The sequence below is a fragment of the Melanaphis sacchari genome, unplaced genomic scaffold (genome assembly GCF_002803265.2).
Source record: "Melanaphis sacchari strain LSU unplaced genomic scaffold, SCAv2.0 Contig261_pilon_pilon, whole genome shotgun sequence".
NCBI classification, from domain to species: Eukaryota; Metazoa; Arthropoda; class Insecta; order Hemiptera; family Aphididae; genus Melanaphis; species Melanaphis sacchari.
In genome coordinates, this window is record NW_020271135.1 from 1,259,116 (window position 1) to 1,378,820 (window position 119,705).

The 119,705-nt window shown below is 24.9% G+C and overlaps 9 protein-coding genes across 11 annotated transcripts; 3 read left to right on the forward strand and 6 right to left on the reverse strand.

Moving 5' to 3' along the window:
- The first annotated feature begins 292 nt into the window (after nucleotides 1–292).
- Nucleotides 293–43,680, forward strand: LOC112595224 (probable 4-coumarate--CoA ligase 3). Of its 2 annotated transcripts, XM_025340358.1 has the most exons (10): nucleotides 293–638; nucleotides 32,284–32,543; nucleotides 34,975–35,182; nucleotides 37,552–37,917; nucleotides 40,994–41,148; nucleotides 41,220–41,397; nucleotides 42,026–42,204; nucleotides 42,323–42,478; nucleotides 43,085–43,389; nucleotides 43,456–43,680. In XM_025340358.1, exons 2-9 carry the CDS (start codon nucleotides 32,328–32,330, stop codon nucleotides 43,382–43,384), a joined length of 1,758 nt encoding a protein of 585 aa, XP_025196143.1. In that variant the 5' UTR covers nucleotides 293–638; nucleotides 32,284–32,327; the 3' UTR covers nucleotides 43,385–43,389; nucleotides 43,456–43,680. The 2 variants fall into 2 exon arrangements, with proteins under 2 accessions (XP_025196143.1, XP_025196142.1); XM_025340357.1 differs by having other exon boundaries at nucleotides 294–638; nucleotides 43,085–43,680.
- Nucleotides 43,681–61,878: 18,198 nt separating this feature from the next.
- Nucleotides 61,879–62,400, reverse strand: LOC112595228 (ATP-dependent DNA helicase PIF1-like). Its single transcript, XM_025340364.1, has one exon. It carries the CDS (start codon nucleotides 62,398–62,400, stop codon nucleotides 61,879–61,881), a length of 522 nt encoding a protein of 173 aa, XP_025196149.1.
- Nucleotides 62,401–64,000: 1,600 nt separating this feature from the next.
- LOC112595234 (general odorant-binding protein 28a) lies at nucleotides 64,001–71,835 on the reverse strand. Its single transcript, XM_025340370.1, has 7 exons — nucleotides 71,462–71,835; nucleotides 70,343–70,424; nucleotides 66,482–66,534; nucleotides 66,351–66,386; nucleotides 66,118–66,235; nucleotides 64,932–65,002; nucleotides 64,001–64,235 (listed from the first exon to the last, which is right to left on the reverse strand). The coding sequence occupies exons 1-7, from the start codon at nucleotides 71,516–71,518 to the stop codon at nucleotides 64,152–64,154; spliced, it is 501 nt and encodes a 166-aa protein (XP_025196155.1). The 5' UTR covers nucleotides 71,519–71,835; the 3' UTR covers nucleotides 64,001–64,151.
- A 145-nt stretch (nucleotides 71,836–71,980) lies between these two features.
- LOC112595235 lies at nucleotides 71,981–89,918 on the reverse strand. Its single transcript, XM_025340372.1, has 7 exons — nucleotides 89,729–89,918; nucleotides 86,782–86,839; nucleotides 75,381–75,433; nucleotides 73,542–73,577; nucleotides 73,334–73,448; nucleotides 72,499–72,601; nucleotides 71,981–72,236 (listed from the first exon to the last, which is right to left on the reverse strand). Exons 1-6 carry the CDS (start codon nucleotides 89,792–89,794, stop codon nucleotides 72,504–72,506), a joined length of 426 nt encoding a protein of 141 aa, XP_025196157.1. The 5' UTR covers nucleotides 89,795–89,918; the 3' UTR covers nucleotides 71,981–72,236; nucleotides 72,499–72,503.
- Nucleotides 89,919–90,286: 368 nt separating this feature from the next.
- LOC112595230 lies at nucleotides 90,287–101,757 on the reverse strand. 2 transcript variants are annotated; one of them, XM_025340367.1, is made up of 8 exons: nucleotides 101,506–101,757; nucleotides 100,309–100,428; nucleotides 98,305–98,383; nucleotides 98,155–98,210; nucleotides 97,966–98,001; nucleotides 94,471–94,591; nucleotides 94,330–94,397; nucleotides 90,287–90,350 (listed from the first exon to the last, which is right to left on the reverse strand). In XM_025340367.1, exons 2-8 carry the CDS (start codon nucleotides 100,369–100,371, stop codon nucleotides 90,327–90,329), a joined length of 447 nt encoding a protein of 148 aa, XP_025196152.1. In that variant the 5' UTR covers nucleotides 100,372–100,428; nucleotides 101,506–101,757; the 3' UTR covers nucleotides 90,287–90,326. The 2 variants fall into 2 exon arrangements, with proteins under 2 accessions (XP_025196152.1, XP_025196151.1); XM_025340366.1 differs by having other exon boundaries at nucleotides 100,309–100,439.
- Nucleotides 101,758–111,439: 9,682 nt separating this feature from the next.
- LOC112595245 (histone H2A-like) lies at nucleotides 111,440–111,817 on the reverse strand. The gene has a single exon (XM_025340380.1). It carries the CDS (start codon nucleotides 111,815–111,817, stop codon nucleotides 111,440–111,442), a length of 378 nt encoding a protein of 125 aa, XP_025196165.1.
- A 391-nt stretch (nucleotides 111,818–112,208) lies between these two features.
- On the forward strand, nucleotides 112,209–112,600 carry LOC112595237 (histone H2B-like). Its single transcript, XM_025340374.1, has one exon. The coding sequence runs from the start codon at nucleotides 112,220–112,222 to the stop codon at nucleotides 112,598–112,600; it is 381 nt and encodes a 126-aa protein (XP_025196159.1). The 5' UTR covers nucleotides 112,209–112,219.
- Nucleotides 112,601–113,812: 1,212 nt separating this feature from the next.
- LOC112595248 (histone H3) lies at nucleotides 113,813–114,238 on the reverse strand. Its single transcript, XM_025340384.1, has one exon. It carries the CDS (start codon nucleotides 114,221–114,223, stop codon nucleotides 113,813–113,815), a length of 411 nt encoding a protein of 136 aa, XP_025196169.1. The 5' UTR covers nucleotides 114,224–114,238.
- Nucleotides 114,239–114,471: 233 nt separating this feature from the next.
- LOC112595238 (histone H4) lies at nucleotides 114,472–114,821 on the forward strand. The gene has a single exon (XM_025340375.1). The coding sequence runs from the start codon at nucleotides 114,510–114,512 to the stop codon at nucleotides 114,819–114,821; it is 312 nt and encodes a 103-aa protein (XP_025196160.1). The 5' UTR covers nucleotides 114,472–114,509.
- The last annotated feature ends 4,884 nt before the right edge of the window (nucleotides 114,822–119,705 follow it).

Genomic DNA, 119,705 nt, shown 5'->3' on the forward strand with positions numbered 1-119,705 from the left:
ATTTGAATTTTGATGTTTATAAATAGACCACATATTATTGCTGTTATTTTGATTCGTGAAGTCCAAGATTTTGAGTGCTTATAACACATCCCTTCATATGTATTACCCTTAAGTGTGCCTCTGATATGCGAGGTGTAGTTAGATTAACTTGGCTCATTGAAGCGAGAAACAATAACAGTGGGATATTTCACGTCCTACCGTTGTCCGCCCTGCCAACCGCTTTTTTGAACGATTGGTTGTGGAGAGGCAGCGGTGGCATAGTGTTATTATGCTAGAGATTGACCTGTTGGTTGTCAGGCGCCGGCGCATTAGGTCTGCGGCGGTCGATCTAATACGACATACGATTAAAATTAAATAATGTATATTATAATATCTATTTATAATATAATAATAGTAAAATAGCATTTTGTGTTTTCGCTGCGAGTGTACAAGTGGTCGTTTTTACAATCGTCCCGTGAATGATCAATTTCATATTTTTCTATTAACTGTTCGAACTACAGAAAATTTTTATTGATATTTTAAAATAGTTATTAATTATCTAGAGGAAAACGTTAAGAGTGCCGGACCATCAGTTAGTGGATTTCTACCGAGTCAAAACAGTCTGAAGAGGACTTCTCGGGTACATAACAATACTATAGGTAGGTAACCCACCGTTGTATTTTATCATCAGTTTTACGAGAGACGCGTTCTCTCAACCAAACGTATCGTTGTCATTGTCGTTTAGCACAGTACATCCAAAAGCATAAAACATGTTGGGCGGGTGGGCCATAAATCGGAAAAAAGTCCCGTATTGACGAAATGATGAACAAAAACAGCCATACGATCGGTTGGCTATAATAGGATACAAAAATGTGCGTCAATAATGCGACTGTGTTAAAAAAAAAAACAACGTTAAGTCATGGACGATACTATGTTTACAAAGTATATGAATTATTATCAGGTCTTCGGGCCATTTTATGCGGAAGACTGCGAAATTGTATACATAATGTCAGCAATGATAATAATAAGTTACATTTGTGATGTTATAGTAAAATAAAATGAAAGAGTGCGCAATGATTCAGACATGTGGAACAACGAACGACCGTTTTATTTATTTGGACGTCGTCCGCCTGTGATATAAATAAAACACTAAATACCTTATTTTGTCCTAATGACAGTAGTTATAGTCTCTAGATAGGTAATATATTAGTTTATCGTTCATAAGCATGTAGTAGTATTAATTATGCGTCCGGATTCATTTTTTCTTTAAATCATAACTATAACAATAATTATGATAACAACGCATGCAATAAATGCTTCGGGTGAATGCCCTGGTCGCAATTAATTTACATTTAAATTGGTCACCGTCATCCGGTAAACATGATGCATTTATAAGTTAAATAAAGTGATCCTAGTTGTACACCAGATGCAATGGCTGAAATCAAAATCGAAAAACGTTATTTTACAAACCAATATCGATGTAGTTTTTGTTTTATGTATTTTAAATTATTAATTTTATGATATTAGGACATATTTTAAACTCGATTTGTTTATTCATTTGAGGTTGTGAATTGACTAGCTACGTTGTGAGAGAGCTGCAATCATACATTACATTTATTTTCAATGTAAAATATGCCAATATCACACATAAATACATAATATGTGTATATAATATAATAAAATATTATTATAGAATTGGATAAACAGTAAAATGTCTATTAGCCATGAAATATGTGGGTAGCTTATAAGTTATAATATAGTGTGCCTATAGTCTATTATATTATAACTAAAACAATCATTATTATTTATTAAGTGCAATTAAAATGTTGACTGTATTTATAGTTTTTGATAGTATTTATACTATTTTTTCCACTTTTTAAAATTTTTTATTATGCATGCTGACCTTGAAAACGGTGACGTTCAGACTTGCATAATATTATTTGTCTGTAACACAAACACGTGCCAGTGTAAATGAAATGCTGTAAGCTTTATCTGAGAACGAATAGGTGGTAAAATAATAATGTATAACCGTGCAACGATAGTAACTTATGAGCGTATACATGTATAAATATTCAGAACAGCTGAGGGTCGCATGAACAACTGTTCTACATCTACCACAATCAGTGGCGGCGGGATATAGGATTATTTGAAGCAATTGCTTCATGTTTGAAAGCTCTTTGGCCACTGCTACTTATTAAGGGTGGTGGTAAAAATATTTAAAATATACAATATGCTTCAAAGCCTCCACAATTTCGCGCCGCCACTGACCACAATCCGTAATATTATAATGAAACGTGTATATTGTGTCATGGGAGTGTGTGTGAGAAGGGAATAGAAAGGGAATGTCTATTTTACAGCTATTATAAAAATATTTGAACCGGTTTTACCAACCATAGTGAATTGTACAGATATAATCGGCAATAAAATGAAAAATTAAAATGCATTGACTACACCTATAACCTACCAGCTTGTAGAAAATAGAAATAATAAAATAATGTTAATTATTTTTATCATCATCATTATTTGAATAGTATTATCTTGACAAAGTGTTAAGATCGCGAGGACCCAAGTCTTAAATTAAAATAGATGTATCTGCTATAGCCTAAATATGGTAGCGTGTATTATTAATACTACCGTTTATGCACTACATTTCTTTGTATTAGTTAAAATTTTATCCTTCGGTTGTTTCCAAAAAATGACAATTTGTTGACCTATTCTTTAAAATAGGTTATAGTTAAATAAGTTTTAGTAATTAGTTTAATTTTTATAAAAATATTTCATGTATTTAAAAGAAAGAAATTCTGTACTTTATAATATCATAAACATAAACAAACTAAAAATTAGTTTTGATCGATTCCTATTAATTTAAGAATGTACAATAATTTTGATGATTCAGTCAATAATTTATTATAGATAATCTGATATTATTTTTATTCATATTAAATTGTTAAGGCTTATTGTTTTATTCTAACTAGACACTTTTTGTGCAATTAACAATTTACACGAGAATGGTATGATTTTTTTTTTGAAAATTAAAATATTTTACTTATTTTTTCGCTTAGCCATAATAGATTACAGGACATCTTTTTAGCATTGAATTTCTTTTATTCATAAATCATAATACACAGTGTTTTCTAGTTCAAAAAATAATCACCACACTTGAGGGTTTCAAGAATTTATGGTCATTCCTAGTATTATCAAAGCATTCTTATAAGTATAGGCAAGAATTCGACTAACGTATGGTTGGAAAATCGTGTGACTCAAATATCCTTCTAATAGTGTGAACGAGATATTTATTGGTTCTACTTTTTTGTGTGAAATCTGATGTATACTGTTAATGAAAATAATCTTATTAATAACATTCAGTTTTGGGTTTAACGATGACAAACTTTAATTTACTAAAGTTTAAATACCAAATAAATAATAAGACGGAATGACCTATGATTGCATCAAATGTTTTCCGAGTGCACAATTGACGTCGGGTCGAAGGAATAAAAACGAAAAAAGGGTTCTCCGTAAACTACCGGTCATAAACTAGGTTTGTTTGTTACTTCTATTTCACGTTTTCTTGCGATTTTCTCAAAAACACTGGAAAATGTGCTGCTTAAGCACAATTTGTGTTTTGCTTCTAATCTTGATAATCGTGCTATATGAAACGCTGAACTTCTTTTAGTTTCCCATAAAAGTGTTAATAAATGTTTAAAAACACGCAATTTTTAAACCATACTGAATATACAAACTATACTGTACCTATATAATACCTATATAATATCCATTGCTCTGTTATAATATATTAAATCTAATAAACACATATCCATATTTCAAAATGTCACTCACTATAGAAAAACTTAGTACATAAAAATAATGTATTTGAGGTACCTATATACAAATAGTTTGGTCTATAAGTATATCATTTGGCATACACATCGAATTTAGGACAATGTATTTCATATCTGATATATTTATTGGAAATATTAAAATGTTTTTTATTTTAAATTATGATTAAATTATTATTATAGCTGAGCTGCTATAATAATCAAATAAGTTATATTTTAGTAGTATTCAAACTTAAATGTATTTTATTATAAAATTAAAAAATATATTTTTAAAATAAAAAAATTTCTAAATAGAAATTACATTTTTTTAATTTTTCAATCAAACAGAAATTAATTTATTTACAGTTTAAGTACATACAATGATAAATCGAATTTTCAGAAATAAGATAAACATGCAAGTACAAGAGTTAGTGTCTATGTTAACATTAGATAAATAGAGCAGAAAAAAATACATTTAACTTACTATTTTAATTACTTTTTTTCTCATTATTTCTTATTTTTTTTTAGTCTTAATTAGTAACTGTGTAGTTAATAAATTATTAAAATATTAGTCACAATAATAATCTATTTTTGTGATGTATATTACAGAAATAGGTATGTCAACGTAATCAGTATAAATTATAACTTATAAGTAAATAATGTCACAAAAATATGAAAAATAAATTTATGATTTACACTATATTAAAGTATTTGTAATATTTTAGAATTACTTTTGTATAGTTACATTAGCTGACCAAAAATTTTGTTTGTATATTTTAGCATTTAAGGCTAAATTTTAATTCGTAATTATCATTCATACACATTATTATTTTGTTTATTCCGTCAATACTGTGTATCGAAATAACTGTAGCGTGTAATAAAAATATTAATATACTCTATATTTATATATCTACGTATATTGTTTATTCTTACAATTATCTAGTTTATTTTAATTTATGTATTTACAATAACATTAGTAGTTATTATAAAATAGTCACTTCAACCTCACAATTAAAATATTATGTCAAGTTTTTTTTTGTAGATTATGCGCAGCAACCTACTTTTGTGTCTGACAATAAGAATTATACCAAAGTAAAACTACTGTAGACAATAACATGCATATACTTAATATTATATTAGTCTAAGCCATCAAAGGTGACCATACGTCCCGTTTAAAACGGGATTGTCCCTTTTTGATTATCATATCCTGTTGTCTCGAAAACTCCGAACGGAATGCTTTTTATCCCGTTTTTTAAAAGATAGTATCGTTTTAATCCCGTTATATCCATATTACTATAAATAATGTTTGTAAAATAAATATCAATGTATTAAAAAAACATAAAACAATTTTAAAAAGTAATTTATTATAATTATAATTTTATTATTTTAATAAGTTGTAACTTAAATTTAATCTGAAAAAATAAAAAAATATCATATTACCTAATAAAGTTTTTACCGTTTTTATTTTCATAAAAATGGTCATCCGATATTAGTCTAACCATGTTTACGTAACTTGCACAATATTGATCGATAAAAAAATTGATTTTTTTATTTTCATTCATCAAGTACATAAACTCTATAATAACTAACACAATATTATGATGAAGAATATCTTTAAAAAAAAAAAAAAAAAAAACTAGATATTATAATAGTTGAACTGAGTAAAAAATGTTTACCGTTTTAATCATATTATACATTATTGTTATTATTATACTATTAAAACGTCTTATAAATATACTTATAAGCTCTCATTTAGGTTTATTGATAACAACGGTTAATGAATTTGAAATAATTTGAATAATAGTTATTTATACATTCTTCACTTTTTTTTTTTTTTTAATTAGACCAAAGTATTCATAATATTTTCAAACATAGTTGAATGTATTATAGTGTAGTTATATAGTCAGAAAACGGATTTAATTTACTAGCATTCGCATACTTGTATTAAAAAAAATATACATATGATTATTCTCACGTGGAAATGCAGTTGAATACAAGTAGTATTTTTAAACCTCAGTCATGCTATAATGCTATATGCTATACACGATACACCTATACACATATGTAAATATTTAGTGTTCGCAGCTGTTGGATTACCTTGTCTGATATAGCGTCTCGAACGATGCACACATTGCACACATCAAACGCAATATGATAATAAATATAATATAATTTGAACACTGTTGTCTGTTACACTATACTAAGAGCAGCACTCGTTCACTCGCTGCAAGTATTTTATATATTATTGTGGTATCATATTCTTAAACTTATTTATTTTTGTTTAGAAGTAAGTTTAATATCAATTTTTTGTATTTTAATTTTATGTAGTAGACCACCTTGAAATAATTATGACAATTCATATAAAATAACTGTGTAACTAGTAGGAATTACATATATAAGTTTTATTAAGTTTCTCTATCGGAACAACTTTTAATACACGGAGAAAATATGGAATAAACAGTTTTAATCAGTTTTATTCATATTGAGTTTTTTTATTTTTATTTATTATTATTAAAATGTTTCAGCACATTAGGTGCTATTTTAAGTACATCATATTGATTTCAAAATATTATAAAACATGTATTGTAACTGCTGTGTAGTACAAGTGCGTTTAATTATTAAAATAATTCCTAATTTAAAAGTAAAAAAAAAATACAATATACCTACTTATTTAAGTCATAACTACTTTAATGTGGTTAGGAAAATTTTTCGTATATATATATAATACTTATAGATATACAGTTAGGTAATAATATAATGCAAAGTGTATCTGGAATAAGAAAAATTCGGGTTCTAAAATAATTGTTTTGATCGTTTTTATCCGATTATAAAAATATTGCTCAAGAATGTGTTTATAAATGATATAACCTTTAATTATTAAAAATAATTTAGTTAAAAAAGATTCATTGGTACTTACTAAATAATATATATTTTTTATAAATTTAAAATGCGATTTATTTGTATGCAGAATTCGTACAGTTCTTTTTCAATCGAAAAAATCAATTAATTTCAAAATTAATGTAATTGATCAAATTCTCATTAGATTTTGAATTAGATATATTCACACTTAGATAATTATTAAAGTTGATTATCCGTCTATAAACTTATAATTTTTTATTAAATTTTATGTCTTATGAACTTATTGTAACAACATTTGTATATAATATTTACACGTGTACGATTGTACAAATAAGTTGTATCCATCTATTTTCGAGCTTTAGTTTGTATAAAATATCATATTAATATATCAAATATGGTATTAAAAAAAAAAAATAATAATAATAATAATAATAATAATAATACAAAGTCTGAAAAATTCTTAATGTTGGTATATAGAGTACGTACATATTATATAGACTTTATTATTAAGTACGGAGTAGTATGTGTCCATCCGGTCGTTTGCAAAGATGCAAGTATACGATATACCTATATTATAGTGAAAATAATATATACTCGCAATCGTATAAACTATATAATATGCGTGATATGCCTTTTGTAGAAGAAACTCCGCGTGAGTGCATGATAATAATAACAATAATAGTATTCCGCATAAGGCATAACTATTTCAGACCGTTCGTCGTTGACACGCCTACAATAGAAAATACCGTAAGCTGTATTATACAATATGTATATTAAAAGGAATATTATAATCTTTTATTTTTTTCTTTATCCCGTTGTTGTCGCCGTCATTTCAAAAATACTGTCATCGCGAGCGTTTTGTGTTGTTTTATATATTATTATTATATAATGTATTCTTAATGGCCACCGGCTACCAAAGAACAGACGATGATGACGTATTCGCTGCAGCGATAGAGATGCATTTATCTTACGTAAACGTCACTGTTTTTGGCAAGAAATAAAGTGTAAAAAAAAATCATAATATCCCATTATTCATAAAAAAAACATATTTTTCGTCTTGTATAAATCAATATGTTTAAAAAAAAAAAAAAAATAATCATAGAAAAATTATGCAATGATAATACATTATCTTCCGGTCCTAAAGCTAAATATTTTGCTTGCTTGTACAAAATACATATGATTTGAATAGGTCGCACTTTGTACGTTAATATCGATATAGTTTATACAATAGTGATATTGTGGATTGTGATTATTGTTCTGTTAGAATCACGCTCAGTTTTTCTTGTAAGAAAACGAATTGTTTACACTTTACGCAGACAACGCTGTTTCTTGTTACGTTTTATTATTATTATTATTATTAAATTTATATTTTATATAGTTGATATAAGTCGTAAATTTAACAGTCCATTACTCTGATCCAATAAAGACATAAATGCATAATCGATAACAAAGTTAATATAAAATCATACTCTTGCCCAATAATACGCACCTCTGTTTTAACTGTCCTTATGCCGCGATTATTTGGTTTATAACTCGACTCCGACGAAATAAAATGCTTTTAGTATAATATAATAGGAAAAATTAATTTAAAATTTGTTTTAGTGTTATTTATTACGTAAAATCACTGTGACTATGATGATTGTAGCTATATAATGATCATTTGATTTTAGACAACGGATTTTCATAGTAGTAATGGTGATATATTTTGTGGTACACTGATAAATGTTGATGTTGGATTCTTTCAGTTTCTTTGTGTTATTATATTTAAATAAAAATAATGTGTTCCATTAGTCTCATTCCCTCATACCAAAATATCATTATTTACTTGCCGTACTTAGTGTTAAGACTAGGAAGACGCCGCCAATTATTTAAATTGTAGTGACGTTATTGTTTTTAGATTCGTACAGTAAATAAAAATGTGATTCATCAAGTATGCTTACTACTATTTTTGATTTAATTGGAAATTTATCCAAAGACTGTTTTTTTTTTTAATTTTAAATTTAATATACATATATTAAAAATCATATTTCCAGATTTTTGGTTTTTATTATTTTTTTAATATTATTTAAAGATTGTACTGTAGCAATACAATTTTTTTTTTTTTTAAGTAAAACCCACTTTTATTATAAAATAATTATTGTATAAGCACTTGATTTTTTTCTAATTTTTGAAAAATTGATCATATATTTAAATACCCACATTAATATTAATTTCAATAATTTTCAAATTGTCATAGCTTCCATAATTTTTAATTTACTACCATGATTGTTATATTTAGTACATAAAGTTAAATAGTTAAAAGAATAAATTATGTACAGACGTGTAGAAGAAAAAATAGAAGGTAATATTAAATCCGATTCGAAAAAATACAATTATCAATGGTCGGCTGGCTTTCACGTCGTCGTTTACATATTATCTATATATGAATATTTATAATTTTTATGTTTCAAAAATTAATTATAATTTCTTCATGACTGAATATAACAATATAATAATATAATTTAGTATGATCTAAAATCATATAATTTTATGTTTATAAAAAATAAGTTATGATCAAAAAATATTGTATTGTATATTGTTGTGATTTTTATTTATTTTTGGTAAAAAAGAAATAAGGAAACAATAAAGATCTGCATTCAGGGTATACAGTTGCATATTTTTCTACCCTTAGGGCCATCGTTAAGTTTTACGAGGCTCTGGGATAAATACATTCTGCGAGGCCTTAAATTTATGGCATATCTTAGTATTTAACACCCCCTCTTACCACCAAATGAAGAAATACAGTAAACTAAGATACGTTGTATTTGTATAAATTATTTACCTGAATATACAGTTAATGATAGTGATGAACGATGATGGAATTGATTATATTTTTGTATAGTAGTGAATAATTGAGTATTATAAAATTAATAACGCAGCATAAAAACAAATACCCAAATATTTTTATTCGCTTATACACATGTAAGGCGTCAGGCCCTCTCGAGCACAGGTCCCTGGGCGTGGGCCCTACTCTCTTGGTTCTAAATTTAGCCCTGGTTACCCCCTGCGCACGACTATGACTGTACACTCAGACGTTCGCGTATTTTACATGTTTAATATTTGTTTATCACGGTTAAGGTATATTTTATTTTTATACACGTATATCGATAATCGAATCCGTTGAAGAGATAAATAACCAATAAGAAATATCTTATAGAATTTTTTTTATTGTACTCTTGTTAATTACAGTGTTTAGCGCCTTTGTTCAAAATAATTAAAATACAAACTGTTGTTGTACATATTACATAATATTATACTTATTATACTATACATAATAATATGTTCACATTTTTAATACCTATAAATAATTAAACGTTATAGAGCCAACGATGTACTGTCACTAGACTCACGATCCTCGCATTAATGGTACTTACCTTTATACCTATAACCAGCTACCACGTAATATTTGCCGGTGTATAGTTAAATATTAATCAGTAATCACTATATGGATGTGTGTTTAATGTAGTATTATTTTAAAAATGCAATGAAAAATGCATAGCATTTTAAAAATTTTAAAAATTATCTTCTTATTAGTAAGAAGAAATCTTATTTTAATGTTCATATAAGTATTAATTTTATTAATTATAATTCTAATAGTTCATAGAATATCTAAGTAGTAGATATTAAGGTTTTAGTCTATAGCGTCTACGACTTACGAGAATATATCTGCTTTATACCTAATAAGATATACGTGAACTCTACACATAACATCTAATTATTGAATATACCTATGACTTTTATGAATTATTTGTATGATATAATAAAATATTCATGAAATTACTTTAATATGAAATTAGAATTCTTTTGTAGTTAGTACGCTCAATAACCATATTTTTTGCGTGATTTCTCTATAAAAAAACATCGGGAAAAAACTCCGTGAAAAAATAATCCTATAATAACAATTATGTATACCTAATACTTACACAATTATTCGCGATATTTCTGTCGGTCTATGTATGATTTAAAAACAGTCAATATTTTTGATTATAATAAATGTATATTACAATATCAATAATAAATAAAAAAATATGTATGAAACTAATATTTCATAATTTTTTTTCTTAAATTTAAATATATATTTTTTTAAATCTGTTCACTTCAATTTGATTAGTATTTAACCATTCATTTATAATTTGTTTAATCTTTTTTGAACGATTTTAGATTTTGGACTCAAGTGACTAGAGATCCTCTATTTTTCAAATCAACTTTTGTACGATTTGTCGACAATTTATGTCCAAATCATTTGATGTTTTCCTTCAACTTAATGAAAAAATCAATTGTTTCATGGCTCAAAAATGTTATTAGTTTGGTGGTTATTATCACAAGCGTTGCTTATAGTAAACATTCCATGTCTCCGCATGAAACATCGCTGGAAAATGTCGAATGATTAAGTTACGAGTGTTCTGTTAATGTATTTGACTTATAGTTCCATTCAAATACAAGGTAGGTTTTTAAAGGGGGCACAGATAGACAATTGTTCTGGGGTAACAAAATTATTTCTAATAAAATAAACAAAAAAATCATTTTTTCTTTGTAAAGAGGGATGATTTATTTCACAATTCATTATACTTTTTGTTATTTTAATTTTTTAATTCACATATCCATATTTATTTATTTTTGTTTTACCTAATTAGTATATTTTGTCATTTTAAATAAAGAAAAATAAATGTTATTATAACTAAATACCTAATTAGTAATTACTAAAATATTGGTTTTATTTAACTAGTACAACTAAGACGAAGAATAGCCGCATGGTCCGCAATTCGCATAGGACAATCAAATTATGTGTTGGGATTGTCGATTGTAGGAATCATCGAAATAAAACTATTTATAACAATTGTTGATAACGGCTATTCAGGTTTCTACGAAATATATAAAATGTAGATACCTAATATTAATTATGAGTTTTTAGTTTTAAAATTGTAATATTATTCATGATGTAAATGCGTAATCTTACGTGAGTGTGACCGCTGTGATATTTTTATTAAATAGTAAACTTCAAAAATTTAAATTGATATTGAATAGTAAAGTTATCGGTCATTTTATTGTCACTGTTTGAAGTGTTTCGTTCTATTATTATTATTGTGTATGTATTTGATATTTTTAATTTTGATTATTATTTATTATAAGGTAAGTTGATTTAGTTAAATAAATTTATAAATTATAATAAGAAGTTGTTGCAATTGCATATTGTAGTATTTTACTTACCTACTAAAATATATTAATGTTATTTCATATCATAATATTATAAACAGCAGCTTGCTTAACTATTAGTCAGTTCTTATTACGTATCCTGTACTTACATAATTTAAGTCTATAAGTAAACCAATAATTGAAATGATAATTTACTGTTTTAAGAATAGTTATATAAAATAAAACAAATAAAATATTATTATTAATCGAATTTATCTTTCATTATTATGTGTATTATAGTAAATTACCCCTAACTTATAAGTTAGTGACTCGTGTTTTTAGCATATAGCAGATATCTATACCTACTATTAAAAATGTATGGGCCATAGGGAATGTATATAGTTAAAATTATTAAAAATTACGAATGAAATTTTCATTGAGAAAGGGAAATATAAAAAATGTATTTATTTTATGACTACCGGTGATAAGAAAATGTTGTCATCACTACTATGATATTATAAAAAAAATATGTTTTAAAAGGGCGCCATAAATGTTGTATTCGGGGCCACAAAATTCCTAAATGTGAACCTTCTTACATTGGTTTCTTTATAATACTTAAATAACTCATCAGCATCAAGAGGAGTAATTAGTTTTAAATAGTCAACACCTTATAATTTATTTAGTGGTAATACACTTAGTATATTCATCAGAGGTATGGCTAAAAAATTTTCATGGTGTATGCAAGCACTAAATTCACCTATTTCGTTACCGGTCTTCTTCAAAATATAAATATTTAATTTAAGTTGAAAATATTTTTATATTAAGTAGGTACCATTTGTAATATTGATGATTTAATATGTCAATAAAATATAAATTGAAACTTTGTATAATAACTAGGTAATAAGTATAACTATAGTATTTATATTGTATTAGATTATTCGTCATTACTCATTAATTATTAGTTATCACTGTTATAGTAAAAACTTAAAATTCTCAATTTACGATTTCGTTTTTAAACTAAAACTATGTACTCAATTTAATTTGCATGAAAGTTGCTATAAACCTGTCTTATAGTAGTAATATAATATCTATTGTCAAAATACTTGGAATATCAGTAGAAATTTAAATTTGTTACTAGAATGCGCACACTTTATGCGTATTTTTTAATTTAAGGTTTATGATTAGTTTTTATATAATATTAATTGTATATTTAAATAATTTGTGACAAATTAAAATTATTTCTAAATACATTAGATACCTAGCAAAGATGGTGGACATTTTTACAACAATGTGTCAAATGAAACATTATTAAATTTTATTTTTCCTAGTTAAAGTATTATTTTTATCAATTATATTAATTGAAAATATAAATTATACATATTATATTATATATTGTTACTTGCTAATTGATAATTTATATTATTGATATTTGATTAGTTTTATTAGGTAGTAATTGTTTTGGTCAAATGCTTATGTCACTACTAAAAATTCCACGCACATTTAACGAAAGAACATGCTTGTTATTAATTCGCCATTTGTTATTGTATAGGTAGATTCCAGTTTTGGTTTTATCTTAATCGAAATTTGTCGTCAAAATTTAGACGATTACTTACTACATTATCTTTACTACCTTAAAGTAGTTCGTATTGTATGTTAGCGTTAAGACTGTTTGGATGTATTCCAATAATTCGGAAAAAAGGTTCCATAAATTATATTGGCAAAGGTGTGTATGTGTGTGTGTGTGTGTGTGTGGCTGAAAAAAATCTGAGATATTTCAACAATGATAATAGGTTATAGGTGGTTAACAAAAAATCGTTTGCTCACGATATAAATTATTATTAGTTTCTTACCCTTCGCATGTTTTTTAAATTTGTAGTCTTATATGACTTTGATTTAACTCAAAAAAATCATAACGCAGCAATGGGTTTCAACATTCTTACAAGTAGATAAAAATTGACGACTTTCTATCTTTGGCAGAGAAAACATAGACATTACATTTATTGGCTTAAAACAAATTCTGATGACGGGGTTTAAAAATAATTTTCAATTTTTACAACCACAAACTACGTGTAATATAACTACATTTTAGACATACTTTTAAATCATTTTAAAAAATTATAATATTTTTAATAATTCATTTGCATTATAATTTGTGATTTAATTTGATATGTTTAAATTTATTTTATAAGAATTCATAAAGCATGTTCTTTTTTTTTTTTTTTAATTACTAATAGGTACCATCTAACCATAAACTACTGTTCACTGAAATTATTTTAGATAGAAATAAATTATAACATAATATTTTAATTCAACATGGTTCAATGACTCTGTAATCAGTAAATCAATGTGAAAATGTATTTCAAATTTATCAATACTATTGTTTCCCTATTTAGTTGTTAAATATGTATAAAAATGCGTTATGGCTCAGTAGCTCTTATACCTTGGTTTGGTGGCATATTTCTGGTTTGAATTTGTGTAGTTATTTGCAATGATCAAAACGTTTTTATCAACATTCTGTGTTTAATTTCTTCAACTTTTTATTACGATATTTGTGTTAGAAGTTAGTAGTAATAACTAACAATACTTTAGTTTTTTTTTTATTTTCGTTGATAACTCTACTTCCTAGGAATTAAATTTTTATTCGTGCATTGTATTACTTTTAATTCGTAATTCATTATATTTTTTACTATGAGTTACCTACATGACTACATAAAATGCTACGTAACTTAAATTAATTAAACTACCTATTCGATTAGCATACATGTCTTATGGTGTATTTATTTTTTTAATCTACTTTGAGCGCTAGTAGTGTTGTAATAATAATGTGATCTAATAATTATTTTGCAAATAGCTTTAGTCGCTCGAGACTAAAAGCAAAATATATCTATGGCAATAATTTGTAGATATAGATAAAATTATAAATATCTGGCTGAATTTTATATTTGGTTTGTTTATATTTTATCAATAATAAGTTGATATGTAAACCCAAGGTTTAGAGATATCTATTAGCTATAAACTTTGATGTAAACCAAGATTCCGCTATCAATTTATTTTTTACTATCATAAATCGTTGTTTTTAACAATAAATACAAACTTGAAAAATGGTATCATTCGTTTAAAAATATTTTATTACCATAAAAATTAATGTTGTTTAAATTATCAATTATTTACTTATACGAATAATTATGTACAAATTCATAGTTGAAAAATTATTTTAACAAATTAATTGCTTATAGGTGCCTAAGTACTTTAAAATATAAGTTAATGTTTAGGGCAAGCACTCTAGCTTATGAGTTTTTGAAATGTCAAAATGGTGAGCAAATTTTTTGTCTTGAAATTATAATGAAAGTTTTATGATTCGTCGGTAACTTTGAGATATTTGCTCTACATCATTCATTGCGTATTATAATAAAGTCAACATAGACGGGGTACAGTTGTTTAAATATATTCATATATTAAAATAAGGCAGTTCGTGATGGTAGACGTTTGGCCTGAAGTAAACCATATTATAATATTCTTTATTATAATATATATATATATTTATATTATTTTAATGCCGCAAAGTAAATCTGTAGTTCTCTGTAAAGTAAGAATATTTTGAGAAGAAAAATTAAACTATCATTTTTCAAGGTATTGTCAATTTCTACATAATACGTAAGAAAAGTTCAAACCTTATAATATTATCTTAACTATATATATAAAGTATACACTTCCGCTAATGTAATCATTTTTTTATTGGTATTTAACAATCTTGATTATATTATATTATTTATTATTTAGATAAAAATAATCTACATGTTTAAAAGCGTATAGTTATGAACTATATTGACTTATTAGTTTATTACCGATAACTATTTTTCTTTTCATCATACCGTTGTGTGTTCTTACAATGGGTGTTTTATTATCTATACAATATACCTACCTAATAATATATTTATCATTATCAATATTATAATATATTATTATTATTACAAGTAAATACGTGTGATTTATAATCTTGCTTTTGAGGCTTAGAAGTAATTTATCATATTATAATTAATAATTTTTCAGTTTCTAGGTATGATAAAATTAAATAAATCGTTATAATACTATTTCTGGGTAAGCCTCTGCTGAAAAAACAAGTATTACGTTATATCGTTACAAAATCATTGTTGCAGATGAAGTCGATTTTTCATCGTTCAACGAAAGCGCTCGAGTGTCTACGAAAAATATTTCGTATATTACTCATACAAATTAGGTACCAACGTATGTAGATTGTTGGTGAATAATTATTACAAATATAAACTACAAGAAAATTGTGTAAATAAAATATTTAATTAGATTAATATATAAATAGAGCTGCGTGGTTCATCAAAAAGTCATATTGAGGGATTTAAAACCACTTTACTGCACTATACTATATTACTATGTATCATAGAGTAGCATTATGTTATTATAATCATGATAATTCGTAACAGTAATATTTTTATTATCATTAAATATAACTCCAGTAACAATATTTTACCAGAAAAATTGGTAAACTTTGTTATACGATATTATAATATTAGACATAAGTATGTTAGTAATAAATAATAATAGTTCGATTTAATAACAAATTGTTGTGTTTATTTGAAATTCAAATTCACTATACTTACAGGTAAGACAGGTCAACAGTAGCGTTTAAAAAATTACAACATCCATAGTAGGTTTGCGTCGAATGAAAACCCATTATTTAGTAATAGGTTTTAGGGAGTATTAATTTTTTTTAAACTTGTTATCAAATACGAAACATAATTGGTGACATTGTTTTGCACTCTGATAAATAATAAATGTGTATTTGTTTTACAATGGTGATTTACGTTAATAGCTTTCTAATTTTAAAAGTTTCAAATAACCCTATATTTTAATTATCATTTGTGAATTAAGTCTATTGATGGTATACATCAAATTTGTAATTTTTTCACCATCTCAGTAGCTTTCTCAGTGTTTTGTCAGTGTAGAAAAAAACGTCCATAGTTCGAAACTAAGTCAAAGAAATTTCTATTAACATAGTTTAGAATCATTTTTTTCTTGGATATTATTTTTTAATATTAATTTTTATCAGTTATTTTTCTCAAAAGTAAGTACTAGGAAAAAATAATCTTTACATAACTATCAATAACAGTACCTGATTGTGCCTAATGGTTAACTTTACAATGTATTTTCATATTTGTCAATTTTTCTATCAATATTAAAATTAATATAGATACAGTTTTAGTAGTGAAAAACTAATAAATATTCTTTAAAAACTTTAAACATATTGTGAAAATGTAAAAGAGAATTCCTTTAAATGTAAAACGTTTTAGTATTACTTATAATATATTGACAGGTAACAATTATGTGATGACGTGAACCATTGAATTCTTTTAATAACTTCTCTGTAAAAACTGCCGGAAAATTTTCCAACTCTAACAATATATTATACTTATAAAGTTTACCATGTTTTTCATAACACAGCATATTATTATTGTTATTATTATTAACGTACAAACCTAAATTTCTTATTTTCACGCTTATGCATAGAACATTATTTTACCATAATCAATAATAATTTTATGAATAGTATTTTATACGAATTCCTATAATTTGTAATACATAGTATTTTAGTTTTAAATTGACTGCAACTTCTTCATATGAAAAATAAATAAATATGAGATATATTTCATATTTTTTTTTATAAAATAAAAACAGTGATTAATTATAAATACGTTCTTAGATCAATTGACATGATAAGTTTTTTTTTTTTTAATGTGAATGTGTTAATTTCTTATAATCACAACCATTGTAAATCTATTTAATTATTTTCAACTCTAGATTTTCAGTCGATTGCATGAAGATTTGTTTTTGTTACATATAACGTAAGTTTATTTAAATTGTTTATATTAAATTTAGAGCGATTTATTCAATACATTATTATTATAATAAATTATTTTTTATTTAACATAATATTATACTACAATGTAAACTACATTTATTTTATTATTCTATATTAATCTGATCAATACAATGGTTTAGATCAGGAGTCGAACATTTTTTGTTGTCAAGGGCCAAAAAATAATTTAAAAAAATTTCACAGGCTATAGGTACATCTTTTTATCTAAATTTAACAGTTTAAATTTTAAACAAAGTTTAATTTAATTTATTTAAGTTTATCACTTGTTGGTACCTTTATTAATTTAACGTGGTATATTTTAACAAAGTTAGATTATCAACTAACATAATTTGATATTCCATATTTTTATACCAATTATAAATTGTAATCGCAAGCCACATAAAATCGCCACACATATGGGGTCAGCATGTTGCTGACCCCTGGCTTAGACCAATAGTTAGACATTTTATCGACTTTTAGGTGGAATTCAAAAGCTTAAAAATTTTTTCGAACCATGTTAGAAAAAAATCAAAATCGTATAGTTTTGTTTTAAAAATCTTTATCCCATATTAAATTTAATTGTCATTTTGGAGCGACCGTAAGGAATAGTTGTAAGGGCCGTTAATAACCCGCGAGTCATCAGTTGCCGATCACTAGCTTAGACAATATACATTCAGATTCTTTATTGCCTAAATAAAAAAATAAAATTGTATTCCTATTAATAATTTGGTATAATAAAAACCAATAACGAATAGTCTTAAAATACAGAATTGTATACATCATTATGTTAATGGTAATTATTTTTACCTATCTGAAATTGTGCCATCCAATAATATTGTATACAATTACAATATTTTATGTTATATCTATATTATTAAATTTGTTTCAAACACAGGTATAATAAGAAAGATTTAATATTATTTTATTTGGCTGATACCTAATTGGTTCCCGTACCCCTACTCCACATGACGAATTGGTTCCGTTTAAAAAGTATTTTATTAAAATGAGATGAATTGGTTCTCGTTTTTATTCAGGTTAAATAGTTTAAATTTTCATTTTTAAGCAATAAAAAATATTGATAGGACTACAAATTGTTGCAAATCATTCCATTTAAAACTAAATAACAATTTCACCATCGACCATCTTAATATATTTTATTTTGTGGAGACTTAAAACAGTATCAAACATTAAATTATATTAAATTTCGTAGTAGTAATACAAAAAAACTTACTAACGAACAAGAAAAAACTACCAATACTTAGAAAACTGTATGACTAACTATATTATGAAAAACTTACACAATTAAAATATTTGAAGAAAGTTTGCAAGGTTAGTTACAAATAGTAACAATTTTTAAATTTTTAGTTATTATATTTAATTATTATTATTTTATATATCAAGTGATAATTTGTTAACCTTTGCTTATACGACTACTAACGCACATTTCCAACCGTGCCTACTTTAAAATTGACATTCTTGCCTGTAAAATTAGAAGAGAAAATGTACTTGATTAAAAAGCAAGAAGTAACTCGACTAATAATAATACATTTTAACAGGAACCAATTGAGTTCATTTTAATAATATATTTTTCAAACGGGGTCAGAACTCCATAAAAAAAAAAAAAAATAATAATAATACAATATTTCTTACAAAGTTATGTTTCCAAAATTTTTGAAGACTATAATGTCTAATTTAAAATAAACGAATACGCTTTTTGAAACATTTTTATGGAATTTGCGCTAAGGTACGGTGTTCTTTTAGTTTTGAATAAAACTATGTTGATGTTCACCATAATATATATTGTTTACAAAAATCATTAAATTTAAAAAAAAGGTAAGACTAACAAACTATACAGGAACATTATTAATTGCTTTGCTTTTCACGCCACAACTGCCTAAGTATATTATTATTTAAATTTGAAAATGATAACTAATTAGCTCTTAAAAACGATTCATTGAATTGAGGTCATTTGATATCCAGTGTGCATACCACGGTTAGTACGTTTATAAAAAAAGTATAGTATACTGTGAAATACAATATTACTATTAATATTGATTTAAATTCTTTGATTTTTCATCGTAATTAAAAAAAATATTGCAAATTGTTAAAATTAAAAAACTGTTCAAACAATATTTCCGAATGCAAAGTATAAAATAATAATCTATAATAGTCATCGACTTGTTCGCTTAGGACTATACCTATATTTTTTCATTTCAAAAGAGTGAGCATAATGATGTATATTTTAAACGTATAAATTATTCATAAATAATTAATCAAGTTGGTATTTTCTGCATTTTTATTTTATTATTAAAATGTTAAAATTACTATATATTTTTTTTTTAATTAAAAAACATTTATATAAACAATAAACTTTAAACACCTATTAAAAATACTTTTTTTCAATTGATTAGAGATGAAAGTAAAACATTTAAAAAATATTTTATGGGAATCGAAAGTTTTTGTTATGATACGATGTAATTTTAATATATTTAGATACGTTTTAAGCTATTTATACTCTATAAACTTATTTGTACCATTTTATAGTATATTGACTTACATATTATAATTTAATAAGAACTAGAAATGTTATATAAAATAATATAATTTTTATAAATTTTATACTGTATTCTGTAATTTGTTCTAACCAAAAATTAGTTCAACTTTCCATATTAATAATAAAAACAAAATAAATAGTTAAATATCGATATAGATATAAAATAAAATGTGCTTAAAAATTGCTGATAGATCATTTCTATTCAGAATTGTTTTCTACCTCATAATAAATAATGACTTATCGTTGAATTAAAATTTAACACTTCTTTCACAATAAACTTTTGATTACAAGGTACACCTTGACTATATCTACTTCTATAGATAGCAGAGCAAATTTCTTGTTTCTTTTTACTTTGTGAAGAACGAGTGTAGTGGCTAAATGCATATTATGATAGATTTGCAATGTATTTTTCGTGTTTCTCCGACAAACACTTTTTTGAGAATAAAAAAAGATCCCTATGTTTCACGAAGCAGCAACATCATTTTAGATTTGAAATTTAATACCTACTATACTTTACAGTATTACATTTCCAGTATAGTCGAGAATATCAAAAAAATATTTAGACAGGTATATAAAAATATACTAATAATATACTAATCTAAGAAATCTAAACGAGTATAATTTTATAATTGAATTTCGATTATTTTTGAGGATTACAAATTTCACAGAAAAAAAAAGTTATTTATTAACTAAGCGTCACCTTTTACTTTATAAAATTATCTTTCTTAGACATTCCATGCTTAATTTTAAAATATTACACATTTTTTATGGATATTTATTTTATGTTTTAAGTTAGGCGCAATGGTTTTTTTTATTTTTATACGTTTCAGTTTAAGAAAATCAATAAATACCTACTTATCATAGATAATTATACTCATATGGTATAACAATAAGTCAGTATAGGTACCAATAATTTATTTTCTCAACATATTCTAAGTTTGAAAACGGGAATATTTTAATTTTGCCTTTTAGTCATACATGTACATATCGATAACCACAATGTTATATTTACAATAATATAGTTTTTGAGATACCTATATATGTACAGCATATACTATATTAAAATAATTTAATTTATTCGTCAGTTGTGAGGAAACGAGCTTCATCATAATTTATTGTTGTATGAATTGATAATATTTTAGAAGTACTTTGTTGATAATATTTAATCATTTGGTAACGACTAATAAATAGTTTGAGAGATTTCGAGTGTGCTTGTAGAGTTGTTTATATAACAATCGATTGACGGGTGTTAAAAAATTAGTTTTAATAACATTGTATACATGTATATATATTATGTGTATATTATACTGTATAGTCATTGCGTTGTCGTTGTCGTTTTTATTTTTATATGATTGGTATTTTTATTTTATTTTCCCTCTCTTCTCCGGCGATAGCACACGTGCTTCACATAAATCAGCTGTATTAGACTAAATGTGTTTAGGAGTCCTCAACTTGGTTTCAGACAATAACGTATATTGCTATTTCGTACATATTATATATTTACAGGGTGTTTCTCGATAATACAATATATTTAAATATAAATAAAAATGTACCAAAATATGAAGTCACGGATAAAATTAAATTTCTCGTCGTTTTATTATTGTCATAAAATTATATGATATACGTAGTTGCAATAATATTAATAAATTAGGATAGTGTTTAGACAAATACACGCATAACTCTTAATAAAATTGTATCATAAACAACTATAATTTATTATACTATAAATTACTATTTAATTACTATTTATTATACTTTTATTATACTATCACTGAAAATCAACTACACAGAATTACATGAAATTTCATAGTTACTTTTTTCACTGATAATTTGAAAAATTGACAATTTAATCATAACAATGATCGTGATTTATATCCATTGATTAACTTGTTTATAAACTACTCTGCATTATTGTTGTATGTATGTGCATATTTGTATTATGTACTTATGTGGCTAACACTTATTTTTTAATTTATAAAAATAAATATTCTCGGGACAATAATATTATTGTGATACACTTATACGTATTTATTAATGTGTTACTTTAATAATATAGTGATATACTACTGGTAATATTATGTACATACAACTGTACTGTATAATTTTGAAATTATGACCTGTACGTATATGACCCTATCAAAAAATACAATATTGTGTACTCGACATTTACTACAGGGTACGGCTAACTATGATTACATAAATTATAAGTAGTCAAAGTATATGTAGACACAATCGGCATTATTTAATCCAGAAGTTAAGTTAAATACTTATGTATGTGATAAAAGTGTAAATATATTTTTATATCATATAACATAATTTATAATCCTAAATTGAGCCTAATGGCCCTAGGCTCTATACAGTTTATTTTTAGATCTTAATAGTTGAATTAGTGAAAAACGTTTTATAATAATGATTACAGTATAAATTCTATATAGTGACTAGTTATGAAAATATATTTTTTTAATTTTTTTATAATATTGAATTATTTGATTTATTACTGTACAGCCTGTTAAAATTACTAAGAGACGTGGGTACTGCATATTTAAATTTCCAAAGACTTTCAATCCCGAATTAATAGTAAACTAAGAACATATTGATTTCATTAAATTAAAAAAAAATTACTAGAATTGTTATAATGTTAAGAAGTGAAAACTTTAAAAATGTGTATTTAATAACTCATCATAATATTATGTATCGTAGGTGTATTGGGCTTGTAATTATGTAAATTTGAGTTTATATTTTAGATACCTTCATTATTATGTATAATATAATAAAATTTCTAAGCATATTGATTATTTAACCTAGTTCTAGACATAAAAATGTAATTAGTGTTGTTTTAAATTGTATAAAATCACATTGTTTACATTTATTTCGTAAGTATATACATAATTATGTATAACTTGTGAATACCCTGAAGTTCTAACTTGTAAAACCTTTGAATTGTATTTCAAAAGAAACAAGATACTATTAAAATTAATATTTCATCTCTAAAAAGATGGGATTTCTTTACATATTATTATTTTTCACGTAAATAAAAATACTTTCACTTCCAAAATACATTTTTCTATGCTACTGAATCCATTATATTACTCAGTGTGTAATTAACAAAGAATAATGTTGGAATTTACGTGTTTCTTAAGCTTTTTCTACTCGGGTAAATTTAAAGGAAGTCTGACTTAAAGTACAGTATTTCTAGTTGATTAACATTTAGGCAGCTTATTATGTATATAATGTATATAATATTAACATTAATCATAATAATTATTTTACTTATAATATAATGATAAATAAAATATATAGATTTTTCCCTATTTAAGTATTTTAAATTATATTTATGATACAAAAAGTGCAAATCAAATTAGACATTTATATCCAATGTAGAAATGGTACAAAATTAATAAGTCATGTTAGGCTCTTTATACCAAATATAAAATTAATAATGCTATGAAAATCTACAGAATGTATCTATTTCTTTTTCTTTTTTCTTTTTTTTTTTTTCTTTTTTTTTTTATGATTAGTTAATATATATTTATACCATGAAGTGTAAATCCGTAGTGTTTATACCAACAATTAAAACGAAAAGCAAGTGGATCTATTGTAGCGTTCTATCTTGTACAAAATTAACTTAAGCCCTTTTTACTAGTAGTACATATGATAATATGATTAATATAAATGTTATTGGTATCTTGTATATATCTATAAACTTTGTATATAGATTTATCGTTGAAGTAAATATTATATATATAGTTATGTTTAAATAGGTTGAATATTATGTAGAAACAACAAATCCAACATATTCTGTATTAATTCTATTGTTGAAGTAAAATTCAAAGTAAAAGCTTTGTGTTTGATGTTCAAGAATTTTTCCGTGTTTATAATAATACGCGTACAATATAGGTGTACATATCTGTGTATTATGTATAAAATATATTAAACATAAACTAATTATAATTTATATTATATTATTATATTAAAATATTGCAGTAGATCAGAGAATAGAAGAGTATACGTCTAGTAGGTATCGAATCATGTAGATAACACAGACCCATTCGTTAAAGTTTTATATTAATTTTACATTTTATTTTTCACGATACGGATTGGTATCTTATGAATCACATTATAAAAAACGAAGTATGAATAAACATAGTATTGAAAATCTTAGCTCATTTTTATGTAGTCAAATAAGAACTTATTTTTTATTTTAGGACCTACAATATCGTTGTCAAATGACAAAAAAATAAAATTCAAATAATTTTTTGGATATCAGGTGTTATCTTATATGATCTAAGTGGTATAATTTTTTTTATATATATATATATATATGAAAAATTCGATTATTATTATTATTAGAGATATATATATATATATATATATATATGTCGTAGGCCATTTAGATAATTAGTTTTTTTGCGAAAAGACTAGGCTCTTTGCAATAGGGTAGCCCGTTTGCGGACTACTTATTATTTTTCCAAACAGCCTGTTGTTTTTTAGGCTCATTGCATACAGACTAACAGCAGTTAGACCTTTTAAAAATTACAATAATTTTTGGTAATAATTATTTGACTGTTGTATCACTAATTTTATTTTATATTACTAATCATATTATGTAAAATGTAAATTGAACTATTATATTATTGTATTATAGGTACATTATTTTCTTTTTGTTTATAACTTTGCCAATATTATATTTTGAGTGTCTAATAGTCTACAATCTACTTTTGGAATATTGAATAAAATATAACTAACAACTTCAATTATAACTAATTTCTTATCGCTATTTCTGTATCATTTTTTCTGCCATCAATATTCCAAAATTCGATCATGGACTATTAGACATTCAAAATATAATATTGGCAAAATTATAAACAAAAAGAAAATAATGTACTTATAATATAATAATATAATAGTTCAGTTTACATTTTACACATAGTTAGTAATATAAAATAAAGTTAGTAATACAATAGTCAAATGGTCATTACCATAAAATTATTGTAATTTTTAAAAGGTCTAACTGCTGTTAGTCTGTATGCAATGAGCCTAAAAAACAGCAGGCTGTTTGGAAAAATAATAAGTAGTCCGCAAACGGGCTACCCTATTGCAAAGAGCCTAGTCTTTTCGCAAAAAAACTAATTATTCATATGGCCTACGACATTTATATATATATATATGAAAACACTATTTTATTTTTCCAAAATTGTCAATACACGACGTATAATTTGTACAATCAAATAATCATATGCTTTTTAGTAGAATATTACAGGTCGTTGTTTTGAGGCATCTACGTAATTAAGACCATAATTTATATTATATATTGATCTTAAGATATTTCTCTTATTTATTTAGTTAAGGCCATAAAAGCTTATTAATGTCCTAAAGATAGTTGCTTAAATAATAGTGTTCAATTTTTTTTTTTTTTTTAATTAAATCGTCTTCTTTTTAACTGTATTGTGAATTAAGTAATTTTAATACCTCAAATATTGTTTGATATTTTGTTGTATTTAAGATCTTGAAAATTGAATACAGAACTCCACATTAGTTGTTTATACTGAAACCATAATATCTAAATTGTTTTAATTAATTAGTTATTAACATTATTGATGGTAACTTTTAGTATAATATATCATACTATGAATTTTACTACAGGCAATAGAATTTTTTATTTATTTTAAGAAATTGTTTACTAATTATATGAATCTATTTTTATTGTTTAATGGTATTTACCGAAAGGTGTTATCAAATTTAGAGTTATATTAGTTGATACAACATAGTATTAATGAAATATTTTTGGAAAAAATATACTCTACTAAAATATGTAAGTAAAATTGATGATTTTAATAGTTATATCAAAAAATACATCATATAAATATGGAATATATACTTGGTGATATAGGCTGACAACCGTTTCCGCTCGGAATCGTTTTTCGTGTATCATTGAGTTTAAATTTAACACTTCTATAATAGTTGCCCATTGGACAACTAATGTACAGCAAAGCGTTACCCACTTGACAGTTTTTTTTTTTTTAAATTTATAAATCAAATTTGTTTTATTTTAGAAATCGCTACTTAAACTTTTATTAGTTATTTGTAGGTACCTATCTATTTTATTTAATCCATTATTGATCCATTATTAATTAAAAACTTAATAATCTTACTTTTAGTTAACTTTTATAAATTAGATAAATAATCGAAAGAGAGTAATTATATAGTAACTAATCATAAAAAAAAATCAATATTACGATTAAAACTTCAAGATTTAGTTATTAGAGAAACAATTAAAGTTTAACATTTAAAATCGAGGTAAAAATTTTGTTTTAAATAACATTATTTAAAAATATATGAACAATTTTAATATTACATCATTAAGTGATAAGATATTATTGATAAGTAACTATCAACGAGTATAACTATCGCTTGTGGCGCGTCGGTTACGACGCCATTAAATCATGATGCATAAAAATAATTTTTACACGCAAAAACTTGTCAGTCTATATCCGGCAGTCAGGGTTGACAAAACCGTAATGGAAATAAATATTATTGATTTTAATAATAATAGATGGTAAATATTTATTACAGATACCTATCCAGTTTTTATTTTTACTAAATTGTTAAACAATAACTCCTTTAGAATTATTTGAAAAGTAGATTTGTTAATAAGACTTATGTGTATTAAAATTTAATTATACGGGTGTACAAATCTAATAAATATTATAATAGTAAAATAATTTGTGACCTCGCGAACCTAATAATGGAGCTTTATGTTATAATTGGGTAAGTGAAGTTAAGATAAATGTTTACAAAGTATGAACTTTTTTTCACAGAATTTATTAAACTACACATTTCCTATTTTTGTTTTTAGTTTTTTAAATTGTAAATTTGATTTTCTTGTTAATTAATTTTAACTATAATAAAAGAAAAAAACTTCACAATACTAATTAAAGTTTTTAAATAATGTCATGTTATTTTCAGTTTAATCAAACGTAATATTATTATCTAGTATTATTATTTACAATAAAAACTTCACTTGATGTAAAATTATTTGATTGTTGATATACCTATCATTTTATATATTATATAAACCTATATAAAAATCTATTATTAATAATCAATTTGGAAGTCGGACGTTATTTATTGTTCCTATCTTAATTGAATATGTTTTTTATTACTTAAGTGCCAAACTTTTTCTTTATTATTTGTGTTCTTCTATATAAAATATTTACATCTTATATACATTTTCTAATATTTAGTGTTTTAAATAATGAATAGTAGGTAAAACAACAATTAAGTATCAATAATATTGATTATTGTGTGCTGATTTACATATTATTTGATCAATATGAGAATAGATTATTAGAGTCCTAATTATTATTTAAATATTTACAGTTTGTGTATTGTATAATGTATATTCTTATCCAATTGTTTTATACGAGTTTACTATTAACTGCAAAACACTTAGGAAATTACATAATATCATTGTTTCACACTATTATACAGTGTGATCACGATCCAGCTAAAACTAAATATTTTAACTGCATGACTTTGGATTGAAATGGGGTTTTTAGAAGGTGAAAGAATTTCGTACTAATTTTGAGAACATTTCATATTTTTTATCTTTTCAATACGCGCGTGTGGAATACAATTTTTTTCCAAGCTTTTTTTTCGTATTATTTGTTTATTTTTATTTACAAAACTGTCTATACTAGGGTAAATTTAAATTTGAATTTGTGCATAGTTCGTTTTTAACGAATTTTTAACTTATTATCATTAGAAATAATATAATAAGTGTCAAATAATAATAATTATTGTATTTAATTTACTACATTAATTAATATAATAACAAAATATTCATAATAATAATAATAATAATAATAATAATGATGTATAGACAATAGTACTAAATAGTAATTATAACACAGAATACACTTTATTGAATATATTTATTATTTACCTTATTAATTATTCAAAGTTTTTCTTTGTATTTTCTAAATATGATTCAAGTCGTATTAAAATTTAGTCGATGTTGCTGCTTTAATTTGGTCCTCTCTTATAATATTACATGTTGATTGTATTTTGTTTTCTAAGTTCTGGAAATTGACAAGTGGATTTGCGTGAACCACAGTTTTTAGATGTCCTCATAAAAAAAAAAAAAAAAAATCAATGGTATTAAATATGAGGTCTGTGCTTGCCAAGGAACAATGTCATAAGTTCCAAACCAGCGGTTCGGAAACATTTAATTCAAATGCTATCTAACAAATATTGTATTGTGGGATTGTACACCATCGTCCTGGAAGAATATATTTTCTCACTTGTCTAATGGAATATCATCTAATATTTTTGGTAGTTATTTAAAAAAATTAAATATTGTCTACTATTAAACATTTCATTATACTACTGGCACGGTCCGAGAAGTTATCCATCGATTAATTAACACTATACATTAATTCCCCAGATCGTTTGAAAATTAGTTTCTTGTAGCCAGTATGGGTTTTTGTTATCCTAGGATTGATGATTTTGCCTGTTTATAATATTAATGTTAGTAAATTTTGATTCATTAGTTTAATGAATGTGATTGATAATTTTATTAAAGAGTCATGCAATTAAATACTAAACCATGCTATAAATTCTAACCTACGAATAGAATCTTATGCATAAAAATGTTGGATAAAATCCACTTTATATGGGTATATTTTATGTTTTTTTCAGAATTCTTTAGATAAAATCATAATATGAAACTACAATTTCGCGAGCAGCATGTGTGTGACTAATAAGGATTGGTTCGTATGTAGGTAGTACTTTTAACTCTTTATCTTCATCAAACATTTTTACTCTACTCCTTAGTTAATAGATTTATATACTTCAAAAATTGTTTTCTTGATTTAACCCTTGTAAAATTCATAAAAAATAATTATTCTGTAGATTATATCTTCCTGGGTATTGTTCTGTATCCGTCTTAGCACTTAGGAGTAAATTACATTGGAATTTACCACAAATTAAAACCAAATAGACTTTTTCAGTATTATTCATATTCATAAAATTATCGGAACACTTACTTAAACAAGTATTACATAGGTAATAAACTAATAATGTACAAATTAAGGTACAGATCTAGTTAAAACCTAAAAGAAAAATGGGTTTTTATTAAATTAAATACCTACAATATCTGACTATCTTATTTTTGATTGGATAATTAATATTGAAGAATAAAATTAAATTCTAGTTTAAAAATAATTCAAAATATTATCACATAGCAGTTAATTTATCACAAATCATCGCTTAATCAAGATATCCGTCTGGGCGACCTACAATTATAATCAAATTACTATTTATACACAGATGAGATATATTAAACACGTATTTGATACTTAATTTCTATTGGTTATAACTTATAAGTCAATTTTTTTTCAAAATTGAACTTAAAAAATGTTGTAAATAAGAAAACTTTTTTACAAAAATAGTTCAAAAAAAATTAATCTATCCAAAATGTTAGAAAAAAATAGGGATTGCGATTTAAAAAAAAGTAATCTGTATTGCGTTTGCGCGTACTGAAAAGGTTAAATATTTCTCAAAATGTGTGTTCAAATACTCTTTTTTACATCATAAAAACCATTTAAACTAAAGGCTGTGCAGTTGAGATATTTAATTGTACCTAGAATTGTAATCGCTGCACTGTGTACAAGATAATTCGCCAACAATGCTCATCTCCATTTTTCCTTTTAATATAATTTATTTATTTAATATCTGATGTTTGGAATTTTTAGATATACTTTTTGACTATAATTTGAAATTCTTAAAATTTGTTGTGCTACCTACTTCAGAAGTTTTCAAATGAGAATCTACCTTTTTATTATAAAATATGAGTGGATATTTTTTTGAAAATGTTGATATTCTCGTATTTTCAAGTTCAAAATTATTCAATAATTAAAATGTTTTTACTAAGGATTAAAGATACTAATCCTGAAAAATGGTTGTACAAACATGTATAATAGATTTAATGTTATTGGATCTAATGTTTATTATACTTAATCTTTTATAATGAATCATAAATGATGATAGACAGACTAATTTGAAATACTAAAAACCGTATTACTATAACTATAGCCCCAACGGCTTCCAAATCCATTATCGGGGACCTATTATTGTTATTACACAAAGTTAAATAATTTCAAAATTTTATTTTAATATATCAACATTTCAGAAAAATTAGTCTCAAAAATAAATAACAATACAAAAGAGTTTTCATTTATAAAACAGAAGTTAGCTTCACTTGACATATTTTATGTAATACACAAATCTCAAAAATTATAAAATTGTATATTGTAATGTATTTAAAAACTTGAATAATCATATTTTAAATAACTGCATTATTGAAAAAAATGAGCAGTGAGCAATAAGCATGTTCAGTGAATTACTATGTATATACTTATTATTTACACATGTGCCATAAATTAATTTTTTCGAAACTTAAGCAAATACGTAACACTTGAAGACAATATATTATTCGTTATTATACGTATCAGGTCAGTGTTGATATACATTGCTATAGATAAATACGGTAATATCATTTGCATATCAATTACGACTTTTCAATAGTTAGCTAATAAAATAAATACCTCATTAAACATTAATATTTTTCGCCATAATATAAAACTATACGAGTATAAGCTGTTTAAAAGTGTTTAAAAAATATTATAGTTTCTTAAAGAAATATAGTTTCAAATAATTTCAAAATATCATCGTTATTAAATAATAATTTAATTTTTTTTTCTTACAATACACTTCATCTCACAATGTGTGACGTTTGTTTATTTTAAAATATAAAATTGTTAATGTCATGACCACGATTGTTGAAAATCCGTAAATTACAGTAAATACAATAAAAAGACAATGCAGTCTGAAAGGCAATTATATGTTTTTCATAATTAATCTTAAAGCATTTATTTAAGCGGATTTTAATTATTTAAAACTTATAAATTAAATAACTCTATGAGACGGCCAAGATAATGGTCGGAAAAGTATAAATTTGAAAGTCATGTTCAAATAACCAGTGGTGTTTATTATTGTTATTATTATTTTTAACTCTGTAAGAAGGTTTTTGATAATTTAATCATTGGAATCAAAACTTTGACGTATAAATGAAAGTACGTTAATTTAATTTAATTTTGAGCTTGGATCATATATTCATATAATATTGTAGCCTTGTGTTTTATCCATGAATTGGTGAACGATTTATATTTTCTTAACTTAACCTAATCTATCCTTACCCGAGTAAAAAACTTGAATCAATTTCTAGCAAAGTATTACATTTTAGAATATTTCATTTCGTTTTTATACTCTAAGTAGAGAGATAAATATATTCATTTTAAAAAGTTTTTTTATTCGATTTGGGTGATTTTAATAGAAAATTACATCTAGTTTTTTATTTAAAAATTTGTGGAATTTAAGAATAGTTACAAATTATTTTATAACTTAATATATAAAAATATATTTTCAATAAATTTATGTAGCTAATAAATTTGAAAATTTAATACAAAGTTACTCTTATATATTTCTTACTGAAACTCAAAAATCTAAAAATAAAAGAAACATATTTTTTTTTCTTATAGACACTTTGAAGTTTGAATTTTGATAAAATTGAATAGATATTTAAGTAAAGAATAACAATTACAGTTATTTTGGTGTTATTCAAAAATAGGTATTTGTGAGAATTTGAAATTGTTACTTTGTTACATTAGTATAATTACAATATACATAGGTACAATTTTATGAGTTATACTTAGTAATTTTTGTTGTTAGGCTTAGGTTGACAGACCGTTTTCGCTCACAATCGTGTTTTGTATGCAATGATTTATCGATCACCTAATTTATTCATTATTGTTTAAATCACTACTTCTAAAAAAAAAAAAATAAGGTTCGACGTTTATTGAATTACCAGCATCATTAATAATTATTTTACACCGTCGCCTACCAATATTAATTGAATATATTTCAAAGTGAAGTTGTTTATTTCTTTGTTCAAGGTAAAATCTTCTACCCGCCATTCGTTCAATATTTTTGAGCAACAATGCCCGTAAGACTACAATGGAGCCGACTTTTGTGTCGCAGTCACTTGCGACAGACGTGTGTCTCATTAACTTGTAATAATCTGAGTCAACCGGCTCGTCATCGCACCGAGTCTAAAGTGGTTCATTCTCCATTTTCGGACGTTCAGATACCAGAAAATTTAATAGATGAGTACGTGTGGAGCCGCCTGGAGAGATGGGCGGACAAAGAAGCACTGGTAAGTGAATCTTATTGTAACAATCGCGATTGATGTCATGATCTAGGGATTAATATTTAATAATATATAAAATAATATGTGTATTTAATATCGGAACTACGCTGAGACATTGAGTATATTAAATATAAGCGAGCATAGTCGCTTATTAAATATCAATGCATGACGTTTTTATAGACTTTTTGCGTCTTTGACATTCGTACAATCGTGTTTATCGTCACGTCGACTATTAAATACAAATGTTTATTTTTCAACCTAAACTTAATGTTATTAAAACGTGAATATTTTGTATTATATTATTTCAAAATATAAGGATTAACATTTTTGATTAAAAATGCCATCGCTGTTTTATTTACTTATTAAATATTACACAATTATATATCAACGTGAATATAGAATTTTGTTTTGAACTTGTACCGCATTTTTTAGCTATCTAAATTAGCAAATCAGAAATTTACCGTTCTATAATATATCTTTAAATAAATAGCACAGATATACGGTATACACCACGACGAACATATTATACTTTGAGAGTGAGAATTTTTTTTTAAACTAATATTACTCATGAGTGTATTTGATAAATACATTTAAAAAAAAAAAATTAATTTGATGCTTATACTTATACTTTATTTTAGATGTTTCATAACTTGTTTTCTTCTAAATTTTCTTTTTAATGATATTAAAGTAGGCAGTTAAACGATTAAAGTAGTTTGAGTATTTCATTTCAATTTTTGATAAAAAATTATTAATTATTTATAATAATATTGTATGTATATAATATGAATATATTTTATGAATCTATATCATACGGATAACTATAAAAAATTATAATATTTAAATACAATTCATCAATGGAGTTCATTGTATATAGGTATATTATAATAAACAATATGCACGAATGCACAATACACATACGCGTACATAATTACAATCTACTTTATATCAAATGAAGAAAATTTCCTTTTTGGCTTAAATAAAACAACTTATGTAAAATATAGGTAGGTACAATAGATATTATTAAAATATATATTAATTTTCTTTTTTTAATACCAAAACCTCTTAAATATTGCGTGTGTATTTTTTTTTGACCTGGTTGAAAATGTTTTTATTTTATTATTTTTAATTATTATGTAATGTGTGTATTATATTAATAATTATTATTTTATGTTATACCAAGCATAATAAATGTCACGCGCTAATACTGTTGAAATTTTAACTATATAAAAATTAAAAATTATACTTTTGTAACGAGTTGTTAAAAATGCATTTGTTAATTTACTAAGAAAATAATTACACAAGAAGAAACGTTACAAATACTGTGATGAATAATTTTTATAAATATTTGATTATAATTCTGTACGAACAAATATCAGTACCTATGTATTTTTTAATCATATTTAAGACTGTTAATACATTCAATCATTTGTATTTACTTCTATAAAATGTATTTAACGAGTTAAAAATATATTTTTTTCAGCAATGCCTGAATTTATTAGAACAGAGATGTAAACATAATAATATGAAAACAAATATTTATTCATAAACACGCGTGGTTGATACAAGTGATTTTTTAATTTGAAACAATTTAACTACAAATAAAATCATAAATTATTAAATAAATGTTTGTTTAACTAATTTTAATTAATTGGAATTAAGTATAATGTAATTTTTGTTCAATTGTTTACAATTTGTTTTTACCGCATCAGGTCATTTAATTACTAATAGTACCTATGAGTACCTACTTACGTATTTCATTATAATGATAAAAAATAAATTACATCCTATATTTCTGTAATAATTTAAAGTCGTTGACCATTATATTTCAAGGTTAGTTTTTCGATTTTTCAAAATATTATATATATGCACAAATAAAGCCATAAACAGCGACTATTTATATGCATTATAATTATAGTTATATAGTAAAAGTATTGTTGCAAATTTTACAGCTATTTTTTTGGACCTATATAAGTGGTACTTGGATTTATTGCTATATACATGTTTCATTAAAACACTGGGTACTTAGGTATAATTTAAATGTTGTTTTTTTGCAATTGTTGGTGCAATTATTTGAAAAATGTTATTTTAGTGCATACTTTTAAATTAAAATTGGGTATCGTATTACTGTTTTTTTTCTTCCATACTTAACTACAGGTTTTTCTTATAAATAAATAATTAATAAATTTCGATTTTTTTATTAATATTAATATATTTATTTTACGCATATCATTATTAAAATTGACATATATTATCATATAACACCATATGTGTGTGTGTGTGTGTGTGTGTGTGTGTGTATATTGTTATTGAAGCAAAAATATTAAAACTTTTTCAAGTAAATCATATATTATTATGCGATCACGTCCATTTATTTCGTCAATTTAATTAGTATTTCTCATAAATTTGTTTTATACCTGTTGTTTTTCTCGACATGTAGGTTTGCGGAATGACTAATAGAAAATTTACATACTACGAGACGAGGCTGGCGTGCAAGAGGTTTGCGGCTAGTCTAAAGAAGAGAGGTGCAACGCCAGGCCAAGTGGTCGCCGTGCTGTTGCCAAACGTTCCAGAGTTTGCCATAACTTCGCTAGGTGCCATTGAAGCCGATCTGGTCGTGACAACTATCAATCCAATCTACACGTCATGTGCGTAACGGTTTCTCAACTATATTATAATATATATACCTAAAAAGTATCTGATATAGATGAAAAATATTATTAGAATTGGGAAAAAATATACTATTCTAAAATAAATCCTAGGTACAGATATTCAGTGGTTAAACATTTTTAAGTTAAACAAACCAACAAAAGTAAAACAAAAAAAATCTAAATTTTAAAAAATGACTTAAAACAGCAATTTTAAATTCTTTAAACTATAATATAACTATTTTTTTTTTTTTTTTTTTATAAATTATGAAAAAATAAATGAAAATAAAACCATGTATACATAAATAAACTAATCATTTCAATGTTGTTAAAAAATTTGCAATTTTCCATATTTTTTTTTTATAACATTTTTTTATCCTGTTCTTTGATTTTTTTAATCTAGTATTTATTGACTTGAATATTAAATTAAAGATATTTTGGTTTATATTTTTATGGTTTAATTTATATGAATTACGTGTAAGTACATATAGTAATTCTCTTAACAGTAGCAAATCTTAATCGTCTATAAAACTTAAACTGTGTAACCGAAAAATTAAACTAATTTATTGTTCAATATTGTTTATTAAGTATAAATAAATCGATTTCTTGTTTTAATAAAAGTTTTAAGTTACTTAGATTATAAATATTTAAAATTATGAGTCGTTATTACAAAAATTTACTGATATAATAATTGTTTTTGTTAAAAGTTTCACCTTGTAAAATAATTATCATGTAGGACAACATATAAATTCACTAAGTTTTTAATGGATTTGATATTGACAATTTTAATTAAATTACTAAAAAAAATTAAGTTTCTAAGGAAGAGGGGGGGTGTGCAAATATTAATAGTGAATTTCTGCATTATCGTTGTATATTGAGTTTACGATAATAAAATGGTATGGACAAACTGCTGTTTTGGTAAAAGGAAAGATCCTTCTACACCATAATATTGTAGATGCACAATATTCACAAAAGATAGATAAAATATATTAAAAATTTAAATTTTCTATGATTTTGTTTACCAGTGGATGAGATTAACATCTAGAAGTCATAAAATAATTTATTTAAATACTTTCCTAATTTTATACCTGTTTAGTTGCTCGTAGTTCATTAAATATCACAGTAAATTTGATTTTAATCGATTTATCTGAATGATTATTATTGTTGCACGCAGTAATTCCTATAAGTTTCCATAAATTTACCAATGCAAAATTGTGTTTAAAAAAAATTTAATAAGAATTATCTCACAAACCACAGTTAGCTAATAATTGATATCGATTACGTTGTATTGAAAAAATAACTATCCATGTAAGTACATAAAGTATAATAAATATATGTATTTTATGAGAAAATAATACATCGTTTATCTCAAATTGTTCATGCTCATGTTCGGCCGTTACTTTTTATTTCAGCAATTTTGGAACCTTTCTTTCGGATAAAAAAAATGTTTATTTAAATCTCTGAAATACTTGAACGATAAAATCGATAATAAAATAATTATTATAATTTAAAAACCGTCAAAAAAAAAAAATATGGGAAAAAAATTGCTTTCATGTAAGTAATCAAAAAACAATTATGTGAAGACTCACGCTTGAGTCAGCCGGTGGCGGTATAACGTCATCGACAGCCAATCGAAATTCAACGAACAGGAAACATAAAAATATACAATCACTTGCAATTTCGATATTACTTGCCAACGTAAGCCTTGTGAGATGGTGCTTTAATAATATGGTATGTGTAAACGATAGTAATAATCATAGACAATATCGACGTGACCAGATAACTTTTTCCGATTTTTAATCGAGAGAAGACTTTATATTTTCTAGAGCCTATCTCCTCTAAAAATATAATCTAAAAGACACAAAGTCCTGAAATATATGACTTAATTATGTAGTTATATTTGAGTTAATAAAATTAATTTATATTTAACATAATAAGTAATGATAATATATTATTAGCCATACATTTTTACAAAATCTGAATTGATTTTTTTACTATCTAATATTGTAATAGAATATAAAATAGAAATAATTAAATCAAAATTTTTGAAAATGTACGTATACAATCTATGTAACTTTTAGATTTGAATTTCTTTGCATAGTTTATTGAAATCTGGTTACTGCAATGTCAGTACTTATAATTTTTTTCACGATAAGAGAAAATAAGTATCGGTATTGTATGATATTTTACAAAACAGAAGCATGACAAATGTTCGTATTCAGCAAATCAGTAAAAAGAATCATCTATTTCATGAGTTTTAACTTGATTCGCGGCATCATGATAATAATATGATTCTAGATTGTTTTTTATATTCGATATTTCTGCAAGGCATTGGGTGATCTAGCAACATACTTTGGTTTTTGTTTTAGTTGAACTTGCTCACCAGTTTAAAGACTCCGGTGCAGCAGGGGTAGTGACGATTCCCGAGTTGTTGCCCAAAGTTTTTGAAGCACAGCAGCTATTGAATGGACCCGACTTTAAACCACTGTACATAATATCCGTTAATGGCAAAGGCCCGAGACCCGATGGTGCGTGGGACTTTGATGAGATGCTCGATCCGATGGTGGACACTTCTATTCTGAAAAAGAACCGATCAAACGGTGATGTGGCGTTCATGCCATACTCGAGTGGGACAACCGGTCTTTCCAAAGGCGTGTCGCTGTCGCACCGGAACCTTTTGGCTAACATCGTACAGACGAACCATCCAGATATAAAACACTTTTTTGACACTACAGGTACAATAAATTACATATTAAAATAAATTAACTAGAGTTAAGATGTTAATGACGTTATAAAATAAATTCAAAAATATTGCATTATCACTAAAAATGTATTACCTAATAGTTTTAGTATAAAAATGTTTTTACTAAAATAATTTTAACGATGAGAATTTTTTGAGGTTTTTATAAATAACTTTCGTTAGTTGTCAGATAAACAATTTTAATAAGAATAAAAATGTCGTTCAATATTGATATATCAAAAATATATACAATCATTTGCTATAATTTCATCTGGTAAACTATATTTTTAATTTTTTTTCTCTCAAGGATTTCAATGATTTTCAATATTATTTTGTTATCCGAGTTTAAGCATACTTAATTTTGTATTTTATAATTAAAGTAATTATAGTCATTGTTTGATGTTTTTTTTAAATTATTTTTAAGTTTTGTAAATCATTTTAATAGATTCATTTAGTAATAAGAGTGAGTTTTCAAGCGAGATATTTTGGATATTATTAGTAAAAATTTGAAGTTGACCTTGTCTTAATAAAAATTAAACTGGTTTTTAATATTGATTTTTCAATTAGTTTTTGTACATTTTTATAGAAATTAATATCGTCTTTGTGATTTAATCTGAAAATAACAAATTTAATAGCATAGTACTTACAATTATTATAACAAACATGTACCTACTCATTCTTATCAATATGAGTTCTGTAGGTAATAGAACTCTTGGTACAGCATTTTAAAAACGTACATGATAAAGTATTTTAAGCATAATTTTTTGTAATTATATTTAAGGTCGCTTATTCTTGGAAACCTTTTTTTACATTTCTTTAACCATTTGGCTATTCAAACTTGTTAGGTGTTGACATTTTATATAATATAACGCAACGCTTTATATTTTCAGCTTTTATTACGTGATTTGGAAAAAAATTAAAAACTTTTTATATATTATACTCTTCTAAATAATTGATCAATCGTAAAATGATTTTTTTTTCTTTAAAATTTGTGAATTAATCAAAACAATTTATGCAATTTCTTAGTTTATAATATTCTAACAATTAAATTTTTGAATATGCCTCCCGTCTTTATCAGTACTTTTATCAATAAAAACCTATATTTTATTTTTTCCAATTTATTTTCTGATTTGGTTCATTGTATTAGTGTACTAATTTTGTGCAACATAAATTTATTTGATATATCGTGTTTAAAAAACTTTTTTAAAAAACTATCTAAAAGTTTTTTACTTATTAATAATATTTGTGTGTTGGAAATAAAAATTTTAGTTATTATATATTGTGATAATAATAATAATATCATCATGCCAAAAATAAATTTATTAAAATTTTTGATCACCGATTATAAAATAATTTTAAGTATTCGGCGTCATTAAAATTATAATATTTGCGTTATATTGTCTTATTATAGAATAAAAAAAAACATATTTATGTACTGCAAAATATAAAGTATCCGTAAATAAGTTATTATATATGCGTTATAAATGGTTCCAATTGTTACTGGGCTGCATACATAATAATTTTATTACAATATAAAATTAATTAAAAACAGTTATAAATATCATATGATTCTAAATCGAATTTATCAGAAAATGTTGATATTCAACTACAGTAAAATCAAAAACTCATATATTGATAATTAATTTCGGTAATAGTAAAACATTACCATTATATTATAATAATGTTGTTTTTTTTTTTTTTTTTGATCTTAAAATATTTAAATTATTGACTTAAAAACGACGTTGATGTTATAATATATTTGTATATGCTATTATTATTTTGATATTTACAGTGCTCGATTATTTCTAAACACATTTATAGAAAATAATATTCATTCAGATGTAGTAATTTTTATATAAGTTTTCATGATACATCTATTGACTGACTTTTACCTAAATACATTATTATGATCATTAAAACTTCAAAGATTTTTATACGTAGTTAAACCTATGAAAATTCGATGTAATTTAATTCATACGTTTTACTTTTACACTTTTATTAGAAAATCATTTAACTTTTTTGGTTGTATATATTTATCATATTATTATATTGTTAATCGCATAATATGAAAATCGAATGTACGAAGTCGATTGTACCTAAGTTGTTACGAAATAACAGTTATTATCGATCGCTATGCTATATACTATATAGTTGTATTATATGTCGCTAAATCATGCGTAATTTTAGTGTCGGGGTTACCTAGTCAGTAGTCACTTGTATGAATAGTAGTTTGCCGTGAAACACAAAATTCTATACTTTTAGACATCTGCGCCCTAAAAATAAAATAAACAACATTAAAAAATCAAATAACTTGTCAAGTCAAGTCAAAAAAAAATAAATACCAATCTTTCAGTTATTTTGAACAGTCGGTTGTAAACTCGTCACAATGATGAAATTCTATTGTTTCGAACAATACAAAATTAAATGAGCTGAAGAAAAACTAGCAAATGAAGAGAGATAAGAGAGCAAATATTTTCATAATTTTCTACGATTTAATAAATTAATATAATAAAATTAATTGCTATTTAGGTCTTTGTATTATTTTTAACCATTAACTTTTGTGCATAAATATATTTCATCAATAAAAAAAAAAAAAAATTGAAAATTGTATAATAATAATGGTACTTAAATCACAACTTGAAATTACCAATTAATTGTTTCTTGTTTTTGTGATTTTTTGTATTATTTTCGTAGTGTCACATACTTAAATAAAAAAGTTTTCAGTGTATTATGGTTGAAATAAATTCTAAAAATGAAATCTTGTAACATCAACAATAGATTGCACAACTGCAGAAACGATTTCGACAACAGTGCTTGAGTATTATTGTAAATCCAATCCATGTACTTTAATAAATTACAATATGTATTACTTTAAATAATAATAATATTACTGCTAATAATAGTAATAGGTACAAATTATATTCCATTCGTACTTTGATGTATTTTACAGTTCACCAATTAAACGGTAAAAGTCCGTACTATTATTGATGATGATGATAATAATAATAATAATGGAATACATTTTATCAAAGTAATCATTTATTTTTATTCTTTTTTTTTTTTTTTTATAGCAAATTATCAAGATGTGTTGCCATCTGTTTTACCTTTTTACCATATTTATGGTCTGACAATGATTCTTCTGAGAGGGCTAAGTTATGGTTGTAAATTGGTGACCTTGCCCAAACTTGAATCGCAATCATTTTTAAATATACTTAAAAACCACAAGGTGTGATTGTCGTGTTATGTCGCGTAAGCATTAAGATTTTTTTAATTTGCTTTTATTTTATTGTATTGTAGGCGACATTATTATATGTAGTACCACCGATAGTACTGTTATTGGGTCAAAATAAAAACGTAACACCTGAACACTTTCAAAATTTGAGACTTATTTGTAATGGCGCCGGTCCTGTGAAAGAAGCAGATGCCGAAAAAGTACTTGCCAGAACCAAAAACAAAAATGTACGTTTTTGTCAAGGTATGTACAACTTTTTTTCATTAAATTTAATTATTAGTTCTTATTGTATACGAACAAATAAACAATAGTAAAAAAATAACAACATATTTACTTCAAACCAATACTCATAAAATCCAAAATATGTAGTTTTCACGAAGAAATAATTCCAATTTTTACTTTTGATCATACATAATATAATTGAACAACAACTTGATCTTGTTTTTTTTATAATTCTAAGTATCATTTTCAAAGAAAGATATATCCAGATATCTTATAATTTTATTCTATTTTTTACGATTATTTTTATTTTTTTATATGTTTGTAAATATTTTATGACAGTTTTTCTATTAGCTATTTATTGTTTTTTCCTCGAATTTCTTTAAAACTTAGTTCAAAAAACTTTCGTAAGTAGTATAACTTACAGTTTTATAGTAATGCATATAGTTAAAAAATATATCAATATAATTCTACTAACTAATACACAATTATAAAAAAAATACCAAGATATTCGAAAACAATGAAAACATCGTTAATCTTTGTTTTCCAAAACATTATTTAAATCAAATTTTAATAGTAAAATATGTATATTCAATAAATATGATCCGTTAAAAAAATATTTTATTGAAAAATTGTTTATGAATATACTCAGCGTATGGCATGACAGAAGCATCGCCAGCCGTGTTCGTATCCAGGAATTCTTCACGGTTTGATTATTTGACCGTTGGTCCTCCCATATCTAACACTATAGCCAGAGTCGTCGACCCCACCGATGACACTATTGAATATGGTCCTGGTGAAACCGGAGAAATTCAGGTCAAAGGGCCACAGGTGAGAGATAACTATAAACATAATATTTAAGCAATGGCTTAACAAATGGGGTTATTAATCTGACAAACATTAATATTATTTAAAACGATAAACAAACGTAATCTGACTGTATGTATAGGTGATGATCGGTTACCACAACAACCCTGAAGCCACTGCTAACACTATAAATTCAGAAGGATGGCTCAGTACTGGTGACATTGGTTACTATAACGATAAAAAAGAATTCTTCATAGTTGATCGTATTAAGGAGTTGATCAAAGTCCAAGGATACCAGGTTAATTGAATGCAGTTACTAATCTATTTAAGTGAAGAGGGGATTTAAAACATTAATTTTTTCAATAATTAAAAATACTAATAAACTAATCGAACAGAAGTGCATTGCAATAAACAACAGTACGTACAGTGTACACCCTTAAACTCTATCATTATTTTATTAAAATGATCTTACATTCATAAATTCGTCGTTAATATTTAGTTGTTTTTTTTTAAATTTATTTTATAGGATTGTAGATTACTTAAAAATCTTGAATCTTGTCTAATTCATTATTTAAAGCAATTCTTCCATATATTAATTAATTATGAAAATTGACTAATTTATCATTATTTATTATTTATAAACAAAAAATAAGATGGAAAAAAGTACTTATGTAATATGCGTTAATAAATTAAAATAAACTAAACTTAAACCTATTATTAACTCGTTTAGTGTGACAGTTATAAATAATTATATTGTAATATTTAGAACAAATATCCCCCCTCGCGTGTAAACAATTTATCGTAAAAACACGGATAAACTTAAATTTCACATATATTTAATTAGGAACACAATTATTATATACAATAATTTTCTGTAATTAAAGATATTTTCATTATTTTTTAGGTTCCGCCGGCTGAACTAGAAGGACTCCTAAGGACCCACCCGGCAGTACTAGACGCGGCTGTCATCGGCGTGCCGGACGACCGAACAGGTGAGGCGCCGTTGGCGTACGTCGTGCTTGACTCAGACAAATCGGCAGTCAGCGAAGTAGATATTAAAGCGTTCATAGCAGAACGAGTGGCACCTTACAAGCAGATCTCAGCTGGAGTGCGGTTCGTTGAATCTCTACCCAAAAGTGCGGCCGGAAAAATATTACGAAGATTACTAAAGGATGAGTACGAAAAAACCAAGGCCACCAAGTGATCACTGGAAGTCACGTTAATATAACGATTTCAGAAATTATTAATGATATAAATAATATAATATTGTTATAGGTATTCGTTTGCAAAGGTTAAAGAAGATAGAAAAACATTTATGGTTTTACTTAATTATCACGTCATATATTATGGTAGATAAATTGTTCAAACAAATATATTTTAACTACTATATTTCTATAGTATCGGTTTCTGATTTAAGACAACAAATGATATTCATTATTGATTTAATTTACTTTGTCAGTTGTTAAAACATAATAATTTATTGTTATACTCGTATTATACTAAGACAATTGCCACATAAAGATTATATTATATTATTTTAAAGTAATAATAATTATTGTTAGTTTTATATATTTTATTTTAAGTAACTGTCGCATAAAATTCACAAGTATCGCGGTACGGTGATGGATTCAATTTGTTTTAAATTTAATTATTTAATAAGTTTGGTATTAGGTATATTATATCGATTTCATCTGATCAATCTGATTGTGTTGTGTGATAAGATGTTTGAAAAGAAATCTAAACTCTTTGTCTTATCTATGTTAGACCCACTAAAAAAACACGTTAACTGCCACCTACTTTTTTCATACATTACCCGGAAGGCCATGTGTACATTTTTGTGTACACGCCATAAATTGCCAAACTTGCTTTCGTGTACATTATTATGTACACTGACGTTATTAAAATCACCATCTACGTGTTCAAAATCCTGACACAATACTATTGATTTTAGATAGGAATATGAATCTTGTGGCCCTTAAGACCATTTCTATATTTTTAGCGAACACATAGCAGTACTTGTTACTATTTTAATCTACTTTTAATTTTGACTAATTTTAGACATGCAAACATACAAAAAAATGCCTATACATGAATGACAATTTTCCCGCGTACAAAATAATGTACACATGGCAGTTAACGTGTTAAATTTAATAGACTTGACTTACACTAAATTAAATTTAACTTTTCAGAATGTATATTTATTCAACAACAAATTGTGTTTCTTCAGATGGAAAAATAAATAAATTTGTTGTTTTCAGTGGAAATTAAACATACTATAACATTCAAATTCGTTCTAAATGAAAAAAAAAATATCATCAAATCAATGTATTATATTATAAAATAAAGTAAAATGAAAAAATATTATTTAGCCTATGATGAATAACAGTACCCTTAATATTACCTACACAGTATTCCTTAGAAACGATGTTTCGAATCTCCAATATAATAATATGCCGGAAAATAAAATAATTATAAATCACAGTTACAACTGTGGTGTTGTTAAATTGCCTATATCAGTCTGCCGTGATATCAGCAAGCAATGTTAATTGAATAAAATTATATCAAATGATTATTTAAAAAACATTTGTTTCTTGTCGTCTTTATAAACAGCAGAAAAAAATCTTACTTAACAATGTATAATCCATGATCAAATCAAAAAATTATATATAATATATTTTAGATTCTGAGCTGAGCAAAAAATGTATTAATTTTATCATATGTTTTTTTTTTTTTTTGTGGATAAAAAACGATAAGTTGTTAATAAAATGCTTCAATTTTCAGAAATAGTTGATGATTTTGGATACTAAATTGGATCTAATTTGTACTTTAAATAAGTAAAATTTTAAAATTTCAATTACTTATTTTTATAATTGAAAAAAATCAAACAAAAACTAAGAGAAAAATGGGGATTTTTACACAAATCCAATTTTTAACAAAATCTATTTTATTTTTTAATGTAACTTAAAAAAGAATAATCGTATAAATCTAAAATGTTCACCAAATGATTAAATTATAATTTTAATTTGCGATAGAATTTTCAAACTATTCTTACAATTTAAAAGCTATTTAAAGGCATAAGAAATTTTCAATTTTTTTTTTTAAATGTTTATTAAAAATTATTTTTTGGGTAGGAATGCTATAATTTCTTTATTAAAAAATATTGAAAATCTATAGTCTTGATATTTTATAATAGACATTTTAAGTTGGAATTTGAACAAAAATCGTAAAAATCAGTTAATTATTTTATAGTTAGAAGTTCATGAAATTTGTTTTTTCGTATCTAAGATTAAAACATTAAGTATAAGGTTCTTCATTAGTTTCTCAACCTATAAATGGTATAAAAATAGTACTGGAAAGTCAAATAAATTTGTTATGAAAATTTCAAGTTCAAGTGTTTACAACAATCGATATTTACTTGTAAAATAATTATTTCTCTTCAAACAATTTCTTATAATACCTATAAGAATTATATAAATATTTTATTGTATTTTAAAAAAAAAAAATATATATATAGATAGATACTTGACATTTTCATTAAATGATTATATTATTATTTTCATTAAGACTTGATTAAATTTTCAAAAGTTTGTAACTCTTCAGTTATTTATAGATATAAGGAATTTTTGATTTTTATCAGTTTTTTTTTCTGTAAAATGTCGATAAAACTTATTTCCCGATTAAAATTCTTAGAAATTAAATATAAAATTCCACAAAAGTTAATCATAATATATCTGTTTAAAAACACTAAAAATACATAGTTACACTAATTATTTTTTTATATACATTTGAAGTTAGAATTTTTATGAATGTTATAAAAACTATTCTATAGTTAAAAATGTATAAAAACATTTTTTGTATCTTAAGTTTTGAAAACTGTATATTATTATTTTTTGTAAACATTTTAAATTTCAATTTAAACAAAACTACTTATTTAAATTATATAAATAAAGTTATGCTAGTTGTTTTGTTATAATTTAGAAATATTATTCGTGAGAACTTAACTTATATGAGTTTTATATTAATACAAATTTTACTATATACAATAACATTTTTGATTTATTTTAAGATATTGTTAATTTATAAGTATCATAAATCTATTTTTACTGTTTTACAGTATTTATAGATGTTTGTTGAATAAAATAAATGATATAATTTAGTATTAATATATATTATTAAAATAATTAAATATTTAAAGTATAATAAATTAATGTACGTACTATTTTCGAAAAAAAATTGCATCAATCTATTAAAATACTGAAAGTAAAATTAATTACATTTATAGCTCTACATTAAACAACACATTAGTGATGCATGCTAATGACCATTTCTGCTCAGAATTATCTTTTGTATTCAATGATATAATCATTTAATTCAAATTTAACATATCTATAGTAGTAACTCATTCGATACCTAATGTACAGCTGAGTGGTACTCCCTAACCTGCCTTTTTATATTATTTCTAGACACTCAGAATTCAGAAACCTATGTATAATAACAATAATCTATGTAATAGGTAGTAATATAATACAAACGCTGGTCATATGAAATGTTCACAGACGCATATTGATCGGCTTGCGCCGAATGCATGACGATTTCTACAGAAACCGCACTGAAATAGTAAAATGTTTTTAACAAAAAGTTAACCGTGAGGTCAGCAGACTGCGCGGCTAGATGTATTATGTCGTGTGTAGTTGCAGATAATCATAAATAATAAGTTTAACGTTTGCGTGTCGGTAAAAGGCCCGAATTAATACAAGAATGAGAAGTTGAACGGTGAAAAAATAACACTGAAAATACTTAAGGAAAATAATATTAACAACAACAAAATAATGTTCCGTGCGTGAAGTCTCTAACACAAAATAATTGCCATTAACAACACGATTTTTTATATGCGCACTACTGCGTCGTATTTTAAAACACGATAGTTGGTTTGGAATTGGTGGCAGTTCCATCCGATCAATCTTTTGTACTTGACATGATCTATATTATAATATTTACTAAAGGTAGAAAATATATATAAGTCCTACGAATTTTGATATTTTCAGAAATGAAACTATAAAATATATAAATATTTACAGTATTGACACCCTCAAGACCAAATCTCACCCTCCCCCTCTTTCATGCGTGCATAACAATGGTAATATTATTTTTATTATTTACTGATAAGTATGTAAATCTTTCAAATATAGTGTAAATTTGTTTTGCTTATTAACAAAAAAAACTTAATGTCTACTAATATCACACATTTTAAAGTTCATGTATTTATTAAGCTATTTGTTTATAGGTACATTTATTGTTATTGTGCTTATTAATTCCTATTAACTGGTAAATATCGTGTTTCGGAAAACCATGAAATTCGTTTTTAAAATCGGAACAACTAAGTAAATCATGGTTTTAGATTACTTTTACACCACACTGAGTTAGTTATTAATATTTATTATTGTGATCGTCATCTTCATAGAATTAAAAATGTTATAGTTTAAGTCAACTTTTTATTTTTATGTTGGATAATTTGCGTCAATGTTCATACTATAATTGACAGCCTTAACAATTATCAATATTTAGGTAAAATAAATAAATAATAATTCTGTTAAAATATAAAATATAAGACAAATTATAGATAAAAAGCACGTAGGTAATACTTAATTATATTGCATGCCATCATTACTAAATGTAAAACTCGTAAACGATAATAAATTGCTCTCGAAATGGAAACTGGATAATACAACTGCATATATACTGAACTATATTATACTGATAATAACTGCATATAGGTAGTCTACACGAGAGCATACTTGCGGATACCAAAGTGTAAGTATTCTACTGTTGCCTAATCGTATAATAGCCGCAAAAAAGTAACAAAAATTTAATTTTCTAAATAAATTCTATTAAAATTGTAGACTCGAATAATAAAAAATTTTTTTTATACATTTATACTGCAGTTGTCACGGGAGAATTTAGTATCTTACTGCCTCATTGATGCTACAATCGAATAATGCGTAAATGCTAATGGTTCATACGTAGGCTTTTTTTCGGTCATTAACCCTTAAATATTGTGCTCGGAGCGAGTGAAATAATACTACGATAAATAGTTTTGAGGCTTGCTCTTTGCTCAATTCACTGCAGAAAGCATGGTTAATTGTTAACGCATTAGATAGACTTAATAGTCGAAAGTCGAGGCGTTTAGATTCAGTCCCTCTATATCAGGCGAGAAATTATAAGAACAAAGCAACAGCAAGAAAAAATAATTATATAATACTATAATAGTATTACAATAATATGTTATAAATTATTATCCATAACAGAAAAATTACAAATATATATATAATAATAGTTAATAGTTAAAACTGATAAATCACGCTTAAGCAAAATAAAATAAACGATTTTCAATTTTAATTTTTGAAAATATGCTTTTGAAATCATGAAAAATACTGATTACTTCAAATGTCTTTTAAAATTGTTGCAATATTGATGCTTGCTAGTTATAGGTCTTAAACCTATAACTAGACTTTCCTGAAGTATGTATGCCAGTAAATGTATACGCGTTCAAATTATTGATATTCACAAAGCGTTATGAGGAAGATGACAATAACGATGATGTAATATAATGTACTCGTATATAACCGTATTGGCTGTTGTGGTCCTTTCCGTGATTTTGTGAATTTTACGGGCTCTATTGAATACATAGTTACGTTTGTACGAAATGTTTAAACATTGCAGCGTTGCGTCACCGTGGTAAATTTAAATACGTGACTTAAGTCTCCTAAGGAATTTTCGCAGAATGTCAACCGACCGTGGGCTTATGATTAAAAGGAAACTCAATGCAAAAAGTTACCCGTAATTGTATTAAATATAATACATAATGAACAATGCATTAGTTATGTGAAGGAAGTAGACGATGGTAGCTCCAGCACTATGTAGTTAATAAAATATCAACATTTAAATTATTATTCTTTGAAATTTTTTAAATGGTTTTTCATAAAACATTTAATGACAATATAGGATTACAATGTACAGAGTGATAAATAATATCGTAGTTACACAGGCATTCCCGGAGTATCTATCAATGGCAAGCGGAAGAGGAGGTGTATAGTATATAACGTGGATTTCTAAATAAAACTTAATAAGTGGAAATATTTTTTCAAATTATATAATGTAGGCATATAGAAATTATTATTTAAGCATTAAGTAGTTCGTTTTCCGTTGATAATAAATTATGTAGTATAAAATATTTTCACTATTGTTCAATTATTTTTAAATATTTATGCATAAAGTGCAAGTTAACTCCATTGAACCCATTAAGCACCTACGACGTAATACAACCATTTTGGTCATCGAAAAATTATTTTGATCACTCGAGATAATAAATTCAATAACATTTTATCAAAAAATGTTATGCTTTCCTCAAAAATTAACACCATGCATCACTTTGATGAAAGGCGGCTTTTTTTAAATAATTCTATAGCAATAAATTATATAATAATTATTATTTAAGGCTTTTTACACTAAAACATACATAAAATAAAAATCTAAATTCAATACACTAAAAAAATATGGTTGTGTTAAAATAATAAAATAAAAATAATAATGTCGGAAAAAAGTACTTCTTATTTATTATTTAATATTTAAACATAATAATATGATAATATATAAAGGAAAAGAAAAAAGCATAGTGAACATATCAAACTAAAACTTAGCTTAAATAAAGGTACCTATTATTATTATTATATTATGTTTCGTGAAACGTGAAAATTATGCCATTAATACGAAAATTATAATAATTACAAAATAATATTGTTATGTTTTTGCTTGTGATGATAATAAATGTATTATGTTATGACGTCTATAGAGAATTTTCGTCATTATTTAAATTTACGTCGACTCAAGTCGATTATATGTATATATAGTTAGTGTGAAACAACCAAACCGAACATTGCTTTCATCGTTTTCCCCAGACCTATCTAACATAGGTAGTTGTCAATCATAGCGTAGCTTCGTTCAAACAGAATGCATATATTGTCATAATGATATTATGTTATATTGTAAACGCGTGGGTACATTGTTAATGGAAAGTCTAATAATTATAATTTAATCAAATCAGAAAAAAATCAGAACTGTCAATAACCGTACTGTAATAATATTATAAACATTATAATAACGCCTGGTTACGTATAGTGTAGTCATATATTATTATACTATGAATAATATACGTTCGTCATATTTCACTATAACAATAACAAAAATGGTTTTAATAAAATAATATTATAGGTGGCGTATTTAGAATTTTATCTTTGGGGAGCAGTAATATGAATTTATTCAAAGCTCGGTGTTTCGATAGTGATGGATGCAGAGTTCCACTCCTCACCATCAAAGTTTCCTTGAAGCTGTGATACAAAACATAAAATACATTGACGAATATATATATATATATATATAAAGCCACCTTTATAAAATAAAATAAATATTTTACTATAGAAGTATTATATTAAATTTAAACACTATAACTATTATATAATATTATTTATACATTTAAACATAGTCACTAAAATCTATAACACAAAATCCAACTTTATATTTCATAGACTTAACCACTTAACTTATCAATGACTTCATCTAAGATAATTTTGATAATCGGGTCATAAGTTTATTACTAGTTATTAAAACTATATTCTAATCTAAACGTGATAAATATTAAAAATATTATACTTAATTATAGTGTTTATAATTAAGTGTACAGTATAATATATAATGTATGCATTTAAATTTGGAGCAGAGTAGGTAAATTATATCCTCCAAAAAAGGTCACAATCATAATCCGCGTAAATTGCATCCCGAAACTTTAAAAAAAAAACTTTCAAAGCGATGCATATTATTTTAGTTTAAAAAGTCAAAGAATAAAAAGTAATAATGATAGTAAAAGAAATAAAAATACATTTTATACAGAAGAAAACGAAAGAATTATAATAAACCAAAAAAATATTCATTTATTTTTTGAGTGGTATTTAGCATACGTTCATACACATTTTTATTAGTTACTTAATTACTAATTTATAATAAGTATGAAAGTTTTAAACAGTATAAATAGAAAAAACCATTATTAATACAATCATATTTCCAGTATCTGTCTAAAAAATTAAAGGAACACATAGATTTACAAAAATTTTCCTAGCAACAGTTTACGTACGAATAAAAAATATTTAGACCACAATTTATATAAAAAACTTAATTACGGCACATTTTACAATGAAAAAGTATCCTTTACATATTTTTTTTAGAAAAAACATTGGGTAATTGAGTATTTATGATTCAAAAAGTTATAATAATAAAAAATACCTAGTAGTTCATCCATTCTCATTAGCCCCATACACTTGAAAGTAAATATATAACTATATAAGCAATATGAAATCAATATATAAATATACGTAATATTTACAAATATTTTGGTGAAATTTCATGCATAACAGTTGATCTACAGAGAATGAATGATTATAATAGAATCTATTTATTATTGATTAATCACTTATAGTAATAATTTATTACCAAAAAATAGAAAACATAGTTAAATGAGATAATATGGTCAATCAATAAAATATTATTATAACAGTATTGGAACGTGCTGTAAGACATAGAGAAAACTCAGTGAGTATAATGTCTTCTACTCTTCTTTATCGTTCTCATAGCAAATTATGTTTTCATACATTTTGAATTGAGAAATATAAAACGATATAAATGAATGGGGAAAATGCTACGGAAACTTATTATTTAATAAGAGGTAAAAACAGCGAAATCTACTGTTTTTTTTTAACAGACCACTAAGAAATGTTATACTTACTACCGTAAACGGTCAGCTAATAATGTAGTTGTCAAATTATTGTTGTTTTTATCATAATTTACGTTAGATATCACGTCAAAATATCGCGGTCAAATTATAATGGTAAAAACGTCGCAATAAATTTTATTGCACATTGATATTATTTGAATTTATTTGTTGAGGATACATGGATCGAAAGACCATATCGTAGATCTTGTAGAAAAGCCCTTTTATTTTCAATATTTTACGCTTGGAATTATTATTCAACGATTGAACACGATATTCCATGAACAAATAATTGTGTTGAAAGTTGGCACAATTGTTTCAATTATATACTAAGTTCCAATTATTCTTTAGTCTATAATACTTTATAAGTGCTCTAAAAAAATTTAAAAAAAATTAAACCATTTTAAAATTGAAGAATATAACTATTGCAGGATTTGGAACAACGTAAGAAAAACAAATACTGAGATGTAAATAAACTGCCGATAAAATAAAACAATTACATGAATCTACCAAAAAAGTTCAACTGTTAACTAATTACGAGGAATCGCTCATAATTTTCAGTACCAACACTGAATTTTTATTTATATTATATTGTTGTGTATTTATGACAATTTAAGATAATTTTTAATATAATAACGATATTATTATTATTATTATTGTAGAATTTTTGTTCTTACGATATTATTTTTGCTATATTACCGCAATGTGTTCGTTGCGATAATTATAAGTGGATCATTTACGTTATCGTGCCCTATCCAAGTTTAAGGGAATTAAAATATAACTATACAGAGTATTTTAAATTAAATTTAAATTAGTCAGATTTGATAAAAAAAAAAAAAAAAATTATACAAAATTAAAATCATAAAAAAATGTAAAATATTTCTTAGTAAAAAGTATAAGTAAAAAATGTCAAAATTTTTTAATTCCTGGACTTTTGAATTTCAGTTCCTGCTTAATTACCTGTATAAATATACTTGGTCTTTGTATATTAGTTTAAATTTTGTTATATTTTAACTGGTTTAAATAACATATTATGCAATTTAAAATTAAAATTAAAAACCTATCTGAATCTCTGTAAAAATACATCGCGTGATTGACTTATGATAAAATCTGTGAAGTTTCAAAACGTTTCGATAGATCTTACTTAATATATTATATTTATTCATATCTTTGAGCATCTAACTAATTTAGTGTTTAGGGATGTATAAGAACTTATCAGTATAATATAGGTTATCTTATACTTCGTCCTTTATGAAAAAAAAAATATAACTTGTTTATCTACATAAATTTATGACTTGCAAGTATATTTGACCGACCAATTATATTCCTGGTTAAAATTATAGATAGTGTTGACCTTTTTGACCTTTAAGGAACTACAAAAAAGCTGTTTAAAACAAAAAATAGAGATTAGATGATAAAATGTTTCAGATTTAAATGTTTTGAAATGCGTACGCGCAACGAAACTATTAGTACTGTATATGTTAGGGCAAATCTACTTATTTTTGAAAAGACATTTCTGCTTAATATTTTTTGTGATCCATATTATAAAAGTACAAAAAGGTAATAATAACATGAGTGTACACAAAAATAAAGTTCTCATCATTATATATAATTGCATAGTATCTTACTAAACAGATATTTATTTTATTAAATGATAATTGAATAAAAACAAATACATTTATAACATCAAAATTTCTATTTAGCTATCATAAGACCAATTTGAACTTAATGAAATTCAACTGTGGTCTGTATAACTGTGTCTATAAGTCTAACATTGACGTAATACAATGGTGTAAATAGACATCGCCTTTGAGACCATCACTGCAGCCTATTGGTTTGAAAAAAAACAACGCAATTCAATGTTATAATAATATGATGCTGCCTACAACAGCAGATGGAATCCAAAGATTTATTCGAAAATATGAGACGAAGCTTGATCACCATGTAAGCCATTAAATTATTGCACAACTATAAATAAATAACTAGACATCTTAAAAACGCTTTTATTTATGTGTATTGTATATTTTATTTTTAACTGGTATATAAAATATTTAAATATTTTGTTAATCAAATTAAACCGTTTAAATAATACAAACAATATAAAGCATTTACTTGCATACTTTGTGACCATGTAAATGAACTTTTTCTACATTACCATTTTAATATTTTATCGATTTGTTTTCAATATTAACAAATTGTAAAAATTTACTAAACATCACCTAACAATATTTTGCCAATTAATGACAATAATAATATAGCTGTAAGTTGTAACAATATAAAATTGTTAACATTTTTTTTTTTTTACAAAAATGTAAGTACTTTTATTTATTTATTTTTCTCATGATCATTTCTAAACTAATTTTACCTACATATATTGTCAGCCCCGGAAATCTGCTATCCGTGCTTTACCCTCTAGATGTGTCCTAGATTAATACTAAAACTGAGTTAAAATGAATAAAATCGCGTGTTTTATATAACACGAAGAAACCCTTATTTTTTTCACAGTGACCTCTCATAGAGACGATTCCGGGTCACTTGGTTTAATATTTTAACAGACCGAGGTCGAAAATGTATATTTTATTATGTTATATTGCACGAAACGTGCTTGGCGCGTGTAGCGAAATACTGGAGCGAGTGCCGAGCGTTAACTCATTGTTTTGTTGGATATGTAACTACAACGGCGTTGGACGGAGTAGATGAAGTTAACTCTATTATTTATTTTTATTATTATTACTAATATTCTTAAAAAAATTACATTAACCGTATATAATTACTAAAATTTAGGTAGGTACCTACCTATTCTGTCACTATGCAAATTAATACAATCCTTAAAGCAACATTGTTATGTCAATCGAGCAATTTTACCCACGTACGTAATAAAATCAATATATATGTTGTATAAAAAAGTGTTCAATAGTTGCACCACTGGATCCCTCATTAAATAGTATTCTGTCCAAATTTAGTATACCAATAATCATATAAATATATTATAAAATCAATTATTCTATTTTGTATGATACACTACTGTGATTTAGTAGAGAACTCGTGAACTATATTTAGTAGTAACAGTAATTCACGTAATTCTATATAGATTTTATCTACATTGTGGATTATGTATACATATATATTACAAGTATACGGAATAAAATAAACCACTGAATAAATAAATTTTACATTTTATGTGAATTCTTATTGTACCATGCTGCTATCGTCATTAACATGCAATAATATACAATTCTTATAGATAAGTTTAATTTTATTTATATTTAAAGGTCAGACACGCCACATCTGGAATATATAAGATACAAGATCTGCAAGTCCTTGATGCCTAATACACCTAAATGATTAATATTAAATTAAAATATTAAAATTATATTATTTATATGTCACAATTATTAAACATAATTTAGGTATCCTAATTTAAGATGTAATTAACTGTTTTATTCGTGTATATCAAAATAATAAGGAAGCGGTGTTTATAAATATGATAAGAATATAATTAATATAAGATCTAAAATTTATGTGAATTTACTCAATCCATGTTAAGTTTCTCAAAAATTTTAAAGCATAATAAAAAATAGATTCTACATTTTTATTGGGAGACTCTCGTTTGTTAATAAATTTATTGTAATATAAATATTTGTTTATTTAACTCAAATATCAATTTATGTAAAATTAGTATTATTATTTATTATTTTGTAATTTTCACTATAACAAAAAATCATTAGAGTTTTAAAAATCCATTGAAATTTAATTCAACATAATATGGGATTTTAAAGAATTAAACCTGTTTTTAGAATGAAAATCCTCTTTATCAAACAACTAAGTGGCAAGTCCTATTACGGGTTTGTCGAAAAGATTATGTGACATATGTAAGTACCATACTTTTTTAATGACAGTTATTGATCCATCTTAAACATATTATATTATACTATATAATAATATTATAAGTTATAACAAAATATTTTATTGGAATTTTCTATAACAGGTTGAGATACTAGAGTACTTAGTAGATAATTCAATCTATTCTATGTAGGTACTGAATTAGTTCTAACAGTACGTATAGTACCACCTACTGTTATAATAATATAATATTATATTTTTAACCATAAATTCTACCTAAGTACATTTTTTTTTCAGTGGGTCGTACACGGAACGCAATTGAATAACTTTGATTTTTACTTTTTATTTTTTATATAAGGACTAAAAAACAGAAAGAACTGTATTTTAGTCGACAAGTAGGTACCTCAATAATCAAAGGTGGGCAATAAGTAATAACGAATACAGAACTATACTTTTTTTTAATACATTATCTTGTTAATTGTATAACTAAATATTAATTAAGTATCTATATTTTAACTTTTTATTGACAATTTGGAATGTATTATGTTAGTTAAAATTAAGTTTATACTTAAACGCTAATTAACTCGCTATAGTAAAAACTAACTAATTATTAAAACTAGCAAACTCCTTCATTAAATAATTATTTGAAAATAAATATTGTGTTGACTAATGTGTGATAATATGTATTTCTTGCAAAATATTTAGTTTTTTTTTTTTCAAAACATGTGTATATTACCCTAATATTGTGAAATAGAAGGTACCTAATCATAAATAACTCATTTTAAAAATTTTATGATATTAATTTAAAACTTCTTAAGTTTAATAAATTGTTTGTTAATTATTAGCTTGTAATGTAACTCTTTTAATTCAAACTAGAGTTAATTATTTTAAATTTATTTTATCCGCCTTTGAAAATAACAATAATGTAGACGTTATTCGATCGTTATTGAAATATTGAAACAGCACAATATTGCTTGAATGATGCGCTGTCCAGTAAATAAATACTATTAACTTTTAATAAATATTATTAATTATTTTACAATCATCTTAGTATAAAATTTAATTTTTAATATATATATTATATTTTATACTTAAAGTTTGGAGCAGTGATACTCTTATTAATTCTTCAAAATAGTTTAATCACTATTTTTCTATATCTTTCGATTTTTTTTTATTATTGTTTCAACCTAACCAATTTTAGACTGCTTCTGCAGATGAAAGGTAATATTTACGCTAAAAATAAATAACTTTTGCCGCTGGCTTGTAAAAAATATTAATCATATTACTCGTACATATACAATTTAGCTGGGTTTTTATTTTACTCGGAACAATTTTATTTATTTTAAAAAAAAGTAACTTAGCACATTTATTTGTTTTATCAAACTACTTACCACGCATTGTGTTAAAATATAAAATTAAAAAATAAATAAGCTTAGAAACTTTTGTAGGAAGTGCAATATATTAAATACCTAAAATAAAAATAATAATAACAATGATCTTATGATGTGTAAAATAATAAAACAAGGAAATAATATGATTATAATATGTACCATTATAACAGAAAAATTATATATTAAATTATAAGGCAATAAGGTGAATTAAGAAAATTAATTTGAACAAATAGTCAAAACAATAGTAATAATTATCAACTTTTGATGAATTGATTTTAATCTAACACTTTTATATACACATAGCACTAATTTTACTGATAGTTTGGTTCAAAACAATAAATTTAAAACTAATCGACTCATTTTATATTATTACATATATGACTTCCTTGATTTACAAGATATAATTTTACACTATGTAAATCGAACATAAAACTATATATTTTAATTTTTAAGTCGACAAATCTAACATTTAAAAGTATAAGAAATACATTTTCAATTTTGTTTATTTATTTTATATTTAACTTACATTTTTTGATAGTTGTTAGTAGTTTATCGTCTTTTTATTTTTGAAACTCAATTTTCCTTAAGTACAACTAGAACTAACAAATGTTCAATTATATTCGCGTTTATAAAAGAGTATTATAATATTATTACCATATTTTATTTTTTAATAATAATATTATATTAATTTTATTAAAGTTATGTTTAAAATTATCTTAAGTTGAACATTTATTTACTGTCAGACCTTACTTAGATTTTTAGTTTTTATGAAATAATTATTTAAGAACAAACAGATTAGTTTTAATTAAATAATTAATGTGTTTAATGAAAACCTACCGCTCTCATAATAACTTTAGTACTGACTGATACACGCGCAATGGTATTAATTAATTTTTTAATTGAATTCTTCGTATAGGTCAGATATGCGGTTGTATACTTTTTATCATTATTATATAAAATCTACAACCTAAGCAATAATTGTGTACGAAAAGTAGATTTGATAAGCAGTGAATATTTTGAATTGAGAAATTACTCAGTGGTAACATTCATTGATATCGTCATCTGAATTTAAGAAGGTATTTTATAAGTTTTTGACTTTAAAGAAAAGAAGCGTTTAACAGATTTTTTCAGAAATTAGAGGATTTTCAAAAGTATTAGAAGAGCACATTTTATAATCAAGTGTAGCTGGTGAGCAGTCAAGTGATAGATCATTTATGTTGAAGATATTAGTATTAGTTGCTTTCGACTTTTTTTTATAAAAATATCAAGGATATTAGGACGTTGTTTAGCAATAAAGAGAGATTTGTATCTTTAAGTTAATTTTAATTAAATGAGGGTACAATATTATGTATTGTTATGACGTTGAGTTTCTTCTTGAAGAAGTTAACTTCTGTGTTGGATTTGAAGTTTGTCTGAGTTCTGGGCTATTTATCATAAGTTGGTGTTTTTAGTTAATGTTTTTTCGGAGGTTTTGAAGATCCTTATATGGACAGTTTAACCTTTGTAGTTATCCGGATCATCACCGTATGGTACATATTTTGTAGGTAGATCATTGGATTTAGACATTAATTAGAGCTATTATAGTTTTCAGTTTTTCACCAAATCGAACATATTTTGGTTGGTGATGGTAGTTAACTATTGGTATGATCATACTGACAGAAATGGTGATATTAAACTAAATCACACTTGATGTGAGAGACTTTTAATTTTATTTTAGTGAAATAAATAGTTTTTATTTTGAAGATATCTTGATCATTTGGTGAAGGGTTAAGATTTACGAAAAACAGTAGGAGGGGTTCTTTAATTTGTGTTTTTAGTTGATAAATTATATTTTTTTATTAGTTATCTGTTTGGTTCAATATCTTTTTGGATGTATTCAATAAAGATTGAATGATATAGGTTTTTAAAAATGACTGTAGGATTTTTCTTCGTGTAAGTACCTGATACGTGTAATATTTAATGAAACAATTTCATTATGATACAGTGAATATTAGAAAAATGGAGATTTATTTTGATATTTTTCATTGTATATTTGCATAAAAAACCCTCATTTTTTGTTATTTTTCTTAAGTTTTTACATAGATCAAAGAATTAATTGGAGATTTTATGAAAATTGGCGATGGTAGAAGTGGTTCCTTATGTTTGACATTATTTTTAGTACCCGTAGCATTATCTTTCGTATTAGTAGCAAAATTAGGGAATAGCGATTAGAAGAAATTAAATGTTTTGATTTATTTTTTTTTCTAGATGATATAATATTATTAGGCAACCTACTACGTTTTTTTTTTTTGATTCGGCGTTTTACAAATCAAATTCATTAATTGAGCAGTCGGTCGGTGCTGATAATTCTGTCGCCTGTTTACCATATTTAATTGGTTTCGTTATGGTTAGTGATGATAAACATATTACTTTTATTTTTGGTATTTATTGTAAATGTATTTGTATTGTTTATGTTCACGGTGTAGTAGGATGAATTTTAGGCCATGGGTTGTGGCCGTTGACCGGCGAAGGTTAATAACGATCGCTGTTTTATTTTATAATCATTAAGTTACATAGAAGCTTCATACAAACAATACGTTATTAATGTAAATTAAATTAATAATAAGTTAAGAAATAACATTTATCTTAATAATATTCATTATATTTTTATTGTTATTTTTTACAATTAGAGTGAATCAATAATGCACATGATCATCGGATGGCTGACACTTCGAAAGCTATGTAACTAAATAATATACTTTATCATTTAATCTATGTATTTTTTGTAAATTACATTTTTTAATAATTTTTCACATGTATTGTTTAAACATGTGTCAGTACATCAAATTTATAATATCATAGTAACGCATATTGTACTACTACAGATATTTATAAATGTTATAATATAATTATGGTAAATGATACATATAGCAATGTTAGTTTGAAAACCCACATTGCCGTTGACGTTATAATATGAAGTATGTGTGTAGACTGTGTATTTATTTTATGATATATTGTGTTCAAAAAATTACTGTTACGGAGAAACTATCAACAGCTAATTATTAATGCAGTACCTGTGTGTGTTTTGTGATAGTGGCAAAATAATAACGAATAATAAATGAAAAATAAATGAAAAAAAACAAACTCGATAATTGAAACTCGGGTAACTATATTGGTATCGACGGATGAATTTTATTTCATATCTACACTTAGTTAGGTTAGATTTTTCTACAATCCACGAATATTTGAATCAGAATCACGTCATACTCATTATTGAATAATCATTATATGTAGATAATACTTCAAAATACTTATAATTGATAACTATTAGGTAATATGAATGATTATTGACTATTTTCTAAACTCTTGGAATGGTGTTTTGTCGTTAATTCTTTATAGTATTTATTTTTTCAAACAATAGTCATACAACAAAAATTATTTATAATGATTAAAATCACCATTCGCCACCAAATCATATTGTAATTCTAATCATTCACCAAATCTAGGATTTTAATGCTCTAAATTATCACAGTATATTTCCTAAAAAAAAATATATATAAAAATTGTTTAAAAGAAGTAAAATAATGAAAATACAATTATATTAAACATTATTGCCTAAAACTCATTTTCTGGTTACAGCTCTAAACACTAGAAAAAAGTTATATTACATACAAATCTCAGCTTTAATCATTATAATATAGTACTTATATTATAAAAATAATATTGAATATAAGTAAATTTATTACGATTTAAGCAGAATTTCATTGAACAAAAAAAACATTAAGGTTCCAATATAATTCTATAGATATTTAATGTTAATTATAATTTAAGTTCATATTATTCCTTAAACACGTAATACACAGTTATTCAGGTATATTGTTTAATGTTTTTATGTGTTGTTGCGTACTTATTACATTTCGATAGAAGTATATTATATCGATACGTTATCGCTTATCAAGAAAATAATTAAAGTATATTAATCTGTTTCCAAATGCTTTATAGTAAAAATATTGTATATGTGGTATAGCTGCTGCAGTATTGTTCCTCGCTAGGTTCTTACTAATATCTAGTATATATACTATATGTATTAGATAGGTTTTAGATAGGTGCACGGTCGAATATGTAATATGATGTTACCAATCTGTTGTAATTACCCTATTTGACTATTACAATTTTTACCGCATCTTTTGGCTGGCTTGGTTTAAATAAAAATTAAAAAAATAAATAAACCTGATAAACTACGTTGCTAGTACATGTAGTTGTACAAAGCATAAAGTAATATAAATGGTACAAAGCAATTCTTCAAGCATGCTCAACCCACTTATACCTTTTAAAAATGCATTTATTCAAGTTCTGATAATTGAATTTCTAATGATCACAATGCGTACTATATATATATATTTAAGAGTGTTTAATGTTGACACAAATCTCTTTTCTTCAAAAAAGAATCACCTGCTTTAAAATAAATTGATTAGACGATTATCTTCATTTTATTTTTTACCATCTAAATCGAAAATCAAATAAGAAGTTATTAGATTTTATTATGTACTAAAATTAAAATAAAAGCTGTGGCTAAATGTTCTTACACTTGATATTAAGCAGACAGTCTTAAATTTTTAAACGTTAATATCTAATTTTTTAAATTATAAATACTTTTAATTTTTCAATTTAATTTAACACCAATCGGTGCACAATGCTTTTGGTTAACCTGTCTTTAGCTAACACAAATAGATTCCACGGTTTCCCAACACGTGAACACGCAACATATAGTTGCCCATGAGAAAAACTTGGATTTTCCAAATCCAAACCACAAATGGACATTGTTTGACCTTGAGATTTATTTATAGACATGGCGAAAGCTAAACGAATTGGAAACTGTAGCCTTTTGAAGGGTATGGTAGAATCTGATGGTATCATCGGAATACGTGGCAGCAGGACCACTTTTCCTTTAAACTTCCCAGACAAAATGGTTGCTTCAAGAATGTTTCCGGTAATCTTTTTGATGACCAAACGCGTACCGTTACATAATTGAGGTGGCTTCAAATTACGGAGGAGAATAATAGGGGAACCAATCTTTAATCGAAGATTATGTGGTGGCATTCCAGGGATATCTAATGAATTTAAAAATTCAATCGGAAAATTTACACTTTCATTTTCGTCAACAACAGTATCGATTGATTTAAATGACATCAGATCGCCTGGTAACAACTGTTGTATCTGGAAGTTAATTTCGTCAAAAATAAACTTGATGGTATAGAACAGTGATCTTACATACAAAATAAAATATATTTAATAATTTGTCTAATCCTTATATTATTTTATACTCTGATAAGTTTTACAAATTATAAAATTATAATAAATCAATATTAGTCACTATAATATTCAAACAATTAAAACTCTTATCCACATCTTTAAACCTAGTAAAGTTATTTACCAGTAGGTATTCAAAGTTTCACAATTCTGAAACTATTATTTCAAATCCCGTTTTATACACATTACCGTAATTACTGAAAAAAGTCTTTTCTTTAATAATTTATAGTAAAAAAGTGTGGTTCTTAAAAATACTCAAAAATTCCAAATATCTGAATTTGATTAAATTCATTACTTACAAAAAATATGAGTATATTTGGTATAACCTTGTAAATTATGAACGAACTGGATGAAAAAATATTAAAAGATGGTGTAGGTTGAACATTTCTGAAACTGGCCATGGACTATTATTTATTATTATACAGTAATAATAGTGGTCACGATGTTTTGTAGTATTCTGAATTGCAGACCGTCAACGAATTGAAATCAATGTTCAAAACATCGAATGGGCGTCATGGTACTGAATCTAGATGTAAGCACGTGTGTAAAAACATGCTTTGAAAAGCCAAAGGCCAAATCCAGTATTGCTGTCAAATTCTCGAAAAAAAAACACACCCATAGGATATAATATAAGTATATAGTGGTCAGTACCATTAATTTCGGAGAATCATTATAATAGTGTTTATTAGTATACCAGGATCATACAAAAACTAGAACTGTATAACAAAAAGAACCGGTATTAATAGGTTCCAAGAGCTTTTGAATACCCTAGTCTTATCTGAAACTGAAATCATCGTACAACTATTTTAAGAACTACTCAACCAGTAACCAATAGTTTTATGTAGTATACAGGATAATTTATAAGTTAAGCATACCTTCATATTTTTCCTTTTAATAACAAATTTATTCAAATTATGATAATTGGAATTTTTAAGTACCTATACTATAAATACTATACTTTTAACTATCTAAATTTTGAAAACTATGCTAGTATTTGGTAGCGATAGAAATTTAATTTATCAAAATAATAAATATCCTTTTTTCCTGAGTTATTAAGCAGATGCTCTAATTGAAAACATTTATGTACCTAAATGATAAGTTGAATCAAAATATCATTATTTTTTGATGTAAATACAATAAAAAAAAACATTCAGAAATCACAAAGTCACGGCGTAATAATTTTATTATAATTACTATATTGATGTCAAACAATAGTAAAAATTATATTTTTTCTACATTGTTTTGTGGATCTTTTTATTTGTATGTTCCACCCGTCCGCCGACTGAAATATTTGATTGATTGAACGATTTAAAAGTTCTGACTTTTGAAACGGTTGGTTAAAACTTTATTTATGAATCATAGTATTTCGTGTTATATAATTTAAATTTTTAATTTATTAAATGATAAATATTCTGAATCTTCAAATGTATTTAAAATACAATTATTCATTAAAACACGTCATAAGAAGAGTGCCCTTGCAACTCTTCAATGAATACTAGATTTTATAATTGTTAAAATAATGTTTATTGACGGCCATGAAAGTATGCACATGATTATATAGTATAAAATTAATTAGTTTAATAGTTATAGGCGTAAAGCGTTTAAATAATCACAGGAACGGCATGAACAGTTTATACGATGTTGCGTCTGAATTTCGGTGAAATGGTTCGCCTGGAACGGCCACCAGATCCACCAGGTCCACCAGTTAAGCCAGCCTGTAACAAAAAATGAAAATATTAATCATAATAGAATAACATGATAATGTCATTAACTGTATTATACGTTTTTTCGTTGAAAAGCCCTACCCTTTCACCCAACCTAACCAAGAAAATTACACATTCACATCTATTCGTAGTTGTTCAACTCTCAAATGTGTGTGGGTGATCAAGATAGCTAGGTTCCGGAACCCACAGATCTAAGATTCTTGTTTTTAAACTAATAATATATCTTTTATATATTTCAAAAAATACATTACATAACTAAATAAAAATAAAAAAGTAAAAATTTAATAGAATTTTATTACGTCATTTGTTGAACTCAATAAGATGATAATATATCGTGAACAAAACATGTTAGATAATTATTGGAAATTGCCACATGGTAAAATGTAGTAATAATAGAGGTAGACAAAAGTCTATATAGTAATTTGATGTTTATTAATTAATTATTTCTAATATAACGATTATTCCTACGTATTTCGATTGAAAAATAATAAACTACGATACCTTGATGATTTTTATAGTTACATAATAAAATTTAAAAGCCCATTCTGGCTCGAAATAATCCTTAATTTAGCTTAATATTATACGACGAGGCGTTACATAACAAAAGGATAATAGAAAAGTTTGAATATTTGGACAATGCTACTGTTTGCAATTTCTAAATCACAATACGTATCTGTTAAGACTTACTTTTTGAGCTTCCTCCACGATACAGGTAGTCACAATTCCGGCCAACGCACACTCTTCAGTTGTTGATTGTGCTAAAATCGTGAATCGTAGTCACATAAAACAAATAAACACATTAAAATTGCAGTCAGAAAATAAAGAAAAATATCATTTATAATGTTAGAATAAGTATATTTATGAATATTATACATGTTTATATTGTGCTTTTGATCGTGCACATTGTAGACAAAAATAAATCCTATTGGTAAAATACTCGTATAAAAGCAATTATTTTTAATTATATTTTACGTATATTTATAGGTTATTTTTTGTCTTTGAATTAATATTCAATTTAATTTTTTGAATTCAGTTTTTGTGAATTTTATTTGTTTATTGTTTCTTTTGAACTTAAAATTAAAAAAAAAAAACTTTTAATTATTATTTTATTTACCACTTACGTACGTACTGCGTTCGTTAATTCAACATAATCGTGTCAAACCCATATACTTTTGTATAAATTATTGTTAGTGTCATATCTCATGTGAATTTAAACATGCAGTTTCTATTAATAGTCTATCAAAAATTAAAAATGTATGATGAATAATTAATCTTTTTCATGCATTTTATAATATCAGTTTATTGTTTTAAGGGCATACTTAGATATTTTTTATGCATATATACATGAATTTTTTAGTAATTTTATGGTTATATTCACCTTAATCTAAAGATGAAGTGTATTTTTATTTAAATATGAAAACAGTATATAAATGTTAATCTAAAAATATATTGTATAAAATAATGTAATTTAATATGAATTTATCAACATTTTGAAAAAAATAATGGCCTAAAATAAAATTATAATCAATTAGATTTCTCATGAGAAGACAATTTTTTTTTTTTATTTATATTATAATTATGGTATTATTAAAATACTTGTAAGTATTTTTTATTAAGGGATTTTAACTAGTCCTCTCAGAGGCTTCACCGCTTTTGTTAAATATTTTATATATTTTTGAACTTAAGACGTGAAGATTTATTATTATTATTATTAACCAATTAACCATAGACCGTGTCGAGTTTTTAATGTTCCATTATGTAAAATGTTTAATTTATAATTTCCCTGTAGTTATTTGGTATACGTGTATTTCTTTGATATTAGTGAATTATTCGACTAGAAAATGTACGGTCCGATATCGTAAGTATAATATACCTTTTTTTGCGCAAACGTCAATGAGATCTTTTGCCTTTTTCATCATCGTTTCGTTCGTTCCATAGTATTTCTGTGCCACCTTAGTCGCCTCTTCAACCGAAAACTTGCCCTTGTTAATCTGAACACACATATTTTGCACGTTAGATATATAAGCTATGTTGTAATGAAGGTCTTGCGTATTATTTATAAACATAATATTGTTGATTAAAAATGTTAGCATTATAAGTACTTACCACATTGACTTTTCTCATCAGACAACCCATCATACACTGTAAAACGGTCAAAAATTAAAAATAATTTCATTAAACCTTGTTGAATTATTCATTATAATTAAATGATAATTTTATATGTAAAAACTACGTACTTTTTCGGCCTGTGTTTTTGGTATACTCATCGACCGAAACCCTTTGAGTGCGTCTAAAATTAAATATTATTAAAACACGTTAAGTATATTATTTTTATATTATGTTTTTTACTAACAATTGAAATCAGTGGAAGTTATTCATATTAACTGTATCGGATTTCCAGAAGATATTTCATAACAAAAATATTTCAAACTCTTAGAAAACTAACAAATTAAGAAAAGTTATATTTAAAATTTAAAATTAAATTTTTAAATTACATCTATTTTAGAAATTTCTAAAATTTAACATCTATATCATTTACATTTGTATTGGTAAAAAATCTTGATGAAATGTTATTGATAACCAAATTATAAATGACAAATTCCAAGGAAATCGAATATTTAATCGTTTGTATTTAAAACAAGGAGACAGTAACTTACCATTTAAATTTTAAAAAAAAGACAAAATTACTATACAAATAGTAACGAGTATATGCTATGGTGATCAAGAAACCACAAAAATTACTTTAAATACATTTTGTATATATTTACAGAACCCTGTTCTTGTCGTTTTTGCTCATATGAATAATTTATATGTGGTCTTGTCAAACCACAGCTAGAGTAAAATTATAAATTATAAATTAATATTCTCAGAAAAATGAGGGTAATTTGCTATGTACTAAAAATATAAATTGGGTATAATTCATATAAATTGATGTATAATATTTATGTGTATATTTTTTCTAACTTGTCATTATTATTATTATTATTATAATTATTAATTTGTTTTCGATAATATTATTATTACGCGTAATGAAATCAGTCTTATATTGTATATAATATATGATATGCATTCAGTGACGGATCTAGTATATTTTTATGGTGGGTACTATTTTGTTAATAATAATAGTCCTAAATTACTTATTATGTACAATTTGTGCGTGGTCGCCAACCGGTGTTTGCTACTCCACGGTGCGGGGCGCGCGTTCTGATAGCCCGTATCAAAAATTTGCCACTTGGTAATTTATTAGTAATTTTTAATAAAAATACGCGAAACAGTGGATGCTTCAGCTCCCAAGTACCTCTCCTAAATCCACCACTATATGCATTGTGATACTCTCTATCAAACTACAAAATGAAAATTATTCAATATTTTGTATTAAACTTATTTATTTGTTCTCATAAATATTAATAATACATCGATTTACTTTTATCTACACTGAAACAAAGCGTTTGTGCTATTATATCTCTACAAAGTTTAGTAAGAATAGTAATTTCTATTTTATGTTGTATTTATTATTTTTAATTTTAATATCGAGTAATATCATAGTTAGTAAATAATAAGACCGTAAAAAAAATATGTATGTTAGATGTTACTAATTTATTTTCAATTGTTCTTGTGAATATAAATAAAATTCAAAATATCATGCACTACAAACATTACTACAGCCAGCCAAATAATTTTTAATAATATAGGTTTTATAATATTCCTTATACAGTGAATCCGCTGTTTAAACACAAGAATATTTCTTGAATTGTTTCATGTGTTTTAATTTTTTTTTTTTTGTTTGTGTGTAAATATTGTATTTGGATAATAAAATTATACCTTTTTGGTAAATAAATTGCGTAATATTTAATTCTATGATTGATCGGTACGGAAAATATCACGAAAATAAAATTTATGTATAATTACGTATTGCACAGTATCAATCTTTATGTATGATTCCTTTGTACGCGTGTACGTCACTTAACTCCTAAATGGCTTGACCGATTTTGACAAAAAATTTTGGTGTGTTAGAGTGGGTGCTTGGATGGTTAAAATTTACAATTTAACTGGGTAAGTGGTTCTGTAATTAGGTTTTAGGAAATTTTTACATAGATATGTTTTAAATGATATATGTATGAATTTTAGATGCCAATGATCTCGGGTACCATTCATTCGATTGCCATGTGATTATTTTTAAATGAAAGATCATACAGAGCCGGTTGATTTTAAGCATAGTTTTATGGACCTAACTCCCGTCTACAAAATATTGAGCGATAAAATATAAATATATAAGTGGTGCCATCTGTCCAAATAATATTTAAATTAATAAAACTTTTTCCCTAGTAAAGTTGAGCAACTAAAAGAATATTTTTAATATTATATTAACATTATTTTTTAGTTTATTTTAAAATAATAAATACAAAAATCTATTGAATAAATTATCGTTATTTTAGTGAACTGATAAGTACACTAAAACCGAGATACAATAACGATGTAACATCCTGTATTAGTTCGGGCGGAGATTTTAAGCATATTTTCGATTCTATAAGTTAATTGACAATCAAGTTATTTATTTTTAAAATAATTAGTTAATACACGCGTAAAGATGTAAAACGAACGCCGTTTCGTCTATAAATGACGAGTATAAATAACAAATTGAACAAAGGCTATACCCCATAAGAAGCGTAATTTTAATGAGTATGAGTGTATGACGATAACTGGTAACCTGCTATGTTGTTTTTTTATGTATAATCTCAGAAAATAATTTACTCAATTATACATCTATATTATCTCTGATTAAAAACAAATAATAAATTCATAAAAAATTATTATATAACTAAGAAGAATAACTTTGAAGAATAATTTTAAAAAAAATATTAAGTCTGACATCGGTCAATTAAGCAAAAATAATTTTTTTAAGAACTTTTTTTTTTTTAAATGGCTAAACAATTTTTCACAAACAACATGGGGTAAAACAGTTATGTAAATTTAACGTCAGAAATATCACTTATACATCAAATTAAAAAAGCAAAAATATTATTTATCTATATGCGTTACGTTAAATGTTAACATTAAGCAACTGAATTTTACACGGATGCATTTTGTATGAGCAATGAAGCGCTAAGGACAACTAGTAATTGTAAATTAATTTATAAAATACCATACACATTTTATATTAATCAACTATACAAATTTTACGAAATAAGTAAAGATAATAGCATTAATTTTAAATTGTAATACATTAAATATACATTAAATATTTTATACTTTTATTCGATTATCGATATAATATTGTAGGTACTCATATTTATAGTTATTTTACAGCGAAATTCAAATAGATATTGAAAAAAATCAGATTGCTAACTTATTCTAAAAATTATGTGTGTGGTGAACTCGAAATAGTCAATTTATAAAGGACTGAAGTTAACTATATCTCATAGATTAAATTAAATTATATAGGATGAATTCACCAAACATACTTACTCATATCTCATTTTCCCTTTAATAACGAATTTATTCAATTTATTTCAATTTATTCTGAATTTTAAAATTGTTTGTATGAGTATTGAATATTCTATTAATAGTTATTTAAATTTTTTGAATCATTCAAGAAATGTCATGAGAAGACGAAAACATTTTTTTTTCAAATAAAAATTAACCTTTATTCTTTAAATTGTTAAAAAGATTTTTTTTTTAATGTATCTAAATTCAAATTTAAACGATTATTTGAATTATCGTAATTACGTGTAGGTATACGAAAACTAATAATTATTAAAAATAGTTTTACAAATATACATAATAGATTTCATTCTTATTAAAAAAAAAAAAAAAAAAAATGGTGATATCACAAGTCGCTACAGAACGTTATTTAAGTAATACAAATCTTCGTATTTAATAATGCGTTCTTATAAGTAAACTAACAAATTCTAAAAATCAGAATTTGAATTCATTAATTATTAAAGGAAGAAATGGGGTTGAATATGCTAGGTGAATTAATTTTTATATTACCGAGTCATGCATTATTTTTTGTGTCACAATAAAATAATAATTCATGCAATCCTATTAATAATTAATCATAACAATACTGATAAGGATAATAATATAATCAACATTACCACCGGACAACTTTGTTTCCGATATGCAACTCTGGAATATAGAGGCAGACCGATCATTTGAATTTTGTTGATTATTTTCACCCTAAAATCATACAATAAATAGTTCAGTCACGCTTATAATACTACAATCCAATAATACAATATTATAATATTGTTAAATTTACAATAAAATACTTCAATTATCTCCTAATTTGATATAATATAATATATACTTATAAGTTATCATGGACTAAACATTTTAATACAAATAAATCAAATCAACAAACAAAAATCCACTTAAAGTTACACTGTTTCTCGTTATTGATCTGCAGTATCACTAAATTCTTAAACTTTAATTTCATAAATAACATTTTTACCGGTATTCGATATACTTATATGATCACATAATTACATATGTAGTAAGTTTTTAACCACCATTAAGTATAGGAACAATCTATAGATAACTAAGTAAATTTTAAATTTAAAGGTAAATTACTTGCTTTATTTTACCACAGTTTTTACAATATTTAACGAAATGTATATAAACAAAAATATGAAATAAGAATTTTATTAAATATTAAACTCAAATTTTTTTTATAACAATTTATTGATCGGATAAAATCAAATCAACGTGACTCAAATTGTTGGATCATGGGTTTGTTATAAGATTCGGATTTCAATAATACTAAAATATCTCCTTTAAAAATAATATATTTTTTTCCAGAAACTATAAATTATGCACGTAGAATCATTTTGTATTATTATTTTTAATAATATATGATAATTTTAAGACATATCATTTAAAATATACTCATGATATGTTTTTAATTCATTTTTTTTATCATATTCCTTATTCTTAAAATTAGATAAACATTATCACATAAAAATGAAAAAATGTCTTTAAAAAATTGTTAACAGAATAATATGCATCTCAAATATATTTGGAGATAAGAAATCATCGTTTTATGTAATTCAAATAAATTATGCAAATTTATTAAAATCCTTATAATTTAATATAATTGTTATTATATTACATTAAATAGTTTACTATGATGTGCGTCCAATAACCAGCAATAATGTGTAACTTTAAATTTAATAATAATATATTAATATTTTATAATAATTTAGTGTTAAACTTACGAATACGACGGCGACGGCGACGGACAAACACAAACACGCCACTTTAAGAGAGAACATTTTTTGCGTTTAAAACGTGAGTACTAATAATAAATAAAAATTAATAAAGTATGTTTAATATAAGAGTTCACAATGTATTATTGTAATGATAATATTTTATCGGAGCGTTTTGTCAAAGATCACAATGGTTTGGAGTTTGACGAAAGAATAATTCGTTTTACTTTAGTTCTGTGTTTATATACTACTAAATGAAAATAAAATAGTAATAATAAACAGGAAAAAGGGAAAAAGGCAGTAATAACAATTAAAATTGACGGAATTTCCACTTCCAAGCGGATATTGGCATTATGAATATATATAATATTGTTTCCAAGAACAATAATTGTTTTAACGACAAAATAAAACGCTACGTCATTATCATGAACCAATTAAATTAAAGTATTTTATTATAACATCAATATAATATAATAATAATTATTATTTTGATGTTTTTTTTTTTTTAATTTTATACGATGCATAAATGTGTCAAGGTGATCGCTGTCGGATCAAGGAAACCAGAAAATATCATTTAAATCCTAAAGTGTGACAACCAAAAACTAATTGTATGTATATACATTTATATGTATTTATTATAATTAACTATAAACTATATTGTTTAATACATAGCATTTAAGTGTAAAAGTAATCTTAATAGTAGAAATATTATGATTTTAAAATGAAAAAATAATATATGGCGCGTTTTAGTATATCCATTCGGTTATCTCTTCAATATGCCAAACTGAAACAGAAAAAACAATATCATAGTAAACGATTGTACGTAGTAATGTTACCTAGGAAATTTCCAAGAAAAATTCTTTGTCAAAAATGGACATTTTAAGTTTTGAAACTAAAATAATTAAACCTTGGACCTTTGGAAATTTCCTACTAGAAACGTCTGAAATTTTACATCACTATTATTAGGTAAATTATTTAATAATAATTTTAACCTTCTATATAGTTATATATACAATTTAATAATGTGAAATTCATGTGACGCTTACCAGTTTCAAGTTGATTTGTCAAGTTTCAACTGCTTGTTCAAGCACGCCATCACCACATATGCATAATTGCAAGTCGCTATTATGTCCTTTGACACTAGTAACGCTGTAATAAATATATGTTTAGGAATATAGCTACTTAAATGTCATAGACAGATAAACTATAATAGTTAGTACGGTATTTTATGCATTATTAGAGTGATGTTAGTGGCGGTGAACAGAGTTACCGAATTCGGGTACGCGTATGATATCAGCTGTAGTTTTCCAGTCAATTTGAATAATTTACTAGTATAATGCGCGAAAAAGAAAAATCCCGGGACATTGTTTTCAGACGAAAATATTATGTGATCTTATTTATTCGTTAATAATTGCAAAACAAGCATACGTAACATATTCTTGTATATCATCAAAAACCGCACGTTTGTTAATTTTAAGGTCAAGCTAAGAGTTATTATTTTGCGTTAACTTTCAAATCGACTTTAAAATAATTGTGGACAAGTTATTGAAAAAAAAAATTAACTACAGTTAATTAAGTTATGGTTAGTACGCTACAAACGTCAGTAGCTTACAAACAATATACATGTCGCGAGTTTTTTTTTTTGTGAGCTCTTTTGAAGTTTTCCAAAACAAGAAAAAGATTAGTTTTTGCGATTATTCAAATTATTTTCCCAATTTTTTTGTCATATTATTAGATATTGCTATTTATTTACGATACAAATGGACAATATAGTATAAGTTTACATCGTTTTTTTTTACATAATTTTCCATCCATCGCCGACTTATATAGGTAATATTATTATCATGTCACAAAACGATATAAAAAAGTTATAAGTATCACCTTCTTCATAACACTTGTTGTTTATATTCTCAATTGTGTCTGTAGACCATTCCGACCAGTATTTCTTCAACCCCACTTCCATGCCAGTTTTGTTGTATGATCCATCGTCGTTCAGCTGAAACAGTAAAATATATGGGCAACGTAACACATTTTACTTTTTACCACAAATTTAATGTTGAAAAAAATAACTTATCGCATAAATGTTTACCAGTCCTAGTTTGCTGATCATACATTTCATCAGGCACTGAAAAAAAAGAAAAAGTAAAAAAGAAAATCAAATTTAAAAAATTGTAAGTAGTTGTTTTTAGATACTTCGCTGCACATAAATGTGGGGAAAAAACCAATGTGATAGGACCAGGACACTTTTATTTTTTAAGATCAATTTACTGATATTTATTGGGAAATTTTTGGATTTTATACAGATTCAATATGACGTATATAATATTATAAATCAGATTTGTTACAAATAATTATTCTTATAATAATATTTTTTAATTAAGTTTTACTTACATTACTAAAATTCGTATATAATATAAACTGTAAAAAAATCTTATCATTAAAAAATATGATAAATTTGAAATAAAGGTAGGCTATGGGTATCACTCTACGATACAATTATAAATATCGAGCAGGTTACTATAATAAATGTGTTAAATTTGAATTGAATGATATAACTATCATTGTATACGAAAAACGGTTCTGATCGAAGACAGACCATCAACCTGTATTAGTGTCACTAAGTATATTTAATTTTTATTAAAGTCATTTATTTTACTATTTATATTACGGTAAGCTGATTTAATTCTTTCCGAGAATATTGAATTTATTATATAATAATTATTTAATTAATATAAATTATATTAATGAAATATATTATAATGTTGTTATTTTTTGAGTCAATACCACTTAACTGTAAAACAATATGAATCCATATTCCAGTTTATGATATAAATAGGTAATATATTAAAATAATTAATTTAGATATTATTTTGAAAATTCCTTTTGGTATAGTAAAATTCATAATATACCTAAAATTTCCCACAAATACAGTTTTTGAACTATAACAAAATAATAAATATTGTTATTTATCGATAAAAAATGTTATTTCTTCCAAATTTAAACTTTTTTATAATTATTATACAATTTTAAGAACATCTTATAGGGAAACTTGAATTACATTTTAAGAGTTTTGACCGAGCGAATTTTTTTTAAATATATATTTAAAAAAAAAGACAAAACTTTTAATTGTTCAAAAAAAAATCAAAATATTTTGAAAATTATATTATATATTATAGACAATTATTATATTAATACTTAGTAAAATTTCCAAGTTTTTACAGTTATTTTTTTTTTAATTTTATCCAAAACTGGTTTCGTGTAAATATTTTCATTTTTTCTTAAATTTATTTTCACCCCCCTCCCCCCAATTATTAAAAAAAGTTCAGAAATATTTACTTTTGACCCCTTTAAATACTAACTAGATTATATTTTTTATCAGTAACCCACCAGATTTAAAACTCAAAGCACTTTTACTGACTAAAAAGGTGATAACTGACACATAAAATAGAAATATTGATTTTACAATAATTTATTATGTTTCTTTTTTAGAAATTAGCTCCGCTTAGAATTTAAAATTCAAATATAAATCAAATTTTTGTGTTTGTATTATATCTTATAAAAGTTGATTCAAGAATTTGGCATTTATTTTATATTCTGACAAACTAAAACCTAAATCCATAATATAATTAAGGTCACTGGATTTTGTAGGTTTGTACAACAGCCTCACAATAAAATTAAATGTTATTAACTATTTATTTAATTAATAACTACCGTATAATTGTATTCGTTTTGTTCGGAACATAATATTATTTAAACATCAGTTTTATTCCATGAATTAATTTATGCTTAATTGTAATTGACCTCGGAACTCGTTCCATTAAATATTGGAATCAATACGTAAATCAATCATTTTTACGGATGTAATATTCATTTATCAGCCTTGTTATCTAACATAAACAATTAATGGATAATGAATATTAAAAATTACCTTTCCAGTTTCTGAAGTTGGTACCTTGTAGGATTTGACTATGACGAGATCATCTAATGAATAAACAAGAAAAATGTGATTTAGAATAGTTTTCCAAATAAATATTTAAGTACCTATAAATTGTATTTTTATTTACGTAGAAATGTAATATGATACTTTTATAACCATCTTAAAAAAAATTTAGTTACTTGATAGTTCATTAAAACACATATTATTTCAATTTTAATACGTCATAATGATAATATATAAATTTGATATAGAGCAATTATACAAGAAAGCTAGGTCCGGACGATGATAATTGAACGTGGTAATTGTATCCGTTTGATAACTAATATGAATATCATGATAGTTTAAGCAGACTGTCACTTTTAAGACAGTTTGATAGCTGATTTAACAATATTATTTTATTATTGAGTTTGTCCGAGCATTAAATATATCGTATACAAACGTTAAATTATTTATTATTATATTGTGTATATAGTGTATATTTTTATTAAAACTCAACAAATTACAAATAATTGATATAATATGATAATGGATGATTTTTAAAATAATAAAACTATGCTATTCTGTAAGTGAAAACATCAAGGTAAGAGACGCTTCGTAAGAGGTTCTGATCAATCTGCTTGAAAACACGCTCAAGCACGTTTAACTTAACTAACAGACATAGTTGTATCGTATTATGAACCAGATCCAAACTTAAACCATTATATTATAGTTAATATCAGTACTGCTTATTCAAAAATTATTAATTGTTTGTAGATCACTATGAATTTATAAGTTATATCTGTATAAACAAACATAATTTGACTTAAATTTAGAGGCCCCGAGAGCCTCAATTAAAATAATTTTTTCATACATTAATAATTTTGTTTTTATTTTTAACATCATAAGTATATTAAAATACCCTTTATTCATTTTACATAGATAGTGTTTTTTTTCTACTGATCTATACCAATATGAAAGTTATATTAAAATATACATATTAATATAAAATTATAAATAATGTTAACGATTTTTTTTCGAAATTAATTTGATTTATTAAGAATAAATAAATCACAGACTAGCAGTTTGAGAAATCAAAAAGTACTCGTTTAAATTTTGATTTTTACACATTAACATATTTATAAAAAACATCTAATTCAGAAATTCTAGTAAAAATAGTTAGGTCAGGTTAGGTTAATTAAAAATAATAATAGGCTTATAAGTTATAAGTATCATCACAAAAATTCACGAATTTAAAAAAAATGGTCTTTAAATATACTTAAAAATTCCAAAAACCAGAGTTTTTATCAATGCATCTTTACATAAAAGCTTTAGGAGATATGCTTGGTAGTTTACCTAGTATATAATATAGATCTAAATCTATTGATTTAGTATGTTTAAATACTTTTCAATAATTATTTTATGCTTCGGTAAAAGAGATAGAAAAAAGAAGAAGTTGTCTATCATCGTTTATAATTTGTGCTGGTACAACAAAACAATACTCGTACATAGTAATTTTAAAAAATGTATCTCAATATATATATGTATGTATGCATTTATATAATGAACGTAGAAATTGAATAAAATTTGTCGTAGTACACTTATTCCGGGCCAGTGCACTGATGACACTTAGTGAAATCATTGCAGTCGTAGTACCTACCTATAGTATTATGTTATAAAAAAACGTTGCAAAAATAAAAAAAAATAAGAGTGATAGGGGAAAAATTAACGCTCAATTTAAATGAACAGAAGTTAATTAAGTGTAGTTACCAATACCTATAATATTATATTCATGGCTGTCCAGTATAAAAGGCTGTGCGCCGAACAATATAAAACAAGACGTTGATAAATATTATGCAAACTAATATAAAAGTCATTATACTCTATATACTATAACGAACCACCATTGTTTAAAAACACAGTAGTTATTATTACTAGTTTTGTGCGCAAATGATTGAAATATAATACCAAAACTGTGATTAAAAAGTGATTTTTTTTTTTTCAAACGTAATAATAGCATGATAACTACGTAGTTAAGTCTTACGAACGCGTTTTAAGATCCGTGCGTATTTCTTCATCTTATATTAACGCAAAATGTAACCAATTTTAAATTTTGAAAAATCCACTTTTCTCTATTATTTCTAATATCAGAATAAATGTATTTATTATCAAGCTTAAAGTTAAGAATCCAAGGCTATACGTAAATTTTTTATAATATTTTTATCTATAGAAGCATAATCTTATATGAGCATTTCAAAATTTTTAAATTTTAATTACTCATAATTTTATATCTATCAATAATTATTGCACAATATTTATTAATAATAAAATTATAGCTCGGGTATTTATTACATAAATTATTTTGTTTGCCTAGTCATAATAAATTCTAAGTACAACATAATTTTAATTCGTGAGACCCAAATTACATTAACTTATATGTTTTCATTATTTTGGTTTTAATATAATACTAATTAAAATAAATTAATGAAAAGAATTAAATGAATAATGCATTATATTAAGCTATTCTTAAATAAGTGAAACAATAATATTTTTAATATTGTGTTCAAAATATTGTATAAACCTACGCCTAAACTATATTTATAATCAATCTAATATCCAACATTACTTTGACTTATTATAATAATCATTTTTATATGATGTAAAAATAATTATAGTAAATATATATATATATTATAGACATTTGTAATTAAATTTAAAAAAAAACAACAATAATTTGTGTAATTATAAATAACATTTAAATAATGTAGTTTGTTTCGTGAAAATAATAATTAAACTCAAAAATATGATTTTTTGCGTAAAAAAATGTTTGCCCTGTGGTATATTTAAAATACTAAAATTGTTACCGCATAGCATGAATATATTCAGCGCCATTTGAACAGAACGAGAGTGATTTGCAGATGGATTACTGCAAACTACGTTGTATAATCTAACATTAATGAGATTAAATTAACAAAGCGCTAAGTATATTATCACACATTCATGATTCACGAGACGTGCCCAGTGATTGATGTATTTAACTGTGTAGTACAGATCACGAATGGTAGTCGATGGTTTATCACGATAACATAATATTGTACAATATCAGACCGAATAACAGACAAACCGGCGATTATATTATTATAATTATATTTCGTTCGGATATAACGCGTGAGCGCGGAAGTAGTCCTAATAATTATAGGGTTAAGGTTATTATAGTTTTTACACGTTATTTATTTATTTTAGCCGTATATCTTTTAGATTAAATTATAAATAGATTTAACATATTACTCAGAAGCAGATTTATTACATTTAATTTAGTATTTTTTGATATAATATTGAACTTTTTAGTTAATGTTTCGAAGAGCATTTTTCAAGTTTTTAGAACGTCTTTTATGATTTATTTTGAAACCAAACGTAAATGTTGTACAAATTATATTTTCATGATAAAAATGTACTGTATTAGTAGAGGAGTAGTAGTCAGATATAATGCCAAATTCGAGTACCTTATAGGTGTAAAATACGTCCAACACCATTGATCGCCGTTTTCATACTTACAGATAATTAGAGAGGTAATCCCAGAAGTATTTATATACACTTATTCATTTATAGTATTATTAGTGTTTTAAAATTGACTTCTAAAAAGTAAAATTACCTTATACAATGATATTATATTGGTACAATGTTTCACTTGTTAAAATTTTTAAATCTATTTTATATATAATGGAGTACCTATTTTTAAGATTTTTAAGAAATTATTGTAGGCAATAAGATTATTATCGTTCATGGATATTATTAAATTGGTTGCTAAAAAATATTTCGAGCTCGAAGGACAGTCAAAATTCATAACTTTTTGTGAAGGATTATTGCAGTATTACGATTATCTGATCACATTGCATAATATAATATTCGGCATAGTATATATTGTCGTATCATTAAGCAGGTGTTATATTATTGTTATCGTCGTGTATAAGTGTGTAGTCTAAATACATTATACGAGTAGGTATCGAGCATAAAAACAACTTGCACTCGTTTAAATATAGGTTAAAATTTAAATATGAAAGCCAAGTATTAACCCATACATTTGAAAAAATTGATGTTTTAAAAGACTTACCTAAAGAATATATACATTTTGTCTAAGCAACGCAATATGCTATGTAATGTACCACACTATAATAATATCTACCAAAATTCATCACAAGTATAGAAGAATAGTACGAAATTATTAAGTGTTGAATAATGACTAATCAAACAATAAGTTACACATACCTAGTACTATATAGATACTAGATGATAAAAAAAAAAAAACAAATTCTTCAAAAGTGGGAATAGCATAAAAGCACAATGGTTCATGCCAAATAAACGGCAATACAATGGTCCAGTAGACGTGGTGATAATAATATCGTAGTAAATATTAGTAATCTAACTTAACCTTATCTATAATTATTTGATCTAAAAAATCTAAGCAATAGTGAAATAAAACCAAAGGCGCTCAAAATTAGCAAAAACCACCCTAATCTAAAATTAAATCACCTCTACCTCAAAAAATCGTCCAAAAAGAGCAATCACATTGCAGTTTTTAAGTAATTTTTTTTCTTTTTGTGATTGTAATTGATACATAGTAAAGACGTTAATATTAATTACAAGCAATTAATTATTATATAATAAAAAAATAATAATTACTGGATAATAATTTAATCGGAATTTGTATTAGTTTATTTAATAACTAATCACAATTTTTGTAATGTATTTAAATAAAAATAAGCTTCACTGTAAGTTTTACAATACTATATTGACGTTTTAGTCGCTCCTAAAAATTTCATTTTTTTTTTTTCTGTAAATTAACGTAAAAATTACTTAGCCTTTTCGTTATCAAGTTAGGCTTTATACTAGTTCCATCCAAAATATACAAATTGTTATAAACTATTTTATACTAGTTCCATTTTAGGTATTTTAAAGAGGTATTCAATCGTATTCAATTTCTGTTCTAAACTCAAAATTTTTTATAACACGCAATAATATAATAAACATTTGTCAACTTAAATACGTACATTTATTTTATACGTATATATTATTAAAGATATACATAAATTGTAATTAGAATAATATTAATTAAGAGTTAGATGTGTTCTCAAATTATATTTACACATTTCTAGCTATTTAAATAACTGTCGAATAAGTAGATTCAGTTCTTGATAATTTATAAGATAATTATATTTAACCTTAAATAATATTTTCACTTCTTTATATAAAGCCTAATTTTTCATATAGTACTTTGCGCACTATAAACAATTCAAATAACATTTGACATTCAAAATTAAATAGGATGTTTACTTCTCACTCATATCTGCTCATACTATAAGGCCTCTCTCCCACAGGCCGTTCTTAATTATTTGTTAAATTTGTTAACTAAAGAGTTATGTCTTATTTTTTTGATTTTTTAAGTAACATTCAATTTATTGTTATGTTTTCCATAGAAAATGTGGTGAAAAAAAGTTATATGATTTAAGTCCCACCAAAAAATTATGTATATTTTCACCTATGAGTTTCATGAAAATAAAACAAATATTATAAAAACTTAATATTGTTAATGAAAAAATTTAATTGTGTAAATAATATCAATTAATACAGTATATTTGTTGGGTCTTTTTTTTATTATTTAATTATAATATTTGTGTTATTTGTGTGGGTGTCATATTGAACTTTACAATACTAAAAAAGTATTGTATAGCATCATACTATTCATACTATATTATTGGATTTCATTATTTCAATCAGTATAACATATATTTGAAAACGATATTTACATAGATAATAATAATGCATTTAATCATAATAATAAAATGTATAATACATATATATATAAATATATATATGCTTACATAGTAGGATCACGTAATAATCTTATATATTGTTATTACTCGCACATTCCGTTAACATAATCGTAATTCGATATTATAATCATAATGAAAAACGCATACATTAATCATAACAATTTAACTGCAGAGAATGAATTTTTTTAACGAATTTAAAGTTGTGCATTCTCGTAAATAGTACGGAAAAATTATTATCAACATAAAGAAAAATGTTATACTATAAAATTGTATTGATCGTTTTATTTTTTTAGAATTAACACGTTAAAGTTCTATTATAATTACCTGAGGTAAATTGCCGATTTATAATTATTTGTACGAGTATATACAGTAATTGTGATAGTTATTTGATCTGTTGTGAAAAAGCGACACTTAACTTTAAAGATTAGAATAAAATTTATTGTTTTTTTTTCTCAAACTTAAAATTGTAAAATACATTAATGTAATTTGTTATCCAATTGTAAAAATTTACATTTGTAAATGTAAACAAAAATAGAATTTTAATGTATTATACGCGATTAATGCAAATTTCAAAATAATTTTATTGATAATAGAGCTAGGTAAATCTACTTTATTCACAACTAAATAAGTTACAAAACGTTATATTTATAAAGTTAGATAAATAAAAAATATTCATTTCGACCGATTATCGTCATGAGTTATGAAATTAATTCTTGATGACTGAAAGATATGAACAAGAATCGTAATCGTAAAATTCCTGGAAAATAATTGTTCGCAGTCAAAAAGAACCAAAAATTAAGATCACACATGTAGGATAGTTGATGTACACCAAATTTCACCCCATAGATAATAATTACCTATAGCCATTGATAATTACATTTCGATGAAGTATTTTTCGAAGTTTCTTCAATAAACAGTTATTTTTTTAGGAACCGATCATTTTTAAAATATTTATGTAACGAATTAATTCAAGTCAGCAAAAACCGGTATAGTATTATGTATAAAAATAGTTGCTTTTAGCTGTGCCTCGTGGCTAGTATGAAAATCACATATTATGCCTATGTTATTTATTTATTTATTGAACTATTATACGAGTTTAAAACAACTACATGAATTCGTGTATTACATAGCATTCGAAGATATTTTTGAATAATAAAAATATTTAGTTTAATAAAAACAAATTAAATATAAATAATATTATAAGTAAGTCAATTTAAGAGAAAATAGATTAGTGGAAACATGTTTTTTTTTATTAGGTGAAATAAAATAATAAAACAAAACAGATCTTTATTATAATTATTTACTAAGTTCATGATTCTCAAACATGGTTTATTAGAAGCTGAGAAAACTTTGAATGATAAAATAAAATGTTATGATAGTCAATATAACAACTTAAAAACTACTTATAAATAAAATATAAAACAAGTCTGATTCTGCACTGTTACAGGGATTAAAGATTTAGGTAAATAAGAAAAGGATGGTAAGATGAATGGGGCGTTCTAGGTATAACATTATACTTGATAGGTAAAAACAGTAAGAACTTATTTTTAACTTTCTTGAGGTTAGCTATTAATCATTAATCCAATATTATATAGTGACCAGATAAGTGTACCAAAGAACAATAAATTGAAATAAAAATATTCTTGTTATCGAAGTCGACACAGCTTCTATAAATTAATCCTTTTATTTTAAGATTTATATTTTATATAGCAAATATAAGCATATTATGAGTTAATTTAGGTTAAAAATATTCACTAAGGTCCTTAATAATGTCAATTATTCTGGGTAGAGGTACACTATTGATATTATAATCGAAAAAAAGTATTAGAACGTAAACAGGAGAAAGTCATTACTTGACATTTTTTAATATTCAGTGTAATACAATTTTTTTTTTTGCACCCATTAAAAAACAAGTTTAAATCAGATTGCAATAATTCAGTATCTGTATAAAGATTTACAACACAGTTAAGTTTAATATCGTCAGTGAAAATATGCTTCGAATTATTTAGAAACGTAATGTTATTAATATATACATATATATTAAATAGAATTGGGGCTAGGTAGTTGATAACTTTGAGTTACATTCGAAAAAATTAATATTGGTGTTGACCAAAATATTTTTTATAAAAAATAATTTGAGTGCGCTGAGAATTATAAAATTCAATTCATCAAAAATGTTAGCCGCGTATGACGACATAATTCAATTATGTAAAAGAATAGAGTGATTAACTTTATCGAACGATTTAGTAAAATCAGTATACCTAAATAATGTTTATACGTAAATCAACTAAAAAAAATCAATTAAGATATTATGTTACAGTGTTAGTAAATTGGTAGTAGTTAATTTAGATGACTTAAAACCGTGTTGATCATCAACAATAATTTTGTCCAGTCCTGAATTTATCTAATTTAACAAAATATAGATTTGAATATTTTTGGTACAATTGAAAGTAAAAAGATGGGTTTATTATTTGAAATATTAGCCAAGTCGTATGACATTTTAGGAATAGGACGCATAATACTTGTTTTCCGTGTACCTGAAAAATAAAAATATAAACCAGAGGGGAAGAGAGAATACGTATATTTACAGTGTTAAATTGGCTAGCTTTTAAATCAGGCTCGAGACTACTCTTCGAACTAAGATTATATAAAACACTAAAAACATAGATTATGGTAATTTGACAAGAAAATAAAGGTATTTGCAATGAGTTATTTGGAGTGATTACGCTTGAGTCAATTTTAAAATTATCACAATATTTATATACAATAGAAAAACATTGAGTAAAATCTTCAAAGATAGAATTTGGAGAATTGAAATTGAAATTATTTAAATACAGTCAGGTAGAAATTCACTATGCGTTTTTCGTTTATAAATTTCCTATGTTTGTAGGGTTGATATTTAAAATCTTCTTGAATATTTTTTAAGTTATTTAGGTTATCTCATTTAGAGAGAGCTTTACATTGAACATATAAATCTAAAAATTATTATAGTGGTTAATGGAATCAAAGCTTTTAAAATTAATTAATGTAACGTTAGTTGTTTAATTTATTATTATTATTATTATTATTAATTTAAAGGGGCTATCTACATATATAATTCGCTTTACTGCATGCAATGGTTTTCCCATTATAATCCCATGATAATAAATACAATTAATAATAATACAATACTGACTAATATATTACCACACTCGGAAAACATTTTAATAAACATTTCTAATTACTCTATGTCATCTGGAAATGATTTATAATGTATATTATTTAGATATTAAATATATAAACAAAGTAATCAATTTATCGTAAGATTTTCATTATTTCAAAAAAACAATTACATTTTTGAAAATATTTCTTTCATTTAATTTTAAGCCATAACAAAACATCATATTTAGAAAATATTATTTATTTTAATATTCTTATTTCTTAGCGTTATCATCAGTTAAATAATGATAAGTATTCTCCTATAACTCAGGGATCACAATTAATATTTTTGAGAGCCATAAGGAATTTAGTTAAATTTTCAATTCTTATTGCTTAATAACTGCAAATTATAATATTAATACTTATGAAGCTGCATGAAATAAACGTTGTAATACCGAAGAGAACTCTATAATAATAGAAATATTAGTAGCGTTTTATACATTAATTAGACATTGTCAAAAACGACAAGGAAATATTATCAATTAATAATATCTATATAAAACAGACAATTATTTCATTATTGTCAAGTTATTATTTATGGTTTTTCATTAAATAATACATTAAACCGCTCGAATGCATTTTTTTATCTAGGTACCGAATAACTATACCGTAGTCGGTCGTATAAACAAAAATAATATATAACTTCATAGTTGGGAGTCACCACTCATAAATATAATAACCTCAAAAAATAAAGGTCGAAAAATGATCAAAGATGAAACGAAAAAGCTATACACGTAGGTTACTCGTATATCAAATAACGACGATAAAGCGCTAGCGAAACGTATGCCGATACATCATTTTGTACCTATTTATAATTCGTATTATAGATATAAAACAGGGTGATGCGCCAACCTTACTCACCACCAATCCTGATTTTTGGAACTTAGTTGTCTCAAACACCGTACTACCATAGGTATTTGAACATACTAAAATTTGTATTTAATTTAAGAAATGTCTTGTGTGGATACAAACTCCTTTTTACTAGAAATTGTTACCGATTTTTTTATTAATATTAATTAATTAAAATTATAATTTGAAATAGTAGTTCATAAATTATTGAACTAAAAGTTATAACTCATAATAATAGATGTAAATATATTGAGTATAATAAACAAATTAATCAAATAATTAATTAAAATTAAGTTCACTATTTTTTTAAAAAAAAGTTTAGTTTGTAAAAATCGTATAAGTTAATAAGTATTATTATAAGTACGAGACTTAATGTTAAATTTATTTTATATTTTATGTTAAATTGTTAATAATTATCAGTGCATTAAGCTTAATAACTTGAAAACAACAAATTTCAATTGCTATTTAGATGCATCAAAGTTTTCAAAAAAATATGTATTTAATTATTTGCAGCAAAAAAAGAGTGGTTCTCATTAAAAAAAAAAAATTAATAAAAATAAATTAATTTCTCTCTAACATTAAAAAATTTAAAAAATCCAAATTTGAATAAACGCCCCGACATTACAAAAGAATAAAAAGAAATTGTTAAATTATTTGCCTAATAATTCTGGATTATTTCAACAGTAAACAATCATTAATTTGGAAAATATTAATATTTAAAATTTTATTTTATTACTTTTAATTTGAAGTCATAAAAAAAAAAAAATTGAAATAAGTAGATATATTATATGTTTTACAATATATGTTATAATAAACTAATTACCTACTCTCGATATTGGATTATTAAGAGCCTACTAAAAACTTAAAATAATCATAATGCTAAAAGAAGATAAATAATAAAGTTTTATTTCCAAAAATATTGTTTTATTATTAATTAAAACTATCAATGTATAAAATTCCTATCAAAACAATGGATATATACTTTTCATGATAACGAGTATTGCATATCAAAAGAATCACCCTGTATAAGTACACGCACCCGGTGATCAACAGCAGGATTCACTACAAAGATTGATAAAATGATAACGCTGAACGTCCTGTATAATATTATTTTAACATTATGGTTAACGTCCGGTATCTTCGATATCAGCGCGTACATATCATCATAATATATTGTTGTAACATTAGTTGATTATCCGGATTGATTGGTCAATTTTGTTACTCTGACCTGATACGAGTGAGTCGGTATTATTATAATACAATGTCATATATACGCTATTTACTCACAAATACATATTATTATCCATAAGGATATTTTATATTAGCTAGAGTAATGATAGCACAATAATACAACTACAACCATAGTGTCAAACGATAAAGATTTTCGTTTAGTTTTATGTATGGGATATTTTTTCTTATTATTGTTTTTTTTTTTTTTTTTAGCTTAAATTTGTAACGTCAAACAAAAAAATAACCGCAGGAAATGCGTTCGGAAACGTGACAGAACATAACAATGTCAACAACGAAACGGTTTTTACCTTCGGTGGCGTTGCACGCTTTTCCATAATGATCGATTTGTTCCGTCGTAAATCGCCCCTATAAACAAAAACAAAACAAACATACACACATTAAAACATTATAATAATGACTACAATAATGAAAATATTATTTATTTTCTATTTAAAATATAATTTAAAAAAACGTAACTATTGTTTTATATAATAATTATATAGGTTTATACTGAAAGATATATTTGGATAATATGACACACAAAATATAATAATTATAACGAGCATTATCAAGTTCATCAGATATATGCTTTATAATTTAATACATAGTATCAGTGTTACTAAAATATATATTTTATATTAATATTTAAGGTTATTTATCGAACATGATCATTTTTGTCATTTCATTAAGTATTAATTATTCAAACTCTGATTTTTAGAATTTTTGAGTTAACTTAAAGAATAAAAATTAAATAATATTTAATTATTTGATAAATTTAGAACCACTTTTTCATTTATAAATCATTAATCATATATATATTTTTTTTTAAATATTAGCGACTTATCTAAATCAAAATTTGAATTAGTTGAGTCATTAAACTTTTTGTTATAAGTGGTCCTTAGACCTCAATAATGGTTTTAAAATAAGTTCCCTGATAACTTTTTTAAATTATTTAAATTTCATAAATTAATATAAGTTATAATAATTTTCAAATAATTATAGCACTTATATCCTTAAACTTATGAATATGAGCCCTATTTTTTTCAGGCATTAAGTCATCAAGTTTAATAACTCTAACTCATAAATTACTTGTTTGAAATTCATTTTAGATAGGTAAATGAAAATTATCAAAAAAGTCGATTCCTGATGAATTAAATATATTGTATAAAAGTGGTTCATGTTTTAAAAAGAAGTTTGTGTCAACTTTAGACATTTTAAGGACAATACTTAAATAATGTATAAAGTTTATGTATTTTAAAATATATTTGTTTAGTCCTTTATAGACCAAAGTGTACTTAAACATGCTAAAAATCATAATTTAAATATAGTAATATATACTATAAATATAATTATGCCTGGTGACTGTGTTAATTATACACAATTCATAAGAACTAAAAATAAAAATATAATAATACGAATTAGTACAATGTATCCATCTATTCGTATATTATAATTATTGCATAACATTTTTATATACGGATTAGGAATGTATACTGAATAAATTTTAAATACTATTCAGAACGGTAAAAATCGTATATTAATGTCATAATTTTTATAGATACAATTTGTATTTTTTTTTGCTCCAATTTTATTTTTGATCGGGCACAACAAATAAATCACGCCAAATCATCTACTCAGTATCCGTATTAATCCTTATTTAATACATGGAGATTCAAAATATTATACTAGGTACGTAATAATATTTTTACCACAGTTATCACAATATCTACTTCAACCATAAAGGTCGTTCTTCTGGAGAATGCGGAAAGGTGAACAATTATCTAACGTCATTATTCGTTTATTGTTATGGCCAAACAACAAATTATAAATTACTAATGTCACTCATAAGGTCTAATGTAACCGCCAACATATCAGCCAGAATCAAAATTATATTATCATATAAGTTAAAATATGGTCTTTGTGTGTGACCCAAAAACTGGAACCTTGACGATTTTAAAAGCTTACTGATTCATAAAAAAAAGGCTGGATGTTCAAATATCAAATTTTTTGGTAAATTCAAGTAATAATCATTTTCAATTTAATTTCTTCTATGAATAAAAATAATTACATAACCATAGAGGTCTTATAAAACAAACTTTCTAAAAGTAAAATAAATATGAATGTTTGAATTTATTAAAAAAAAACAAATTTTCATATTATTATCATTACAAATTAATTACATAAAAATAATTTAAGTGATTTATTGTAACTGAATCTATAAAAATTAGAAAAGAATTCAAAAATGTAAAAAACGTACATATCTGAAAAATTTAATTTTTTTATTAATGAGGATATAATTAAAAGGGGTACGAATAATTAATTTTTTTTAAAGAAAAAGAAGAGTCTATCTTCTCCACATCCCACTTAAACGCAAGCATTGGATAAAATCAATACGATTTTACTATTTTAATATATAGTTTGTTAGATTGATATTGTTTTTCTTTCTTTCTTTTTTTTTTTTTTTATTGCGTCTAAGTCCTAAGACTTAAAAACACTTCTACCGGTAACAAAAAAAAAACAAAAATGTTCTAATTATCAATTTTGAGAGTGGTTTTTGGTAGTTAATTGAATTTAGTTTGTACTTTGATGACTATGATAACCAAAAAATCTCCTCACTGAATCGTTTTTCATTGTATACATTGATCTATAGTTGAATTCAAATTGAACATAATATTCATTACAGTAATTCAATTACAATGTACACTTAACAAAAACTATATAGCAGAGCGGTTATCTACTTAACGGTTTTTTTTTCGATCCATAATAATTCAAATTTTTCTACGCCAAGAAGCTTAATGATTTAGATTTTAAACAGTTAAAAAAACTTAAAAAAAAAAAAACATATTTATTGTTATTTTTTTTTTTTTTACTATGAAGTACATTAATAAAATGGTATTTAAAATATTATATCTAACAAATTGTTACTTATTAAGACGTTTTAAAAACTTATGCAGTTAACAATAACAAACATATATGTATTTGTGGAGCATTGGTAAAAATAAAAATTGTTATCTTACAATGCACTTAATATAATTTAAAGAGGGCTGAGTTAAAGTTCAATCAACAAATAAAACAATATTAACTTGTTTTATTTAAGCAAAACATTTAAAAACTAATAAAATAACTAGTTAAGATGTGCAAGGATGATAGAATATTGAATCTTACAGTCCCAGTCCCAGTTCCAGTGACTTAACGATCGTAAGAAAATGTTGCACCCGACGCTTAATGATTGCAAATTATAATATTAATACTTACGAAGCTACATGAAATCAACATCGCAATACCAAATAGCGACAATGTGCAGAACGTTGACGAAATCATTTCGTACGTTGATAGCGTTTATGCGGTCCGGAGAATTATTATTGTCGTTATTATCACTCTGTCGCAACACCCCGTCGGAAGAAGACTGTGCACGTGGTTTTATTACCATATTATAATAATATACGTTATACAGGTACAAACTGAACAACCGTCCAGACAGACTTTGGAGTTTGTGATTGTGTGAGTCGTATAAATAATATACAAAGGTTAACATTAAGCTATCTATGGGTCATTCGTTTAGTCTAAGTGTGTTAACCAAATATAATATATTATACCTAATTGTTGTATATTAGATGGAATTAAAATAATATATACATGATAATATACCGTCTGTGAATAATGAATTGTTGTAAATGAAAAAAAAAAACATTATAATTGTAATGTATATTTGAATTTTAAATTCCCAGATAATATTCTACAGTAAATTATAAAAATCATATTGTTATTATTAATAAAAAAATACTTCAAACGATAAATCTTTAGGTTCTTTTATATTCGGAATCTATCAACTTTTAATTGAAAGTGACGACGTCTAGAGTGGTAGATATTCTAAAGTCTGAAAATAAACAAAATATAGAAACACATTAATTATGATCGACATAATATAGTAATTATTATAAACGATGAAGAAAGTTGCATCCGTCATATACAAAATAGTTTTAAATAAGGCAATTCATCAAGTATGCTGACTCCGGCCAATTTCACATTTGATGATCGATTTATTTAAATTCTGATTTTTAAAAGTTAAACAACAATTATATTTTTAAATACTTATATTTTTTTTATCTCATTAAAAAGGGATGTGCTTTAAATTTATTTTTTCATGGAAAAACCACTGTTTTTACTAAAAACTGTTAGCAGATTGTTTATTTTTTTCAAAGTTGTTAATATATTCAGACAAAAATTTGGTTACTGAATTTTGTGTGGTAAGTTTAATAGATCTTAATCATTCATGATATAGAGGGATTCAAAGATATTATGACGATTTGTAAATTAGAGCAGCAAAACCTATATTAATATTTTATAATAATTATTGTAAAAATATTCAGAGTATAATAAGTAGAAACTAGTAATATTACATAATTTCATATTTATTTTAAAATCATTATTGAAAACAGTTTTTCTTAGTTCATAAAGTTTAATAACTTGAAAATTAATCGTCAAATTTTGATTTACATTTTAGATTTAGATTTTACATATATATTACATTTGTTCAAAAAAAAAAAAAAAATTACGTGCTTATAAATTTGTTCCACCACAATACACTCCTTAAATTACATAAAAAATATCTTAATATTTAAAAATGTTTTTTTAGTATATACATTTAAAAATACCAAAAATCATAACTTGATTAAATAATAAAAGTTGAAGTACACAAATGTTATATGTATATAATACTACCTCATATTTTATAGCATGTGCAAGCTTACTGTACATCTAACGTATCGGTTTACAACGACAATGCGTATTATATAATATACATTATGATTATATTTAAATCACACGTGCTATTATATATTAGCATCAAAAACGTGAATAAGAACGGTCATTAAAATTTTGGTAAAAGTCTCATATGCACAACTTTTTACGCCTTTGGACTGCACAACGTGCCTATAATAATTGGCCGCGGATATATCATAGATTTTAATGGCCTAAAGTAAGGCAACTGTCGTTAACGCGAGTCGTGCAGAATATTAATTGATGTCAGGTTTAAAGACAAAAAACAGTCATGAAATTTCTATTCAATAAATCAGGTGTTGCCCTGCATGCTATACAATGTGATTCATTAAACATGCACACCCATTTTTTTCTTCAATAATAAATAATAATGATATCCAAAATCTAATTTTTATAAATTATAAATATACTTTAAGGCCATAATTTTTTAAAAAATTTTAAAATATTTTGTATTAGATACTTAAAGGCTTTCTTGTTAAGATATCTACCTACAAACTATTAATTTTTCAAATGCAACTCACCTTTTCTAAACTGTAAATTATATAACGGATAATTTTTTTCTGAAAATTTTAACGTATTAAAATCACATTTTGAATAAGTTTCGTGTAATTTTTGAGAAATTTAACTATATTTATTGAGTTTGGAAGATACGTATATTCTGGGCTCTGGTTATTTGAAACTTAAGTAAATATTAATCCATATACATTATACATGTATAATTTATAAAAATGGTCCAAGTAAAATAAATACTAGATACAATATCACATCTAATTTTTATTGATAGTTTTTAAGAAATATTATTTTTATTAAATTGGTACATTTTAAAAACTGAGAAACTATGCGTTTGAATTTTCAATTATGGGTATATCAACATTTTTTGAAAAACTGTCCACTAAATAATTTACAGCAAAAAACTAGAGAAAGAGAGTTCTCATTTCAAAAAAAAAAAAAAATGAAGTTTGTATCATCATAAGGCACTCCTTAATTATTAAAATTTCAATAATTTTAAAATATGGAGTTTTTTAAGTTAATTCGAAAATTCAAAAATTCAGAATTTAAATAAATTAATTATAAAAGGAAAAAATTATGGTGGAGATGCTTAGGTTAATCACTCAATATACCAGAAACAAATTATTTGTAAATTTCCAGTAGTATGTGTTGGTAAATAAATTATTATTTCTAGGTTTAGTTTTTATACTTAAAATGTATATCGATTAAGTTATCTCGATCATACATGAATATAAGTATATTACGTATAATAAACCATTTAAACGTATTTTACACTGGTTCGTTAAAAAGTATTGCAATTTGAAAATCAAAAATATTCGTTACAAATTGTTAACGCATTTACCGTCGTATAAATATGTTATTATTATAGTCATGTTGATTCGTTTTTAATTCTAAAAAAAAAAAAAGTGGTTGAAAAATTAATACTTGATTGCATGCATGTAATAACATGTAATAACAAAATAACGAACGATTTCAAAGAACAATAAAATTATGATTGGTTCTTTATTACACAATTGCCTCAGTGAATAAATTTAATAATATCGTCATAATGCATTATTGAAAAACATACTGCCGTGACTAATAAAGTAATAAAACCCGAAAATACCTGGTTATACAATTATTTAAAAATCAATAACTAACTAGGTATTTTTAGAAAAGTTTCAATAAACAATTGCACGCTCTAAATTACTCAATTATAACAAATAGTAATTATAAAAATTTAATTTTCTTTAATCACAGTTGTCCTCTTAGATGGTTTTTAAAATCAAATCAAATTATTATCATAATCATAATCATTCAAACTATGATTTTAAACGAAGCACGCCATTATATTATCAGGAAAATATATGGTTATTACTAGTATTAATTATCAAAGTCACATTAACTAAATAAAAGTAAAGTTAAATTTATATATGTTTTACTTCATAATAAATGTATACGTTCCTAAATCATTATAATCAGTGAAAAATTAATACTATAAAATCCGTATTAAATGAAAGAGTTATTATTTTAAAAAAAAATATCATATTGCGTAATCACTACATATATGACTCCAGTGGTAATTAAAACAAATTAATTAACTTCTTTTTAATGATAGATGTTGACTGAATTAATTTAATATTTTCTCAGTATTAATTTGAAAATTTTAGCATTAAAATGTATTTTGTTTGTTAATTAACTAAATTAACTGAAGTTAAATTGTTCATAAACTTACCCTCTTTAGTAATTTGTTGACATATTTTTAAAAAATATACTGTGAAAATTAAAAATTACCACATCCAAGTACCATAGTAAAATGTTTTAAACTTGATTCTCGATCTTCATAATTATTTAATTTTCCCGAAAAAAATGCACGGTTAAAGTTAATAAAAAAAATCTATTGTATATTTGTGTTATAAGATCAAGTTATACCACTAAAACTCATTTAGTGTAAGCAAAATTCCGAAATTTTATTTTTTCTTGGATGCATTTGATAAATTTTTTTAAACTATTACTTATTATATTAAACGTTGATAATTATTGATTCTAATTAGACGTTAATTAAATTAAAAAAATAATATTTATAATGAATCAAATGTTTAACAAACATTCATTTTGTTTTTGTTTTTTTTTTTTTTAATCATTTTAATTATGACACTTTATTGGAAGATATAATTATGACTTTTAAGTTAAAAACTTAGTACGTCTAAAATATATCGCATCCATAAAATTTTATGGGCATTGGTTAAAAACATTACATTATTATAGTTGGACAACATCATTTTATTTAAATAAAAATATAAAAGATAAATATGTTTTCAAAAAATTTTCATAATTCTTTATGGCTGTATATTATATTGTTATTTATGAATAAACTATAATATTGTTCAATCATTATACTTAATAATATATTAATATCTTAACCAGATTTTAAAATATTTCTATTTATCTTATTAAATTAAGTTTTAAATAAATACATTTACTACCAATAATATACAAAGACAAAATAATATTATATAAATTGTACCATTATAGCAAATTCGTTAATGTTAGTTAATCAATTATTATTATATAATATTTTTACTTACAGTGGGATCAAGAGTGTACGCACATTTAATGAAATCGTACGAAGACTGACAAATTTCTGAACCCTTGTCTAAAATGAAGTAAATTTTGTTGAAAATAAACTGTAAATTAATCGAAATAAAAATTAAACAATTTTTTTTTACCATTTCCATTTCCGATACACTGTTCAATGGCTGGTAATAAAATTTTAAGTACATTCGGAGGTGCCATCATCGTCATCTTGTCTTTGAACATTTTTTTATCAAGCATTCCCTTTTGATTGACCTAAAATTATTAACATGATACGTTATTTTTATTATTGATATAAACAAATTATATATTGGGTAATTCTATAAGTTCTGCAATTTTTAAATATATTTAAAATTTTCAAATTTCCAAATACATGAATTTTTTTATAGTATTTAAGAAAAATCCTATATTTGTTTGGTAATACTTTTTTCAAACTAAAATCACCCCTTTCTTGGATAATTACGTTGATGATTTTTTTAAAAAAATGATGAAGTATTTAAATCAAAATTTGAAACACTAACTTCTGAATTATTAAAATATATAAACCAAAAATATAGTCTTTAAAAACAATAATATAAAATATACGAAATATTTTTGATCTATATAGTTGCTTGTATCTATTTATTATACACAGATACAGTCGAATTCGCTTATTACGATGCCGTGTATAACGATATTCCAGGAGAAACGATTCCAAGCAATATATTTGGTTGGTTTTTATATCTTATGTGTAATACTTTTAGTCGTATATAACGATATTAGTTACAACAACAATACGGATATAGCGATGTTATTTTGAAATGAAAATGGTTTTTTATCTTGACCTATAGCAATTAATAATATATGCACAAGTAGTAAATTTGATTTCGTTAGAAGCAATAATAATTTCTTAATCTTATCTGTAACAGATAATGTGCCTTATACGAAACGTATATTGTATACGACATACTTATTGAAAGTTTATTTTTTCATTGATCAGGTAAGTACTTTTTTTTTTCGGTAAACAAAGATATAAATACGCCAGAAGGCCCAGAATTATCAATGGCATTAAAAAAAAAATTTCTAATTTTGATAAAAATCTTATTCAAATTATAAACAAAGCACTAAAACAGTTTATTTTTAAAACAAATCATAAACATATATATACTATACATGTGTGTTTTTATTAAAAATTATAAATACCTACCTTTAATGTTAAAATATGTAATCTTAAATAAAATAATACAAAACAAAAACGTGTTAATAATTCAATTAAAAAAAAAAATTAAGTTACTTTTTATAATCTGGATATAACGAAGTTCGGTAATAACAATCAGATTCTCTTGGTTCTTTAAAGGCAGTTATAAGCGAATTTGATTTTATTTTTAAAAATTAGAATATGTCAATACATTAATATTAATTAGGTACTATTATTTCCAAATTGACCATTATCCTTATTTGGTAGTAATAAATAATTCAAAAATACTCACTTGAATTTAAATTCATTATTGTTATTGGATATTACTGATATTATTATTTCAAGTGTATATTTTTAACAGTAAAGATACAATAAAAACCATTGATTTCGTATTTTTTTTTTCTAAGAAGTTTATGTTGTCACATGATACACCTCAGCTTTAATGAAATTAAATATTTCAAAATATTCTGGTCCTTGAGTATACTTTAAGTATCCGAAAATTATAAATTGAATAAATTCATTGTGATTAAAAAATCTATGAGCAAGCATGACTAGTGAATCACTCTGTATTATTTATATAAAATGTTAGCCTGCGAATTCAAAACTCAAGCACAAGAAATTTATATTTATCATTTGATTATAACCATAGATAGCTAGTTGTAATGTAATGTACGTACATCATAATTATATACAAAATAAACTAATTAAAACTACAGAGCCAAAGTCCATTCATTTTCTGACTTGGAATACTACATTATATTATATATATAATATATATATGTATATGTATTTAAAATGTATATCTTGTTTAATGGAATCTACATAATATGTACTGTATAATATTGCTCTTTCTAGCCACACTCGATGTTTTAAATTAGTAGGCAAAAGTTGAGTGATTTCTTAATTTGTCATTTGTGCCCTATTATATTATTATTATTTTCATATACTATTATGATGACCGTAAATTAATACAAAGATTTTTATGATAAAAATATTTTTTTTCAAAATTATTATTAATAAATATTATCTATAACTTGTGTCTTATTCTAATATTTTTTTTTATATTTTATTATAAAACTACAAATAATTTAGTATTAGTTACGAAATTGGAAAAAAATAATTGAATAATTAATGATATAATACCTACTATATTTTTATAATAATCAATTATTCGAAGGTAAATCGACAAATAAAACATTTATTTTATCATCGTTATAGAACAAACGAATCCAAGAAAATTAAATAATTTTTATAGAATTCAAATAATATAATTTATATATAATAAAAATATTTAATAATAATTTGACAGGAATTAAACAAATAATAAAATACGGACACAGCACGCGTAGTCCTATAATACAAATGTAGGTATATAAATACTTCATATTTACATAACGGTATACTATAATGTTATTAAAATTAAATTAAATCTAATCTGTATTGAAAAATAGATAAATATACTAAAAAAATAATATGATATAGGTATTATCTGATGTATATTGTAATATAATTATGTTTACAGAATCCATATAAAACTATTCAGTGTAAACAGTTGCCTTAAATAACATACTTATAGTCAAATGTTATGAAATAAATAAATAGGTATTTATTGTTCTAGTCGAATTTATAATAATCCGTTGTATTTTTTAAGTAATTCAACAGAAATTTAATAACGATTCCATGAGAGGATATCAGCACATGAACTTTTCTACATCAAAACATGATGTTGAAGAATTGGTTGATTATTTTAATTCAGATTATATACAATTTCAGTATAAAACTATTTATTATAAAAATTAAAGTAATGTTTATTTGATTTTATCTAGTTCCTGGAATCTAAGGTTTTGTAGATTATCCTTTTCGAAAAATATTTTATTTTTAAAAAATTTTTGTTATTTAAAATTTTATAAAAAAAAAATACTACTATTCCAAAATCTCAAACTAAAAATTGATAATAATATGTTATGTGATAGTCAATAATATAATTTGTTATCGACATTTTTTGTAACAGGTCAATAGGTGGTTTTTTTCTAAAATTATCCTGGATTGTTATTTGACCAATTGGAATGATCATATTTTAACCGTCTGTCTACGTATATAATTTCGTAATCGTGTAACAAACAAAATGAAGCAATTTGAATATTGTTTTAATTGTATTTATACAATTGTACATCCATTTAAGTTTTAAATTCTTAATTTGTTGAAAAAGTTTTTAAAATCGTCTATATTAAACTCCTTAAAAATGTTTGTAGAAAAATTCTTTAAAAAAAAAAAAACAGTACCAATTGATGAATTATGTACATGACGATTATAACGAAAGCATTTTAATACTATAATTAGTATGGTAGTTTTTAGAAGAAAATAGTGTCATAAACTATATCTATTATAATAAAATATAGATAAACCAATATACACATAATAATACTTAATAATATAAAAAATAGGTACTTACCATTTGCATAGTTTTGAAAATACAGGAAAAGTAACACTAAAACAATAATAACCATCATCATTATATTATTATTATAACTATATTACTATATTAAAAAAAAAAAAAAATTAAGTATTAAATTAATGAGTAGCCAGTCATTCTATAGATACGTTTATTAATAATTGTTTGAGAAATTAAAAATATCGTTACTTTTATGTCATTGTTGTTATCAGGAAATTTTCCGTTCTTGATGAAATTAAATACGTCTATGATTTATTAACCATCATATGTAACATAAAATCGGTTTGTATAAATTAAAAATTACATTTGAAATAGTTGTAATTGTGTATAATATCTTACCCTCTTCAATTGAATGTTTCTTTGAACATACATTTTTCAACATCTGTTGTGTTTTTTTAATGGCTGATTCGCTCAAGTACTAAAAGAGTAAAAATTAAAAATAGAAACAATAATGTTAATCATATTAAAAACATTACATAAATATAAATATATTTAAGGCACCTCACTATATAGGAGGATAAAATAATTAACACTCGTAATATTGTATTTGTTAGTGGTACACATGTACAATATAATTACAAGACTCAGTATTATTCTGTATTATCGTTATAAATATACGAATATCGTAGATTAAAATTTCTATCTTTTAGTCGACAATTTTACACGAGTTACTTAAACGATAATAATAATAACAATAATAATCAGGCGCACAGGGTAGAGTGACTATTTTACATTTGGTCTTACGACGGATAGGTATTATTATTTTACCGAATACACAAAATACGAAATTGTTTTTCTGGTTCACGTCCCTAGAAAGCTATCGTATTATATTTAGATTGATAATGTTTCTTTCGTTGAACCATTGTTCAATAATTGAACAGATGAATTTTATACCAAAGCATTGCTATTTTATTTAGGTGTTATAGAATATAGATAATAATTATTTTACCGTAGTTATTACCTAGTCTATATCTATAGTCAGTAACCGAGTGGGCCCATTGAATAGCCGATAATTTTTTGAGTTGCATGAGAGTTTAAATAAAGAATAGCCCCTCATTCGATACGATATAAATATAAATTTCCTTGTTAATAAAAATTGAAAACGATAATAAATAACTATGGATTATATCAAACAGTAAAATAAATAATAATGATAGTAAAGTAAACTGTTTAAACTGCATATGTATACATGGTATTCTTACCAGGTAATCTTTAAAAACAATTGTTAATGAGCTAATTATTATTATTCATTATAGGTTGCTTTGGTATCAAAATTTTTATTAAAAACTCTAAATGATAATTACTGAGAAGTGATATTTCAAAAACATTTTATTACCAAAATATTTATTTTTGACATTTTTTCTTCTAAAATTAATAAAATTTACTGAATCAATAAATATAATATAAATAAATTAAAGTTAATTTTTAAAAAAAAAGTAATTCATTTTTTAAATTTTTAAAGATAAATCTTATTTTTAATATTTATTTAGATTTATATCAATCCAAAACAGCCTATTTCTATGTATTTTGTGGCAATATTACGTTTTGAAACATTAATGCATATTCCAAGATTAACTTTTTCAAAACAGAAATATTGGTTTATAAACTTTATTTATCTTACTATTTTTCTTAAGTAGGTACATAAACATTTATAATTATATATTTAAATTTATTTTTAAGTGTGATTGATTATTAATCAAAATATTATTAGTACAATATACCTACATTTATTATTATTTATTTGTATGTTCTTTAATTTAGTTTTTACCATATTATTAAAATTTCTATTTTCATAATTGTCAATATTATCATGTTACGTTTTGAAAGATGTCTTTATAATTTATTTTTGGTAGTACTTTTTATAAACCAAACCATTTTTGAAATAAACAAGTAATTTTTAAATTAATAAGATTGTTTTAAACTAGATATTTAATAATAAAATACAGCTATTTATAAAATAGCTGCGTTCAAATACTTCCAAATGCTCTATTGTAAATTTTATCAGCAACGAATTTAAAATAAATAAAATATGATATTGAATATTATATGATATATAATCATATTATATTATCATATCTCGGAGTGACAATGTTTAATATTTTAAGTGAGAAAATGCACATCGAAACGTTTCTAAAACGCATACAATATAGTTCGTATAATAATGGATATTATTATTATATATTTATAACAGAATATTTCAACAATTTCTGTTTTCCGTTGTTTGAATATTTTTAAAAATGTAACGGTCGAAAGATATCGTGATAATCTTTCGAAACTTGAGATGTTTTTGATAAGGTGGTGTAAATTTAAATATGAAACTAACAATACATATGACATACTCACAGCGTCGCTATCCTTCAAAACGGTTGTTGCTATAAGAGTAAGCAAAACAGTCGCTGGTAACATATTTATTTTTTTCGGATCGACCACTTCAGCTATGTTCTTTTTCTATTTGAACTGCACCTGCGTGTAAACTATTATAAAAACTGTGGTTTATTGGAGTTTATAAAGTTATATTCGCGACCTTCAAACGGTTCGTATAGATATATTATAATATATCAATTATTACAAAAATTACAAGCTATGTATTATGTTATTAATAACTATAATGTATACTGCACTGTTACTAAAAGTACATTATACAGAGCACCCGAATATAATGACGAGCTCTACGATCAAATGACACGTTTTATGTCAGATAGTTTGGTCACTCAACCGCACAATATGCATATAATTATTAGTTAGTACCCATCTTACATTAGTTATTATGTAATTATCTAATATAACAATACATATACTAACCATATAACCGATTTTATAATCGAAACTTACCCGGATACACAACGTGTAAGTATCATTTTTGAGAAAAAAAAAACATAAGTCACACACGTAATATGTATTTTAATTCGAAAAAAATATTAATCAGTAAATATAAAATACCTATACAGTCAGATTAATATGACGATCGGTCGTGTAAAAATCATAAAACTGAGTGATAGCCTAAAAATGTTATCAAAAATTAAGTATTACAAATGTCTAAACAAAGTTTAAAATGAATTTAATTAAACATTTCACAGAAAACTGTTATTTATTTAAATCATAATAGAATGTCTTAGGCTTTTACGATTAAAATTATTGGTTAATTACAATTATTATTTGAGGATAAATCACTATTTTACAAATGTACAATGCTGTAAAATATTAAAATAGCTCATATAAAATTTACCTCAATACTAATGAGAAATTGTACAAAAAAGTATTACACTTTAAAAGCGTTAAAATTAAAAGAAATGAAGTTTTTTAACTACAAAATAATTTTCAAATAATTAAAATTTCTTTTAAAGAATATAACATAAAATAATTAAGCCTATTTTTTTATATACCTAGTTAAAATAGCAATACAATAAAATTATAAAATTTTGTATGATTAAATCGGCCAATGCCAACGATATTGTATATTATATACCATATAATTCGTATAGTTGGACTGCTCAATACAATATTATATGATATTAATCTATTTATGTTAATAATTATTACCTTTATTGGAAAACCACTTCTGAATGATAAATATTACTTCTGGTCTCTTCGATAACTGTTACACGGAGGTTCTACTGTATAATAATATGTACAATTTTTCATTTATAAAATCCTTACCTACTTAATTAATTTTAAACTATTTAAATTTTAAAGTAATGATAACTTTTTATTGTAACTGATCACCAACATATTTTTGACTCAACTCATTACTCGTGAATAAAATTGAGTTGTGTTAACTGTGTTTAACTGAAAACAAATCACTGATACTCATAATAAATAGTGATGTTGCTCATTATTTAAAAATTGTTATCGTGGATGTGTTTTAATTTATATTTCACGTTAGGTTATAATTATTTAATCATATTTCTACTCTTAAATATTAGTCATCATTCGAAACATTTATATTAATAAACAATGTATACATAATTTTATTGTAATTTAGTTGGACAACATTTTAAATCTAAAATAAATATTTTATTATTATAAATCATAATATTATATAGTTTAAAAAAAGTCAAATTAAAAAACATCCATTCAATATACAACAGTCATTATTGATAACGATAAGTAGTATTGAGATTACAATAAGTATACTGCGATACGAATGCTTATTGTTTTAACTTTGACAATGTCATCATCCTCTATATAAATGAGCAAAAACGTTTATTTTATTCTGGTATTAAACAATGTAAATACTTTATTACAAGTCACACTTATTCAAAATTGTAATATTAATGGTAAAATAAAAGTTTTGAAACATTAAAAAAAAAATCAAATCAAATTGTAATTATAAATGTAAAAAGTTTTTACTAAAAATACCTAAAGAAAACATATTGATTAGGTAATTAGGTATATAAAGATATAATAAGTTGGAATTTGTTAAATATATATTTATTTACAAGTCCGATATAAATAAAATTAACTTAGCCTTTAAGTGATTTTTATGGTTAAAAAAAATATCTTTTTCAAATGTTGGCTTATTAAAAATATTATAGTACTGTTTTTATACTATATAATGCGATTTATATATTAATTTTCTTTACTGAGCAATTATCATAATAGCGTATGTAATAATGGTTGGGGCATCGCCTATTTGCGCCAAAAAAAAAAAAATTAATTCTTTTTGAAAACAGCCCATTCGCGCCAAATTTACTTAGTGTATTTATAATAAAGTAATATATTTTTTCCTCGAACAAGAATCAATACAATTTTATTTAAATTATAGCCAATTGTATGAATTTAAAAAAAAATAATAACTAATAACTAATAATACAAATTATTTTAAACAATAGGTAATAAACAGTTAGTAAGTACATACATATTTTTTTTTTAATTATAAGCTATTGGTATCATATATGGTAATCATATTCAATTGTACGAATTTTTTTTTAAATAATAATCAACAATATACATTTCAATCTTTGTTTTTAAAAGTAGTAAAATTTAGGTATATCAATTAATGCAGATTTAGGATTTGAAGGAAGAGATTTTTTACGAGCACGGTAAATACTTTTTCGTATAGCAGATACATCAAATATAGTAAAATCTGAATTGGTTATGTACTTATGTAGTTATTCATTTCAGTTAAAATAATTTTTCTAGGACGAATACCTATGTCTTCGACAGCCACATGCTTACATGCTGCAGTTATGTTTAAAATCTATAGACTTATAAAAATAACATTTTTATACGTTACAGACACGAGTATACGACGTCTTTTAAATATATAAATTAACCAATTTGTTAATGTAACATTTTTACACAGGTAAATTTGGCACAAATAGGCTGTCGAAAAAAAATATATTTTTTTTATTTTGGCGTAAATGGGCTGAACCCAAAACGAATTAATTTTTTTTTTGGTGCAAATATGTATAACTTCCAATGGTTGTATCAGTGTTAGGTAAAGTAATCAATTAACTATTTTAACTTTTTTTTTTTTTTTATTAGAATACATACAATCTATAAATTTATTTTTGACAATTAGCATGTTTGCTTAAATACTTTAACTAAAAATTTTAACATGCAATTATTATTATATCATTATGTAATTGAATGAACAATAATAATATATAAATTATATTTTATTAAAAAATTTCAAATATTTATATTCGTCCAACTTATATTTCCATTAAACATTTCTAAATGTTTTCATGTTCCAAATGCATGATATACTTCGGTAACAGATTATTATTCATTTAAGTCTAAAATCATTTAAATTGAGTAAATTATTGTAACATATTATTTCAATAAAAAATGTACATACATTATTCGACATTAAAATTATATATAATATTATAGCTTTATAGGTAATTTTATGTAACTACTCTGACAACAAATTCAATAATTAGATTAATCATAAATACATGTATTAAACGGTTCTTATTACATAATGTTTGAAATAATTTATACAATTGTATACCTACCTATATTATGTATAATTTCCTATTGAATAATAGTAAATAAAATAATTGGTACTTGATGACAACAGCCATCTTGATTTTTAATCGTTATGTTAATGTGTTGAAACTAAATAGTAAATAGTAGATACTTAAATATCTTATGTTTAATGTCATAGTTGAGGTGAATTTGAAGCAACTCAAACTAATGTAATAATAATATGAAAGAATAATGGAACACTGCCACTGTGAAGATTATTTTAAAATCAATTCAACGAAGATTATAATCATTTTAATTATTATAGCTTGTAACATAATAATATGTTTAAATTTTGCATACTAGCTAATAAATATAGAACTTGAATTTAATGTCCTAAAAAAAAAAAAATAAAAAATAAAAAAAACGCGAAATTAAAATAGTTATTTTGACAATATAATATAATAAAATAAATTATTATTTAACAAATATTAATATTATTGTATATGTTAATATATATATATAAATTTGTTACGTAATTCGTATCAATTAATAAAATTGACATACAGTTATTATTATGAACATTAGACGTATTATTATAAGATCACGAGTTATAGCATAATGTTGCCTCTAGTAAAAAAAAAATAAAAAATACCCACCTAGTTATATAACTTAATAACTATAAAACAATTTTTTTTTAATTTTTAGTAATTGATAAAAATATTATCTAAAAACTAAAAAAAAATTCTTAAAAATTAGTATTCACTTAAAATAATTAAAACACTTTAAAAATAAACCTTAAAAAATATTATATATGAGGCACTCAAAAAAAAAAAAATAAAATAATTATTCATTGAATTCGTTCCCTGCTACTATAAACAATCTATCCCTTGAAAAATACCCACATAATATATAAAGAAAAATGTTATACTATAATATAATGATATACCTAGACAAATTAAATAAAAGTTTACTTCTTTTTTCTCATAGCCATAATAAATCATTATATGCTAATCTCTTAGTCTATGTATAAAAAAGTTCAAAAAAGTTAATTTAGTGTTAAGTAATTTACGTGGATGTAACAATATAATAATACTCTGCAAATCATTAATTATAAGACATCTAACGAAACTTCACTTATTGTGAATAAGTTTACGGCAAAGGTGATTATCATGAAAAGATCCGTTTTAATTGGTGATGCCTGATTGAAGACAATGTACATGTTCGTGTAGAACAGGCATAAACCAAAAAAATAAATATATTATAGATTGACTTTTATTGCCTCATTATTTTTTCAAGATCAAAATTAAATATTTTTTATTTGTAATCTTTTAGTGGATCGGTTTTTTTTCTTCAATAAACTAGAAAGTACTATTTGCCTCAAATATTGTTAGCTCGTATGAATGTTCTAATTATATTTAGATTAAAATAAGTAAGACGCGATGGGAATATTGATATAGTTTTGAATATTTTAATAACCACTGATAACAGTATTTCTTATATATTATGTACGATTCATAATCGCCAATCGGAATATAAAAAAAAAAATTGAAAATCAGTTGGTATGTTGAAGGAGTGATTTGGCATTTCATTAATTAGTTTGATTGCTATTTTGTTTGCTAAAAGGTTCTACAATAAAGAAGCTATTTAGGGATGGTAATCTAAATTCATGTACCGAATTGTTAATAATTACCGCAAATACAATACTGGTTCAGTTTTAGATGCATTTACAAATACTAACATTTAATTTTTGTTTTATATTCTCAAATATTATTATTTTCGATACTTTTTACTCTTTAGTTATTTAATATCTAATCAATAGATTAACTGTGTCTAAGTTTGAATAATTGATAATATTTATAATACTGCTGTTCAATTCGCTCTATAATAATAAATATGTAAATTAAATCCTCATAACATTATTTATCATTAATATGGCCTACTTTAGAAGACTACAAATCTCTGGCTGGATAATTTAATGTAATTTAGAAAAATTAAATTTTTAATCTTAAGTATTAATTCAAAATAACTTATAGGTGATAACTAGAGTTAGGATGTTGATGACTTTTGCATTTTTTTTCCTTTTATTTTGTACAATGCTATCCTTGCTAAAAATTTGTTTCATGCTCCCTTGATGCAGAATATTCTAATTTTATTTTGCATTTTTTTGCATTTTTTGCATTTTTAGCTATAAATGCATTTTTTTGTTTTTTAACGTCATTTTTTTTAACATTTTAAGTCATTTTTTCATCTTTTAGGGCATTTTTTGTACTTTTTATACAATGTGGGGCATTTTTCACAAATTATAGATTTTAGGACAAATGTTACACAAAATATGTTACGCAAATATTTTTAATATAATTTTTTTTTTATTTATATTTTACTTTTTAATTTATTTTTTATATTGAAATTTATTTATAAATTATTTAAATGCTTCTACTATTACACCCATTATTATACCCATATCTCTAATAAAAATTGTTATTTATAAATAAGTTTTTTCACTTACTTAATTAGTATTTTAGATAACTTTTAAGGTCATTTTTTGACGTTTTTAGGGCATTTTTGTGTGTTTTTTAGGTCATCAACATCCTAACTCTAGTGATAATACATACTTCATTTCAATATCATTAATTATTATTGATGAAATACTCATACTTAATTACTAAAATATACTCGTATGTCGCAATTAAAAAAAAATTATCCCTAGTTCTTAGTGTTTTGATTTTTTGGAAAAAATGCATTATTCTTTAAAATTTCGTTGTTTTTGTAATTTTTCAAACTTAAATTGTATTTCCATATTATGACATTATAAGAAAATAAAACCTCTATACAACACAGCCAATGTTATCTTCTGTATTGTGTGTTAATTAACGTTTCAACTTTGACCGTATAGTCTGATAGTTAATTTTCGTTTAGTTCTTAGTTTCATAAACAATCTATGAGTGTTAAATGTACTGGAATCCTTTTATATGGCACAGAAAAAATGTCATTCGATATCTACGATTATTTCAAATATAATTTTTATGAGATAAAGGATAATTTCTAAGAAAAATGTTAAAAATTTACAAATTTTTTTTAGCAAAAATAGCTAGAAAATAATATCCTACTGACCGTTTAAAATAAAATAAGGTATATAATAATATTTATGAAATGTTGATCTAATGTTTTATACAGTGACTCTAGATTTGCGTTTCTTAATTATTCATTTAAATATACCTAATAAAGGTAATGCATTATAATTTATATCGAAAATTAACATAATATTTACGTATTTTTATATAATATTGCAATGATATTAGACTCCTACAATAGTTATTACGGTTAATTTTATAAATCTCAATTGTGTGTTAAAATAAGAACGCCTGAGTTTAAGTTCTATAATACACCATCACATCAATCCTTCATTTATGTACCTATATAAATAACTTAATGTATAAAAAATAATAATGAAAATTAAAGTAATGAGTTAATGAGAAACTAAAATATTATAAATGTTCTATGTTATGAATAATACTTTATATTTATATTTGTGAATTGAGATATAATACCTGTTAATGAATTCACAATAATAGGTAGATAATAGATATACGTCCAAATGGGCGTATGTAATTTGCGCCAAAAACAACCCAACAAAAATATATTTATGTCATTTGCGCCACATCTAAAAATGTATTTTGATTATTTGCGCTAAATAAAACAAAATAAAATAGCATTATGTAATCTGTACCATCGTATATCTACTATCTACTAAAATTGTAATTAACGCCACTAATGTTAAAATTATAAATAATTGTATGTAAGTAAAACAAATTTCATATATATTAAATAAATAAATTTTCGTTTAGTAATAAAACATATAAAAATCAAATAAAAATCAATGTAAAAATTATATTGGACACGCGTCGGTACGTATTATTGTATATCCTATGCGATAACAATAAATTTATCTGCTGATAAATTCCAACTGCAATTGAAGTTGAAAGTGTAGCGCAAATTACATATTCTATTTAATTTACTGTTGTAGCGCAAAATACCAAAATTAATTTATTTATGTGGCGCAAATATTGTTATATTTTTATATTTTGGCGCAAATTACAAGAAGTAATAAAATTGGCGCAAAATACCATCTCCCGGCCAAATGCAAGCTCCTACACGATTAACCTTTTTACCTGAATCATCATTAAATGTAAGCTCTTACATCAAAAATCTTTTTACATTTTACCTGAAAAAAATAGGATAATATAATTTTAATTCACGATTTTAGAGTTGACATGCTTAAAAAGTTAAAAATGATCATAACTTCAAAATAATAAATACCTACATAAAATACAAACATTTGAATGTGTTTATACAATATATGATGGGCTGGTTATATTTATGTTATATTCTATATTATAGGTTCAGCATTTACAGTACAAAATGTCAATAGATCAGCGATAAAAAACATAGTATGGTATCGACACAACGCAGACAAACAAAAACAATTTAAAAATATGAATTTATACTTACTTACCCAAAAAAATAAATATATACAAGGAGAAATTTCACGTTTAAAGTTTATCTCTAAAGTATACCATAAAAATAAACGTAAATGGTTATGAGTTATGGTAATTGTTTTATTAAATTTTTATATTTTTCAAACAATTTTTGTTTTAACTTATAATAGTTTATACTTTTGTATAATATTATGTATTAATATATTGTAAGATTGATATATTTTTACAGTGGTACAAGCAGTATCCTTTTTTGTCATCTTTTGTAGGAGTTAACACTATTTTTTATAGGAGTTAACACTATATTTCGTTGGAGTTAACACTAAGTCTATATAAGAAATTACATTAAATTAATTTTAGGGGTTTACCATTCGCCAGATACACGAGTACGTTCGTAACTTAAGTTTCAAATTATCAACAATAAAATACAAATAATGAAGTCTATTTCTTGATATTGCTTCCCAAATAAAATATTATTATTTGTTTAATCGTATAATATTATGTAAATAGGTACTCAAATAGCATTACATCATTACTGCGCTCAGAAATTTCTGGTAAGTTGCATGAACATAAATTACACAAATATTCTATGTAAAAAACAAGTTTACATACTAATTTTAAAAATAGGATAATATATATATAAAATATTAACATTAAATCATCTTGAGATGATTTTAAAATGTATGTTAGCTTGTATAAAAATAATTTAACTAAAATGTGTCACAATCAATGGAGTAGTTATTCAACTTACCTACATTAAGAAAATCTAGTTAACAAGTTAAAAAGTTAATATTTTTAAACTTAGTTCATTAATTGTATGATTAACTTAAAACGGCTGATTATACTATCGCTGTAACATCTTAGCTTTTTCCCGTTAATTTGAAAAATAATAGGTAGGTATGTAAAGTATATTATTTATAAGTTAAGATCATTGTGAGTATACATATAAATATTCTTTGATTTTATTGTTTTTTCTATATTAACAACTTTAAAATATATAATTTGTAAACCATTAATTTATCACCGAATTAGATTATGAAGATGTTGTTTTAATACCTATACTAATTTTGACTTAGTGCATAGAATGGATTAACATACTTGAAATTAAAAATAAAACAAAAGACTAAGATATAAAAACATTATTTGTGTTTGTACATTAGATTTTTACTGTACTTAAATTATTAACCTAGTTACGAGAATGTTAAATATTGCAATTAAAAAATATTCATTAATATAAATATCGTAAAAGACTAACTTAATAATAGTTCTATTCAATTTAAAATCAGAAAATTAATTATGTTTAACGCATATTTGCCATGTTTTCGATTTAAATATGGAGACTACACATTTAAGTGTATCACGCTCTTAAAGTTGACTTAACTCTAATTCAAGTAAAGATATTTCATTAACTAATCCAATTTTAATGAATTTAATGACAATATAAAAATAATATTATAATGTTATACATATTACTAATAATAACTATTGTATATTATGTACCTACATAATTATCATATAGTCATTAAACTTTCCAGTTACAATAAACTAATAAGTATTATTGTCACTTTTGTAATTTATGCAGTTTTTAAAAATTGTATTCCATCGATAAAGTTACTCATCTGTTTATAATAATTATACCATTTTCAATACACTTTTTAAATCATTGACATACGTCTAATTTTATATTTTTATTCTAATGAAAATGATCAATTATATTATTAAATTATTTAAATATTTTTTTTATATATTATATAAAGACAATAATGATGAATTATAATATTATTTTTTTTTTTTTTTTACATATTTTTTGAACTTTTTTTTTATACATACATAAACTTACCGACAGGCTATTTTTTTAAGTTGCTTTTGTAACATCTTTATAAAGAATGACTATATTAATGTTAATAATATTCGTTTTATTTATAATAACAGATACAGTAAAAGCCGCTTATTAGAAACACTTTGGGACCAAGGTGAATTGTGTCAATTAACCGATTGTTTCTAATAAGCGATTGAAAAAAAAAAAAATGAATAATAGGTACGCGAAAAAAATATGTATGTATGTATGTACCTATATTGTATAATTTAAAAAAGTATGCACAATTGTGTATATTTTACGATATTATGTAAAATATTTATCATTCGTAATTTGTTTTTTTACGTCGAGTAACTCCATGACCATATTTTCATACGAGTAATATTGCCCCTTTAGCTTTGTCACTTATTTTGAGTGCGTATGTGTGTTCAGGTAGAGCTCCAAAATAAAGCCCAGTCTCGTCCGCATTGAAAATATCAGAGCGTGTGTATTGGGCTAGCAAATCGGTCAAATGAGTTTCAAATCACGAATGGTCGCATGAAAATTGGCTAAAATCTTAGCGTTTAGACATTTTTAGATTTTTAGAAAAAGGAAACACTAATAATCTTTACATACGCACGCTGAAGCTAAACTACAAACGGTACGACCAGTACGTACAGAAAGAGCATTCTCGCGATAAATTACAGTAAAAATAAACGTAACGACAGCAAAGATAAAATTGAAGTACATTGGTTATCGCTAGATAATCGGTGTATATGTCAACTGACCTTCTCCCAATTGTTTCAAATAACCGATGTAATGTTTCAATAATCCGATTTATTTTCAATGTTCTAATATACGGCCGATCCGTCCCGAGACATTTTGTTTCAATAACACGATTGTATCAATTATCCGTGTTTCTAATAAGCGGCTTCTACTGTAATTTGATACTTACTAACATCGATAGATCTATTTCGATATTTTACTGATATAAATATTTGAATTCGATCAGATAAAGTAAAAGTATCTTAAATTTTCGATACCACTAATTAGACACTATTACCTATGATGTATTTATCTAGCTAAAAATGTAATCAAACAATTTATAAATCTTGGATTTTATTCATTATAATATTATAATACAAACGTTTCTCTATGATAAGATAATACGCTGAATTAAAATATTTTGTATTAATAATTGGTGGCCCTAACAAGGGCCGTTTTAAATAAATAATAACTCATGCACTATTTAAGTATTTATCAATATTTTTTAAACTTTCTTTTCAGTCTTTTTTGGTAAAAGTACAGCTTGGATGTTGGGCAACACACCGCCTTGAGCGATAGTTACTCCAGACAACAATTTGTTCAATTCCTCGTCATTTCTGATGGCCAATTGTAAATGTCTAGGAATGATACGAGACTTCTTGTTGTCACGAGCAGCGTTACCGGCCAATTCCAAAACTTCAGCTGCCAAGTATTCCATGACGGCGGCCAGATATACTGGTGCCCCTGCGCCGACACGTTCGGCATAATTTCCTTTTCTTAATAGCCGATGAATACGTCCGACTGGAAACTGGAGTCCGGCACGGGATGACCTGGTCTTGGATTTACCTCCCTTCGATTTTCCTGCTTTGCCTCTTCCGCTCATTTTGATGCATATACAAATTTCTGACTGGGTATTACGAATAAAATGGAATAGTTTTACGTAAATGGTATTCAAGTTTGTTTGAACCGAGTCTTATATAGTAAAATCACTCCTAAATTTAAATGTATTAGACATAAAACGTTTGACAATATAATACAACATGTACGACACGTAAGAATCTATGAAAAAAATAGTGTTTTACCTGAGCAAAACAAAGGGTAATCAATAATCATAGCAGATGTTTTCCCCCAAAGGGTAGCAACATCAATGAAGGGTAATGCCCACCAATGTGTGCACGTATTCAGATCCTAAAAACGGTATAAATACGGGGACACTACTATAAAAGGGTATCATTCATTTGAATCTTACTGTACAGTTCAGCAGTATACACGGTCATACATAAACATGGCTCCAGAAGGTAAATCGGCAGGAAAGGCGATGAAAAAATCGTCGGGTAAAGCGCAGAAGAACATTGTCAAGTCCGACAAGAAACGCAAACCAAAGAGAAAAGAATCATACGCCATATACATCTACAAAGTGTTGAAACAAGTACACCCCGACACTGGTGTTTCCTCGAAGGCAATGAGTATCATGAACAGTTTCGTTAATGACCTTTTCGAGCGCATCGCCGCCGAATCTAGTCGTTTAACCCACTACAACAAACGTTCAACAATTACCAGTCGGGAAATCCAAACTGCAGTCCGACTATTATTGCCCGGTGAATTAGCCAAGCACGCCGTCAGTGAAGGTACAAAGGCAGTCACCAAATACACTAGCTCAAAGTGAAATATTTTTTTCATAGTGTCCTGTAACCTATTGCAATAAATTCTAACTTAAAAAGGTTCTTTTAAGAACCACTAATTACTATCGTAAATTATGATATCATTTAGTATCGAATTTTTCACGACTATCTAATTTGGTAAAATAATATCTAGCTATTTAAAATTATAATTAATTGCAACTTTTATTACATAATGAAAATGAATTTAAATTTCCAACACAAATATCTACTATATTAATTATTTGATTCCTCCTAAGTATATCGAACCTATTAATAATAAAATTGATGAAATAACATACAAAATTGTTAATTTGTCCTTGTATAATTATGTATAACTACACAACATCTCTGATTTTGTCGCATGTCTTCCGGCATGTGTAATTGTTTACTTATAAAAACATAAAAAAATATATCATTATCTTAATAATTGGAAAATCATATAATTAAATGAAAACAAAAATTATAATATTCTGAAATAATAAAACTGTATTAGATCCGTAAATCATAGTGATCTACGGCGCACAATGTATGACGTAAGTAATACTAAATGAGTAATATAATCGACGTTAATCAACAAAAATCATAACCATGAAAAATTACGAAAAATTAAAAATTAAAATTACACGTTTTGAGTTATTGTTAGAGCCAGTTGGCGTTGAACTTTGTAAATTTTAATACAAAATATTCTACTAAAAATAAATGTATTGTTTATTACTAGGTCGCAGATTTTAATACTCTAAAAAAATACCTAAAAATGCCTTAGAAAAAATTTAATAATGATCTAAAAATTTAATTAATGACGCCAAAAAAAATGTATTAAAAACAAGAAAAATAGTATACCTAATAATTATTACAATATAATTATAAATATAAAAAAGTTAGAAAGTGGGTACCGTTCTGTTGTACAGTAGGTATCGTGTAAGTCACTGTAAATTAAATGTATTATATTTATTTTGAATTTAATGTTATATTTATGTATACGAAAAATTATTCGAATTGAGACAGTTTATCAAGTATCAGCAAATATCTTACTATAATATAATAGCATATTTAATGCTAGTAATTTATTTTACTATTTGTATGATAGCAGGCTAATTTAAAATAGGATTCCTTATTTCATATTTAAGGTATATATTGATTGTTTAGTAGTACAATAATACATTTTTATGGCCCTAAAAAGGACCTTTTTAAAAAGGACTAATTTGTTGAATTTTAGTTTAAGCACGTTCTCCACGGATACGACGAGCCAATTGGATGTCCTTCGGCATGATCGTCACACGCTTGGCGTGGATGGCGCACAAGTTGGTGTCTTCGAACAGACCGACCAGATATGCCTCACTGGCTTCTTGCAGGGCCATGACGGCGGAGCTCTGGAAACGCAAATCGGTCTTGAAGTCCTGGGCGATTTCACGGACCAGACGTTGGAACGGCAGTTTGCGGATCAACAGTTCCGTGCTCTTCTGGTAACGACGGATCTCACGGAGAGCAACAGTTCCCGGACGATAACGATGGGGTTTCTTCACTCCTCCGGTAGCGGGTGCGCTCTTACGTGCGGCTTTGGTGGCCAATTGTTTTCTGGGAGCCTTGCCTCCGGTCGATTTACGTGCTGTTTGCTTAGTGCGAGCCATAATATTTGTATGCCGCAACAGGGTTGATTTTAAATCACGACTTATCTTTAGAAGGAAGGTATACACAATGAAACCTGGTGAGTCATACAGTCTTTATTTATAGGATTTTTAGATGGTAGTTAACGTCTGATTGGACCGAGGGGTGTGGCCTTGCACCCTCCTCTGTGCAGTGGCTGTGTGATCGATGACATAAATACTGCGTTGCCGAACGATAAATTACCATTTATTTCAACAAGACTCATCTTTACTACAACTAGTAATAATACGTCTTTAGCATTAAGCAATCATGACTGGTCGCGGTAAAGGAGGAAAAGGTCTTGGAAAAGGAGGTGCCAAACGACATCGCAAAGTACTCCGGGATAACATCCAGGGAATCACTAAGCCCGCCATTCGTCGTTTGGCTCGTCGAGGAGGAGTGAAGCGTATTTCCGGATTGATCTACGAAGAGACCCGAGGAGTGTTGAAAGTTTTTCTTGAGAATGTTATTCGTGACGCAGTCACTTACACCGAACATGCCAAGAGAAAGACTGTCACTGCTATGGACGTCGTCTACGCTCTAAAACGCCAAGGCCGTACATTGTACGGATTTGGTGGTTAGGTTCAACAATCAAATTAAAATTTATTCATCCAAAATTCATCTATATTTAAAACTTTTTTCATTAAAATGGCCCTTCTTAGGGCCGCTAAATCATATGTAAATATTATCAGTTCCTGAATGCCTTAATTTTTTTCATACAGTTAAATAATAATGAATAACAGTTATTAAATAATTTATTAAAAAATGTTTTTCTATGTTTGAAGAAACGTGTAGTAACATTTTTTTTTTTTTTTTGAGTATGTCTTTAAACATTTAAAATAAAATACAAATTTGTTTCACTCTAATGTCATACACGACATTTTATACTGCTAATTGTGTTCATAATTGCGGTTTTTAGTTATAATTTTAGAAATATTTTATCATAAATTTATAAATGGCATCAAATAAATTTAGTTCAGTGTTTTTTTTGTTTGCTCAACAAATAATATTATAAGTATAATATTGTACATTTTTTCGGAAATAATGGTATATTGAAATTAGTTATTTTTTAACAAAATAACAACCAGTATGTTGGAGTACCTTAATATATTTACTTCATTATACCGTTATAGCCATCATAAAACGTTACATAAATAATGATAAAAATAAATATTTTATACGTAGAATAAAAAATTAAATGTCAATTAAATAGAAATTTGAATATTTCCCGAGTTATAGTGCGATTTATAATAGATATTTCGATTTTAAAAGTGTACCTATATTAAAGCAAGTATTTAAAGCAATACAATTCGAGCTCTATAAAGCCTTATTATTATTATTATTTAGGTAAATTACAAAAATTGTATACGACACCGCTATCTAACGACGACATGAGCAGTGGTTCTGTATACACTTATAGATTAGTTTAAAATAGCAACAGTAGAGAGCGCTGTGGTTATCAACTGACGGATTGCCCTATATAGTATTCATCATTGCTAAATAATTATGTTGCAATATATTACTTTGCTATTACACATTGATAACAAGTTGTGTAACCATTACTCTGGTGAATTTTAATTAATTTTAGGAGTCAGGACAAATGTTACAGAAAATTGTTTATCTTGAAAAATTAGTGTTTTAGTAAAAGTTCGTTTTTGATTTCAATCTCTAACCCAGTGACGTGTCGTCGATTATTATCAAAGGAGCCGCGTTCGGAATAAAAACTAAAAATAAAAATAATAATATAATAAGTAATAATATACTCGTATTGTATTAATTTTTTAATTGTAAAATATAAATCTCATAAAAAAATACTTCCTATTATAAATAATTACATGTTTATTTCACGATTAAATAAAATTAAATTAAATATTATAAATTTGTTTATTTTATATCAAAAAGAGTCGTGGACCTAAAAAGGCTGAAAACCACTGCTCTAATCTATTCATCGATTAATTATTTAAATAATTATAATAAAAGATAGTAATAAAATTCTGTGAACACATTATTCTAAAAAGCCGTGTACTTTAAACAGCGTTTACTGTTTTAACACAAACTAATTTTAATGTAAAAATGCTTTTGTAATTTACGTTTTTGTTAATGATTTATTTTACAAAATAAATTAATTTAATACATCTTTGGGGGAATAAACGAATTATCTCGTTTGATTATAAAATGCTCGATTAAAACATAAACATTTTTTATTTCTTATTTTTAATAAAAATTATTGACATCATTTTAAGTAGTTAATGCCACATTATAGTTCATAAATATTATTTTACCTACTAAAGTAAATATCATATTGAGTAATTTTGTAAAAGATACTTTTTTTTTTTATTTGATGAAAAATTCATTATTGTGTGAATTTATTTTAGCTTATATTTAAGTGACTTAGATTGTTGAAAATGTATAACTAAATTCAGTTATTAACTTTAATACAACGAAATATTGTTTTATAAATTATAAAAATAGAATTTTTAAAAAACCATTATAATTCATACTACAAAAGACACACAAAAAACAAAGACAACCATGATAAATCAAAAATGAAACATAATTAGCAAGATAATCATTTACAATGAAAATTTTTCATTTAAATAAATTTCTACAATTAAAATATCTCCTGTTGTAAGAACTGAAAATGAAAAATAATTCATAAGAACATTGCACTTTAAACATAGCTCCATGCACATGTATACAGATCTCAATGATTGGTCAGACGTAGACTGCCATTACATTCAAATCAACCGAATTATCAAAGAAAAGTAATACATTAAATTTTAAACAAAGCTTAAAACTAATTGGTTATTCTTTATTATTATTGAAATGAAAAGGTTCCTCTCAGTTATCTCAATGGGAGTAATAATATATAAGCGATATATTATCGATAATTAAATCTACATCAAACCATTTGCAATTGATTATTATTTTATTATAATGTATAGCAAATAAACGCACTTAGGACGTACTTTGATATGGAATCGTCGTATGCTCTACTGTATCTTTAAAGTTAAAATTTAACATTGATAATCAGTGCAAACACCAATAAAGATTACAATGAATACTAGGCTTATTCACTCTATAGATGAGTAAGCTTATCATGGACACTATCTACGCGTACATAACACATTCATTAAATAGAACATTATACTAATTGTGAGTCAGGGTTTACATAAGTCTTAGAACCTTAGTTTTGTCCGTCCAAAATTCATTTTGATTTTGTATGGTAATAAACTATTTATTTATCGAAGGTGGTGGCCCCAGCACGTCCGCCGTAGCGGCCTTTATTAATACAATAATTTCAGAATTAACCTCCGAAACCGTACAGAGAGCTGAGCTCCTGACTTGAGACGTACGAACTACCATGCAGGGTGATTATCCTTCCGGCTGTGCTCGGATAGGGTGACGCGCGTCACGGATCACGCGTTTCGCTAAGAATCACTTCAGTAACACCACGGGTTTTCGTAGATCCGCGGAGATGCCTTCACACCGCTCACGGCGAGCTAACTGACGAATGAAAGGGGTTCTTGGTGATTTCGATGGCTCACGCAACACTTACGATGACGTTTGGCGCCTCTTCCAAGATCTTCTCCTTACCGTCCGGTACAGTTGACTTCGGTGGTTTTAGTTGAGCGTCGAGAGTAAACCGGCCGGAGCTGTGTACGTTAACTGATGCCCATTCGACGAGAACAGTGTATTTATTCGTAATAGCAGCGCACTCCCGCCAATCGAAAGTGGACGGTCGGATTTCCACCTTATACACATTACGGCGTATCGACCAATGAGATGAACGATGTTCCGTAACGTATAAATACCGGAGAATTTATTCGGGTAACATACAGTTTTATAAGTTTCAACATTCGCAACCAGCAGACGTCAACAAACGTAATGGCTCGTATACGCAAACAGCACGTAATCGACCGAGGCGGGCTCCCAGAAACACATTGCCAACAAAGCCGCATCGTAAGACGCGCACCTGCCAGCCGAGGAGTGAAGAAACCATCGTTATCGTCCGGGAACCGTCGCCTCCGTGAGATCTTCGTCGTCAGCCAGAAGATAGGAACTGTTGAGTCCGCAACTCGCCCGTCTTAAAGTTCACCGTGAAATCGCCCAAGACCAGACTATTATGTTTCAAGTTCGCCGTCATGGCCTCCTGCAAGAGGCCAGTGAAGCCTATATTGTGGTCTGTTCGGACACCAACTTAGTGGCTATCCACGCCAAGGTGTGACGATCATGCCGAAGGAATAATTCATTGTGTCGTATCCGTGGGAGAACGTGTGCCTAATTTCGCTTGGACCTAATACACACTTCTAAACGGCCCTTTTAATCCATCAAATTATTCTAGTTTTAACCCGGGATTAGTAATAGCTATTTTATAGTAGTACTTAACACTTTTTCTTTGAATAATTATATAGGAACTAGTACTATTTTAATTTAAATCACTATTTACATATATTATTACCTATTTTTAAGGTCATTTTCAAGCAATTACTTCTTCTACCATGTAAGTTTTCAAGAATCAAAGGTAACGATACTTATTATTTATCAATTCTTGATAATAGATTATGCCGTTCGTGCATGATACTTTTATAGAGTAATATTATTATTTTAATAACTAATAAATCTATTTATATAAATTAATTAGTATCACATTAAAATTCACTTCATTTTATAAATATTTTCCACTTAGCTATACTTGTTCCGTATAAATTAAAAATTTTTTAAATACAATTAAATGAAAAACAATTATGTACCTACATCGTTTATTTAACGATACATTTTTAATATACAAACGTACAACAGTAAATAATTGTGATTTTTATAAATTAAAAGCATTGTTGTTTATAACAATTAAATTTAAAAATTATTTCATACTGCAAGTTCAATCTCGAACATATAAAATTGTACTACGAGATTCAATTTTAAATTAAACAACGTTATAGATATTTTTAAGAAGTACTTAAAAACAGTCATAAAATCACTTAAATATGTTATTAAATTATTTTATTAATACCTGTAATAAAATGTGCTTGGTAAAATTAATAACTATTATACTGCCGTTTATTGAGTATATTATTATGATGGATCCGAATTATGATTATCCGAATACTAATGCAGTAATTGTAGTATATTAATATAATCATTGGATAATATAAGATAACATTTATCTTAAATAAGTATTGCTCAAAATTTCGCTAAAAGTATTTGCTGCTTTTTATAAATCTAAATCGATATGCTGCTAAATATTTAAAACAAATAACCTACGTGAGATTTACCCGAACAGGTTATTTATCGTATTTTAATTTAATATAACTGCCAACTCTAAAACCTGAAACATACGAATAGGTACCACGTTTTATGTCTTCTGCGTTAATTTATCTTATTATTATAATTAAAATATTTAAATTATCATTTGCATGAGATACTTCCTTCCTAAAAGGTAAGTAATTATTAATTATTTAATTC

Bases quoted from the DNA above. Each gene is read 5' to 3' on its own strand.
- LOC112595224 (XM_025340358.1), top strand. From the start codon at position 32,328: ATGCCCGTAAGACTACAATGGAGCCGACTTTTGTGTCGCAGTCACTTG. The intron at 37,918-40,993 runs GTACAATAAATT...TTTTTTTTATAG, and splicing joins ACACTTTTTTGACACTACAG to CAAATTATCAAGATGTGTTG. The intron at 42,205-42,322 runs GTGAGAGATAAC...CTGTATGTATAG, and splicing joins TTCAGGTCAAAGGGCCACAG to GTGATGATCGGTTACCACAA.
- LOC112595228 (XM_025340364.1), bottom strand. From the start codon at position 62,400: ATGTCATTTAAATCAATCGATACTGTTGTTGACGAAAATGAAAGTGTA.
- LOC112595234 (XM_025340370.1), bottom strand. From the start codon at position 71,518: ATGTTCTCTCTTAAAGTGGCGTGTTTGTGTTTGTCCGTCGCCGTCGCC. The intron at 66,535-70,342 runs GTAATGTTGATT...ATTTAATTTTAG, and splicing joins GGAAACAAAGTTGTCCGGTG to ACGCACTCAAAGGGTTTCGG. The intron at 64,236-64,931 runs GTAAGTCTTAAC...TTTTTGTTACAG, and splicing joins TCGTGGAGGAAGCTCAAAAA to GCTGGCTTAACTGGTGGACC.
- LOC112595235 (XM_025340372.1), bottom strand. From the start codon at position 89,794: ATGATTTCGTCAACGTTCTGCACATTGTCGCTATTTGGTATTGCGATG. The intron at 73,578-75,380 runs GTAATTTTTAAT...CTTTTTTTTCAG, and splicing joins CAACTTCAGAAACTGGAAAG to TGCCTGATGAAATGTATGAT. The intron at 73,449-73,541 runs GTAAACATTTAT...TTACTGTTTCAG, and splicing joins TGATCAGCAAACTAGGACTG to CTGAACGACGATGGATCATA.
- LOC112595230 (XM_025340367.1), bottom strand. From the start codon at position 100,371: ATGTTACCAGCGACTGTTTTGCTTACTCTTATAGCAACAACCGTTTTG. The intron at 98,002-98,154 runs GTAACGATATTT...TTATTGTTTTAG, and splicing joins ATAACAACAATGACATAAAA to TGTTACTTTTCCTGTATTTT. The intron at 94,398-94,470 runs GTAAAAAAAAAT...ACTTCATTTTAG, and splicing joins GTGTATCGGAAATGGAAATG to ACAAGGGTTCAGAAATTTGT.
- LOC112595245 (XM_025340380.1), bottom strand. From the start codon at position 111,817: ATGAGCGGAAGAGGCAAAGCAGGAAAATCGAAGGGAGGTAAATCCAAG.
- LOC112595237 (XM_025340374.1), top strand. From the start codon at position 112,220: ATGGCTCCAGAAGGTAAATCGGCAGGAAAGGCGATGAAAAAATCGTCG.
- LOC112595248 (XM_025340384.1), bottom strand. From the start codon at position 114,223: ATGGCTCGCACTAAGCAAACAGCACGTAAATCGACCGGAGGCAAGGCT.
- LOC112595238 (XM_025340375.1), top strand. From the start codon at position 114,510: ATGACTGGTCGCGGTAAAGGAGGAAAAGGTCTTGGAAAAGGAGGTGCC.